Below are 144179 nucleotides of genomic sequence, written 5' to 3'. Positions count from 1 at the left end.
AATCATTCTTACAATCGTTAGTCAACAGGAGGAATAACCACATTTGAAATGTGTTTTGGTAGCAAGACTCCACAAAACCAATTGAAATTGGTTTGAAATCAATCAAAAGGGATATTATGGGACCTTTACTGCCTTATGTGATTATCCTGTATGATTTGCTAGGATTGTTTTAGATGATTTTAAAATCATTAAAGTTGCTGCTCAATAAGAGATGAGGTTCAGTGTTGCAGTTGTCTAATACTGCACAGCAAAATATACAGTCGATTCGCTTTACAGTATATTCCATGAAGTGCACCACAGTCACTCCAGGTTTTGAAGAAATTGAGAGAGGGGATGCACACCCCCAGTCATATATTGAGATATTGATTGCAGTGGAATTTCCAACAATGTGATCATTTCTAATGATAATTATCATATCCAATGACTCATCCGAACCCTACAGTTATGCAATGAAAACAAGACCATCGCTATGGGCCATACTTCAAAACCTAAAAGCCCTAATTCCTGGAATCATCCTTATTCAAGTTTCTGAATGCTTTGAAACATTTGAATATCTTGATGGGCATTCAAAATGCACACTATTTCAGTATCCAAGTATGTCCTGTCCAAAAAATGGAAATTATCCTAACCCGACTAGTATGCTAGCCTATTTCTTACCTCTGACTCCAATTACCTCAGCCTTCCTGGCTACTCCCTCCATTAACTGTCAGTCAAAGACAAAAGTTATGTTCTGCTTCCTGCTGCTGGAGCAGCTTTCAAACCAATTAGCTAAGTTGCTATTAGTTCCTTTGATCTTTAACCTCCTTTTTTTGGTCAGCCGGGTGTTTGACATATGTGGATTCTCATCACCATGCTTAAGGGTATCCAAACCAAACTAAGAATTCCATACAACCCACCTACACATGGAAATTCCAAAAATAAATTGTTGGAATGAGCGCACGCTCTCCCTGGAGGGACACATCCTGCTTACCTAATTTTGGAAAAGTATTAGGCTCAGGTTGGCAAGAGCCAAGGCTTGGCGAGTTCAGAGGGTACTGCTGGAGTCTAACCAGCTGAAACGACATTAACTTGCATTATCAGAAATAAAAGTAATGTAGCGCATGAAACAAAATTACATCCCATGAATTGGTTACAGGGCAGCACGGCACTAATCCAGCTCGGACAGCCGACCCCTTAGGGTTTTGGCTTGCTAGGCTGAGGACATGTCAACAGCTTCATGTTCTGCCTTGGATTACTGTGGATCTGGCGAGCTCTGCTAGGCATGTCTCCTCAGAGCCAGTGTTGCCCCAGGGAGACCCTGTGTACCTCTCCTCACTCCCCTCCCTGGGAGAATATCACATCCCATGATAGGCACTATAGAATTACAAGCTAATTTTCTGGCAGCAAATTCCTCGACAATAAACTGTTCCATATGTATTATTGTGTTTATTTATATTACAAACAGAGCTTAAAACCTACTGCTAGTCTGAGACATTTACCTCTCAGGCTGCTCAGGCTCTCGGTTGGATCCCGCAGTCTATTTGAAGTAAGAGTTTTTGAACAATGGAAAGGGGCAAAGGTTAAAGTTCAGCTTTAGTTTATAGATTCTATTTGCTCCCTTTCCTATATTTTAAGTCCCTACTTAATCGAGCAAATTTATTTTTCAAATTCTTCAATATTTTGAATTCTGTGGATTATCTCCGGGGTCATTTTGAAGCATCCTTTTTTGAGCGTCCCAGATAATAAAGGAATTTCTTTCACGTACTGTATACGAAAATGTAATTGTCACTGTATCCCTCTTAATGGCATTTCCACTCTTAACTAGAAGCTCTATCAGAATAGCATTCCCTCTCTCAGACAAGGGAAAGGATCGATGCCCAACAACTTCTTGTGTTGCTCCATTAAATCGTATTAGTCCTTTACCTGTGTATGTGTGTGCGTGTGTTTGTATGTATGCAAATGTCTGTGTTTTTGTGTATGTTTTCCTTGTTTAGAAGGGTTCAGCTGTTGTACAATAGCTACCTTCAAAAAAATAATAATTTGGTCACTCAGTCCATGACTATTTGTACAACATTGCTGTGCGCAATTGGCTGCTGCGATTCACCCACAAAATATACAGTGTATTCTGTGAAGAACTTTGAGACATCTCAATGCTGTGATAAGGCGCTATACCCAATGCAAGGATTATTATTATCAATGCAATTTTAAAAACAAATCAGAAAGAGCTCAGTAAAGCATGGGACAGAAATAGTTTTTTTAAACTATTTTAACTCAAAGGTACTGACTCTTTTTTAACATCTTTTTTGTGTATAATTAGGTTAGATTGTCTCAGTTGGTGCCCCTTTTGCTTCTGGGTTAGAAGATTGTGGATTCAGCAACAACAGCTTACACTAATATAGCATCCTCCATGCAGGGTAGCATCTCAGAGCATTTAACAGTGAGTGCCTGACTCCAAGCCGGCAGGGTGGGGAGGAGACAGTAAGCATAGTCGAAAAGGAAGGCTTTCAGGCAGATCTTGAAAAAGGGGAGAGAGGTAGCAAGGCAGAGGGATTGAGGAAGAGTGTTTCAGATTCAAGCCACATGTCAGGAATTGAGCTCATAGTGTAGGCTGACACTTCACTGAAGTATTGGAGGAGTGATAATTTTTGAAAGTTAGATGCTACCCTACATGAAGGGTGCTACACAATGCAAGTTTGTGTTGTTGATGATTTTCCTCATGCCCTGGTCCACAGTTCTCCAGATAATTTAATCCTTCACCTCATGGATGTTTGCTGGGACATTGCTGTGTTCAAATGCCTATCCTGTTGCTGGACCCGAAATATCAAGCACACTGAAGCATTTCAAAGTGATTAAACACAAAAAATCTAAGTTCTTTCTTTTTTATGCACCAATTGCAAGTATCCATTTGGGACCTTCTGTTATGGAGGATAATCAAGGTTCTCTTATTAATAGCTACCACCTGGTGCTTTATTTAGGATATGATTTTGTGTGGAAAGGGTTATGAGAAAACAACCAATACCTTCTGACAGAAAACAAGGCTGTACTTCAAAGTGTATTGTGACGAATGACGTAGAGGGTGCTGTAAATGCACGTGAAGACTGACAGATGCATCCTGTGTCACACCCAATGGCCCAGTGGGTTGAAAAATTCTGCAATCTACTGATTTGATTAGGTTTGTAAACAGAGCAGGGGCTGGCTAATACATCGAGTGGTGGTTAGTAACCACACAAGACATGTGTTTCCAAATGGAAAAGGGCTGTGTAATCACACAAGATGTTGCTCACCCATAGAACAAGAGTTCTGTATGGATTGTCTGGTGAAGAGGGCAGAGGCGCAGGTCACTTCAAAGAATGCTGAAAGGAAACCCGGACTGGGTAGATCTGAGCAAGAAAATAAACCACTCATTCTGGGACCTGATGGTTTAGATTAGTAAAGAGCAGACATAAACATGGACAACTCCTTCCTGTCTCACTGAACCCTTTATGGAAAACATGATCTGCTTGATACTATTTCTGGCAACACTACATATCAAAAAGTATTTGCAAGACCCATGTGCTTATTTACCAAAGCTGTATCGTTTGATGCACTGAGTGACCTTGTTTATTTCAAAGTGACAAAGGAAGCCACAGCTATCTGATGAGCTGGTCTGGTACTGCTTGTCTGCTTTGCCAATGGTCATTACAATCACAATATTCTTTTACTAATTAGAGTTTCTACCTACCACTATGTTCCCACTTGTGCTCCATCCATAGCAAGTAACATTCCGATCACAGAATTGACCTGAATTGATCAGAATCAAAACTGTAGGTTTACTGCACTCCCCGGGTCAATATCAATTTATTTAAACCAACAGTCATTATGAGTTTGCGAGTTTGGCAAAAAGGCAAAAGGCAAATAATCCTTGGTGTAGTGCCTTATCATGCCATTGAGACGTCTCAAGGCGCTTCACAGAATATATTATCAAGTGGATTGACTGTGTATTTTGTGGGCGAAACGTTGAAGCCAATTGCGCAAAGCAATATCCCTCAAACTATATGGATTACGTGACCAGATAATTTGGGGGAGAGAAAGCGATCCTCCAATCGACTAACAAATGTAACAATAATCTGATTAATAATTAATTGATATAATAATGATCTGTAAATCCCGGATTTAACGGGTTGATTCTTTGGAGCTCTGGCTGGATACCAATCACAGATTCAATGTCCATGAAGTCAGCATTCGAGAAGAGTCCAGAAGATCAGCAGCAACACAGGGATTTGCTAGTTACAATCTTTGAAACTTGCACATTAGATCTCACTTTACAAGCTGCAACAGGCTAAGTATAGAGTACAAGGTTGACCAACGGTTCGATTGGTAAGTGCCTATCCCATGAAATGAGCCATTGAGACTTGTGTTGCATTTTCTGATTTTCACTGGGATGGCAGTATTTTGATCAGATGGGCCGAAGGGCCTTCTTCATAACCAAGCTTTACCATTAGCCTTAAGGAGAAAACTGGCTAGGATTCTTGGTCCTGGTTGTTAAACAGAAAGTAATGTGCATGTGGATATTAGGACAAGATTGGACAAATGTACGATGCTTCTGAAGGTCAACTAGCCCACTGACCCTCTATGACTGAACTTGGGTGATGAATTGGAGAGGGGCACTAATCCATGTTATTGTATCCAAGCATGAACTAGCACCTTCAGAAGTAAATTGACTAGTACTAAAGGGACAAAATATACAATAGTATATATTTTTTTAAAAATTCCTTAATGAAGCACTATGCCAATGTCAAGCCCAGTGGTTGATGACCTTTTTGACAGGTGAAGCAATCCGAATTTGCCTAAGCAAGCTCTCTTGTTACCTTGGCAACAGGCCCTTCATGCATGCCCAATGCCTTGGCCTCTCTCCCACTGATCTCACTCCCATGCTGGTCCCGCTCATCCGTTGATCTTGCTCAAGCTCACCCGTTGACTTCGCTCCCAGACCAGTCTACCAATGCTCACTAGGTAACATAGTACCTCAAGTTGACAAACCCCACCAGTCCAGTATCCAAAGCAATTCAGCGTCAGAATTCTAATATACTCCTGTTCCTCAATAGTTGCATACTATGATCTGAGATGTAAGCAACATCTCCTATTACTTACCAAAGTGAGGATGATTTAAAATTCAAGAACTTAATGTTCTGTAAAATTTTATTTTAAGAAGAGACCATAACTGGATGAATATACAGCTCACAAGATTCTTAGACTCAGATAAGTCATACATCAAAAAGCTTTGAGAAACTGTTGTTCTGAAATGTACAAGTACACTCAACGGAAAATTATTATATGTAGAAATGCCTACCAGCATTAATTCATCGTCAATACAAGAATAATTACTGGTAAAAAGTGTTACATTGAAACTTTCAGTACAGAAAGAGGCCTTTCAACGCATTGCTTCTGTCGATTCCTTACAATGGTAAATCTAAAAGTGTACTACATAGAAATGATCAGAAACAGAAATTATCTGCACAGAAGGGGGCTATTCAGCCCACTGTATCATCCACATCTACTTATTTTTCTAAACTGTTCCTTTTATTGATCTTATTTTGCACCCCTCTCTTCATATCTCTTAATGTTTGGCTTATCCAGTTTCCTTTTGAACTTATCTATTAATTTAGCCTCTCCAGCCACTGGTGATGATCAGTTCCAAGCCTTAAAATCCCTCTGAGAGAAGAAATCCCTCAAACCTCTCTACTAATTTTTCTTCACTCATAATCCTAAGACAATGACCTCCTGTCGCCAATTCCCCAAGTAAAGCAAATATTTGTTTCCTATCTGCAATCTCAGTAACTTTCACACCTCTATCATGCCTCTTTCAATTTCATTTTCTCCAGTGGAACGAAAGTCCCACCATTGTCAGCTTCTGTTCATATATATATTATCTCATTCCTGATATTATCCTAATCTTCATTACAAGTCATGATTTGACAGGTATACATCTGTATGTATGCCATGTATACATAGGAAGAGGACTTGGCTGTATAACTATTAAGTATATGTAACAGTCTAAATCTATAATAAAATGATAATGTTTGTCTGCGCTTCAAGAAGGATCTCAATAACCTATTGACGTGGAAACATGATTTATACCTCATCGGAAAAGACTTGCAACTGGGAGTGACATGGGCATATTTGGTTTTGGGTATCTCCTATTGTTGATTAGTTATTTTCAGTTTTGTGTTTTTTGCTGGGGTTACACCTGGCAGCCGCCAAGTCAAAATGGCAATGTTGCATCATGCGTCACAGAGCAAATATGTATGTATGCATATACTGCAGTTATACCTGGCGGCCGCTCCGGCTAACCGTGGCGCTGCAGCATCTTGCATCACATAGCACGTACATAGCCAAACAGTGGTGGGATCAAAATAAAGAACACAGACGAAGCTAAGCAGCAGCAGCAACAACAAAATTACATTTTTAAAGCACGAGTCCTCCCACTGAGTTCTCCTTAAAGGACTCCTTCCACAGGAATATAAAATGCCACCTATAGTAAAAAAATAAGCGTGTTCCACATTTCACAACAAAAAGCATTTATTACAAAGACTTTGTTTCACATCCTCCCTCCGCAATTTGGCACAGTACCTATAGTTAGTGGCGCCCCATGTTGGAGGGCTGTGGATTGGATTAATGTGGCATTTTAAATGCCTCCCCGACTCCCCTCAGTGCCATTTCATTTCAATTTAGGTGGCACAACTGCTGTATTTCAAAGTACTCCACAGAGCATTGAAGCCTGTGAAGCATATAGCCACAAAATTAGTACGTATTTTTCACAAAAATGTCAACGTGCCCAATAGTGGCTTGTATTGTTTTTCAATTAAAAGCTTGTTCATCCTCCTAAAGTTCAAATGGCCTCTAGATTTTATTTGCAACGTGTGAGGTCATTTCCACCCTCGTGTGTCTTTCGTGTCAACGCATCGTAAAGTTATTACAGTACCCTCATAAATACCAGCGTAGCGTTCCAAGAGGCATGTGAACACAGTGGGTGTGAACACAGTAGTAAACAATAAAACTGAACTCAATAACTCCTCGAATGCAATTGAATAAAGGGGCCTTAGTCTGGCTCCACAGCAGTTTATCAATATCTCAGTTAAATGGTCCTGTGTGAAAAGCCACTAATAGGTTCTTATTACAACTCATATTCATTGGCAATGAGATGCAATTTAGATTTACCAGAGGCTTCATATTATCACTTTCAGCATTGTTGCAGAAGAGCTCATTGTATTGAAGATGAAACTGAGTTTCTTCAGCACTGAGAAGATAGTAAAGTTCCAATGTATTAGCTCAGTTCTGGTTCTCACCCTAACCTCATCATCAGGGAAAACATTAGGTGGTTACAATTTCATATTTTCTGGCAAGAAACACCTTGTATTGGTAGTTTTCCAACAGCTGCCTTTGTTTAATTCATGATTCATGAAACCCAACCATATAAAGTAAAGTTGTGATAATCCTTTAAATCTTCAAACCACCTCTGCTTGATCCAAATAATGAGGTAAGAATATTTATCTGAAATATCCATGCTTGCCCTTTTAACATGTGAAGCGGAAAGTGGCACATAATCCAAACCCAGCAATTTTCCAGTCATCAACCACAGCTTATTTCTCCATGAACTGGTAGTATTGAAGAGGGCAATTTCCCAACTTGTAGACATTAAGACACTTTGAATAGTCATGCATGGTGATTGCCTTACTTACTGGTCAGGCAGGAATAATGGTATGCAGCGCCTTAACTTAGTGATGTATCAGTATCAGGTGGTACAGAAGAATTATTCAAATATGGTTCTTCAACGTGCAAAATTAATGCTACCATGTGAGTGAATGTTAATATATTCAAATAAATGCTAATAAACATGACATCATGATATCCTGGTGCCATATTGCAAAATGTAGGCAAGACTGTTCACATGATGCAGTCATGTTTTAACAAGCCAACCTGCTTACTTTGGTCATTTGGTTTCTAAAATTCAAAGTTGTGTTCTTTGGAATGAAGCCAGCAATACCAAGCATCATCCTTGATTACTTGGTAGCACTCTGGTTCAAAAGGTTTTGGGTTCAAACTCCATGCCAGGGCTGAGCTCACCAGGACCAGAGTATCAGCTTCGATCCAAGCAGATACCCCACTGTTCTGGGGGAGTGCTGCATTGTCATTGTCCTAGTAGGATGGATGTTGGGGCGGATAAGGGAGGGAACCATAGACCCCATTGAAGATGTAGGTTTTTAACTCCTCCAACAAAGCCAAATACATTGGTGCTTTTAGTTCATTGCTACAAGATGTTTATTGCCATGTCAAAAATATATTTGACTTGCAAGCCAACAATAATAACTGCATTTTAGCAATAGATTCCCATTCATCACACGATGGGAAGTAGGTATAAAAATTGCTTCTGGTCAGATAATCACACCCACTAAATCTCTTCTCTGAGTATCACCCCTTTGTGCATTCAAAGTTGCTGTTGGCACAAAACCACACCCTAAACTAGAAAAAAACAGATATGTTTAAAACTACATGTTTTATATATGGTAACTGATGCCAAGTATAATTTGAAGGTTGTAATCTACTTTCAAGTAACCATTATAAGCCACTCAAATAACTCTTTTGTGGTTTATGAAATCATCTGAACCATTTTACTGCCTTGTAATCACTCTGATGTATCCACTGTTCTGTATTTATTGCACCTTGAGTTTAAACCAGTGTCTTATTTCACTAACCTCAGAACCACCTCATTAAAATATGTTCATCTGAGACTTTTGTTGTTCTTTTAAAGACTTGGGCACAACTGGAATTTCATATGAGCTTATATAGAGCTGAAAACGCATTTAAGTGGGAAATGCAATGCAAATGGCATAAGTTTTGGAAAAAGCACTTCAAGAGGTAAAGTGGATCCCTTGAGCCAATATACATCATAGCAATGCACAAGAACTTTGCTCCAACCTGTGCTTGCCTCTGAGCAGAAATCTTGATTGCCAACGTGACACAACATGGAGTTCTTTGCACCAGATGCATTTTAAGTCCTCAGGCACCATGTGTTGCAATAATGCTTTACGCACCTATGGAGGTGTGTCACAGTGAAATGACAGTAGGAATTCTTTGCAGTGCATCATTTTTCTGCAATGGATGATTTTCCAGAACTTAAGCAGTTTCATGTCATTACTTTTAACTTGCAGTTAGGTGGTAAAGCTAGCAGAAAGGGAATGCAATGAACACCATGTCATTTGGCTGTAAACCTGGCAAATTGTATAATCTAGTCAGAAAAAGCATTCACTTAACAGTTGTATATACTGTAACTACATGTATATAATTCATATACACCAATGTACATGTGCACAACCACTGCGCTCTAATGGTGCATTACTTCAAATGGCAGTCTTTTGGGTTGCTTACATCACAAGATCAGCAATGGCGTTACTGACGGAGCCAATACATTTTAATATTTTCATAAAATATATTATTGTTGAATCGCTGAGGCTAATCATTTTCACAGTCTGCTTCAATGTACCTTTGCCAACCTATGGTGATCCTGGAAACTGAGTTGCATTGATCTCTGTTTCCCTTGGCCATTTGCATTGCATTGTATATAGCCAGTGAGCCATAGATGGATTCAGACCAAATGTCACAGCAACCACATTCTAATGTAGCACAACCTAACATAGCACAATGTAGAAAAGCAAAACCAATGCGGGCTGGAGGGATGTTGACTCACAAAGGAAAATTAAAAAATGATACTTTATAGAAAGAACTCACGCTGGGTAGAAAATATCCTTCTGGTGACATTAGACTCATTCATTGGTGCATGACGCTCTTGGGTGGTTCCTACAATTAGTTGACAAGATCATGAAAAAGGCTCGGATGAAGAAGACCCTTCCGCCAAATTAATCTCCCCTCTCAGAATACCTCTCATTACAGCTCTAAGATGTTTTAGCCTGCATTCTGGCCTTAACCTGCCTTCCTGGTAATCTGTTCCATGTACCCTCTTGGTATTGATATTTCCTGATGTATTTTTTGATATTGCCCTTTGCAACTTTAATCCTGCTATGCTGTCGTACATATCAACATATCTGAATTTGCTTTCTCAAAACATTTTGTATACATTTATAAGGTCCTCTGTGATATGTCTCTTTTCAAGACTGAAGAGCTCTAGTCTGTCTCTTTGCTGTTCTCAGCTACTTACTCTAACATTGGGGATCATCCATGTTGCTTAGGCCTGGGGAGCCCCTTTATGTCACAGCAACCGGAACTATAATGAGTACTCCAGGTCCAGCCTGACCAGAGCTTGTATAGCTTGAGTACGATATCTGGGGGATTCTAATTGAATTGCTTTAGTAATATAGCCCAGCATCCTGTGTGCCTTGTTTATTGCTGCCTCACACGGTTTTGACAAAATAGTGAATGACTAGACAACCAACACCCTAGATCTCTTTCAGCTTCTCCCTTAGCAGTTCTATGCCACCAATGGAGTACATGTGTACATGTACCTCCTATTTTTGCTTCCTATATGTATTTCCTTGCACTTATCTGTATTAAAGTTTGTTTGCCAGTCAGCAGGCATGTGCATACCCCACTAAACTCTCTTTGAATGACTCTTTGCTGCCTTCACTGATTCCATAGTTTACTCCAACTTGGTGTGATTTACAAATGTAACTGCCGTACACTGGGTCTGGGACTGTCAATCCCACCGATTCCAGAAGAACTTTTCCCCCCTCCATGCTAGTGGTGAATATTATGTCAAACTTCTAACTTGAATCCTACAGATGGTTTAGAGGCTTTGAGGAGTTTGGAGCTAAGCTACTCGTTTCTGAATATCTGGGCTCTGCTCTTGCAGTCACGGTGTGGTTGTGGCTGGCCCAGTTACAGTTTTTGTCAAAGGTGACTCCTTCATTTCCCAAGGAGGTTGATAGTGGGGACTTGGTGATGGCTGTTTCATTGAAAGTCAGGGGCAGGTGCCTGGATTCTTTCTTGTTGGAAATGGAGTGATCGTTATCAACCACTTGCCAACCGAGAACTGAATGTTATCCAGATTTTGGTTCAGGAAGGCATGGGCTTCTTTATTGTCAGAGGTGTTTTGAATGGGGCTGAGCACTGTGGAAGCTTCAGTGAACAGTTCCGATCATGACCTTATGTAGAAGAGAAGAACATTAATGAAGCAGCTGAAGGTTGTTGGGCTGTCACTCTCACCGGTATGAGTCCATGTCTCCTTCAGGGATGTGACAAGGTCTGGTGCTAAATGGTTTTGACAGAACCCAAAGTGAACTTCCGTGAGCGGGTCATTCATTACTTTCTTGATGGTGTTGTTGATGATTCCTTCCATCACTTTACTTTATATATGTATCTTCCTTTTAAACAACTCAGTTGATTTTGCCTGCATTCCTTTCTGGGTAGTACTTTTTATGGGTGGATCAGCCTGGCTCTGCTTTTTCCTCTGATTCAGAAGGTTGTGGGTTCAAGACCTAATGGCGGTTCAGTCTTAATTTTTTTTAATAACTGCAAAATTCTAAATTAATTTGGAATTTTTCCCTTTCTCAAATTATTTTGATTGTGCTTATGGTGACCTTCAAACCTTCCCTTCCTTCTCCCTAGGCATGAAACTTTTGAGACGTTATTCTACACAAAGAACCCTGTATAATCACAAATGTTGTGTTCTTTGTGTTCTATATTTCTATAATCGTTGCATTCTATATTTCTGCTCAGTTTTATATTTTAAGACAAAATTGTCTTACAGACTAAGATAAGGTGGAATTTCGGGCCGGTCATGCTTTCTGAGGTCTAATCTGTAAATGGATTTGTATTGAGCGAATAATGAACACGCCAGAGGTGTCTGACTCCAAACCCCTGTAACTCTGCTCTGATTGCAGTTATCAGATTGCAGAGATCAGCATTGGGGTGGATTTTCAGTGGGTCAGCCTACGACACTTCCAGTCACCTACACCATTCACTAGTTATATATCCATTTCCAACTCTTGCAAATTGAACCCCACTGTCACCATGCTGATCTGGAATTAAAATGTAAACCCAGTCAGATTCCTAGCCCACAATTTCCTGGAACACTTCACAGATTTATCCTTTTGAAGTTGTGGTCTATCTATGTGGGCTTAATAAAACATCATGCACTGCATTTACTCACTGAATCATTGGTGGTATTCCATGGCCAGACCTGAGCAACTTTCGAACTCAATATTTATGATCTGACGCATTTGAACTTGGGAGGAATGAGGCAGCAGCTCAGAACCTGGTCTTTACTTGGACTGAGCTTGAGGGACAGCAAAGTTGATAGAATAATAAGATGCACAGAAACAGGCCATTCAGTCTATATCAAGCTATAGGAGGGGGTGGGCCATGGCCAGAAAACAAAACTTGACAGCGATTTTAACAACATACAGTATTAAAAAATTAGGTTTATTTTGAAAAGGAACCTCTAAGTTTTCATATTCATCTTCTCCAGACTCTCCTCACTTCTCACTAGCCTCCAGCTTTATATTGATGCTCAATTATCACTTAGATCTGGAATGCCAAACAAGCCTGATTGGAGGCCAGCCCTTGTTAGCTCCCTTGATTGTGGCACCCTTTTACCAAGTCACACACACACATAAAAAACACTCCTTTATAAGTAGGTTGAGCGCCAATAACCATAAAAAGGAGTGATAGAGTTTATCCCCCCATCACTCAAGCCTACACTGTCGTTTTCTCCTTATGAGCCACCTTACGTAATCATGCTCCCCACCTCCCTCACTTTGAAACATGTATCCAATTGCCTTTTGAAATAGTTTATAGATTCTGCTTCAACAATGGTTTACAGCAGAGAATTTCATATTTAATCATTCCCTCTGTGTAAAGCAAGCCAGTGCAGAGGAGTGGAAATGCATTGTGGTCCAGGTCCTAAGTTATCACACTGAAAATCACACGTTGAAACTCAATAAAGCTGAATTCGGCCCTGATGTAGCTGTTGGGACTGACAGTGTGAAGGAGCTGAATTAACTTTGGTGGAGACAATCATTAGCCCAGGGAGCAGCGATTGTGTCATTTCAGCTCTGTGTATAAATTCAAGTCTCTCGTGTTACCAGGCTCAGTAGGTCTAAGTCATTACACAAGAGATTGTCAGGGCTGTGTTTAGAACTCGATGGATTTACTGCGCTATGTCAATAGTAGCCTCTCCTGACAGTTCTGTTGAATTTATACTGTGGGGAGACTGGAGTCTAAAATATAATAATAATCCTTGCATTTGGTATCATGCCAATAACGTCAAAACATCTCAAACATTTCACAGTAATTACTGTTAAGTGTATTTTTGGTAGTTATGGGGATTCATAAAAGGATTCATAATAAGTGAATCCTGCACATACCCAGACATGTCACACCCCGATGGACTGGAATTCTGATCAGTCGTGAAACTCATTTCTGACTTCTGTGAAGTCCTATTATGGCAAATGTCTCTCAGCTCGTTGCCTCTGTCATACTCAGCACATTTGCGACTTTCTTCCTAGCTCCTGTAGACAATAATAATCCTATAATCTCGAAAATTTCTCAAAGAGCTTCATGGTTTCTGTAAAGTGCAATGACTATGTATTTGTAAGTGGCTACATAGAAAGAATGAGCAGAAAAAATGATTCCTTGCAGGATCTTGTAGCCCTCACAAGATCAGAAATGATCATAATAGAAGTCCAGCCTATCTGATCTCATCCTTTCAGAATACTCCCATCCACCTTTCCTGTTAACCAATTCCAGTTACTCATTACCCTCTGGGTAACAAAATATTTCTTGATGCCTGTCCTGAAATAGTCCTTATCACTCCTGAACCTGTATCCTGTTCTGTGCCTGGGCAAGATCACCTCTGATTCTTCTGTGCTCCCAGCGTGAATAAACAGTTCCTGAGTCTTTCATTGTAGCCACACTCTCCAAGGGATGGAATCAGCCTGGTGTTTCACCCCACCCTGCCATCACTGCATTTTCTCCAGCTTCCTCAATGGCTGGGAAAGGTGTGTACAAATTAACATGCACCAAAAACACTTCAACTTTCTGACAAACAGGTTTCTATTTACAGTGTTGTCAAAGGCATCATTGCCTCAAGAGGTACCCATGGAAACCATCCTAGACATCTGCATTCTGCACGAGTGAGTCTAGACACTGAATGTTGGCAGACTATTTGACCAATGGGGCTGAAATGGGTGAGGGGGGGGAATGGATGAGGGGGGGGATGGGTGAGGAGGGAATGGGTGAGGAGGGAATGGGTGAGGAAGGAATGCGTGAGGGAGGGGAAATGGGTGAGGGAGGGGAATGGGTGAGGGAGGGGGAATGGGTGAGGGAGGGGGAATGGGCGAGGGGCGAGAAGGAGAAATTTCACACCATCCAGACTTTTTGTGGAGTCCTGTAGCTCAGTGGTTAGAGCACTGGCTTTGCAAGCGAGAGACCTGAGTTCAATTCCAGGCAGGGCGAAACCTTGGGCAAGTTTCTTTACTCCACATGCCTAATAATAATCCCTCCAAAACTACAAACAATAATAAATTGGTCATTTGCAATCTACGACTGTTTGTGGGACATTGCTGTGCGCAATTGGCTGCCATGTTCGCTCACAAATATACAGTCAATTCACTTTACAGTGTGTTCTGTGAAGCGTTTTGGGACGTCCTCCCGACGTGAAAAGCGCTATATCAAATGCAAGGATTATTATTATTTTTAACACAGGTTACTGGATAGTAATGAAGACTAATTGCTGTTTTTTCCTGGGAAAAGTGTGTACAAATTAACATGCACCATACATCCTAGCAAAAGGGGTGAGGAAGCGAATTTTACACCTTAATACTGCCCCTAGCTGAGATCAACTTAATCAGCACAGAACGGGGCGTGAAACTGGGACCTTCCTCCAATCTATGTGACTGGCTACTTGATGCATAAATTCACTGAACAATCAGGGGAACCTATAAATCTCTTTAAATGGTAACATAAACTGAACAGTTTAAGGCCAAGAATCATCTGCTGATACATGTTCTTACACAGCAATAACAGCAACTGGATCCCCACCATCAGTGCAACACGCTCCCACAGCAATCGAAGCAATTTACTCATTCAATCTGAGTTTTCAAGTACATTACAGGAAGTGCATTTGCATGCGAAAGATGCTTGGTACTAACAGATAAATTCCACACCGCACTTAAAATGTGTAAGGATAGGGAAAAGCATTAGTCACGGTGCACTGCAGTACTATTTACAATCTGGCTCTAAGCCACAAAGAATATTTATAAGGAGCTGCACTGAACCCATTCCACAGATCTCTAAATTGCCATCAGATTATACGTCTTTTTACTTTCAACAGATGTCTATTGTCTGAACTTGGTCCAAAGAAAAAAAAGACTGCTTTCACCTGCCATTGACGACACTATGGCACACAAGAGGCAACGTGCCTGGAGCAGGTTTCCACACACAGTGTCTAGTTGTATGAGCCAGGCAAAAGTCCTTTTAATAGGCCAATACATGGATTTCCATAGCTCAAAGGCCAGCAGTATATTCACTCATTCCCTGCCTCACAGTCTTGCCAGTCAGCACAAGACATTTTAAATAAAGTCATTGCATGATAATTAAAGGAAAAAACATGCTTCTTTAATTATACCCATGAAAATTACAGTGCCTTGTGATTCTTTCCTAAAAAAAAGTTGTAATTTTTTGGATGGTTTGTGCTTTGCGAGAATTGTCTTGGTGATTTTTTTGTGCCTTTTCACATGTTCATCAACAAACTGAGACCATCATGTTCAGCCCTCACTAATGGTCTCCTTGCCTCTGGCTCTGACTATTCACCTCTTGGCTGCTCTTCATGACTAACTGAGCCAGTGCCTAACCTTAGTGTTCTGCTTGATCTCCAGCTCCGCTTCAAACCCTACAACCGGTTCTTGATCAAAATCACTTTTGTCCATCTCTGGATCATTGCTTTCCTGCACATTCCCTTTCAACCCCTTTGCAGCTGAAACCCTCATCCATGCCTTGTGTCACCTCAAGCTTAGACTGTCCCAATGCTCTCATTGCCAGGCTCTGTAGCTCCACACTCCACTGTTCCAACTCATCCAAACCTCAGCAGCTGTATCTCTCCCACACTAGGCTTTAAATACCAATTACCCCAATCCTTGCCAACTCCACTGGAAACAATCAGTGTCCCAGCAGATCAACTTTAAGAATCCTGTCATTCCAATCTCTTTACATTCTTGTCCCTCCCTATCTTTGTAATCTCTTTCTGATTCTGTTACCCAGCTGCTCTTCTAACTGTGATTTACTATTCAGTTCTCAGTTTCTTAAACCCACCATCAGTAGCTGAGCCTTTAGCCACTATGCCCCGCTCTCTTGTAATTCTTCTTTCAACTTACTCCTTATTACTAACACTATTACTAATTGTTACATTCAATATAATGTTTTTCACAGTGGGAGGACATTTGAAACGCTGCACAAGATATATTGTGAAGTGTAGTTGCCGTGCATTTAGAGGCATCCATCTCACCTTACCTTCATACTCCTTTCAAAAACCCATCTCTTTGACTGTGACTGACTCACCCCCTTCAATTCTCCTTCCTGTCAACAACAACAACTTGCATTTATATAGCGCCCAGAGTGCTTCAAGGCGTCGGAGTCTGACAATGAGCTAAGGGGAGAGGGCGGGGGGAGGTGTCCGTAAGCACGATCAAAAAGGAAGGTCTTTAGGCGGGATTTGAAGGTGGGGAGGGAGGGGCAAGGCAGAGAGGATTAAGGGAGAGAGTTCCAGAGTTTCGGGATGTAGCGGCTGAATGCATGGCCACCGATGGTGTAACGGAGGGCACAAGCGACAAATAGGAAGCCGGAGCCAGCCGAGCGGAGGCAACGGGTGGTGGAGTGTGTGATAAGCAGATCTGCGAGAGAATTAAGTGATTTGAAAACGAGTGAGAGGATTTTGATGTCGATCCGTTTGGTGATTGCTGGCCAGTGGAGCCTGGTAAGGACTGGTGTGATGGTACTCTTTGTACTCTTTGTACAAGTACTCTTTGCTCGGTACTCTATCATTTCTGTGAAGCACTTTAAGATGTACACCTGGAAGGCATTATGTGTTATGCAACATGTTGCAAGTTGTTCAGTGAAGATGAGCAGTCTGTTTATAGTGGACTTAGTGTTAAAATGGTGAAATTCTCCATTTGTGTTTCTTTTTGTTAATGGAATTTTAAAACCACGCATAGTATTTGAGGTGTTTTAACTCCCTGAGGAAAACAATAAAACTGATGATGAGAACTGCTCAACAGTTAATATGCCCCTTCCCTGAAAATCCCCGCAAACATTCCCTGTACTACAGATCATTAGATAATACAGTGCAGGGTCATATAGACATCACCCCACCTCTCCCCAACATATAACATTGCTTCAACAAAACAGTCAGATGCTGTGGTATTTGCCCAACAGAAGCAACATTTTGCTGGGTATAAACAAGTTATAGTGTAAAGATGCATGGAAAATATATGCCTATAGGAGTCCTGTTGCTCAGTGGTTTGAGCCCTCGCCTTGCCAGCGAGAGAACCTGGGGTTGATTCCCAGGCAGGGTGCAACATTCCGCAAGTTTCCTTACTCCACATGCTTCTATTTACCTAGCAATAAGTAGGAACCTGGTTGTTAGTCGATTGGCGGATTGCTTTGCCAGAGGTAATAATCCTTTCCAAAAATTTTTTTTAATTTGGTCACTCAATCCATGACTGTTTGTGGGACACTGCTGTGCTCAATTGGCTTCTGTGTTTCACCCACAAAATATACAGTCAATTCACTTTACAGTATATTCTGTGAAGCACTTTGAGATGTCTTGAAGACATAGTAGGTGCTATATCAATGCAAGGATTATTATTGTTATTATCATTATGTACATATTCATTATCATATCATTATCATACATGATACATTTTTAAAAAAATACCATTTCAACCTTGTACATTTTTTACTTTAATTCCCCATTTATTTGCTTGGTAATATTTCCCCTGATGTTGAAAGAAGTTGAAAAAAAACTTAATTAAAGAAAGATATAATATAAAAAATAAAAGTTGGGAATCTGAAATAAAAAGACCTATTGGAAATCCGTAACTGGTCAATTAGCATCTGAAAGAGAAAGAGAGGCCAACGTTTAATATCTAATGTTCAGCATTAGGTTAATGCCTGAGATCAGGTTAGACCCGGGTCCTTATGTATCAGTTACCAATGGAACAGTGAGCCCATATTTGCTGCAGCAGTGAAAAAGCCTTATTCTGTTTTAATAACAAGTTTAAATGGGGCACCTGGTGCAAACGAAAAACAAGCAAAGTTTAAATTAGAAAATGTAATTAATATGAAAGTAGAATATATTTTCTTAGCGGTTAAGTCTACTTGTATTGAACATTGGAAAATGCTCATGGCGACAGTTCCTTCAATGGAAAGGCAGAAATGAGCGGTGATTTCAGGTATTGTAAGGAGTGATTCATAACCCTAGGGACATTAACATTGGAATTAAAAGATTGTTAGCTCAGCTTGTTCATTTATACATATAAAAAAGTGAACCTACTTCATTTCCATTGGAACAAAAGAATACTTAAATCACCCTCCAGCTCTGATAGAAATATAGAAACAGATTCAAACTGCCAGCCCACAAAAGATCCAATCCTGATTGTTTTCAAAGATGTTTTTCATTTTTCTCTCCTGTTAAAGGCACCAACTCTTATATTAATATAATAATAATAAATGAATATAATATAATAATAATTATAATAAATCTTAATCCTTTAATCCATTTGACTACGGCAACTCCCTGCTTGTTGGTCTTCCCAATTCTTCCCTCCACAAGTTGCAGATCACCAGAACTCTGCAGCTCGTGTCCTCTCCCGCACCAGGCTCCGTGACCCCCATCCTCGCCCAGCAAAACTGGCTCCCCATCCCCAGAGGATAAAGTTCAAAATCCTCGTCCTCGCCTTCAAGGCCCTCCATGGCTTGCTCCTTTCTACCTCTGTAACATGCTAACACCATATCAATCTGTCCGCTCCCTCTGCTCAGCAGGCTCTGGTCTGCTCCATGTCCCCCGCCCGCCCGACCCGCCCACCATCGGTGGTTGAGACTTCAACCTCTCTGTCCCCATCCTTTGGAACTCCCTCCTTCAAGGCATGTCTCAAGACCTCCTCTTTGACCATGTCTTCACACATCCTCCTACCCTCTCTGCCTTCCACCCTCCCTGATACCACCTTCCCAGCCCCCAACTCAGGTCCAAATCCCAGATTGTTCAGGGCCTTGGGATGTCCTCCCGATGTGAAAGGTGTTATTCAAATATAATTTTGTATTGTATGTTTATAGCAAGGATTAATATAATTATACGGATGTCAGTTATGTTATGTCATTGAACCATCATAAATTGTTTCACAGGATTTTACTATAAAGTGTAGGGATTGTATATTGTAGGGGGACAAGGCAGACTGACAAAAGTTTTGTTGGGGTTTGGTTCTGAGGACTCAGACAGCTCTTCAATATCTTGCTGAAACATTTTTCATGTTTGAGCTTACACAAGATGTGGAAATCCCGCATGATTTTCCCTTCAGGTAAAGGGTATATGTAAAAACAAATCATGCAAAAGGCTCATGTTTGATCCTTGGCCTTTGGTTAAATACCTGATCTCAATGGCAGCAGAAGGGAGGCTGCAATTAGCCTTAGTGTCCCTTTGCTAGAGAATGACAAAAAGTCAACCATGATTTCCACTCTAAATGACAATCCATGTTTTGCCAAGGGGCAAAACCTCACATGATTTTAATGATAACAGCATTGCCATGTCATGCAGAATTTAAGATTTGGGCACTAAACTGGATCTTAATTTGGTTATTATTTTGCTTGTCTTATTCAATGGATAAGAAAAATCTAATCAAGGTCAGCAATTTACTTAAAAGCCCATCAGAAATATGTCCATTGATTGATCTAATAGTTGAAAATCCCCCAGCTGGGAGTAACCACAGGTGACACATGATCACACCACACTTGAGCATACATTAGAGGAAGGCTACAGAGATCTACGATGCCAAACCCCAGTGGTTGTAGCAGAAAGTTCAATGTTTTACCTTTACTTTTCAGAGATATAGAGGAACTGAGTGAATTTTGACTGAGATGTATTTTGAGGGTACCCTCAAACCCATAATGATTTCATAGACTGCAAGGTAAGGCCTGTCTGAGATTTCCCCTACAGCTGAATTGTTCTCACATGTACCAACAGGAGTCATTTGCCTTCAGTAAGAGTAACAGTTGAAATTCGAAAGGAAAAAATAATCCACTAATTTTCATTATACTTCTATTGTGAGTCTACAGCCATGTTTTGGAGCTTCAAAGCCTTCCAGCAAGACTGCATTGCTTTGATTATAGTACTTCTGAAGAAGGAAATGGACTCCACCCACTACAGAGGCTTATAAGTCAATTGCTCTCATTATTACAGAACTATACATTTCTAAATAATCTAAATAGTACATAGATGAAAAAAATCATTCCACCCACCAATATATAACATGATGAGAGTGCATCATATTAGAATACTCAAATATTTCTGGACCCAATCTTTCCATTGCAGGAATACCTGAAGCAGTTAGCAGCATCCTTGTCGATGAGTCAGAAAGATGTGGATTCAAACCCCTCGTTGGGATTTTGAATTCATAGTCTAGGCTAATATTCTAATGCAGTGCTGGGAGAGCTCTGTATTGTCAGAGGTGCCATCCTTTGGGTGAGTTGTTAAACTGAGGTCTCATCTGCCTGTTCAGTTGGGACATGAAATATCCCATGATAAGTTACTTGAAAAGAGAAGAGTTTTCCTCCCAGTGTTCTGGCCAACAATCTTGTTCAGCTGTTTGTGTCATTGTTTTGTACAAATTGATTACCATGTTCGCCTAGTTTCTGACATCAGTGGTAGGGAAAATTTTTGAGTCCTTAATTAAAGATGTTGTTATGGGATTCCTGGAAGACCATAACAAGATTAGGCAGAGTCAACATGGTTTTACAAAAGGGAAGTCATGCTTAACTAATCTTTTAGAGTTTTTTGAAGATGTATCTAGCAGGTTAGATAGGAGGAAACCAGTAGATATAGTATATTTAGATTTTAAAAAGACATTTGACAAAGTGCCACACAAAAGGCTATTGCACAAGGTTAAGGTCCACGGGATTAATGGGAACATATTAGCATGGATTGAAGAGTAGCTAACGGGTAGAAAACAGAGAGTAGGGATAAACAGGTCATTCTCAAATTGGCAGGATGTGACTAGTGGAGTGCCACAAGGTTCAGTGCTTGGGCTTCAGCTGTTTACAATTTACATCAATGATCTAGACGAGGACATTGAATGTAATGTATCTAAATTCGCAGATGACACTAAACTAGTTGGGAGAGTAAGCTCTGAGGATGATGCAAAAAGATTGCAACGGGATATAGATAGGCTCGGGGAGTGGGCAAGTAGGTGGCAGATGGAATTTAATGTGGGGAAGTGTGAAGTTATTCACCTAGGTAGAAAAAATAGAAAAACAAATTATTTTCTAGAGGGGGAGAGATTAGATAGTGTTAGTGTTCAGAGGGATTTGGGTGTCCTTGTACACCAGTCTCAAAAAGTTAGTTTGCAGGTGCAGTAAGCAACTAAGAAGGCAAATGGCATATTAGAGTTCATTGCAAAAGGTTTAGAGTACAAGAGTAGGGAAGTCTTGCTGCAACTGTATAGGGCTTTGGTGAGACTGCACCTAGAGTATTGTGTGTAGTTTTGGTCTCCTTATTTAAAAAAGGAAACATACTTGCCCTAGAGGGGGTGCAGCGTAGATTCACTCAGTTAGTTCCTGGGATGAGGGGACTGACCTATGAGGATAGGCTGAATAAACTAGGGCTGTATTCTCTAGAGTACAGAAGAATTAAGGGAGATGTTATTGAAACATATAAGATTCTTAAAGGGCTGGATAAAGTAGACACTGAGGGTCTGTTTCCCCTGGTAGAAGAATCTATAACCAGGGGTCACAGTCTTAAAATTAAGGGTCAGCCTTTTAGAACAGAGTTGAGGAAACATTTCTTCACTCAGAGAATTTATGGAATTCACTACCCCAGAAGGTTGTAGATGCTCAGTCCTTGAACAGCTTCAAGGCTGAGACTGATAGATTTTTTTTAAAATAGAGGGATTAGGGGATATGGGGATAGGGCAGGTAATTAGTTAGGTCTGAAGATCAGCCATGATCTTATCAAATGGCGGGGCAGGCTTGAGGGACCGAATGGCCTACTCCTGATCCTAATTCTTATGTTCTTAAATACTGTGAAGTGATTTGTGACAGTTCAAAAATGTGATAAGATACTATATCAAATGCAAGAACTAAAAAATAAAATCCTTGCATTTGATTATCATCAAATGCCAGAATTATGATAATAATGAGACATCAGTAATAAATTTGACATAAAATGGGAAGGAATTTGAGTATGTAGATCATACCTATTACATCATGAACCTTGTGAGATGGATTCAAATCTTCTAATGCAGATTTTCTAAAGCTAATATTTATGTACACATAGTTGAGCACCCAGACAGCTGTGTGCAGGTATATGAATGTACTAAAAAAAAGCAGCTGTAATGTAGAGCTCTAAACCGTTCATAAACAGGTATTACTTTCACACAATGAAAAGTACAGTACTTTCCTCCAAACAATTTGACCATGCATTGGATTGTTCTGTCGTTATTGGAAAATGAATATCCTATCCTTCCCATGCTGTCACAAGCCAACTGCTTCAAGAGTCTGCTTCAAGAGGCTGGTTCCAAACAGCTCCCTGGCATCTGACATTAAATGAAATACCAGTCAGGAATTGGTAGATTCTTTGATGTATCCAACCACAAGTAAACTAAAACTCTCTCCATGTTTGCACAAAGATTCATTTGTGCACTTGTGTTTCTTAGTTTCTGGGACTTCATCACTATTTGCACAACATATATTGTTTATACACCTGATTATTCATACATCAAAGTCCTTGACAAATTAGTGTTGACAGATATCCCATCTCTGATCACACAAATGTGATTGGTGATCAACCCTTCCCCATCCCTCCACTCCAAGCTACACCAACTTGCATTTATTGAGTCCCTTCATGCAGGGTAGCATCTTGGAGGTCTTAACTGTGGCAGAACATGATGCTGAGCCGGGGTGCAGGGGTTGTGACCATAGGCACAGTTGAAGACGAAGGTTTTCAGGTGTGATTAGAAGATGGAGAAGGAGGATGCAAGGAGGGGCGAACCATTGCGATACAATTGTTTTGCTGTGCTGCTAGATGATACATTTCAGAGTGGCTGTCTTCCTGCAAATCAATTCTGCATGCTGTTGAGTATCGAGACCATCTTTGATTGAATATGGTAAACACGGTGGATTTACTCTAAACTAGGATGATTGCATTTGATTTTGTGCTGAAGTTGGAGTCATTGAGCTGATGGGTTTTGTGAATTCCAGGCAGTATCTGAAGATGTAAATATATGCTGGAAGAGTTAACATGCTTACCTGTTATGTTATGTTAAAAAGATCAGGTCACACTGCCCCAAATAATCACTCACCACCTATAGGCATATTTCACTTTATAATATTAAGCAGAATTGGAGATAAACAGCCTATGCAAAAAGAAGCATTGCTGGAGGGTAGCAATGTGTTTTGCATGCAACACAGTGCACTTAATATGATTTTGATCTTTATTTTTCAAAAGTGTTTTCTCTCTGTGTCACTGCCCAAGTGCATAGTTTGTGCTCGAGTTCTCATTACTTGCACCTTTCCAGCGCAACCTCTATGGCTCATTGTACAGTTCTCAGTATGCAAATGTTTTAATCCAATTCAATACTTTATGGAAGGAAGCCATTTGTGAGTTTGGTGAGATACCCAACAAAGCATGTTAAGTGACAAAAGAGGCCAGGTGGTTTTTTGAAGTCGACTTGATTTAAGGACATGTTGTCAAGCACAGATGGTTCCCAATGTGACTATTTCCCAAAGAAGCCTGGAGGGGATTGACAGGAAATGACAAGAAACAACTTAAAAATCTTGGGGATAATCCAAGAAAATATTCAGAAGTTACCAAATTATAAATAGAATATATGGGTATATATATATATATCTACTGGCAAAAGCAATCTCTTAGGCAAAGATGAGGAAGTTGTGTCTTAAGTTTGCTGACATTAAACAATTGTCATTGATATAGGCTGTTGTGTAGCACAAAGGGTCAAGCAGAGTGAAATGAAAAATGAAGTATCACTCTACAATAGAGATTAATTTGTTTATATAAAAATTGTAAATGTAAACATTCAGTGTCTTCACACATGCTTGTTTATGCCTGTAGATTTATTTCAAACTTCCATGAAAAATTTAATAAATTATTTTCACCAGAGTAGAGAACTGAGAAATATTGTTTTAATTTCTTAAGTCTAATTTTGATTCCCAGTGTCACAATATCAGCACCAGCATTTATAAATGCTCTGTGATTTAAAAAAAACATACAAAAAATATGTGTTTCAATACTGTCTTTTACTGTATTAAACGGAATATTTACAATTTGTACAAATGTCTGAGCTCCAACAAGATACAAAAAAACATTTCACAAGATGCAGTAACCAGGAACCAGGTTCATCTGGAACACCTTCGCGCTACAAAGGACAGAATGTCTTTCAATGAAGAACAAATGAACATCTGGTTAGGCAACTCCACAAATGCAGCAATTCAGGCAATAACAAAAATACAAGGTGAGGTCACAGAGGATTCAAATGCTCTTCTAACAATCCAGGGTCTACAAAGCAGGGTCCTGGAATTATTCTCGGGACTACCAAAAACAGCTAATCGCATCCATCCCAAGTTTAATGGGAGTATTCTTTTAATCCAGTCAATAATTAATGATGTGATGATAGTCAGTCCTTAAGCGTATGCAATGAGAAACGCCTTCAAGACCTGCCAGGAGGCTGCTGTTTGTTTAAACAGTCCTGAATATATCCGCTCCGTTATGGTTCTCAGTAAATAACTTCATAAACTGATGCTTTCTTATCCCCAGACCCAGTGACGATATATTTATCATCCACTGAGATGTCACAGCTCAGCACTGATGAAGACTCTTTAGACTGGAAAGGAAGAGAGAGAGTGAGAATCAGCAAATCTAAAATTAACAATTAGTTTATACTCACTGTACATGAATTACAATGGTTTCAAAGATCAGATCTTATTTTTCAACACACCAAGTCTGCACATTTTGATCTTAAATGTCATTATTTCCTTCCAATTGCTCCCTATACTCCTTTCCAAAGCCAAACAAGTGGTTGCATGTATGCAACGTGGAGGCAACTTTAAGTTTCAGATCTGTATTTAATATAAAGGGAAGGGAGTGCTGAAAACTAAAACAACCATTGGATTACAGGATTCTACTCATACAACAATAACAACATGCATTTATCTACTTCCTTCCATGCCGGGCGGCGTCTCAGAGCACTTAACAATGGCAGAGCCCGAGGCCGGGCCAGGGGAAGGTGTCCGTAGGCGTGATCGAAGAGGAACGTCTTCAGGCACGACCTGAAGATGGGGAAGGAGGGGGCGAGATGAAGGGGTTGAGGGAGTGAGTTCCAAAGTTTCGGGGCGTAGTGGCTGAAGGCACTGATGGTGGAGCAGAGGATTCAGGGGACACGAAGGAGGCCGGACCCAGTAGAGCGGAGGCAGCGGGTACTGCTGTGGGGAGAGAGGAGGTTAGAGAGATGGGGGGTGGGGAGGCAAGGAATGGAGGGATTTAAACACTAGAGTGAGGATCTTGAAGTTGATTCGCTCTGTGACAGGGAGCCAGTGGAGTTTGGCCAGGACTGGAGTAATCGGGGTACGAAGTTTGGTTCGGGTGAGAATGTGGGTGGCGGAGTTTTGAATGAGCTGAATTTTGTGAATAGTGGAGGAGGAGAGACCAGCGAGGAGGGCGTTAGAATAGTCCAGTCAAGAGGTGACAAAGGCATGGACAAGGGTGTCGGCAGCTTTTGGGGTGAAATATTGTAGGAGACGGACGATGTGGCGGAGATGGAAGAAAGCGGTGCTGGTCAGAGACCGGATTTGGGGGAGGAAGGATAACTGGGGATTGAACCTGATGCCTAAGTTGTGCACGGGGTGGGAGAGTTTTAAGGACAGGTCGGGTAGGTTGAGGAGGTCGGAACCGTGGGACAAAAGACGTCGGCGGGAACCAAGGAATATGGCTTCTGTCTTGTTGATGTTTTAACTGCAGGAAATTTGTGCTCAGATGTTCAGACAAGCTGACAGAACATCAGGGGACTAGGGGTCCCAACTGGAGGTGGAAAAGTAGAGTTGAGTGTCATCCGCAAACATGTGGAAGTTAACCCCGTGTGTGCGGATGATATCATTGAGAGGGAGCAAATAGATGAGGAGGAGAAGGGGGCTAAGGATGGATCCTTGGGGTACCCCGTAAGGTGACCGGGTGGAAGAGAGAAGGATTTGTAAGGTAAGACTCGAACCAAGTGAGTCCCACTGAGGTGGATGATGGAGGACAGGCGGTGGAGGAGGATGGCGTGATCAACTGTGTCGAACACGGCAGGGAGGTCCAGGAGGATGAGGAGACAGAGGGAGCCCTGGTCACAGATTAGTGAGGATATCATTTGTGACTTTCACCAGTGCAGTCTCTGTACTGTGAGCAGTGTGGAAACCAGACTGGAGGGTTCAAGTAGGGTGTGGAGGGAGAGGTGTGCGCGGAGTTGGTTGGCAACAACGTGTTCCAGAGTTTTGGCAAAGCTCATACACTTAATATTAAATGGACAAGGGCCAAACATGTCCACTCCTCCTCTTCATTGTACCTTTGTGAATACTATCAGGAACTGTAGGAGACTTGCAAGCGTCAGCTAGTCTCCTACCTCAACTTGTTGCTACAAACTACCTTAATATAGCTGTAAATATTAAATCACTTAACACAAAATTATATCTTTTATCACATTAATGCACACCTTTTCCAATGCATTAACTTCTCAATAGCTTCTTCACGGCTGTATTGGAATTGTATAAACTTTCTTATTAAGCTAGACTGATTTAATCCATTTGATCTGCAGACATGGGGTCAATTTCCACATGTATGCGGATAACACCCAACTATACCTCTCTGTCTCCACCCTTGACTCCAGGACCACTGCTGTCCTGACAGAATGTCTGTCAGATATCAAGTCCTAGATGAGAGCTAATTTTCTACAGTTGAACGTCAACAAGAACGAGGCTCTCCTGATTGGCTCCTGTCAGCGCCTCCTCACCTCAGGCGCTGACAAGCATTACCATCCATGGTTGCACAGTCCACCTTGCTAAGCCAGTCTGGTACCTTGGCGTCTTGTTGACCCTCAATTATCCTTTTTACCCCACATCCATGCTATGACCCTCTCTGCCTTCCTCCAACTCTACAACATCGCCCGACTCCGCCACTGTCTCACACCGCATCTCTCCCGAAACCCTCATACTCACATTCATAACATCGAGGCTTGACTATGCAAACTGATTGCTTGTTGGCCTCCCCAACTCCCCCTTCCATAGGCTACAGATCATCCAGAACTCAGCAGCCTGTGTCCTCTCCTGCAACAGGCTCTGTGACCCTATCACCCCCATCCTCACCTGACTCCTCTGGCTTCCCATCACAGAGTATACAGTTCAAGATCCTGGTCCTCACCTTCAAAGCCCTCCATGGCCTTGCTATCCCTTACCTCTGTGACCTCCTAACCCCCTACCATCCTGCCCACTGCCTCCGCTTAGCGGGTTCCTGCCTACATCACGTCCCCCACCTCGCCTGCCCGACCATTGGTCCGTGGGCCTTCTGCCACTCTGCCCCCACCCTCTGGAACTCCATCCTGCAGGACCTCCGCCTAGCCCCCTCCCTTGCCTCCTTCAAGACACATCTCAAGACCTGCCTCTTCGACCATGCTTTCAATCACCCTCCTCCCTCCCGGCCCTCCACCCTCCCCAATCCTGAACCCCAGCTCAGGTATGAAACACTGACAGTCCAGCACTTGGGAGTCCTCCTGATATGAAAGGTGCTATACAAATGTTATTGTTGTTATTTACTATACATTTAACACAGTCCACAAGATTATGGATGTAGAAATCTTAAAATGATTAGACGGTTTGACTTGCACTTACCTGGAATATACTTGCTCCATAAGGCGTTCTCCAGGCATTCAGAAGATTGTCTTTTCCAGTGCTTACAAACCATTTACCTGCAGAAGTACACCAGAAATCATCATTAAACCCCTTGTTCTCCAGTCCAACTTTAATCTGTCCATGGTTTGCACTCATAGACAGGTTTCTTTACTTCTCCTTCCAGCCCCCCCAAACTAAACAACGTTTGTGCAGTCACTAATTGGCATCTGAGGGATGAGATACCAGTCAATGTTCCATGTATCAACTTTGACAATCCAAATTTATAATGGGGAAATTCCATTAGAGGCCACTAACATCAATAATAATAATCCTATAATAACCTCGCATTTGATATAAAGCACTTTATGGGCCTTTTCTGTAAAGAGTACTGACTGTGTATTCATAGGCGAACACAGCAGCATGTGAGGATATATTTAATCCTTACATAATAACAGATGTACTTTAAAGTGAATCTGGACTCAGTGGAAACTCAGTTTTAACATCTCATCCGAAACAATTGCAATCCCATGGGTAAAAACAGAAAGGTCATTGACCTGAAGCATTAACTAATTTTCCTCTCCCCATAGATGCTGCCTGCCCAGTGCTATCAGTGACTTCTGTTTTTATTTCAGATTTCCAGCATCTACAGTATTTTGCCTACTGCAATCCCAGGCTTTGTCTGAATCCCTGGATTTCAGGATTTTAATGTCCCAAATCCCAGGATCCTGAGATGCTAAATCTCACCTCAGAAAAATGCCAAGGAAATTGGCTAAGATCACCTGCACGATGCAGCAACCTCTTCCCGAGCCAGTCACTGACTCACCTCCCTCCCAGCCTACCTCAGCAACACAACCAGACAGAAAGAGTGACAATGGCACAGACAGATACCAACAGAGAGTTATGCATGCAGTAGATTAAAACCCTGGCTAGCAGGATTAATGAGGTGGGGGGGAGGGGGAGAGAAGAAGATCCGACCTGACGAGCTGGAATTCCTGGCAAAGTATAACTACAATGTCGGTACTGACATTCACCATCTTTTTCAAACATGCCAATAAATGCTGTATCGACATTGTACTTGTTTGAATCCCAGGATTCAAACAATCCAAGTCAAAGTCGATATTGCTGGCCATTGGGGAGGCCAGCAAGGAATGGAAAGTCCCTTGGCTCATGTTCATCAGTAGTCAACTGTACAAAGGGATTTCAGACCATTTCAATCATAGTTAAGAGTCCTTACCACAGTAAGCAAACTTAAGGGAGAGCACACAGCTCTCGTGGAGGTGCAGTTGGTATTTGTCTGGTTTGGTCACGTGTAGGACTTCGACATTGCTGCTCTCCATCCCCACAGCCAGCCATTCGCCAGTAGGGCAGTATCCAAGAGAAAAGATCTTAAAAGCAAACAAAGCATTTTAGAACATAAACGTACATAATGGAAATGAAAACCATAAAACATTATGAACTCTGAAGGTATATAAGAATAATGATTGTTCCAAAGATGTCCTATGCCCTTTCCTATAATCTATTCAGAGTTTTAGGTCGCTTTCCTATATTCTGAACTGATAGATCGGTACAGTAATCTCTGTGCAAGATTTAGGAGTTCAGAAGTAAATTTGCAAGATTGCTGCAAAATAATTTAAGATTTAAATAAAGATATTTATTGGTTACAAAACAAACATGTACTTTCATGTTTTTGGCTTGGAACATAAATAGACCCTTCCAATTTGTTCTCCATTTTCAGCCCCTCACCTAGAACAGATACCTGATTTATTTTAAGTTTTGCTGCATTAGTGAACTGGAGCACAGGAAAAAAAAGCCTTATTCCTTACACTGTCTGCCCTGCTACATTTGCATCTCACTTGCAAGCGCACTTCGTAACAATGGAGTTATGATTTTAATCATCGTTTATTCTCCAATTATTTCCCATCAGTTCAGCATTAATGTAGAATTCTTGTGCATTTTATATATACACGTTATCTTGGAACCACATCAGCTACAATGAAATTCGAGGCCAGGTTAAGTTGGTCCTTTTGCTGGCCAGTACAGGTCACTCTTTTAAACACTTGTCTTTGAATTCTGATTGCTCAAAGGAAAATCACTCATGCAAGATTAAGATAAGATTTGTATGCTGTAAAATTCAATGCATCAAATCACACCTTTACATTTGTTTTAATGACCTGAAAACTCCTAGCTTGCCATCGAGGCATGTATGTCACAAAGACCTGCACAAAGGTGCAAACAATGTTCTTGTATAACTCACGCTTTCACAATCATAATCTACACAGCTGGTCTGTTTGTAACTAGAACTTTTAGTGCTAGTAAATATGCCTTATAATTGAAGTGTCAAGGTTTTAGATACCCGCTTATCGTTTCTTTACCACTTTACACAGAACTCGAGATATAGTGTATAAATACTAAATTCACTTTATAATTGGTATGAGATTGTTACACATACATTCTAAAGCGATGCTGCCCACGGTATGATCCTCCTCCCTTTTGTTTGTGGCCTTTGACCAAGCTTCTGCCCCATTTGCCTCTGGGCCTAAACTTATAGGCCGCCATCTTCCGTCTATTGGGATGGCAACTTTGGATTACGCTGACTAAAAGGGGATTTGGTGGCACTGTTTCTCCTATTCTTGCTTTCCCAACAAAATAATTCAAGGGAATGCTCTCAAGAGGCTGAGGCATCCCAGCTTCAGTAAAGGAAGACAAAGGGAGCTATTAAAATAGCATTATTGGTCCTTTGGGAATCTTCTTCCTCTTCCTGTGGAGGAATGTCTGGCCACTTGGCAGTGATCACAATGCAATGACTGAGATGAGGAGCTCACAATCAGGGGAATCTAAGGTACTGGGCACAGGAAGCAAGAACTTGGAGACTAGTCATTGTTAGGGATTTCAAGGGGATTTTTATTTACAACGGTTTTGAATGGGCTTGAAATTATTGGCAAACTTACATAAGCAGGATCACTGAAATGATCTCCGATTATGAGCCTTTTTATAAACTCAAAATAACATCTCATTTTACAGATAAAAAAACTACAGCCAGTCTATCTTTGTGCCCCCTAAACATCATTTAAAAACTAGGAAACAATGTTAAGCTGTAAAAGGTGTAAATTATTCATGGAAGAAGACAGTGAAAACAATTATTTTGATTTAACAGGTTTTTTCAGATCTAGTATCAGACCTTTACCTACCTGGGATGTGAAGTCGTGCTGCTGTAGTTGTCTTCCTTCCCGGAGGTCCCAGGATCTCACGGTGTTGTCTAAGCCTCCCGTCCAAAGCTTGGTGCCATCATTTGATATGTCAATACAGCTGGCCCCATCTGTGTGACCCTGGAATTGCCTGATAAAATAAACAAAATTGAATAAAGATTTCCTGCACAAGCTTTAGATAAACACAATTATGTTGTTAGTTTTGGACTCCAGATCATGACGTTTCTTCACTGTTTGGTACTAGATCTGGTTAAACAATCCATGCAGGACATAACACAGGCTTCTTGATTATAATAACAATATTGCTTGCATTTGAAATAGTGCCTTATCACGTTGTTGAGACATCTCAGTTTCACAAAATGTTGTAAAATGTATGATTGTGTATTTGGTAGACAAAACACGGCTGCCAATTGCGCACAGCAGTGCCCCACAAACAGTTGCGAATTGAGTGACCATATTATTTTTTATTATTAGATGGGTAGATATGATCCAGGTGCAATAAATTTAAAGTGAGAGAGCTAGTCTATAAAGTTACAGTAATTAAAATCTAGTTAAAGTGAGCAGAATATTTTTGTTCGCTAACCACCAAAATTCAGTTTTAAACCATGAACACTTGTTACCAAACTTATGGTTAAACTTACGGACAAAACATTCTCACAACTTGCAGTTATATAGTGCCTTTCACATAACATGAACATCTCCAAGTGCTCAACAATAGCAACTTGTATTTTAACAGATATAAGTTATAACACTGAGCGCAACCTAGCGTCAGGTTTGAGCCCCAATTATCCTTCCTCCCCCACATCCAGTCCCTCACCAGCACCGCCTTCTTCCACCTCCAACGCATCACCTGTCTCCGCCAATACCTCTCCCCGAAAGCCGCTGAAACCCAAGTCCATGCATTTGTCACCTCTCGGCTGGACTATTCTAACGCCCTCCTCACCGGTCCCCCCTCCACTACCATCCACAAAATCCAGATCATTCAAAACTCTGCCGCCCGCATTCCCACCTGCACCAAACTCCACTCCCCGATCACCCCAGTCCTTGCCAGACTGCACTGGCTGCCTGTCCCAGAGAGGATCGACTTCAAGATCTTCACCCTTGTCTTCAAATCCCTGCACTCCTCTGCACCCCCCTACCTCTCTGACCTCCTCTCTCCTCAAAACAGTACCCGTTATCTTTGTTCCTCCGGGTCTGACCTCCTCCTCATCCCCCGAGTCCTCCGCTGTACCCTCGGTGGTCGTGCCTTCAGCCACTATGCCCCAAGGCTCTGGAATTCCCTTCCTCACTCCCCTTGCCTCGCCCCATCTCTTCCTATTTTCAGGTCCCTGCTGAAGACCTTTCTTTTCAACCGCGCCTTTGGTCACCTTCCTCCCCATCCCCCTAGCTCGGCCTCAGGATCCTTTACTGTGAAGCGCTCTGAGACGCCGTCTGGCATGGAGGGCGCTATATAAATCCAAGTTGTTGTTGTTGAGTGAGGGGTTGTGTGCAGGGGCAAAGCTTTTATGTTGTTGAACAAAATAACTGTTTCTTTAGAATGTTTCTGAATGTAAACTAGGAAATGGTGTCATGCTGTGCAAGGTGTAGGTTGTCCGTGAACGAGGTCAGTGAAATCAATTATTTTGATTTAACAGGTTGTTGACAAGCGATTACTGAAGGGAGTTTTGGAGGGCGGGAGCATAGTGGCTAAAGGCTCGGACATCAATGGTAAGGTGCAATCAGGAAAAGTAGTCTAGAATATAGGCAGTAGATTTGAGTTGCTGAGATAGGAAAGTACAAACAATTGTTCCAAAATAATATGACTGTACACTCAAAAGTGAACGTAGTCAAAGCCCGTACCTATACTTATGCAAATTGTTCTTCAAAAAGTATTACATGCCAGGCAAGCTAGAATCAATGAAAAGCAGCCCTTGGCTCCTTTACTAAGTAAAATAATGTCTCTTAACATGTACGTCAATAATCCTATTACCAGTCAGGAAACAGAACAGCTTCCCAATTCACCCACCCAAAAAGCAAAGGTCAGGATTGCAGTTTGCATGTTTAAACTCTTACCGGACTAATGTCTGATTGTGCAGATCCCAGACAGCAATGTTACCGTCGCTGCAGCACGAGAAACAGACCTTGGAATCGGGGCTTATAGCCAAAGCATAGCAGGCGGGAGCGGAGGACGTCAACTCTGCCTTTATACGTGGAGTTGGGGCTGCCAGGTCCCAAATGGACAACGTACTGGCTTCACCACCAACTATCAGGGTCCGGCCATCAGGGAGCAGCTTGCACGATCGGATGTAATTGTCTCGGTTCTGCGAGGGGGGGAAACATATTTAATATTTTAGTATCTTTTGAGAAATGCAATAAACTCATCAGTTTAGATTAAAAAAACTGTCCGTGGTTAGTATGAAATTATACAGTTACAATGTTCAAATGTGAGCAAGGTCCAAAGAGATGCACTTGGTTTACATCATTTCACGGATAAAATCCAGAATAAGCAGGAGGTGTTTTATTATTATTAAATTCAGATGACATTGCCCTCAACGGCACCAACGTATTTCCCACACAACATGTCTTTGTGGTTTCTGAGGTAGTCGGGGTAATTTAGTGCTGATTTATGGGTAGTGCAGACTCACACCGCTGCTCTCTACACTGACTCGGAGACAGTCAAAGAGACATGGAGACACAATGCTTCATCTGATCAGCCCGAGTTGGATATATTGAGATTTTAGAGTGCTGTTTAAAGTACGTCTGCGTTACTCAAAATCATCCACCACTTTAGCTTGGATCCCTACACATCCATAAAAAATGTTCAATACCAGTCCAGTTCTCAATTTACAAACAGAAAAAAATACTCAGGTTGTAAAAATTAATTGGTGCCTTCGTTCAAGAGGGCTAATCCCACCGATTTAGTTTTGTATTCTGTGGTCAGTCGCACTCAATAAAATAAATTCCAGATTTGTACAAATGGTTCCAATAACCACAGCTGAAACCTGGTCTGGAACAAAACGGTTGAAGTGCTAAAAATAAAGCAAATAGTTCGAGTCTGACCTATCCTTCCAGTACCCCGAGCAAATGCCGACCACAAGAATAAACAGACCTTGATATTCATACATTCATGTATATTCATACAATTAACCAAAGTTTTTAGTTAATTTTTCCCCCAATCAATTTTAATGCCAAGTGCAAAGGTTTCTGGTACTCTGACAACAATTGCTCTATAAACAGTCTTCTGAAATTGGCAGGAAAGTACTCTTACTTTTAGGTTATTAGAATACTTCAGTAACTTTTCTTTCCTTCACATTACCTCAAACTTTATGCGGGAAGGGATACTTTAGATTGGGGCACATCAATTACATAATAAATACTATTCCATAGTTGCCAGGAAGGCTCTGGGCATTAAAAAGTACAAGAATGAAAATATGCAGTATTGGACTATGCAGTTTTCATTAAGAAATAAAAGTTCCAAACAGACTATAAAGTTACTTCGATGGTCACTGTGCACACAACCTTACCATGGCTCAGCATGTTTATGAACCTTATGAATTGAGTTCTTCCATATTTTATTTCCATTTCTCCAGCACATCACTTTAATGTCACTCACTGAGGTCAATCTCTCTAATGGCTTTACGAATGCAAACATCCTTTATTATTGGATCACATTTCTTAAGGAATTTAAGACAGAAGTATCTTGATGTCCTGCCAAGTCTTTGGTAAACTAAGCCCTAAAAATGAGGTTTCACTCTCCCTGTTGAAACTGTGCACATCTGGTTCACACAGCTTTGATGGGGGTGTGGGGGGGGGTAGGGAAATGAGAAAAGTGCGAAGCTGGTGTTAAAAATGCACATCAGGAAACAAAACTCATTGCCATTTCCTTATTTGTGAGCTGGATGAACAGCCACCTAGAATTGTTTTATAGCTTCCTGATTAAATCTCAAAAGAGGGAATTGCATTTCCACAGTAGTTTACATTCACTTACCAGGCAGTCCAGCTGGGACACTGGGCTCTTGCTGCCAGGCTGGCTGATATCCCAGACCTTCACACAACCCTTCCCACCAGTGTACACATGTCTCGTGGGGTTGCTGATGGTCACTGCGCACACAACCTCGCCATGGCTCAGTGTGTTTATCTGCCGAGCGTGTCTTGGGATTCCTGGTCCAATTAGGGCATCAGGAGGGAAAGGCACAGGCTGCATTTGTCCATCCGCAGTAACGTGGAATGAATAGGCTCTATTTAGAAAAGATTGAAAGAAAAACAAAACTGAAGGATTTGGGGTTAACATCTGCTGAATACTAACCACATTTTTCCAATTTTGTTTTGCTTGCTATTGATTGCATATAGGTTTGTACCTCTTGTGACCACTTCCAGTTTGCATGCTATAAATTAAAAGTATGCAATATTTATTAATATCAGAAATACTGGCGCCATTGTTTCCATTTCTCATGTTAAAATGACTTATGTGAGAGTCACAAACGTCTGAACTCAACGTCTACGTATCTCAAGTGTAGAAAGATCAGAATTTACCTGCATTTTCGTAAATCACTTACATTTAAGCAAAAGGAAAACCCTGTACAAACAATTTTATCGTAAATTTTGCCTTACAATTAGCTTACAAAATGTTCACAAATAAAAATCAATACTGGTTATTTCTAAGTCACAATGCGGGAAACAAACAGATCTTGTTGTTAACACTCATTTTGTGAAAAGTTATTCCATTTTATTTTCTTGTAAATGTGAATGATGGACAGCAAACACAGACCCCGCCAATGTTTAATTATGTTGAAGATGTGAAATGCTTTCAAACAACTACTTACGGTTTTCCACCAGGGATGCCAGTTAGATTTGGAGGCATTCCAGGTACACGCATGTGTGAGTGTGGGTCGAAACCAACCTAGGAAGAAGACATATAATTGATGAGACATGCACCCCAGCTATCAAATGATGGAGAAGTCCAGTGAAGGTCCCGAAGTTCACAACAAGATCTCGGTTTCTGATGCTACCATCCATGACTAAGGAGGGTCACGGGACTTTTTAGGTCAGTCATAAATAGATTAAATATATAGAATCCAGTACTCATGGAGAACCACAGTAAAACTAAGAGTCCATCAATCATATTTTGGCATCTTGCTGGATTCCCCAAGAATACTTTTTAAGCAGTGTAGAACGAGACTGCCATAAACCAATATATCTTATTGCATTCTACATTTTGCTACAAAACAAATACCTTCAATAAATGTCACATATCCACATCATATCCTCTAAACTCTCCCCCCATTGCTGCCTTCCCCCACTTATGGGGTGGGGGCAGAGAGGAAAACAAAATAAATTAATCATCTATATTTTTACACATAGAAGATAAGAAGATTTAGAATGTTAATTAAAAAAATGCATAAGTCAATTGACTCCAAATATGTAAATGTAAGAACATTGTAATTAGCTTCAATACCCCCAGGTTCCTATTCCTGATCATTGACCTATTCCTGCTGCAAAGGGCAAGGCTACAATTCACCCACAGTTGAACAACCTGGTGACATTCACTACCTGGGCTCGCACAGGAAGAATGGCCACCGAGGGAAGATACTGAACCTGGACCATGGAAACACACCCCAACATGAATGAATATCTTCAAGAGACATGGGGACAAGTAAAGTACATGGCTCTTATTAAGAGTATCCTTGTTAATACTTCAATTTAAAAAATAATGGAAGCACTGATTTAACATTCTTTTTCTTCTAAGTCACAAGCTTGATTTACTTAATTATTTTGCAGAAAGATCAGAGTCAGCAATTGGAATAATTTCAGGTTAAGCACAAAGTTATCCCATTTGAAAATGATGACCGTAATTAAGGATCATGGAAATAATGACCCTGTGTGAGGGGGGAGGAGGATTGAATTACAAGTATGAACATTATCCCCATTATTGAATTTGACTGTGAGTAATTTTAGCCACTTTTATCCAAAGGAGCAGGAGATATAGAGTTAGCTCAGTTAAAAAAAAGATGGTAGATCAGAATGCAGCAACAGTATAATACGCACATTATTCAAATGTAGAGGAAGGCCTGCTAATAAACAAATATAAACTTTGCATTTGATATAGTACCTTAGCACATCAACGTCTGTCAAAGCACACTTGACAGGAAATTACTGTACAGTTAGTGACTATTTGCAATGGCCAGTTTAAGCACAGCAACATCTCACAAGGAGTCATGTATTTACTGTAAGTGTAGTCACTGCCTATTTTGTAGGCAAATACCTACAATAATGTAATACACTTGCAACATTTCCTACTCCCTCCTTGTCAAGAAAATATTTTTCTCCTAAGAGATAAAACACGAATCAAGAATATCACAGCACAAAGCCAGGCAATTTAGCCATTTAGGTCTACACTAGTGGTGGACATCATGATTATAACCAAGACCCATTATAACCAAGCTGCTGATTTGTTGATAAAATGTTTGACTGCATACCTGGTACTGACTATAATGGTAAAGTATTAAAATCTCACTACAGCAGAAATTGTTGAACAATTTTTTTAAAAAAGGACAAAGCAAATATGTGTCAGGTTCATCAAAGTGAGAGCTTGAGCAATAGAAGGATGAAGTGAAGACAGACAATGTCACTCGACAAATGATTTTGTATTGCTGATCGTCTATTCATTAACATGTTCATGGTGTGACAATACAGAGAGTCCAGAAATACAATGATAAATCTGGAAGCAGTATTCTCAGAAGATGACGATGATACCTCAGGTACAGAGGATTTCAATGGTCGTTTACTTGGAAGTTCAAAACGCTCTTCGGGGACTCTGAACTTGGCTGGAAATTTTCAATTATGAAGTTCAAGTGGCTGAAGTACAACATGAATCAGTACCAAGCCCTCAGTGGACAAAAGCAAGAGGTGATTTACAGCAGAAAACTATTAGAACACTCCAGCCAATTCAGCTCACATGATTAACCTACATTGTTTCCAGAGAGGCGTTATTTTGATTTAGCAAATGATTGGAACAAGACACACCTTACTTAGTATTGAAGGCCATTGCGCATGGCAAGAGACATTTAAGCTCCCATGACCTTGGCAGGAGCAGGTAGAATGCATGCTTGAGTCAACAAAGTTTGATTTAAGATTAAGGGCTATGAAGACTTTGAATGACAAAAGACAGGTCCTAATTCAGAACAAATCTGCAGAAACACTACTTCAGTGAGCGAGTAGTAAAAATATGGAACAGGCTCCCGAGGGAGACGGTGGAAACAGAAAGTGTTGTTTGTTTCAAGAACAAATTAGATTTCTGCTAGAAAATAATATCTCAGGCTGCCAGGATTATGGTAGACAAACTAGTTGGACCATGGTCTTCGTTCACCTAGCAAATTCTTATGTTCTTATGGTCTTATCCTGAGAAGTGCTTTAGGATGTCCTCCTGACATGAAAGGCACTATACCAAATGTAAGGACGATTATTATTTTTTATTATTATCAACATTTCTTATCAACAATAACCACCAATGGCGGAACCAGTATGCAAGTAAACGACTGGCCCAGTTAAACCTATGAGAAGAATTATAATATGACGGGAAAGAGAGCTAGTGTACAGAAATGCATAAAATTTTATGTGCCACATGTCTACCATGTGGTTGGGAGCGATTGAGCCCATTGATCCTCTAATGCTGTTTCTAGAATCCTTATTGCTATAAAATTCTATGGTTCTACGGTGTTAGCAAATCCTAAAGAAGTACATCAACAGGATTGTGAAGCAACCTTCAAATATTGATTTGGAGCACTGTATGGTGACTGAATCTCTTTTCTATCAGCTTGCTAAGTTTCCAAATGGTTTCAGGAAAATAGTTGTGAAGCCCAAAGATGCTGCAGCTGTCTGAATTCTTACCATACAAATCTATTATGAGACTTGATATCTGGTGTGAGGTACTTCTTGAAGTGTACTTTGTCAGCAAGCTATTGAGGAATGCTTCACCCAGCACTCTGTTTCTGTGATGTTACTTGGCACAACTCGCAATATGTTGCAGGGAGCGGGATCGACCGTAAACAGGTTAATGCTTGAGAGGTAGTGAAAGAACTGGAAGTGTTGCTTCAATTCCCGGTGGGACGAAACAGACGATCGAAGCAGCTATTTGAATATGAAAGTGGAGCACATGGCAATCCAGGATCTCGGAGATTCAAAGTGAACTTCTTCAATACGTTCCTTGATGTGCTGAGCATTTTTTGCAATTTTCAAGTTTTCAGCAAACTCTTGGATTCTTCCCTACCAGCAAAACTCACAATAGTGTTCAGTGGAAGCATTGAGAGTATAATGTGGCACACTGGAAGAAAACTCACAGGCATGATAATAATAATAATCCTTGCATTTGATATAGTGCCTTACCATGTCTTCGGGACATCTCAAAGCGCTTCACAGAATATACTGTAAAGCGAATTGACTGTATATTTTGTGAGTGAAACGTGGCAGCCAACTACACACAGCAGTGTCCCACAAACAGTCGTGGATTATGGAGTTTATAAATGAGTTTATAGAGTGCTACCCAGAAATAACTACCCACAGGCCTTGGTGCACTAGCGAAAAAAATCAACCTCGGCAATGCCCTATTACTGCTTCTAAATTCATATCATTAGTTCTGCTGTGAGACGTTAAACCAAGGTCCTGCCTGTAGGTTCAGGTGGATGTCCAAAATCCCATAGCATTATTTGAAAAGAGAAGAGTGTCCTGCTCAACAGTCCTCCAGATTAATAGTCATTCACTTAATTTCTGTTTGTGGAACATGTCTGTGTGCAAATTGGCTGGTTTGTTCGCCTATAAATACAGTTACTACAGTTTACAAAAATCTGCTGTGAAGCACTTTGAGATACTGACCTTCTGGGTGCTACCAAATACAAGGATTATTATTGTAAAATCCTAGATTTTCTTTTCAATGCAACTTTCGGCAAGTTGAAAATATCCAGAATCAACTATGAGAGTCCATAGACTTAGTGGCAGTCCAGGGGTTAAAAATAACTTGGCAGGAGAGCCTAAGAGATTATAACATTAAATCTGACAAATTTTAACTGGAAATTCCATTTGATGAATTTGTTGTGAATGACGAACGCAGCACAATAAAATCCTGAACGGAATTCAAAGAGTATCAGTTTTTATGTGAGGGACAGGGTTTCACATTCTCATTAGTCTATTGTCGCTCTTTTTTTCCCTTTTCTTTCATCCCTACCTCAAGTTTTTCATTTGCTTCCGCTGACTGATACTCAAGCCCAGCGGCACCTACAGTTTTAATAAGCAGCTCTTCAACCAAATAATACTTCAAAATGGAATGTGTATATATTTTGTTTGATTTCTTTTGCCAATTTTAGCTCCTTCTCTCCTGTACCAACTCTTGCTGGTTCCACCCAACATCTAGACATGAACAGTTTCTAGAAGAAGTCACTGATTAATAATTTTTTCCTCTCCTTAGCCTAGAGGGACAGATGCTAATTGTAGCATCTTTAATGTTGACATGCTTGGGGTGACCTGGCAACATTGACTGGCAATCCCACCTGCAACCTTCTAGTCAGTATGATTTAGTTCCTTTAACGACTAAGCCATCCTGAGAGCTCTACAAATTTGACTTGTTAACATTTAAATCTTTTTTCTTTCCCCTCCTCCGTATTTTATCCCCTTCGCCAACATTCTGACAGTGCGACCAACTGAGCCAAACTGACTCTCTGCTGCACAAGAAACTAAATGATTTAATAGGACCTAACAAAGGTAATAATCAAGCACAGGTTAAAAAAAAACAACGGTTGAGGGTTCTCATAAGACGAAGAAACAAAACAGGTTTTCTTTAAGAATATCCTGGAAATGCACAGAGACTTGGCAGGATTATGGATACATCTGGTCTAAGACTGAGCACCCGCTGATTTCTACAGAGAATACTGAAGTGACAGTCCAACACTTCCACAGCACACATTCTCAGAGGGCAAGTGTAAAAGACAGCCACAATTGTGCTAGTGTAAAAGACAGCTTCAAGGGTAGCAGCTAATCTGAACTTGGAACAGGCAGCTTTCAGCTCCTAATTATAACTGTCATACAAAAAGAGAAATAATTTGCCCGACTTTATTTAAGAGGAGCTCTGTGCGAAATAAATATGAAATAGCTTGGAAAAATGAACTCCCCAATGACTGAAGAGCTCTGAGCAACTGAGTCAAACACACCCAGACATCTCAGGTTTAATTCCCATTCCATGCTGAGTTAGCTGAGGAGGTTCACCAGAAGAGCAGTTGAGATGCTACAATTGACCTTTAATGCCCCTGGGCTAGGGAGAGAGGAGTTAAAAAGATATCAGTTAGAACTTGCACTCAAGGGGATTGACATTTTTCATGGTCTTAGCCTTAAGGCAATTGCCTTAACATTTAAGATTGTGCAGAATTTTGGAAAAGGCTTAAAATCAGTTTTAGTTGGGAGAAGCGTTTCCCCATGGTTGTTATCGAAAGGCTTTCACAAAGAAATTAAGGCGTCAGATTGCTATCCAGTGGCCCTTTCTGAAATGGTTACACTTGTGGATGTTGAGGACAGGAATGAACTTGGTGGGAATAGCTAGCCCACGTTTACGGATGATAAATAGCCATTTGGATGCAGTACCGTTGATTCCTGTTGAACTCAGCCTGAGTCAGAATCTTCGGAAAAACTGAGGAGGGAAAATTATGGCAAATAGAAGATCAAAAGTGTCCAGTTTCACATGATTCGATTTCATACATTCACTCACCCCCACCCCCCACCAAAACAAAACACAGTGAAATCTGCTAACATGACTATCACTTCAAATCTACTTTGCAAGATTAAATGCAGAGCCCACAGTATATCTGAATGAACAGATCATTATGAATGTATACAGAGTGTGGATTACCATGGGCGGTCGCGCATAGGCGACTACAGCAGCTGCTGCGGCAGCACTCATCTGGGGTGAGATATTATGCAATCCTGGATAACCTCCCGGGCTGCTTAGGTCACCATTGATACCAGAGTGAGGCACAATCCCAAAAGGGGAAGAGTAAGGGCCTGGCACTGCCAAAGGTGTCCTCAGTCCAGCGGCTGCAACGCAAAAGAAAAAGAATCACAGTACTTAATAACAATGGCAAATTGCATTTATATAGCACCTTTTACATCGGGCGGATGTCCCAAGGCACTGTCTCAAATGTCCCAAAATGGACTCACCTGCACATTTAAATGTAAGGTTTACATTTTTACTGATGAATCTACATAAAGTATACAGCTATTAAATTTTTTTTGTTTAATTTTGTAATACTATTTTGCTTCCATTGAAGCTCCCTTGAAGATTATCCATGAACCAAATGCACCTAGATGAGCCAGAAATTCACCAAAAGCTTAAACAAATTATAATACAGTTTGCAATTATTTTCTGTGTCAAACTTTTAGTATCTTAAAAACAAAAATAATAAAAAGTAGGAAAACTACAATGCATGCACACATGTATAACTAGGCAACAATAATCATTGTTTATATACATTATATATATATATAACTGCTATATAAGTATAAATAACAACAATAACAAGATTACTGGATTGGTTACCTAACGGATCCATCATTGGGGGTTTGCCAAGACCTGCGCGCAGTGCTGACGTAGTGCTCGTGCCTGGAGTTGGTGTTGGGGTACTTGATTTCATCACAGGAGTGCTGGCCTTTTCATGCTGCACGGTTATTAAATGGTTATCATTAATTCAGGCATCAGACATCAATATATTCATCACAACAGCAACTGAAATGCAGTGCATTTAGCATTTCTGTAGCACTGCAGTTCTATAGCTCCAATGTTAAAAAAAACGACCCTGATGGGTTAACTTTTTTTTTAAAAAAGAGCATGTTAAAAACGTTGATCTACAGAATTATGACTGTCCCACCCACAACAGAGTGTAAAGCAACCATGTTTTGTTACCAGCTCAGCCAGCTGACAAGAACAGGGAACATATCAGTTCATAAATGCTCTCTGCATTAGGTTCACAGGCCCCATAAACCTGCCTTTAAGTAAAATTTGCAGAGTGCATTTGACTGTACATGCCACTCTGGACATGGCACTTTGTACACGCTCAGATAATAATATAAACAGATTCCAGAGACCTATTTCAAAAACAAGGCTAACTACTTGAAATGCTGAATAACATTAGTGTGTTGACTAAAAGCTAAAACTGGCATTACATGCACGCAGCTGAGCAGATCCACTTTCTTAGACAACCAGCATAAATTTTTAAGTTTAATACAGACTTCAATTTTGCCAGGATTTGAGAAGAAGGCACACATTTTTTTTATCTAGGACTAGATTAATTCTGTTTATGTAGTATTTCAGAGCATAGTAAATTTGGTAAATTCTTAAATACAGCCTCAGTTCTGATGCTAGCATTCTGTAAGTTCTTGTAAGAACTAAAGAAAAACAGTTCAAAATTCAGAATGAATTCAATCATTGGCTCCTCCATGAAGTGGGGTAAGTGGGGTTTACCTGGAGCTGAACTCGCTCTAAAATGACATGCTTGGCAACAGAATGTTGGAATCAAGTTAATCCTCTGTGGCGGTCTCGGTAATCTGGTTCTTGAGCCAGGCAGATCCGCAGTTCTCCAGGGCACTGCTAACTTCAGACCACTCAGCCCAACAAAACCTGAAGGGCCTGACCAGTAACTGGGAACACTCAGTTTCTGTTACCCCACCAAAGTCAAACCCTAATGGGTAGGGTGGCCCTCGCTGGTCAAGTAGCTGGAAGCTTGCCAATCAATGACATGCTACGTGGTTTTAGCTGATTAAAGTGCCTTGGGACATAAACATGTTCTCTAGGAAATCCCCTGCACATCATGCAAACTCACTGTACCTCAGCTCAGACCTGGGAGCCCCACTGCAATCAAATGTGCAAATGTGTAGATGTACCAGGAAAATTTATGTTACAGCACATTTTGCTGATAACCAACACAAGTGTTACCTCACAAGAGCACTCTTAAAAACACCACTTTCCACACACTTCACACTAACCCAAAAAGCCACAATTACAAACAGGAAGCTTGGTCAGGTAAAGTATCAAAACTATTCATGCAGCAAAATAACATGAATCTGAACTTTTCCTTTGTTCATAAGTATTTTCAAAGATAGTTTAAAACATGGCTGTGGTTGAAGCAAATATCATCAATGTACATAAGAGAAAATTCAATATGTGTTTGAGGGAGAAGGGAACAGAAGGTATGAGAGAGGGGATGAGGAGGGATGGAAGCTTGTGTGGAGTGTAAACAGTGGCACGGATTGATTGGACCGTATGGCTGTTTCTGTGCTGTAGAGTCTATGTTATTTCACACAACTTACATGGCTCAGCTCTTTGGATTTGAGAGAAGATGAGCTGCCAGACGATGCAGTTGAAGCCGGACTACTGGAAGCGTCCTTCTTCAATAGTCGTGATTTGTCCAGGCCATTCTCACGGGGTGAGTGGGCAGGGCTCCCCCGTGGAGAGGATGGGTCCTAGAAAGAAACACCAATGGTTACACGTCACCTTACAGATGTGAGTTATTATAATAAATAAAACAATAATATAATTCTTGCATTTAGTCTAGCACCCATTTTACACAATTATGTCTATCAATAAATAACTGTGAAAGAGACCAGTCGAGTAATGTTTTGAGCTAGTGTACGGTACTTTAACTTCTGAGAGGCGGGTTCAAAACTAATGTATCCAGTCTCTAAAGGATGCCATTATCCAAGTGAAAAAAAGATTGACCACGATAGAGCCCAGTTCTTAAATGGACACTGGCCCACGGCATAAAATGTGTCATAAACTTGCAGTGTTATTCAATAGCTGTGAAGATAGCAGACAGTGGAAGAAAAAAAATCACATTGATGAAGTTGGGTGCAGGGGAGGTAGGCATAATATTCTACATAGAGGAAGCACCTCAAAGTGGCATTTTGTACCCTAAATGCCAGAAATTACTATCACCAGTTGCCCAAACCTAACTGGTAGCATTGCATGCCACTGGTGCTCAAACCCCAAGTACTAGCAGTGAATGGGATTGGTGCTTAAATCTATGTGCCAGCAATGACTGGCACTGGTGACTGAACTAACTGGCAGTAATGACTGGCACTAGAGCTTAAACCCAACTGCCAGCAATGAATGGCACAAGAAAAACTACCATTATACCAGCATGGAAACATATGTTCCGCCATCAAATAACCCACAAGAGCTATCGAGAGACTTCATCCAAATGCATAAATCAGATTTTCACATGCAGGCTAAATAGAATGGATTGCGATCTAACATATTACTGAACCAAACATTTACTAGCATTGACAACCCACAATGTATAACTTCCAATCAACCTGCTGTTCAATAATAATAATAATAATCCTTCCATTTGATATAGCGCTTTTCACATCGGGAGGACGTCCCAAAGCGCTTCACAGAACACACTGTATGGTGACTTGACTGTATATTTGTGGGTGAACGCGGCAGCCAATTGCGCACAGCAATGTCCCACAAACAGTCGTAGATTGAAAATGACCAATTTATTATTGTTTTTGGAGGGATTATTATTAGGCGTGTGGAGCAAGGAAACTTGCCCAAGGTTTCGCCCTGCCTGGAATTGAACTCAGATCTCTCACTTGCAAAGCGAGTGCTCTAACCACTGAGCTACAGGACTTCACAACCCACTCTAAAGCAACTTCTACTCCTTTCAAATACTCATATGGCCTTTAAACACACAATAACTGTTAAAGATTAGTCAAGTTCCAAAACTAAAATGGGCCGGGACTGGGGAAGGGAGGTGATGGGGCGAGGAGAGGGTGGGGGGAGAAGAGGAACAAGTACAAACCTCATTCGAAACATCTACCACCAAGTTGTCATCACTTTTATCCCCATCACTGTCCTATAAAACAAAATAAAGATTTTGAAATAAACTTCAATCATAGGCAGTCAATTAAAATCAAAGGTTTGTGAATGATGAGATGATCGAACCAGCGACTAGACTGGACCCTGTGTAATAATTAATATTTTCTTCATTAATAATAGACGTCAGGAAACCCAAGAACATAATCACATCGCATTGCTCACATCTATGCAAAATGTAGGCAGCCAAGTGGCTCTGCACCCCAGTGTACGGGACAGGTTATATTCACATTGACTTTAATGTACTCTATCCTCATACACCGTGTGCTGTAGTCTATGTTGTCTTGGGACGTCCTCCCGAGGTGAAAGGCGTATACAAATGTAATCTTGTTGTTGTTGTTGTACATAGCAGTGCAAATTAATGGATTAGGTGAAAATTAGACAAAATGGGCAAAAAAATAAACAATATATCTATTATTTGGAGATATATATTTACGCTGGTCTCAGACAGTATCAAACCCATTACAAAAAAAGACGCAACATGTTATTATCCCATTATAAGACGCAACAGACCCAGCCCCTTGTGGCGGGGTGGTCGGGGGGGTCGTTTCTGCGCACTTCAAGTTGGTGAAGGGACCAAGGCTTTTGGGGTTTTGCCACCCTTTGCAGAACGCAGTTACAAATGGGGTCTTGTAATCCTCTCCCTATCCCTCCCCTCTTAGCGGGGAGTGTGGACAGGTATTTTTTTGGGACGCTCCCTTTAAGACAGTTGGGAATCACCCCTGTGCGCACTACATCCGTGTGCGTGCCTGCGCACGCCCTGATAAGGTGCACAAGCTGCTTTTGGATGGTGCCCTGATGTGCACCGTACCCTCACGTTAACCCAAACACATGCCCAGAAGCCTCAGAATGGACAAATGATGCACCACAATTTTGCATAGATCATGATTCATATTTCATTAAAAAAAGTTAAGTTCACAATGTATATTCTTGTGTCACCTCTTACAGGAAAAGGACATTACAAACAATGCAGGAAAAGTACATTTTTGTGAAAGATAGTATTTAAGGAGGCAAACTTGGCTGTTTCTGCCACCTACACTAAATGTACTTACATAGTGGCTCATAGAGTCCTTATCATCAACCTTCCTCTTCTTCACATCATTAGAATAATCAGGCCCATTCCTGCGTTTATCTGTGCCTCGCAGGCTGTCAGATACCAATAGGGAATTGCTCTGTGAAGACACAAAAGCTGCTTTCAAAAGAAAATTCCTCTCATTTTCCCTGTGTCGCCATGTGAAAGCTTACGATATTTAATACAGGTATTTACAGAAACTTTCTGGCCTTAGCAACTCAACCATCTGTTTAAAAAGTCTTTAAAAAGGATTTTTAAAAAAAAATTATATAGATAAGCCCCAAGACTCCTCTACCCCAACTGAGCAACCTCTGCATTTGCATATTCTGAAATAAATGTAGTGTGTGAAGTATATTTGTACAGTCACAGAGTTGTGGACAACTGATATTTTACATTATTCATTAATTAAAATAAATGTATTACCTAGGCTATAAAGTTTAATGGCTTGGTTACAGTACCTTCTTGCCAAACAGCAACTCTTTAGGAGGTGAGCTAACATTTTTCATTTAGTTTATCGTCTATAGTATTAAAACCAAGTCTATAACTGCACCGGCAAAGAATTTTTTTTTTGTCCTGGGATTCTGACGCAAAGAGAAACTATCACTATGCCTAAGCGTACCCAAACCAGAATGAGATTTCCATATATGTATGCTACTTACACATGGAAATTTCACTTTGTCTGGAATAGAATATGCACCCAATTCCAAAAAGGAGCCAACTCTATGGGAACCCAAAGTTTGTACTAGGGTATTGTTGGAATTTAACCAGCTTGCCATTGCTCACACTATTTGGAAGCTCCCTACGATTTGCCCACCTAGGACTTTGGCTTGTAGGGTCAGTAGTGCCTTGGAGTATTGCAGACCCACCTGGCTCAGGAACTACTGAGACCAACACAGAGGATCGACTCAATTCCAATATGCTATTATCAGACAACTTGCCTTATATTATCCTCCACGGGGGTGGTGGCAGAGGTAACTGGGGAGGTCTCCTTGGAGCTCAGCTGGCTTCAATTGGCATGCTTGGCAATGGAATGTTGGAATTGACTCACCGCTCTGAGGCAGTCTTGGTACTGCGGTTCCTGAGCCAGGTGGGTTTGCAATACTTCTGGGCAGGTGGTATACACGAGGGGAACTCTCAGTCTGGTCAGATACTCTCAAGCATCATGATGCATTTCCACATGTTACTGACCCTAGGCTGACTATCCCCCCACCCTCGGCGAGTAATCTAGTAATTAAGATGCATTTGGATTCTGTCAAAAAAATAGCAGATGGAAGTGACTGATTAAAAGGGATGAAAAAGCATATGCATGTGTGTTAGTGTGAGAGAGAATCTGAGTATGTGTGTTAATCTGTCTGTTAAAAAATTAAGCATCTGAAAATAGAAAGACACATCCAAAAATGCCCTATGCCTAAATTGTTGACCCATGTAGCAAGCAATTTCAGAGGTTTTGGGGTCACATGACAATTTAACACACCCTCGATTCTCATCTACCCTCCAGTTAAGCTCTAAAACATGCAACAATGAGCCCTTTAAAAGAACAGGATTAGCATATCCAAGGGAGCAATTTGTTCACTGATGTGTTAAATGCTGTGAACAATGCAGAATAAGTTGTGCGAAAAAAACATTCTAATGGCTTAGATAACTCGTGTTTTGAGAAGTTAAAACAAAGGGAGGATAATGTAGTGCCAGAAGACATTCACACGCTATTTTTACAGCATTTAGCACTTGCTTCCCCTTTCCTTCCACCATTATACTAGGGCAGCAGCATACATAATAGAAATATTGCACCGTTTAGCTCGAAGGGCAGGGTTTTCATCCACATGTGCAATAAAGCTACTCGCGAGTACAAGGACTCATTTGGTGAAAGGAAATAAAAGCTTTCCTTAAAAAACAAAACTATTGAGGCAGTTTTCCAGTGCAGCTAAAGATGGTATTGAGTTACAGGCAGAAGAAACAAGAGTGCATAGAACACTTCAAGTCCCATTCTGTCAACTTCTGAAACCTTCTGCCTACTTCAGCGAATGCTCCTCCAAGGCTAATGCTAAGCTGTCTTTTATTCACGGTCAGTCAAGCTGAAGAACAGCCAGGGGTCTCACATAAATTGCACAAGACTCCAATGAAATTTAATCCAATGTAACCTCCCGTGTAACCTTTACTACTGGTTTGCTGCCAAAGGCACAGCCTTCTGGAATACTGACAACACTTTTCATTTTATTTCGGTGGCTGTCTTCCTTATTGTACATTTAAAACCTAGCTCTGGAACTGGTACGACATTGTTTATGAACTTGAGCCCCCAAACAAAATGCAGTTCATTCAAAGTTGTACATTTCACAGAATACACCGAGAATAAAGGATGCCTGGGAGCAATTACAAAGTATTAATCTAATCGAGAGGTTCAGACAATGTTAGGATCTGCAAGAGCAAAGCTTTTTCAGTAGTTTATATAATTGGCATCAGAATCCTGCAATTAGATTTCTGCCTTGAAATTATTCCAGAGTTATTTATTTAAAAGAAACCTCGCATTAATTACACAGGATGGATTTGCTGAATTTCGGATTTTTTTTTGTGTTGACAGCATCTCTCACTGCAGATTCTGGCTGCCAGCACATTCACCATCACTGATATGTGATGACATTCGCACTTAAAGATTAATGGTTCTGACATTAGTGCAAGTATATCGGGAAATAATTTGCAGTGGATTACCAGGAAACTCCACGGTCAGTATATATAATATACCAATTGGAGCAGAAACACCCCTTTGATGACAAGCCAGTTTTCAATGACAGAAATCCAATAGACTATCTCAAGGGCAGCACAGGAGAAAGCACTCGGGGCTAAATATACATTACAATTATCTTTACCCCACCAAACATTTTTTTTCCAAGGCAAATCCTAAGGGTTTTCAGATTGCCAACTATATAATCCTGGAGGCTGTATAATTCACAAGGCATTAGTTTTTAACCTCAAATGGTGCCAAAACAGTTATTCCAGCAGCAAAAAAAATGATAGCGTGCTTTTGATGCACTTCACAAATTCACCTTTGAACCATTTTTGGTTATAAAAACTTTATTAAGTACTCTGGTGTTTTATGGCACATTACAGCTTAGTTCCTTTAGTACTTTATGAAGGCTGCTTTAGGCCTATTTTGTTAATGTAACAACTTTGACCTTAGGATTAACAAGATTTAGAGCCTAGCTTATAAAATTCCCTGCAGTCTATCAAAATCATGCAGCTGTGGCAGGCTTTGGCTGCAACATACACTTAATCTTCAAGACCAGACATCTTCTCATTTCATGCTAGGTCAGAGTATTTTGGGGTAGGCCAGGCAGCGATGTGATGGCATTAATTCCATTCGCAATGTCAAATAGGCATAGCTTTAAAATCATCACATAGCTCAGAGTCATCGAGCAAAGCACTTGATAAAAGCCAGGCAGCCTTATTACAGTGTTAATAACATGACAAAGTGTTCAACTTGTTTCATGATAAAAGCCTGCGGGGGTTGTTCTGAAAGACAATGAGACTACTGCAATTTGTCATTTTTTGAGTGTGTTAATCTGTATAACTAGCTTGTTCTTCACACTCCCAGCTATTTATTTCCTTTCCCTCAACTGTACAAGGTAATCTCTTCATACTTGCTCAATGGGTTAGTTTCTCAACACTTTGAAAATGTCAACAGGATCGTGCCTAAAGAAAATCCCAAGGACAGCAAACAAATTTATCTCATCTCACATTACCGACCTCGCCCTAATAAATTCTGCTGAAAAGGTATCGTTTACACTGAAACCTCAGAGCTGCAGCTCAAGTCCCCATACTCTGAATATGCTCAATATTACTCTTCCAGCTGTAACACACAAAATCCTCATGATGTATCTTGTTTATAGATCTTCTGCAGCTATTTTTCATTTAAATGGAATTAAAAATTTTTGTGTGTGATTGGGGGCGGGATGGGGCAGAAAACACATGTGGTTGGGAACTATTTGCTCTGATCAGATATCAGTCAAAGTTCCCGCCTTTTATATCTCTGATACGCCTGTGATTGCAAGGTGGGAGATTCACATCAGACTGATATGATTGCCAATGGGGATCCTCCTGTGAATTTCAGCTGTCAGTGCATATGCCAGTCAGGTCATTTAAAGCCTTCTGGTACATGAATTGACACTGGGTAGCAATCTTTATAAATAAAGCCCAGGGAGAAATCAACTCATCTTGTCCCAAAGAGAATTTTATCTCTAACGGGTTGAAAATGTAAAACGGATTAAAAAAAACAAAACTTCTGTAATTATATGGGATATTGCTTGCAATGTGCAGAGGTGAAAAGCAAGGATTCATACCTGAATGGACCACAAACAAATGATGCTGGTGATTACAGTCCTATTTTGATAATATTTAAATAGCGAATGATTATGAGTCAATCGACATGAAGTAAACCAATCTATAGTAATAATACTTGTAGTTGATGTAGTGCCTTATTAGATTATTGAGATGTCTCAAAGTGCTTTACTATGATATAATGTAAAGTGTGTACTTTGTGGGCAAAACATGGTAACTAGTTTGCACACAGCACTGTCCCCAAACAACTATAGAGTGAGTGACTAATTTTATTTGGGGAATTTGTTGGCCAGGACACCAGGAGGAAACTTCCTTCTCTTTTCGATCACGGTAGATTTCAATCTACCATGCATGTGTTCTTGACATCATTTAATACTGAACTGAATGTCAGATTAAACAAAACATGCATGTTTCAGTCTGTGTGTGAAAACACTGGCTAAGGCTGAGCGATGTTTCTTGAGCTAATAGATAAAGAAAATTGGCCTCTGCCTCTACTGCTCACTTTCCCATAAATAAACTTCACCCCTCACAACTTAGTCAGGTTAGTCATGACCTCAAGTCAGAAGCGAGAAGGTGAACAGACAGTTTCGATTTAATTACTTTACACAGAGAGTGATAAATATGTGGAATAGACTTCCCAGGGAGGTGCTAGAGGCAGATTGTGTCAGCAAATTCAAAAGGGAATTAAATAGCTATTTGGCGAATACATTGATTGAGGTTATGAGGGAGAGAGCAGTCTAGAAGACTTTTATATTTCAGGACTGGCCAGATGATCACAAATTATCTTTTCTGGTCCTGTACATCGCTACGGTCCTATGTAATAATAATAAATAATGCATTTCATATAGCAGCTTATCGCATTATAATGTTTCAAGGCACTTCAACAGAGTGTTCTGCAAAGTGTGGTGTATTTATAGGCGAATACAGCAGGCAATTTGTGCAGAACAATGTCTCACAAACAGCCATGAAGTGAATGACCATTTTTATTTATCCGGAGGATTGCTGGCCAGGAAAAGAAATTCCTTTCTCGTTTTGAATAGTGTTATGGGACCTTTAATGGCCACCTGAACAAGCAGACAGGACCTTGATTTAACATCTTATCCAAAGGATGGCACCTCCAACAATGCAGCGCTCCCCTAGCACTGCATTAGAGTGTCAGCTTAGATTGAAGGGCTGATCCCATAACCTTATGATACAGAGGCGAGAGTGCAAACAACTAAACAACTGAGCCAAGCTGATACCTAGCTTCCCCTATGTGTTGGCATTTAAGAAATTGACATAGAAAACACAAAGTGAAAAACTTCATCCTGTCGTTTAAACACACTTTGGCATTTCTTCAGGACAACGATAATAGTTTGCATAGAATAACGTCTGCTTGATTTACAATGAAGACACCTTCGGCAGATTTCCACGAGCAGCCAAAATAGCTGGGGAGGGTGGGGGAAGGAGACAACGCATAGCATCCGCAGCACAAGTTTTAAGATGTGACACTTGTCAAGTCCAACGACTACTTAGAATTACCAAATTAGTGTGCGTTCAGCCCAAGAGTTAAGGTCAATCGGTACCAATTTACAGGATATGCCTGAGCATGAATAAATGAAACAAGTAAACCTAATCTACTCTCCATAATTTAAGCAATGCATTACACATACACCATTTTCACTTTAGGATAATTTCCTCTCTCTTTCTCCCCCTTTACCCACACCCTACATAATGTTTGCAGGGGGAAAAGAAAACTGTATGTTACAGTGGTTTAACACACTAATTAATGATTGCAAAGGTGTCAATTCAAAGCAGTTTTTCGCTGTGAGCCCACATCCGTAAGAATTTGTGTGAAAATGCTCAGAGTCATATGGTTCAGGAACTTACACTCACTAACGGGGACTTTTATCCCAACAGTCTGGTCTATATTCAACCCAGGCCCCAGATATGAAAGGGTCCCAATTTACTGCACTAACCAGTCCCCAGAGAAGGAAGTATTCACTCCAAAGTAGAGAGGAAGAAATTTTACAGCTGTTGTATAATCAGGGTTATTTATATTCTGTGAAAGTCAAGAAAGTTTACGCATCAAGAGTACATTCTTCATCATCTGAAGTACTGGATTTTCACATTACTTGCATTGCTCAAATCTTAATATCTGCTGGAGATTGGATCCACATGAGAATAATAAATCAAACCAATAATGGCATAGTCATTGCTGGTCTTGATAAATAGGTTAGTTTAGTAACTGTTCCCAAATAGGAATCACTGCTGGTAACCTAAATGAATACCAAATGCTAATCAAAATAACAATGAAACTCTACATAGCCCATGTGAACTGTAATTGGAGAACCATTCCACTTCACTGTAAGCGAGACGGAATGGGGAACACAATAGAGCTGACATATGTAAATCCCTTTTGTTTTCCAATACACTCCTCTGGCTGCATGTCACACTTGATTTCAGATAATTCCAGTAAGTTTGTCCCCCTACCACGCATTTTGCTGCCAGTGATTATCTTTTAATCCCAGCAGTCTGAACCTATGACCCTTGAACAAAGTCAGATTCAAGACTGAATTTCCTTTCACCTTCTAATAAATCGTCTTAATAAGAGCTCTGGGACACTACCTGCTTGAGAGGGGCTACATAAATGTAGGTTGTTGTTGTTGTCTTTTATCAAAAATAAGTTAACGATATATATATATATGAAAAATAATAACAATATACTTGTCCTTAATTTGGATTAGCACCTTATGTCGCTAACCATCTCAAAGCGCTTCACATGGTTTTCTGTCAAGTGTCTATTGTAGGCAATACAACAGTCGATTTGCATATTGAAATGTCCCACAAAGTGAATGACAAATTTTATTTCCTATTCATACTCTTTCCAACTCTTCAAATAGTACTATTGGGATCTCTAACCTGAATAGGCAGAAATAACCTCAGTTTAACGTTTCATTTGAAGGACTGAATCTCTAACAAAGTAGCACTCTTCCAACATTGCACTGGAGTATCAGCCTAGACTATAGCTTACGGCTTTAATGTGGGGCTTGAACTCATAAGCCTTCTGACTCAAGAGAAGAGTGTTACCAACTGAGCCAGACTGACTCCTATAAAAGGCAAATTTTCCTAGGATTATACTCTCATTCTTTCCCATATGCTTTAACATTTCAAGTATTATTTTTAAAATGAAACTTCCATCCAATGCAATTCATGAATTCAACGTTCCTCATTAATATATCATTGACGATATTTAAGAAAACAGTAGCAATTTTCCTTTTTCTCTCCTTTGCCAAAAATTGTCTTCTAAGGCAACTTTTCTAAACATTTCTAGATGAGCAAAGGGTCACGATCAGACAGTCCCTTTCTTTTAAGTTTAAGTACGTACAGAAATCTACACTGCCATAAGAATCCACTTTCCATTTGTAGTTGTTTCCTGAGCTCTAGCGATACAACAATATGTTCCAAACCAACCAATCAAGTTCTCACCTCAGCTTCCAACTACCATTTAAAATAGATGGTTCATCGAGCACAGATCTAAAAGGCTTAGGAAGAGAAGGACACAAAATTAGACAAACTTTTGAAGCATGTGATCCATCAGTTGATCTGAGGAGGGGATTGATAAGCATGTCAATAGTATGGCCTGGATCCTCCCAGTAAGTGGGAGGCAGTTAATTGTATTTTCCCTTCTCAGTTACACAACTTTCATTCACCTCTTTCAACGCATTCTGAGTCATTTGTTGTATGGTTTGCTTTGTTTATACTGCAATCCCACCCTCCTCCCAAACACTGCAATGCAAATACAGTGGTGCCATTGTTTCCAGAGGCACTGGCTACCTTCTTATCATCCTGACACCTTGGGCAGTGGCAGCATCAGCAGAGATAGCAAAGTGAAGATTTAACAGCAACAACAGATTACATTTATATAGCACCTTTCACACTGAAAGGATGTCCCACCGGCCATCAGATTTATCTGTACTTGGATCGGCTAATCTCCAAACTAAGAAATTTCACACCACTGGCTGATGCAGACTGCAGGGAAAGAAAATAAGTCACAATTTGCAACTTGGAAACAAATGTTCAGTATGCTGGCAGGACTATGGATCCATTGCTGCCGACGGAGATGCTTCTATAGTTAAAACTGCTCTGCAGTATCCTGGGTATAAATGTGACACAAGCCACTGATAATTAGTAACATGACTCACTTTCAAGAAGAGGTAAAGATTATTTCTTTTACTACATTTAACAATATGTCAAAATGATTCGCTGTGCAAGAGGAGAGATGCTTCCCAAGCGTAGGTACATGCTGCACTAACAGAATCGAAACAAAACCTGACATTTACGCGCTGTAATTTCTTCAAATAGCTGCATGTTTCTACTACTAAATTAGCCAAGCACACTAAATGCATAATTTCCCAAACTATTACTTAAAAGCATTTTAATGCTTAACATAGCATTACTTCCTGTCATTGTGAGCTGTGCGGTTTGAAGCTGACATAATGGCTAATCTGGGCCTTCAAGCTGACTCTCTTGCCAACAGAATTCAAAAGAAAAACCTTAAGTGGCAAATGCAAATGATCTTTTGAAAGGAAAAGCCAATCGTGCATCATAAGCAAGATGGCAGGCTCCCTAATGCGAATATAATGCCCATTATTCAGATATGTTTCCTCAGCTGCCACACCAATCCCCATGGGACCAATACTTTCCAGGCCGTAAGAAATAAAGGAAGCATGTCTGCAAAACAGTCCTGAAGCCCATGACAACTCATTTATCCTCACTAGCCTAACCCAAGCATAATGTGGTTAATGCACGAATGAGCTCATAGTGTTGATAAATAACTTGGTGTGCCACACATTTAAACAATTAGATAGTCATTAAGCTCCAAGTAATATTATGTGATAATTCTATGCTGCACCTGGTGCAAATTATGACATTTTAATTCACCTACATACTCATTATGATACGCTTTATGCATGTATGGCTAACTGCATCTTAATGAAAGAAACACAATGTGGGAAAGAATAAAATATGTTCTAGCGTTAAAAGGATGTAATTTTCAAAGATGATCTTTATACACATGAGGAGAGCAATTAGGATATTACAGAGGAAGCAGAGGATTTTCACTGGGCCATCATGTCCATTGAATAGCAAAAAAAATCAAGAGTGTAGCAGATCAGGAATTTTACAGAAAAATATGGATAATTTTCAGTAGTTCCTTTAGAGGTCAAAGAGTAATTAATAGACATAGATTTAAATTAATTGAAAAAACCATGCCCCAAAGCAAACTGAGATTACCCCCACTATGTAAATTGTACCAATTCATCCTATTATTTTAAAATGGGAATAGGCTATCTATTCTGGGCAAAAAGAGGATTCCTGTCAATCAGAGACATTTAGTCATGTATAACAGTTTGAAATGTTTAACTCCTAGGCAACCAGCATGAGGCTATCCAGACAACCACCACAGAGTTGAAGTTGGTATTGGAAGAATCAGGAACAAGTGAAGGTTTAAGTAAAATATAAAGCATTATTTAAATATTCAATTAATGATAACTCTAATAAATTGAGGGTTAAAAGACAAATTTCAACATGCCTTTGGCATTAAAAGTCCTGCTCCATTACCCACTTTGCTTTTCAATGGTTTGGACTAAAAATCAACATTAAAATTAGCATTTAATATTGATGAATAACACAATTTACATGCTGGGGAGGGAGTGGGAGAAAGGAGAGAAAAATCCAAGAGCAATGAAGAGATGTGTGCAAACATTGTCGCTTCAGATGTTCAGTTAGTACCAGCCAATGGATAGCCAAAGGATCTTTAAATGTATTTTTATAATTACATTTTTTATTGGATTCGGCTGTAGTATAACTAGATTTATATTGCAGCTGATGGCATCGATTCCTTTCTGAAACTATATCCTGGACTTTTAACATCTATTCAATGTGAAAATTGCTACGCTGCAGTATAAATGGAGCATAAATCTTGAGTACTCAGCTTCGTTCTGCACATGGCTGCACAAATTGATTTTGTGCACTATGGAAGAACAGCGAGATCGTAATGTTAGAGGGAGAATTAGCATTATATCAGTAGTGTTTTATAGGGATGGAGTTGGAAGAGATTAATCTAAAGATGCAGCAGAATCTTCAAAAAGGCGATATTGTCACATAGGGAATCATTTAAAGTTATCCACCAATCTTGAAGAGAGCATTGACTGGCTACATCCATGCATTTATTACATCTAGGCTAGTCTCCGCCAATTCCCTACTTGTCGATCTTCCCAACTCTTCCCTCCACAAGCTGCGAATCATTCAGAACTCTGCAGCTCGTGTCCTTTGCTGCACTAGGCTCCATGACCCCATCATCCCCACCCTAGCCCGGCTCCCCAACCCCCAGAGGATCAAATTCAAAATCCTCGTCCTCGCCTTCAAAGCCTTTCACAGCCTGGCTCCTTCCTACCTCTGTGACCTGTTCCACATCCTTCACCTGGTCTGCTCCACCATCCGGGGTCGGGCTTTCAGCCTCTGCCTCTATCCTTTGGAATGCCACCCCAGAGCCCCTTCATCTTGCTCCCTCCCTTACGGCCTTCAAGCCATGTCTCAAGACCCTCCTCTTCAACCACGCCTTCAGTCACCCTCCTATCCCCACCTACTCTCCTGATCCCAACTTCCTTGCTCGGGTCCAAATTCCTATATCCAGTGCCTTGAGATGACCTCCCGACGTGAAAGGCGCTATACAAATGTAATTTGTTGTAGTTCACTCAACATAGATGGTCAGTCAATAAGTATACCATTTCCTGACCCTTACTTCTTGCTTTGGACAGGAAAACTGCAGCATTTGACCTGCTTGCTGTTTTCTGGAGTCAATCTTCCATCTTTAAGTTAGTCTGTTGTTTCAACAGCAACAATTGTATTGACACAGTAACTTTCAATTAAATAACTCAAATGTTCTCTGTTAAGTGGGAGCTAGAAAAAGCAGAAAAGGTAATTTGAAAAGTAGGAAAATTTAGTTACAATTTAAAAAAATGTTTTGGGATAAAATTGCAGGGAACAGGAAAGGGGAAAATATGAAAAACAGGACATGTGTAAGGTAAAGTTTTAAAAAGTTATTTAAAAATGTAATTTTAGTGGGTTGAAAGTAAAATTACGATAATAAAGCTGTCCTGATGTCAGAGTAGTAGTTTTTGCTATTTTTTCAATTCCAGTGTGTGAGCTAAACATCTTCAGAAATAGTCAACTCATGGGGACAGAAGCAGATCCCGCCCGCCCTCCCCTCAGCTTGAGTATCCATCCAGCATTGTGAAGTGCTTTGAGGCGTCCTCGTGACGAGAAAGGTGCTTTATGAGTCGTAATGTAGATCAGATTCATGGATCTGCTAGCACCCCAAAGGTTAACTCCAGACATCAGACTGTAAATTAAGCTAATCAAAATCAGTGCAGTATATGTCACTCACTTGGATCAAAACAATTTTGAAGTCGAGCAGACAACAAATTCCATTGGTCGCATCATGATTAGTAGAAACCTAAGAGTGACATACAGCTGGGTAGGGACCCTGGGTCCACTTCTCAAAAAAGAAGTGGTTCAGTTGGTGGTGTGGTTCTTATGTTTTTCTTTTATTTGCAATGCAAGCCATTATTTTCTTTTGTGTCTTTGTTTCCCCACCTTCTTCTGAATGTGCGCAATTTGGGTGCCAGACATTCCCCCTTCTCTAGTACCTCAACCATGGGCCATTGTTCACGTGAGCAGTGAAACAAAATACCAACATGTTATTTCACCTAAAAACATCAGAGCCAAGCCAGATACTGCCCACATTTGATGTCCATTCCCTCGCCCAAAACAATTCTAGCCAATGGTTGCTGTCTTCGTGCAAACTCTGAAGCGTCATCATCCTGACACAGCAATGAAGGCGGCCTTCATAAAGTCCACTATCAGTCAGGATCTGACCTATCAGGCCACCCAGCACTACTCAGCATCAATGAACTATCTAGAAATTCCCAAAGATTGGAATAAAATAGTTGCAAGTCAAGCCTTACAAATTCCAGTGATGTCAGTGCTCAGTATTCCACCCAACAAGGTAAACAAGGTGGCTTCCAGGCATCAGCAGCCACAGGCTATATGAAAACCAGTAGCTGGTTAACTAAATACTACATCAACCAAGCATACAGTGTCTCAATCTTTGATGAGCTAATGCTCCCACAAGTTTTGCTAAGTACTGTGCACAATAGTGTTCTACTGACCACAACTTGCTCATAATGTTTCAGCTACTGCTGAGATATTTGCATTTCTATGCATTCACAGTATAATCTCTCAGCAGTGGGAGAGCAAGTGATAAATGAACATCTGAGGTAAGTCTGACAGATGTATGGTTACATTCATTAAGCTCTCTGGAGGTAAACATAGACGTCAAGTGCTTTGGTAAGTGCAGCCACCTAAACCTCTTGTCAGGTCCAAAACAGCTTGAGCTTGATGGATCATTTTAAATTTACAGTAATTAAATTCACTGGGAAGTTTTGCCCATAAGGAGAGATGGCAAATGAAATTTTAAGCTCAAGGGAAATTTGGCCACAAGAGGAAATTAACTGGTCAAGATTATTTTCTTGTGTGTGGAAACTCAACAATAGAATCATTACAATCCTTGCACTATACTAAGTGGCCACTGTTTTCCCATGTTAGGAAACAAATGGGAATCACAATATTGGGTCAGCGCTTGGATTGTTTGCCACCATTGTGCTGCAAATACACCATAAATCACTCAACTGTAACAACATTTGGGCAGATTTTTTTTAAACGCAGCTTTGAATAATCATCGCTGGAAAATTAGTGCAGGAATACTTCCTTGATTTTTGAAAAAAAATGTCTGCCATCATAAATGCTACCAGCACGCTCATGCTAACTAATGTTGTTGCATCACTTTACACAGTAAATTTGTGATAGGTTCCAAATCGTGTTCCTGTGGTGCAAACCCTTGTGAAAAAAAATGTTAACTGCCAACACACCAAGACTATGAAACTAAAGTGCAATTGAACACACACACAGAAAAATACAATTTGTTTTTCCTCAATAGGTAAACAAAACTGCATTGCCTGGCTGATTAACACTCGAAGAGTAGGTACATGGACATAATGCAACATTGATGGCACAGCATAACCAAGATGCTTTAGCACAACTCTTAGTAAATATTGTGGGAATTTTATATTGTTGTGGACAGGGAAGTGGGGTGGGGAGAGAAGAGAAGCTATGGTTATCAAGAGTCAAATCACAGATGTAGCTCCTATTTAACTACAAAAAGGCCAAATGCACTTTTAACCTTTTTTGATAATCTAGCTTGAATGTAGCTCAAAGTTTGGTATGAACGGTTCAGAATTTACCTACAATAGAGTACAAACTTGTAGATTAAAGATTAGTACATCATAGTAAGAGATATGCACAAGATATAGCCAATAGAATGCCAAATTATCTGACGTTATCAGTGTGCATCTGTCACTTATCTTTGATGGAACTTCAGCATAAAGATTTGGAGGTATGGGAAGGAAGATAGAAAATGACTAATAAGCTATTTTGAACCAGAATAAACTGGACTCAGTAGGTCCACATTATAAAGAGGGGATTAAGTTATTTTATTTAGATGGAAGATGTTTCAGTGAAACTTATTTACAAGCTTTTATCTGCTTCCATTTGGCAGAATTGTGCCTTACTACCTGCTCTTTTATAAACAGAAAAGGTACTGAATACATAGTGGAAGTGGGATATTAGATGTACTTACTGTGCCCGGGTCTCGCTCTGTTTCCACAGTAACCACAAAATGCATAGACATGATGGTTCAGACACAAGGGCAAAAAAAGAACAAAGAAAAAAGAAATTAGAACGCAAGCCAACAGATGCTTTCATAACAGCTTTTATTCATACAATTCATTGCACATTCCTAATACATCTTTTAAAGTTCCACTTGTACTTTTAACATTATAGGTACAACAGTTCTTTGCATAACAACTCTTGATCTTGGAACCAAAACAGAATAAATTACTGGATTGTTATTAAATTAAATGGCAACAAGAGTTATTTCGGCAAGTGCAATTCTTATTCATTAAATAAAACGGATTCACAGCACATCAATTGTCCTCAATACAGGATTTTGATCCCCCCAAAAAAGAAAAATGTCCAATTTAACAGGAGCAAAATGATTTGACATAATTTTAACTGGAGACCTAGCAACATCCATTTTTTCTTGTATTTGCAGAAACCTCTGTACAAATTTCAAAGACAAACAGTATGGATGTTTTTTTGGTGATGTCATTGTCCATCAAAACAGTTTGCTTTATCAGTAGTAGTAAAAATGCTGCAAGCCATAAAAATGTGAATAAAACTGCAGTAAAAACACAAGCAACTTCAATCTGCCTTTTTGCTTAGTGCAACCAGCCACTATAAATTGTAAGGTTGTGAAGTGAGGGAGGAAAAGTATTACGAAAATGGTAGTAAGATTTAAGATTAACTAGTATCAGGATAATATAACTTGAGATCATTTTTTGTGCCAAACACACTCTAGAAGAACAATGCTAATAAAAAAAGTCCTTTTCATAACACTATGGTCGTTTAACTACTCATGCTGCATTTAGCTTGAATCTGCCAAAATAAATAAAGCTGTATAAGTGACACTTTACCACCACGTCCCAGGATAGGTTTAGCAGTTGGCACGCAACGCTACAGTTGCTCTTCAGCATAAAAAAAGGTGCTACTGGTAGCAAAACAAGAACCTGAACAGGGCAAAGCCTATTGCCTACTGCATATATTATATATTAATATATAATATATACAATAATGTATGCATATGCAATCATGTGCCGTTGTGGAGGCAGTGACATCAGATTGTCACTCGCCTCAGATTGTTGCTTTGCACAAATCTGGGGGTGCAAGTTTGCCACATCACCATTCCCTGTTACTTTCCCATAACTGAAGTAGAATGCTAAGCCACTGTGGAAAGAATGGTATCCTACAGCTGTCGAACTTTAGTGGGAGTTGAGAGTTGGAGGAAGAAATGATAAAACTTATACTTTTAAGTTTAGATCAGGTTAAAGGAGGTGACATTCACTGGCAACAGCCCAATTTACACTTTCCCAATATCTATTCAATGATATAGAAATGATAGCCTTTTTATGATAGAGATGAGCCCCCATTTAAATCATTCTATCTGACAACAGATTTCACAAGCAAGATGTTTTAAAGAAAAAAAATATAAACTGAAATTCAACAATCTCCAAGGCTGGCAAGTGTTTGACTGAGAAAAAATTTTTTTTTTTTTTGCAGGCAGACAAATCTTCTGGGAGTAGGTTTAAAGGAAAGAGAATAGTTTAAAGATAATTGACCGTTTCTTCCTCCTCACTATACCCATTTGCAACCTGAAGTCCCAAATGTGCTACAACGAGGAATATAGTGGTGTCATAACCATTAAAATAATTGTTGGAAGACAAAATAATTGTTGTCTCCTCTAACAACCACCTCAACTTTACTTCCTTTTTTCCCCCTGTTGACTAGACCGAATCTGGTTGCTTTATTTGGTTTGCACATGGCTTGATATTTCAGCAAATCCAGAGGTTTACTTTTTTCTAAAAAAAGAAAGCTGGCTTCAGACACCAGAAAACAGTATGATTCAAGTCCACCATGGACATAAAAATAGTCAAATTTTACGAACTAGATTCCACAATTTGTCCAATACTTCATAGTCACAAGCAACAATTTGCTATCAAGTCAGAAATCAAGTTGTTCAAACCTGGTTCCTCATCTCGCAAACTAAGGATCTGCGAATCAAATCAATGCTGCCATCCAGTCAGCAGCAAATACAAATTTTGTTTATGCATAATGACCGTATGTCACAGCATCGCTAAGATGGTTACTTCCCTACTTCAGAGTATCTAGAAAAATTGCTGGCTGGATAACTAAAGTTACCGTTTCATAAAGCTTTTCTTTAAATATAAAGACAATCTTATTGCACTTTTAATTGCAAAATTCATTTTTAATAGAATTTATTAGTTCTGGAAAATTTGCATAGATTTACAGATGTGGCGAGGAATATGGACCATGACTTACAGGATCATATATTTATTTTGAGGAATTCATCAATTTACAAATTATACTCCAAGACCAGCAAGGCAGCCTGGTGGCAATTGGCTATATGGGGGGAGCGGGGGCGTGAAAGAGGAGTGGGCAAGGAGGATTATATCATTTTGGCTGATGCTGCAGAATACACTTTTCATGGTAAAGTTTAGAATATGGTTGCCATCCTGCCACTCGGCTTCACCTGCCACATTTTCCTCCCTCCTCTGAATTAGTCGGCAGGTTAGAAAAGAAAATCATGAAAGAGAACCTAGATTGCTTACTATTTCTTCAACTTCACTCAAAAATCTTATGGAATGCTTAAGGCAAATCCATTCCAATTACCAATATTTGGATTAAGAACCATATTATTACTTCACAATTTGTAAGGGCCTTTTTAGGTCAAATAGCGCAATCTAGTCTGGTCTCACCTGCACTGAATGGTTGTGAGTTCACTTTATGGTTCAGTGCAGTTTGTGCATTGGGGAAAATTTACTAATGCTGAAAAGTGCAAAAATACTCAAAAACTGGCAACCAGGAACCATTAGAGATGAGTTTCATTGTATCCATTGGTAATGCTGCTTCTGGATGCCTCAGGTCCACACCTCAAGAGGCAACAGAGCTGTGAGTTCAACACAGCATCAATGAAGCAAATATGCTGCAATAACCATAGGAAACAGAGGGTTTGATTGCCACTTCCACTTCACAGCATTAAGGTACATTAGGATGCATTCGTTTACTGGCTTATCTGGTGTACGCATAGATTTTGGACCATTTGTCTGGTCCTTTTGAGAAACGGCCAAGTTTTAATAGGTATTCAGAAGGGATTGGAACAAAAAGTAGACAGTTGAGATCAGTCTATAAGACAGCACACATTACAAAAAGTATTGGCGCCAATGCTGTGGAGTGGAATCCCCTTGCCCATCATAAAACGTCTGCTTCATTACAACGGGATGCCCTCCAGACTCACCATGGGGTCCTGAAAATACAATTACATTAAGAACCAAAAGTGATCTTGCCAAGTTAAACTAACTGCACACAATGGCATGAGCATACATTAATCTTGCCCTTCAATTTCTGTTCCAAAGAAGGCATTGCATTTTTGTGTTGTTTTCCTTTTCAAAAAGAATTTGGTACTGATAGCAGGTGGGAACTGCTGTAGTACATCCCATTATACTGGGGACATATGGTACTATATTGGCAGTTCAACGTGGCATAGCACTTGTAACCTGGGTCATATTACATCACAGAAAACTATATACAATTTTTTCATAATGCAATGGGCTCACAGTTCCAAATTCTGGGTTAAAAGGACAAAATGTTCAGGCAACAGGTATGAATTTTTTTTTGCATCTGATATTGTTTTGAAAGCTGTACAAAAGAAAACTAGCTGCAAAAGGATCTAAATTCTCAAAACAGTTCTAGTCAGGTCTGCCTTGCCTCTCACCTCTGTGGTGATCCGCATCATGGTGTTTCTTATCATCTTTCATGGAAAGGTGGGACTGTCCACCCAAAGCACTTGATAGGGCCAATAGGCCTGCGCTACCGCCAAGTGTGGGGATTGATGGAGGCTGGAGTCCTGATGGGTGAGGGGTGAGAGGCACTGGAGGTCCATGGCCATGGGACAGATGTTGAGCCTGAAGCTGCTGTTGCTGTTGATATCGAGATCACCATTGGTTGCCAGTGAAACAAAAACAAGAGAAGAAAATGAGATTGTTACTTTTATTCTGGACAGCTGGTTTTCCCAGGCAAATTTCAGCAACAAATGCAATGCAATTCTAGCCGTTAAAAATATTAAAAATAGTTTAATATGTAGTATTTACTCAAAAGAAAATCTTGCTCCCTTATCTCCTCAACTGCAATGAGCATTAGTGGAATGGCACTTTTGCTTAGTGGGGATACTGGCAGACTTGTGTCTATAAACAGAAACCACAAGCACATAAATGGAATATAAATAAGTCAGGTTCTACAAGTGGAACACAGCCCATACAGATTAAGTGCACTGCATGCATGTCTAGTCTCCACACAAAACATGCTTTATTTGGTTTCTCAAGTCCATTTTGACATGCAGCATCTTTAAATTGGTTGCCAATTTTGAAATAAAAACCTGTTCAGTTTTAACTTTCTCTTCCCCCCACCCACCCCCAAGCACACGTATATTTCTGTTGCTATTTTTAAATATATAAAGCCAGCTATTTTACCACAATTACATTTTGAAGTTAAAAACTCAACTCTAGATCATAAAATAGATACAAGGTTGATTTATATGCTCTGACAGATTCATATAAAACATAATGAGAATCCTGAGCCAGAGTTAACTATGGGAATGTGTGAATACATACATTGATCTGTATATATATATAAAAAAACTATAAAAAATAATCTGCCTGCATAGCAGTACGATGCAATATATATGTGTGTATAATATATATATACATACATATGCATATATTATATATACATACATAGAGAGAGAGAGAGACACACACACACACATATATATATATACACACACACACATTGCAATAATCCTTACATTTGCACTTTGCAAACCCAAATAATGGAATTGAATATTACTTAAGTCTAAAGGATTGCACCATTTTAGAGCACTTATGTTGTAGATGTAAGTACATCATGTTAGTTTTACATGGTGAATAGATAATACCCTTCAAGATTTAAAATGTTCTTTTACAAAAAAATGTAGTATGGGTATTGAGGTACAGATAAGTTATCAGACCACTAAACTCATTTCAAATGGGTTTCAAGCTCACTTTCTTCTCTTATTCTCTCCTCGCCCCAACCCCTTTAATTCATGCAAGAGACAGTTCAGACAATGACTCTCTAAAGACATGATCAGGTGAATGAATTTTCTTGATTAGTAAGTATGGACAGTGAATAATTCAATCTTGGGGGGGTCACTGAAACTAAGCTCGCTACTGCGCTCAAAATCTAGCTCAAGTACTGCACAGCATGTAGGAATGCAAACACTGCCACTGTCCCAGCTGAGATTAACTCAGTCAAAGACTACAGAAGTTGGACCATAAAAGAGCAGTACACCACAACCCACTCAACCATCAAGGGAGCTCTTCCAATGTCTTCCTAAACAAAGTTTAGAAATATCAGTACAAAATAATTCTAGAATTATTCCAGTAAATTTCTAATCTATGGCACAGCTTTCCCGCTTAAAATATCACTTTCCAATCATCTGAAACTTGATTATAATGATAGATATTTGATTTCAACAGCAGCAATGGACATTTCCATGGAAAAGGAAATCACGATAGGTGTAATGGAAATGCCTATCATTTTGGCAGAAAACAAGCAATGCTGCTAACATTCAAGAATGGTTATTTAAAAAGTACTGACTAGCATGGTTAGATTGCAGAGTATTTCATCTTAAACATAATTGGCTCTGAAACACTAAGGTCGCTGGTGCTGGCATTGCCTTATTTACTCAACGGGACAGAACCCACAACATCACAAAAAATTTGCATACACAAACTTTACACATGAACAGTGATTGTGAAGTTGTGATTGGGAATATCTGTAATGAAGAGACTATATACTGCTCAGCAATGCTAAAACAGTATTACTGCCTTGCATGGGTGGGTCTACAAACACCTCTAGAGGCAACAATAATACATTATTCACATTGCTGCAAGCAGCAGGTCTGCAACATAAATGTTGGCTTTAGGCTAGTGAAAAATACACAGAATAATACCTAAGTGTTTGGTTTGCAAAGTTCAAAAACTGATCTTTCAGCAACGGAGATCAATTTAATAGATTACATTGCTTGCATTACTGGTAGAGGCAGATTACAATTTAAAACCAGTACTACCTTCAGCATCTCCAGCTGCATGAAACAAGATAGTTCCATAAAACCCAACGGTTCCATAAAAACCCATTCAGATGGGGGTTGGGGGGAGGGAAGAAGAAAAGTCAATGAGAGAAAAGGAGAAAAATAGCAACTAATAGCAACATGGCATTCAGTTCATGTCATCATAATTGGAATTAACGTATGGATAATGTACAGCACACAGTAAGTAGGGTAGGGTGCAACCCGCCACAAATGACACCGGAAATCCCATTTAGAGTTGCAAAATGAATGAACAACTATCGCTATTTGCGGAGGAGGTTGCCGCATCCCGAGCCAAGTTTTCATTCCCAACTCTGTAGGCAACTGGACGCAAATAGAAAGAACAAGCCATTCTCTCAGTACTTCCAAGAGGCATTTGTCAGAGAGTCCTACGCTGTGCATTTCTGGCCTATGTGGTCTTCCCCAGATTGTACTTAATTGGCCTCAGCAAGCTCTAGTTTAGAACTTAGCCAAGGTTCCCATTCCTGATGATTCAGAGGCTTTTGATGTCAGACAAGGACAAGACTGGACTCAGTCATGACAATCCGTGGTCAAATAGTATGTTGATATGAATAATTCCTTAAAAAAATTCAATCTACAACTGTTTGTGGAACACTGCTGTGTGCAATTGGTTGCCACATTTCGACCACAAAATATACAATCAATCCACTTTACAGTATATTCTGTGAAGCGCTTTGAGACGTCTCGAAGACGTGATGAAACATGATATCAAATGCAAAGATTATAATTAATAATAGCCAGTTGGGAAAGTACTAGATGGCAAGGAGCTACAGATCAATGATATCTAGCACACAAGAAGTCAGCATTGTAGGAAAGACTTTGAAATTGGATTAAGTACAACACACATCTAACAAGTAGATACAGCAAGTGCAGCTCTTGAGAGGTCTGCAAAACAAAATATATCATTTGGACCGCTTTACAGTAAATTCGTTGAAGCATTTTGAGCATCTTGAAGACATAAGGCACTATATCAATGCAAGGATTATTATTATTAGTGCCCATTTGATTCTGTATCACTTTTAGATTCTGAGTTTGCCTGTGGATTGAAGCCTACTTCTGTAACCCAGAATGCAAAAGTGAATAAATGTTTAGCGCTATATTCTATCAGACCATTTTAAAGTCTGATCAGCCATTATCCCACAGTAAGATGATTCCATCTAAAACAATGATAAGTTGTTGAGTCGGAGTGAAAGGCAGTGGCTAGGGGGTAGGAGACTGTGGACTAGAGGCCTTCTTGCATACACACTGAATATGACAGAATTGCCAAGTAGTGCCATAGTGTCAGAAATATGGTACATGTACAAATTCTTTAGAAGTTCACAACTGTAAGTTGAGCAGGCGTAGGAAAACAGTCAAGCTGTCTGCATCTCCTCTTTCAGTTTTGCAGTATAAAACTGCATTAGAACCCTGTGGTACTCGATTATTGTTGGGAGGAAGAAGAGGGAAGGAAAATACGAAACTGGTTTTGATAACGCCACTATGGTCTACCAGCCATGCCCATTAGTACCCAATTAAAAACTTGACACCTGCCATTGGAACTATGTTCACTGAAACTGAAGTAACAGGTCAGTACCATTACTAATTACCACCACCAATTCTCTCTATAAGTGTTGTGTCCGATTTTTTTTGAAAGGAGCAATGAAGCATGTACAGACAACTGAACTGACAGCAATTAACCACAGACCTTATGAAAATAACTAGAATGCAGACAGATTATGTGACAGCACCAACTCAAAGAAGCTTACAAGAACAGAAATGTTTCATCTCCGACAAGCAAGAGCATTAAGCTAATTTGTCCACCCCTCTCCATTGAAATGTAGATTATAATAGGATTATTTTTGTGAGACCAGGTTGAGGGAGGGTTGAAATGAAATAACAGACACTACTTAGGTTTTAAACATTCAAGAAAGCCAGTCTCTGAATCTGAACTGCAAAGTGTGGAGGGCTAGCTTACTGATCAGTGTTTGGGCCAAATACAAAACTGGACAAATAGACAATTTGGAGTACCAATGTGTTTACTTGATTAAATAACCTAATTTAATTAATGCTTCCACATCAGAAGTAGGGGTTAGTATGTTATAATGGTGGGGGGTGGGGGGGGCAGGAAGTGAAATTAGACTTTTAGAAAAAAGTGCAAGGTTAGATTTGAGGTCACTCAAAAATTAAACCAATGATAAAGCGGCAACGATAGGTTCCACTTGGGCTTTTATGCACCCACTGCCCCCACCATGGAAAAACTTTAAATTCACACAATGTACAGAACAGGTCATAGTCTGCAGTGGAAATGGATGGTCATCACTCAGGACTTCAATGCTCAGAGGTTTTTGCTTAAGACTGCTTACGAGATCTCACCGCTGGATATCACCCGTTATCAAAACATACGGCAAATAATCTTGCTAACACCCAATTAGGCAGACACTCACAATTTAGCTCTCCTGCTATTCACCATGCATCAAACAACCCAGATGTTCTTCAGCTCCTCCCATCCCCCTACCAAAAAAACTACAGTTCATCTACTCCCTTCCTTTCCAGCTTGAATCAGTAATATCCATTGCTCAATACCAAACACTTTGTTTTTAAAAATCAAGTACTGCAGTTCATACAGCATTTGGTTTTGTCTGTCTTATCACATGTCCTCAGTCAAGTTATTTATAGGGCAGTGAAAGATTAACCAATTAATCACAAGAATAAAACCTCAAAAGGTTAACCCCATCCTCTTAAGCCTCTCACGGTATAACACCCGAGATAGCTGGGTGTTACTACTGAGGGATGAAAAATAAACCAACATCTGTTAACCCTGTGGCAAATCTCATCATGTGATGACCGAGAAAAAAGTTTCAACGTTGTGAAATGCCATCTGTCTGGCCTTCCAGACACACAGAACTATGACACCTTCACATAATGCCTTTACACTAGAGAGCAGTTTTGAAAGGGTTAACTCTGCATTGCTTTAATCTGCACCACCCATTGCTATTGAAATACCCCTAAAGTTCTCAGCTTGCTTTCCAAAAAGAACAAGACACCTGAATTGTCACTGCTTGTTGCTAATTAAACTCTGTTAAATAAGTGATATTTATGAGTTTCTCCTGCCCATTGGGGAAAAAATAACACTTATCGGAAGGATTGCTAATTAAACCTATATTAGCAGTGGTTGACAAATGAGCATTTAATCTGACAGGAGAGACAAACACAGGCTGTCAGAAAGAAACTGAAAAGAGAACTTGGAAGCCAGATAGCATTCAATTTTTTTTAAAAAAAACGAAAAGTGGACTTTAAGGAGAAACATTTTATCCTTTTAGTCTAACTGGCAGCATTTTTAGTGCATGACCCCCATTGTCCTTAACACGAGGTCATGTCCCTTCACCACGCAGGCAGCTGCGATAAAATGGGTCAGCATTTATTCGCATTGCAGCTGCTGCGAGTTTGAATAGATAGACTTCTGTTGTCCGTTTGCCCCGGGGAGACAGGTTGACACACATTGCATGTTCAATGATGGGGAGCAAAGGTCCCCTAAAAATTGTCAACCCAATTTTACGCTGCTCTGGTTTGTCAGGATGCGCACAATCTCTTTCAGGCCAAAATCAAGCATGTGTCAAGAGCATGAAACCAATTGTAGAGCATAGGATAATTATTTAAACTCTTATGCTGAAAATGGCCACTTGACTGGAGAAACTCAGCAGGATTACTATGAAAACTAAACATTTTAAAATTTATATAAAAAAACACGCAGCAAAATTTCCAGAGCTGAAGTACTCCTCAAACGAGACAAACAATTTTGGGGAAGTAAGGAAGGAAAGATATAATTACTAATTCAGTTTACAAAGATATTTTGAAACCTTTCAAAATTAGCGTGGGTCCATTGAAACAGACACTTTGATAAGGTTGCTTTGAGACTTAATAGGCTCACAGAAATTCAGAGAGGATCACAAAATGATTTGGACTCATCTAGAAAGCAAGTCCCTAAATAGATTGGCAAAAGGATGTGGAACAAGTCGAACAAGACTCATTTTATAAATGGTTTAGGGTACTGCAGAAGAGCAATAAAGGGTACATGACCAATCTTAAAGCTGAGCTTTTTTTTTGAACATTGGAACAGGAGTAGGCCAATCAGCCCCTCGAGCCTGTTCTGCCGTTCCACTATTAGATCATGACTAATTTGTACCTCAACTCCAAATAACCGCCTTAGCCCCATATCCCTTACCTAAAAAAACTATCCACCTCAGTCTTGAAAAATTTGAATAGATCCAGCATCCACAGTCTTTTGAGGGAGAGAGTTCCAGATTTCCACTACCCTTTGAAAGTTGTCATCATGTTAATACGGTAAAATGCACATAAGTCATATCAGTCGGGCGCATAAGATTTAATGACTTAGGCGAAGTCCAACTTGCAGGCTAACTGTATAAATCGAATAAAATCAGATTTAATCAATAATCTACACTGAGCATGAGTAATTCAATGAGCCGGTAAGTGCGAATGCGATAGTTCGGCACTGCGGATGGTAAGTGTGCATGCGGATGGGTTAAAATACGTTTCCCACGATTCAATGAGTTTTATAATAATAATCCTTGCATTTGATATAGCGCTTTTTACGTCTTCAAAGAGCTTCACAGAATAGACTGTAAAGTGAATTGACCACATATTTGTGGGCGAACGCGGCAGCCAATTGCGCACAGCAATGTCCCACAAACAGTCGTGGATTGAAAATGACCAATTTATTATTGTTTTGTTTTGGAGGGATTATTATTAGGTGTGTGGAGTAAGGAAACTTGCCTAAGGTTTTGCCCTGCCTGGAATTGAACCCAGGTGTCTCGCTTGCAAGGCGAGTGCTCTAACCACTGAGCTGTTACAGGACTCCACTCCTGTTTTGACCGGGCACCATATGCAAATTTACCAGCAAGCACCGGAATTGCAGGAAATGGATTTCTTAAAAGAGAAGGCAAGTTCACCCTACACTCTCTCCTTGCAATTTATATAAATCGTCTATTAAAAAGTTGCTAAATGCAACTAGATTGAAAGCAGCATTAACTGTTGTCTTCCTACTATTTCAGCGATAGTTCCTTCTGGGCATTTGCCAAAGTTATCTCAAAACTTGCGTCAATACCATCTTTCTGTCATTCTTCCCATCAATCGCTAGCTCTTTTTGAGAAAGTTTACTATTTTCTCTATCGATCTTCATCCCATGGGATGTAACTCTGACCTCAAATTGCATTAGGTAGGTGTAGTTCATTATTTATTTGACCTTTTTCCTAATTAGGTCAAGAGCATTCTTTCCCTTACGAATGGCCTCTTCCCCTTATCAAACAGGCATATCGACTCTTGCTGAGGATTCCACTCTAAATATACTACATTTTTAGGATCATTCTCAATACACACAATCTTCACTACTCTCATTGTGCAATGGCTGAATTACTCAATCTCTCCCATGCCCTTCAACAAGGCAATGATAATTTTGTTTTTCCTCACTTCTTCATATCTCTTGTAAGTCTAATAGCTATCACAAAAGTCTAATACAAACTGCTGTTCTTGACTAATGTAATGTTCCCCCCACCCCAACCTTTACTTTGGTGGTATATTTTAATATACCAGGGCACCTTAACCATTCACCCAAGTTTCTCAAATATAAAAGACTCCAAAACCATATAGATTTAAACAAGACTCATTCAGTCAATATCTAACGACACAATCCTTAGAACTTTCAAACTACCAGTACTGGATTTTTTTCACCCTTCAATGGGAACGGTTCATTATGTCCACTTCAAACCAAGAATTTCATGACTTCATACGAGATCACATTCTAAAGCTTCATTAAGCAAGGTATTCCATCCAATGTCAAAAACACTTGTGGTTTAAACTAAAATGATCTTGGTCATGACCACAACTCAAATCTCCTTTGGATGCTACTGGCACTTGATGCACAAACTGACCTGAGAAGTATATCTTCTCTAACCTCAGGTAACAGAATTAATGATAATAATGAATATTATAATAATAAGTGCAAGGATTGCATTACTTCAAAGTAGTTTTTTTTTAAAAAAAAAAAAAATAGTTCAATTAGCTGAGGGAAAGTCATTGATGTTAAATTCAGAGCATTTCATTTGCCCTGCCCTATATAATATATGTGGTAACCTTTCTACTGAATGCCTCTAACAGGCCTTGTAAGGACACGCCATTTGTAAAATGCAGTAATCATTTCTATTGGTTGTGAGTTCTTCAAACATATCTTGCAATATGTTAAAATGAACAACAGGGCCAGATACAGAAGAGACTGGTAATAACAGTTGTTAGGATCGATAAAATCCTGATCAAAGCCATAAACAGGGAGTGACTGTCAGTCAGCGTTACCGCACTCACTCAGCATGCAGTCAGCAACATCCTGACGACTCGGAGGTTGGCCATTTTGGCTTCTCATATGCTGGCCAATGTTTTGAAGTGTCAATAGAATTAGTGGTGAATTTTGGGAGTAAAAATGTTAGGGTCCACAACTCAATAAGCAAACCCGCATTATAACAAAGCATGTTAGAATAGAGTTATATTGTGGTAAAGAGCATTGCCATTATGATGGATTTTATAGAGCACTGCACGTAACAGCAGCTTGGGTAACAGCAGCAGCCTTCCTTCCTCCCTTAAAAGTTGTAGAAGAGAAGGCAAGTTCACCCTAGTTCTCCATCTATCACATTCTCAAACTTAACCTACCACTTTTAACAGAGCAAGGTTTTTTTTAAAAAACGCTAGCAAGTTAAGTGCCAGTTACTGTTTGGGTGGAATAGACAGAAGACTAGAATAAATAGGTTTAGTTAGCTAGCCTTAGTTTTAGAATACGTTGGAGTTATGGGCAGACAAAAAGGGATTAAAAAACAGTTTTATGGTTATGGCCTTTCTAAACCTAAAGCTTTATTTCTTATTTGGTTCAATCAAATAAACCCATTTGTCTTGGCAGCATTTGAAGCACACGTAATCCTTCAAAACATTTTACAATCTCACTGGCAGATCTGTCATCATTGCTAGTAAATCCATAATGTAAAAGCGGTATAAGTTGGCCATTTAATGCCATAATACCCAACAAATATTATTAGTTGCATCACAAATTAACAAAAGGAGGGAACTAGCCTTTTCATTCATCTATGGACCGACATTAACAATAACAACAATTTACATTTGTATAGTGTCTTGCACTTGAGGAGGATGTCCCTAAACATTAAGTGGTGGTCATTTTTTCTCCCATCACCCCATTTAAAAATATATCCTATTTGAGGGAGAACTACAGGATGAGGGATTTCTCAATTACAATATGGATTTAATTGTTTTTGCAAAAATCAAAAGAGAAAAAAGTACAAAGAAAGAGGATGGATTTTTATGCAAGGCTAAGTTAATCACATGCATGCAAAACAACAGCATGAAAAATGTGCTCTTAAAATTCATCGATGCTCACTGTTTTCAGGACAAAGCCATTAGAAGGAAATGAAGGTCACCCTCCCAGTTTATTTCACCTAATTGACTGCCAATAGCAAATTGACTGCAGATCTGCAATTGAGAAACTGATGAAAGAAAAGTTTTCAAGCTGTGTCCAATTCTTTTATCAGCACTAATCCACAGCTCTTATTTTTCAATCTCCAGTTGGAATGTAATTTTGAGCACAGATGGATTAACTGGTCTCTTTGTCTATAGACGTCATTGGTCTTTGCCAGTGTTAATCCTTACAGCGGCATGTCTAATTATCATTACAAAGTGTCTCCGAGAACGATAAAAATCAGCAGGGCATCTTCACACGAGCAATTAACATAAATTGATAAATGAGTAATTTGAATTTGCCAAATCCTCTCATGCATGAATAAAATTTAAAAAAGGAGAGCCCTTATGACAGCAGACTCTGTTTAAAGCAAGAGGGAAAATATCGAGACTGAATAATTATTTTCAAATGCTGATGTTAATGGCGGGGAAGGGGGAGGGAGAAGAAAGAGAAGCAACAGTACCCATTTGGCAGCTAATAGTATACATAGCTCATTACTTTAATACATCATGTGTGATTGACTATCTGCTGCTGGCAAGTAGAAATAAATAACGCTGCAGTTACAGTGGAATTGAAAAGAAGGCTTTTGACAAGGCACCAACCATTTGTGGGTAAATCTGAAGTTACTGGGAAGTAGGGCATTTTCCGTGCATTGTTTACACATGTTCTACACCCAAAATAAATTTAAGTTATTCCTAAAGCTATTGTCTGGACTAGGTGTAAAATCTTAACATTTTACAGGATTTGCAAATTTAAGCATCAAAAATGTATTTTTTGCACACACAAACACAAAATAGAACACACAAAAATAAGTTAATAAGATGGGTATACACACTGTAAGAGGCAGACTGGGAAGCCCACGTACCCCGATGATTGCATTCAGCTCTGCCATGGTCACTTGCTTTGCACGCTCCACTGCTTGTGCCACCTGCTGCTGATGCTAGTTTAGAGAAAGATTCATGATGTTAAATCATTTACTGTGCTGAATTTCCAAAACTTATTGTTGAAGTTTACAGGTAAGCTAAAGTGCATACGTTCATGCACCATAAGCACTATTTTAGCCAGTTGTAACATGGTTGTCTGGATGACTCATAACAAAATAGAAAAAACACCCCACTTCCGGTTCTCCACAGTTCTTGTGAGTTGCTTCATGGATACCGGTTTCCCGCATAATTGCCCAACTTCCAGGTAACGTTCTGTGCACTGCATATTTGTCCTATAAATCAAAGCACCACCAGCATCACTTTCTTTGCAAAGTGAAATCAGCGTGCAAGAAGCTACGTTAGCAGCGTCTCAAACAATCCATTTTTTTTAAGTCTGTGAGAGGCCGGGCCTAGTCTGCTCACCAATAATAATAATAATCCTTGCATTTGATATAGCGCTTTTCACGTCGGGAGGACGTCCCAAAGCGCTTCACAGAACACACTGTAAAGTGAATTGACTGTATATTTGTGGGCGAACGCGGCAGCCAATTGCGCACAGCAATGTCCCACAAACAGTCGTAGATTGAAAATGACCAATTAATTATTGTTTTTGGTTTTTTGGAGGGATTATTATTAGGCTTTCCGCCCTCTGCCTGGAATTGAACTCAGGTCTCTCACTTGCAAAGCGAGTGCTCTAACCACTGAGCTACAGGACTCCGAATGCTAACTGGAGGTCCACAAGACCACCACTACAGTTACAATGCAGAAAGGCACATCACAACAGCGATGCAGATTTGACTCATCTCACCTGCCCCTAAAAGCCGTGAGTCTATTGTGGAATGTTCAAAACCCTGATTAGTTGCGTCAATTATAATTTGTGGTTTGTGAAATTCATGACTGGCACAATTGCCAAGTTGGCAAAGTTGGTTTTGCTGACTGACATGGTTTCAAACTTAGTCAACTGTCAATTTGCTGGCTGTGCATCTCACAAACAGGAAGTTAAAATGAAAGCAACAAATCCGGCTTGTGAATGTAGCAAATTACATCCCAATGTTGCTTAGAGATGTAACTCAGTTACAATTTTTCGGTTTTGCCTTTGGGCAGTATTTGAGGGCTTTTTATTGAAGGGGGTATCAAAGTAGAAAGGATAATCATAAGTTTTCTTCCTCAAAGTGTTCATTTACTGACATTCAATAAACGTACATTTTAAATTTGAAGCAAACTTTGGCCTAATTGGTGTCCATTTAATGGAAAATTCCAATGAATATAAAACCAGAAACCGGTTTGATAGGATATGCACAATCCTCGCCTGTTATATTAAAGTTATCAGGTGGTTTACACCCCACCCCCCGAAACACCAATATATAAAACAGTCATCATTTGAGACAAAATTAACATCTTTTGTCACTAAATTAAGACCCACATAATTGTACTTTAAACACCAAATATTCCAATATGTTTACTTACTTCCTGAGACAGAAAGGGGATAACTTGCGCACAAATTGTATTCAATCTTTTCGCTATTTCTGTCTGGATAAGAAGAAAAAAAATGTTAGTCAGCAAAGAAACTTCCAGTCATCACACTGGTGTTCAAACATGTTGTGAATACGTCATTATAACGATTGTGTAAAAAAAACAGAACCTTGTCACCTTATCAAGTGAAACATGCATTTCCTAACCCCCTGGAGCCTCTTTGGGTAAAAACACCCAGAGTGGAACTCGACATGAACTATGTCTGTGCTTAGTTCGCTTGAAGAGTATGGCAGCACCAACCACAAATAAATGGGACATTAGGTGTATGGTAGAACTCTCTCCTCAGAGTCAGGACTTTGAGCTCACAGTATAGGCTGACACCCCTAAAGCTGGGGTGGGATAGCGATGAGGGAGAGGGAGAGGAGAAGTGTGGGATTCTCAGTAGTGCCATCCTTTAAATGGGATGTTAAACCAAAGTCCCGTCTGTCTGTTCAGGTGGACAAATATCACCTTGGCACTCGTCACAAAGTGTAGGGAGTTTCTCCCGGTGTCCTAACCAACCAAAATAAATATTGGTCCGCAATTGAAGCCCTACATCATTGCTCTCAATCGCTCATCTTTCTCTTCCTTCCACAACATCATCCGACTCCACCATTATCTCTCCCCCCGGCTACTGAGACCCTCATCTCCATCACAACCAGACTCAAGATTTCAATGCCCTGTTTGCCAGACCCCCAGGACCTACCCTACACTCCCTTCATGACCTCACCCTATCCTAACTTTGTGACCTTTTGCAACCCCACAACTGGCAATCTGTTTGACATCCCCTACTCAATCAGCCCTACCATCAGTGGGTGAGCATCCAGTGAATCTGCCCCATTCTCTTGGGCTCCAACCCAGAATCTTTCCACCTTTGTCTTCCCCTCCCCACCCTCCAGACATCTCTTTTCAACTGCTTTCAGGAACCTTCTCTCCCTCCCCGCTTCCCGAAACTTAAGCACCCAAGTGGGTTGTGTGAAGCACTTTGAGACATTCTCCTGAAATGAAAGGCACTGTATAAAATGTAAATCGTCATTCATCTCATTGTTCTATGTGGGAAATTGCGGGATACAAATTGACTGCCATGTTCAACTACAAATCCAAATCAGTACACTTCAGAGTAAATCCTATGATGTGCTTTGAGATATTTAATCAACGCAATAAAGTGCTATATTAAATGCAAAGATTATTATTTTTAAGTCAATACTAGATATCTACTAGAATATGGAATTCAAGCTCTTGTTGAGATTGTTCGGTTCTGCAATTTTATCATGTTTTGAATAATCCTTTCTGGTCTCGATATTGCTATCTTATGGTGTCCTAAATCTGATCAGAGAAATTGTCATTTGTAATTCATTTTAATAAACACCTGCTTGAAGCAGAGGGAAAATATACACCACCATTAAATAACACACCAGATGCAAGTAGAAACATCACAGTCCCAATTATATCACACACATGATTATGGCTCAGCGCAGGTTCTTTTTACTTAAACCACAAGTCATGTCATTTTTTGGCCATGCCAGACAGTAGTCATTTGTACTTTAAAACCACATTTTTTGTGTGCGACAATTACCAACTTGAAAATATAGAAAAGTAATAACAGAAGTCACCGGGAACACTCAGCAGGTCAGGCAGCATCCATGAAGAGGAAAGTAAGTTAACGTTTCAGGTCGATAATGGTCTGACGAAAGGCCGTCGACCTGAAACGTTAACTCACTTTCCTCTCTCCATAGATGCTGTCTGACCCATTGAATGTTCCCAGCAACCTCTGTTGTATTTCAGATTTGAAAGGCGCTTTATAAATGTAAATTGATGCGCTAGGATCCTAAATGAAAGAATTATTATTATTATAGTAATTTGGATTTATTGTATTGCAGGTGTCAGTCATAATTGTAGCCAAAAACGGCAAACAATTTGCGACAGTAACATAACCATTTGCGACAGTAACATAACCAAGCTAAGGGATTATTGAAGTCCACCTGAATAAGCAGATGGGATCGCAGTTTAAAGTCCTATATGAAAACGGCACCCTCGACAATGCAGAGCCCGTGCCCCCTCCCCCACATCCCAGCATTATATTGGACTAGGTGAGCTCAAAGTCCCAACATGGGCCTTGAATCTACAACCTTCTAATTCACAGGCTAGAGCACTACCAAGTGAGCCAGGCTGACATTTATACTATATGAGTGCTTTGAGTGCCAAGGGGCTTAGCTATAAATATGTGCAAAAGTCTCATAGAATAGATCTAATCTCATGCATTTTTAGGGCAGCTCAACTTAACACGATTCATTTAAAGGACATGTCCTGCTTTAACAATCACATTGGCTTGTCCTTAAAAATCCACCTAAGAGGAAGCTACCAATTTATGACCAATACATGGATTTATATTTGAAAACTAAAAAGGAATCCATAATAAGATGCTTCACGTGAACAGATTGCCTGCACACACAAATCTGTTACAATAGTCTCCAGGTATTCCATCAAAATCACACAACATTAATTATCAGAATCTTGCCTTTGCAAAATAAGGCATTAATCTCATTGAAACTTCAATTGGATCATCACAAAAGAACGAGTGATACTATGCATACATATAAAAGCTTGTTTTAATAACTATTTGTGTACTAAACCTTTAGAAGTATATAGCTTCTCAAGTAAGATTATCCCTTTAGCTTCAACACCCTAGTCATAGAAAGGTCACAAATCAACATCACATTTGACCTACAGAATTAGCCATATAGCCTCATTTAAACGTATTAACATTTCCCACTGAGCTTCATTTACATTAGAAGGATGAAAAGGCAAATTAGTTTTTTGGTGGGGAGGGGAAGGTAGAAGAGGAAAAATGATGCGGAAATATTACAGATATTGAGGCCAGAATAGTCCATCATAAAGGATAATATGCGCCAAATCAGCACAGTGCATATTCTGAATCTCAGATGAAAATTTCTAGTGGGTAGAAAAAAAAACTTTCTACATTGTAAACTTAATCTCGAATTGAAGAACTGAAGTTGCTTTATGGAATGCACACATTGAACCTTGGAAGTACTTGGCCAAAAATAAACCCATTAAATATGTTCACTCTTACTTCAATATACAAAACAAGCAATTTATTATTCATCTAAATACAGCACAAAAATATCCTGAAGGCAAATGAATGCACAATTACCACAAGTTAGTCAAGGTTAAAGGGATCAGTACATCACGTTTTTCATCAAAGTGATGTTACAGATAATGAATCTGCCAAGAATGTTCTCAGCCCTTTGTTTTAAAGGAAGAGAAAATACTGCTGAAGGGAGAGAATGCAAGCCAAGCTACTGCGAATTTTCTGAGTACCTCAACAGGAATTTATCATCCTTTCATTTTTGGGGGGCTCAACTGAATCTCGGACACACATGGAAACCAATATACTTAAGAGAATCCAAACCAAGTACAGAGACCTTCAAATATGTATGGTTTCCATTTATCTGAGATATGCATGCTGCTTACCAAATCCCGAAAGATTTAAGTGCAAGTTGGAAAGGTTTGGTGAACTTACAGTGTGCACTGGGGATACTGCTAGAGTTTAACACACTAACCGTGCAGCCTATCATTGTGCGTGCTCGCAAGCTTCTTGCTGCTTAACAGACTAGAATTAAACTATCTGTTAGGGCTTTGGCTTGCTGAGATAAGAGGAGGCGAGTAGGAAGAATCCCAGTAACCAGTGATTGGTCTGTTTCTCCAACACTGGTTAACTGGCATAACTGCAAACTGGCATATCATTAACAGTGCCCTGGAGTAATGCTGATCTGCCTAGTTTAAGTATTGGATAAGTGAGATCCCATAGAGTATCAATTTGATTTCAATATAATATTGCCAGGAATCAGCTTCAAAGTATTAGCCCCAAAGATTCCCTGCTTACTTCCTCTCTCTACCCCCACTCTACCCTAATGTTGGTCATTAGGCATTTAACAAGCACACAAGTCCTCACTCGGCAGACAGTAGGTACCAGGATCTCTGCCTGGTGAATACAACTTAAGATGCGTAAATAAGTGCATTGCCACCAACCTCTAGACCACAACCTAGTGTGGTGCATCAAAGTATTGCTTTGACAAACGGATCAAAATCATAAATTACCAGTTTTCATTTGATGAGTACCAGAGCACAGTTTGATAGAAGTGGTAGTAATGGTTAAATTCAGATGCGAGAATCACACTGTGCAAAATGCTTTTTTTTAAAAAAAGCCTAAACTGTATAAATACAAATTTCCTCTTATACCATCTGTGACAAAGCCATTTCCATTACATGTTTCCAGAGAAGGCCTCACATTCTGATTACAAGACCCATTTTCCAATTGAACATTCTCTTTGAATGGATTTTGCAAATATTGTAAACCCACTTGAAACAATAGACTGATTATCTCCCAACAACACTGGAAAGAAAGCGTATAATGTGCACCCAACTTAAAACATTTAAAAGTTGGTATAAAACAGAATGCATCACAAAGACACATGAACTACAAATTAGAACCAATGTCCGGCATGAGTTATAACTCGCTTGTGAATTATGGGTCCGTACCACTCATAGCAAGTAAATAACATCCCAAGGGTTGCCATAATACTTTATCTTCACCCACCTCCCCTCTGAAAAAAATAGCTTTTCTACAGCTTTAAAGATGCTCACTTCACAACTCTCAAGAGGAAGCTTGTCTCAAGACTAACAGACAATGAAATCCACACCCACAATTGTGCCAATATTTCAGCATGTGAAACAGCACCATTGCCAAAGAGGCTGAGGGCTTCCTGCACAGCTCAAAGAAATATGGATGCAATATCACCTGAGAAAAGGAGGCAGAAGAAACAGTTGAGGAGAGTAGAGGTAACTGAAATGCATACTGATATTAACACTACAGCTTCAGATTGCTCCGTTTTTTAAAAAAATAAATCTGTTCACGTTATAAAAAGTTTTCAAAAATCTATTTTGGCATTAAATGTAGTAGCTGTCATCTGTATAAACAACCACTCTGTAGTGATTAACATTTTACAAATATGCAAATTTTTAAAAATACAATGTTTATCTTTTCCCCTTAGTTATAAACTTTCTTTTGAAAGCTGTAAAGCCAGGCTTGGCAGCACTAATTGCATCGCTCTCCTTCACTCACAAGGCAGATTGTGGGCCCATCTACAAGAGGAAGCTCTTGTATCTGTCTGGCAGCTCTTAGCCCAGCTTCTCAAGTGCCCGTCATTGTTTATGTTCCTAATGCGAGCTCTTGAAACATGCCAGAATGTTTGCATTCATTTTTAATAGCAAGCTTAAGAGCAGGACCCATCAAAAGAACGACAAAGCAATTCCATTCATCAGTTCCTGCTACAGCGATGATGGCCTTTTGATTTATTCGCAAATGACAAGCTTGGCAGGCCCCTTACTGGAGTACTTTCCTCCTTTTGAGAATGATTAAAATTAGCATGAAGGAATTCTGCTGTGTTTTGCATGATGAACGAGTATATGACATTTTGTATTCTTGCTTGGATTCTCACTAATTAACAGCTTAAAGCACTGACCTAGACTTTTTTAAGCCATGCTTAAATTATTTGCTCTGTTTATACTGAACGAGCAAACTGTAAGACTAAAAAGAACAACTAAAAACAGCAACATGGCTTTCAGTTTGACATTTTAACAGTAATTATGAATACCTCAAGCATGACTGTGCTGATGTCGCATTACAGAAACCCAATAATTAATAATACTGTCAAAAGAGAAAGCAATTTTACTATTAGGCTGCTGTAACGTGCATGTCAACTGCATAAATTTACAATACTGACAAGTACTCTGCAACAAACTGGAAACATTTCCAGGATCTGCCACGTAATAATTGTATGTGCAGAATAGGCTTTCTACTCTGAGAACTAGATATTCCTCAATAAACTTAAGCTTTTTAATTTGGGCGTTCCATTGAAACACTGTTCAGAATAAATGCCTCCATTCTCTTCTCCCTCCCTCAAAGGAATAGTTAGTGTAAGTGGATCAAGAAACACCATTACATTATAAAATACCTTCCTTATCCCCTGGAAAAAATGATCAGTCTGGTATGATCTCACGAGAGGTATTTTGCCTACTTGTGTGACAAGTCAATTCAAGTACCAAGCTGTATTAAATGTAGCCTGATGTTCACAACATAGATTAATACTGTACAGGCATTGTACAAATTCACAGAATCATACAGCACAGAAGGAGGCCATTTGGTCCATCGTGTCTGTGCCGGCTCTTTGAAAAGAGCTATCCAATTCAATTCCACTCCCCCGCACTCTCCCCATAGCCCTGCAAACTTGTCCTCCCCAAATAATTAACTACATCTCTCTTGAAAGCTATTATCGAATCGGCTTCCACCACACTTTCAGGCAAAGCATTCCAGATTGTTCATCTTAACTCTATTTCTCAGAGACTCCAATTGAAAATACTTTACACTTGGGGAATTGTGTATTTGCACGATTGTGTAACAGAACAAAGTGATTATTTACAATTTATCATTTGCTGAAACACGAAGTTGCTCCTCAGCTGTACACTAACAAAATTATTCAGATCTGCAAATTCACTAAAGCTGAAGAACTAGAGTTTAAAGTCATTAAAATCTTCCATTAAAATATTTAGGGACACTTGGTCAGAAAAGCAAGGAAGTTCAATAAAGTACATAAATAGGTTGCTGACCCTCTTCTTAATAGGAAACTAGTTTGCTTCTACCTCTGAAAATAGTCCGTCCTTCCTCTCCTATTGCAGAATGTTCTCTATGTCACACAAGACTAACATTTCCAACTTAATAGCTTAGCTTCATGGAACCTAAGCTGTTTCAATTATTGTAAAATTTTGTTTCCTTCTCCTCTTTTCCCTACTACAGTACCAGGACATCAGTTGGTTATTAATCTGACACTTTCTTATAATCTCCAAGGAACAAGAAAATAATTTCATAGATTAAATCGCATGTGGTAAACAGAACCTTCACAGAACTTGTGTTCTAGATTTTTTATGTTAATACTTGTAGAGATTGTAGAGATCAAACACTTAAATGCAGCGATGAATGTGAAATTCTTGTTTTAGGAGATTTTAAAGTACAACGAGTAACTTATTTTCAATCTACACTGAGATTGCTTCTGAAAATGAACACAGTAGAAAATGCCTGTTCAAGCATTTGATTTAACAATTACCATGGAGAAGTTTAAGAGTCAGCAGAATTGATAAATTCTTTAACACCTATTCAGTATCTACATGATTATACTAGAAATATACATCATGAACACCACTATTTGCTGAACGTTGTCAGGACGTCATCATATATGCATGAGAGGGCATGGAGTCAAATACCCAGCAATATTATAACCCTAACCATTTATGCTACAGTCACTAACATTGGAGCCATATCCTGAAGTGGTTCCATTTAGTTCAATAGGCTATTGACAACTCCCCATCATCAAAGTGGGGGAGAATTCCAGGAATTGCATTAAAGGATGAATGGTTGCTGCAGCAAAATGATACTTCTATAAACTGTTATTGCACTATACAAATGTAATCTTGTTGTTATGTCCCTCTTTGAACAGATTTTAATTTCCTATTAATCATTTCATGTTTCTCTTATTTATCCACAAAGTATTTCTCTTCACTCAAGAATATTTAACACTTTATGCTTCTATGGAAAAAAAAATCCAATATCAGATTTAATCATCAGCTTTTACTTAATACACAATATCAATTCATCTTTTCCAATTGGTCCTATTATTTCATAATTTTATGTACTTCTGCAGCAGGGTTTGAGACCAGTCACAACAGTCTGTTATGTGCCTTTCGTCCTAGATAAGATCGTATTGACCCTTTGAAAACTTAACTTGTTCTACAAATATGGCATTCTTCATATGCAGCAATGTCTTGGGAGTACTTTACAGACAGCGCCAAATACCCAGAAAGGAAGAGGTAGTCAAAGACTTAGGTTTTTAGGATTTCTTTTGAAGATCAATAGAAAGGAGTAATATGGGAGTTCTAGAGAGTGGGGTATAGCAGCTTCAGGCACAGTAGAGGGCAGGGCTGCGCAGTGGTCTTAGTTTGTTAAGTGGAAGGATGATCATAAATGTTGGTTTTAGTTTGTTAAGTGGAAGGGTGATCATAAATGTAAGGGTAGAAAGCAAATCAGCGGTGGGAATATGTAAACATGTGAAGGGATTTGAATATGAAGGTGAGCATCTTGAAGTCAATCTGCCAGGAGACGATGGAGTCTACCGAGAATGGGGGTAATGGGCACAAACAGGATTCAGGCCACAGAGTTTTGGGTGAGCTGGAGTTTGTGGATAGTGAAGCTGGGAGGCCAGCGAAGAAGGCATTTGGGAAATCAAATCTGAAGTCTGACAAAGACACGAACAACAGTTAAAAATTCAGTCAAAATGTTGCAGCTCAACAATTGATATTACATGTTCATGGAGATGACAGTTTTTTTTAAAATAGCCAAGCAAAAGGTAGGGGATGAAAACATAATTCTGTACTATTTCCAGAGATGGGAGATTAAAGAAAATATTGACATTCCTCTTATCATCTATCCATAGCCATTGATTTTTTTCGGAGGCGGCTGGTAAGAGATTTGTAATTTTACATTGCTACGAATAGATAATGACAAGTTTCTAAAAATGGTCAAGATGAGCTTTTTTCCATTTCTAACCTGTGACATGATAATACGCCAGGGGAAAGCTCAATGTTGCACTTTTTCTCATTATTGAATCATTTGAGTTGATCTGTTCCAAGGCACAAGGAAAAATCGAAGGCTGTCAGACCACCACGAATGGCTTATTGACCTCAAGCCAATTTTCATCTCCATTTGTCTTTTAGCAGACATATGACTGAAAGGCTTTCCTTCAGGGCTTTACTTTTTTTTTAAAAAAAGAATCCATGTCACTCAATTAAAATGGTCAGTACACTAATGTTTTCCATTAATTGATTTGCTAACATAATGAGAAAGCCTGAACCAAACGCTTCTGAATATGGTGCATCAAAAATGTCGATCGTTCCCATCAAAGTGGTTCGGAAACCAAACTTCACACAACAGAGACTCCTTTTTTTAAAAAAAAAGTTTGAAATTTTACAAATCCAAACAAAATTAGCTTTTTTTAAAAAACTTAAGATTTATGCCAATTCTTATAATGGAGTTCTTCAGTACACAAATGTCATACAATAACTTGTCAACACAAATTTAATCCATGTAAGTGCAACTGCCAAAATTCTTGATCCCAGAAGCACTTGAAGATTATTTCATTCTTTAAAATTTAATTTGTTCCATCTAGGATCTCCATAGCAACATTGGCTCAATCCCCAAATCATTTGAGTAATTGGAGGATCTTATCTTTCTATCTATTCTCAAATTCAATGATTTGTTTCAATAGTTCTGGCACAATCAAATTTAGAAGTCTCCAATGTAATACTCCTTTAACAAACTGCATTCATCCCCACTTTGCAGAGCTATTAACAGTGACAGGATCACAACTCTGTGCTTAAAACTATAGTAGACACTAAGTCCTGACATAACAAACGGCACAAAATATTTCAGGCATATCCATCAACAGCTAGCTCAAAAGTAAGCTGCAGACATTACTTAGTGTGTATCGACTCACATTTTAGCTAATAGATTACCTAGCTATCTAAAGAAATGTAAAGATAGGGGGAGAGGGTGGGGGGAGCTTGCAGTCACTGTAACTATTGAATTCCCACTTTCCATTGTAAAGTACAAAGATGCAAACAAAAAACTTACAAAGCAAAGAAATAATTGTTTGTTTTAAAATAAAACTCAACATTACATTCTGGCACTGTTATCCAAGAATGCAGATAAATTTGAGAAAACATGTTTCCAAAAGTTAAGAGAGGGGTTCAACAGCTCTGAAGAGTAGTGCAACCATAAAAATAAAGAACTCTTATCAAGGGCACACACCTCCATACTCCCAATCCCGCTGGATGGAAACTGGTCTCCAACAGCGACTCAGTGCCCAATGTAAACAAGCTTACTGCACAGCTGCAGCTGTGAATGTCACTGAACCTTAGCCAACTGACAGAAGCTAAGCCGCTGCCAAGAAGCTGGGAGTTTCTTTCTCACATCTTCAGCGTGTCGCAACTCTGCTCAGTGTAAATGCACCATGTTCTTATCAGAAGTAGTTCGAACTCCAGTTTAACACATTTGGATTGATTCAACTACAGCACAACGAAGCAGAACTAAAGGAACACTGCATGAAAGTGAATAACCTGAGGCCATTGCCTCAGTTATCTTCATGTTGAGATTCTTTACATTTGATGTTGGCCAGCAGGTCCACTGGAAACTACAGTTTGTGGGAAATGAGAAACATTTTCTCACAGAAGAAAAAAAAACTACAGTAGCACAAAGTCTGCATAGTTTTAACAAAGCACTTCAGGATGAAAAGCCACCTGTTCTGATTAAGCACAATGGTAGCTATAGGTGGGCCCACGTAAGTGATACTTTGACATAAAAAGGTTTGTGGATTACTCGTGTATCAAACTGAATTAAGATACAAAAAGGTAAAATTTGCAAACGGGCTGTTCTTAATAATACAGCCAGCCTTCTTTTATGGACAAATTAAAGTCACTCAAAAACAACCCAACAATTTTCTTTGAAAACTTGCTTCCAAAACCTTCTCATTGTGCTGACTTTCCTATTACAACAGTGGGTTGAGGATGGGTTTAAACTTACAAAAGTGCTGCTGTACGCTAAATAAGTGTATGTGTGCCTGAATTTTGCTGTGGTGTTCAGCACTGCAGGAAAAGTCATCATATCATGTTAGGTATGGGATAAAATGAAACTGCCAGTGTCCATATGCAAGATCCACATTGGAACCCATTGAAAAAAAATCAGATGCTTCTTAGTCCCCTGCTAGTTTGTGACTGCCTTGAGATCCAGTATATTTTCCCCAATGGATGACTTCACCGCACTATATTCAAGATGACTTCATAAAATAACTGATGCCGTGATATTTGTTATGTGATGCCATTCCCTTCCATGTGCATTTGTAAAACAAATGCTGGATAGGAACAAGTAATACTGCCAGGAAAATCCAGTGCCCCCTTTGACAGCATCTCCACTTCTATGGAGTACTTGCTGATGTAAATAAACGCTTAAAAACATGCCAAGGAAAGAATCTACAGAATAATTGTCCAGCAAAAGCTATAGCTTTTAATGAACTGAGGCCTATGCATTCATCATTTTCTCCACTCCCCCACCCCCATACCAACAATGCTACAATCCAAAGGAGGCTTTCACAATTCAACCAATAACAAAGACAACAGTTGGATCCTTTCAAGTCAATTTATCCTCAGCCAGCACCAACGTGTTCCAACAACCTTTCCCTTTTAATGCAAAAATCCATACTGCCATTGCCCTTGCAAAACGCTAAACAAGCAATATTGGCAATTCACTTGAGTGCTGTAATATATTTACTGCAAATCCCTACGGCAAGGCTCCTAATACAGTTCCTATTGTGTCTGTACTTGTCAATACAGTGACTGGTCACTGTCTGGATAATCTGCCAAGTGCAACTGTTTACCCAAGACAGCAATAGGATACACAAGCGGTGTAAGCTTCAACTGTCAAGAATCGCTGGCTCTTGTCAAAGGCCTTTAATTAACACTTCACTTTATAAACTTTTATGCTTTATCAGCAGTGGCTCTTACAAAAAAGAGGCAAACGTCTGGCATTCTAGGTCATTTATCAAGGCCATTTTAAATTATTTTATGGATCTTAATTCTTTAAGTATGTCACCAATGAGCCGTTGATAATTTATTTACTAACTTTTTAAAAACGCAATATCTATTGTGTCCCTTTCACTGACTGGTTGAAATGAGTTTTAAAAAAATGATTTCAGCTTTCAAAACATGTTATTTACATTAGTTCACTCCTGACATCACATAAACTAAACAAATCGTAGGCACTTCAATCCCCATAGATAAGCTTGACATTTTGGCAAACGTTACAATTTTAAAGACATCCCTTACTTTCTATGTAAATAGACAAGATATACCCAGACACATTTCTCAAAATATATTTCCACTCTGAACATTAACCATTCACCTGCAAAATAGGCAGTAGTGAGTGGCTTAATGGAGGTGGCTGCTGAATATGCAATTAGGATGTGCATCAAAAACCCCTTCAATGTCAAGCTACCATTTCATTCTAGCCTTCTATATGCAAACAAGCACAAGGCTTTTGAGTAACAATTCACAAAATGAAAACATGCTGTTGACCTTCATGATTAGAGTACCTTGTTCCAATCTAGTTAACAGCCAGGCTTAAACAAACATTCGAATCCCCATTCTGCTGTCAGTGCAGACAACCTCTTTACACTCTGCCAACCTTAAGTGTTATCAGATGTAAACTGCGTGTGGAGTTGCAGTAATATGCACTTGTTCACTCATGACTGCTGTTGAGCAGGGATTGAAAAAAAATGTAGTTGAATAAAAGTCACAATTTAAAAACAAAAAGCTGTGCTGCAATAGTCAGAAAAATGAAACCAAATCCTGCTTAAAAAAAGCTAAAGCAAAATTTTGTTCTATAAACCACAGATTGCAACCACTGTGTCAGAAAAATTAAACACACAAGTCACCTACAGCACCCTCCAGCAATTCAATTGAACCTAATGAGAAAAGGGAGATTAAAATCTCTAGTATCAGGACCAGCAATTACTCGGGCACTTTTGAGAACCCAGGGGAACCGTCCCAAGGACCAGAGAGATGAAAATCTAATAAAGTGAACAGACCCAAAGATACAAGAGATATGACCTACTCTGTAATTAAAAAAATTAAATGGGTCTTAAAAATACCTGCACATAAATTGAGATATCAGCGTTGGACCAGTAGAAAAAAATACCAGGAGTTCAATATGTGAACAATGCAGCACAGACGAATAACAGCGTAAGCTTTCACCAGACACCAATTTAGGTTAGGTTTTTTTTGTGGGTGGAGGGGGGGGAAGAGAACCTTCATTACATCTGACAGATGTTAAATCATAACCTTGATGAACTTGAGAGACATTCGTTGTCTTTTTGCATTTCTTCCCATTTCTCTCTTTTTTTTACAAGAAATATTGGTATTGGTCACTGAAGAAGGCCTAACCATTACAACGTTTTTTCTGATCAAATAAAAATAAAATTGTGTATCAAGAGCTAGGATTAAACTTTGATTACTTATTTGCTCTTCAATCCCACATTCAGATCAATAATTTACATGATCTTCTGCCAATATCCACAACAGTTTTACACGGGTTGTATTTTTATTTTGCAGAAGGCAAACAATAAGGGTCAGTCCAGTCCACTCGCCGCTTAAAAACTGAATTTGAAGCAGACTTCATAAAGTTATCCATCAAGGGATTGCACTCCAAAATGTTTCAGCAGTTTGCCTTCTTCAACCATGAGTTGAAAAACACAGGAAGACTATTGTACACAGAATTATGCTCTCACATAAAAAGTCTGGTATCATTATGCAGCAAAGGCTTGGTTGGACCTTGAGTTAAAGTTATAAGAGGGAGATATTAATGCCCCTATCACTGCTGGAGGTCAAAGGAGTCCTCTCAGGTTGGCAAAGACACAGGTGTTAAGAGTGGGGGGTGGTAGGGGGGAAAGAAAGACGAGAAGAGAGATGGAAACACACACAGTAAGATGAAGAGGAAGTGCTAAAAAAAGGTCCACAGCACTATGTCAATTGATTTAGCAGTGGTGAATCTTCTTTGGCTATTTGCCATGAACCATGTTTAATCTTGCACCTAAGCAATCCCTTCTTTAGACACAGGAAGCTTTATCTCCTGAATCATCCTAGTAAAAGACCAGCGAGCCAACAAGCACAACTGATGACAAAAGGCAGCAGGCACAGTCAATGACAGATTCTACAAACACGGTGAAAGAAATGTGCCCGTCAATTAGGATGATAGTCTTGATGTACTTGGGGAGATATTCATTGTCTTCTTGTATTTCTGCCCATTTGTTTTTTTTTAGGAAAGACCTGTTTCAGGGCTGCAAGGGGAAATACCACGGAAAAATATTTTCCCATAACCATATCCAGATAAATTATACATGTAATCTTATCTAAGCACATTATGATAAGTGAAATCTTATATTGTTCTACATTTGTGGAAAAGAAAAATACTGAATAAACCACTACTGCCAATGTACAACTATGAACTGGTTGCTTAGATAATGACAAATGTTAAGCAACACTAAAAAGGGAATTTGATAAACACAATGGGTAATGTTTTATTCAGGTTGATACGTTGGACTTGAATCAAGATCACTGCATGATATAAATCTGCCTCCTCTCACCATCACCACTGAACAAACATGTGTGACCCATTAATTTACTCATTTACGCTTAGCAAAATCTAGCCCTGTATGTACGAGGTTGGGCAAAAAGAAGAAGCATCTGAATTTGGTAACATGAAAAAATTACAATATGTAGAGCCATGAAATGCTTTCTGTAAATCGAATCCAGGTATCTTCTCTCACCAATTTATAAGATTCAACCATTAGAACTTGTTCTCCTTCACTAAGTGCAGGGGGAAAAAAAGTTGCTATTATATACAGAAAGCTGCATTTATATCTGAGGCAAGGTTAAACTTCGAGCTTCGGTATTATCTCAATTTGTCAATGTGTTACTGCCTGGTAACAGACTATCACATTGTTACTACAAATGTAGCAAGCAAGAAAACTTTTCAAGGCTTAAATGATGCATTTAAATGCTACATTGGCAAAATAAGCAAGGAACATTCAAAATATTTCCCTACTGAAAATATAGTGTCCCTCTCTCACCAGACTCAAGGGGAAATAAACAATATATGCAACTGCCAATTATAATCAATATCCATCCATTCCGTTAAACAAAAAGCGCCTGTTTTCTTCAAGGGGGTAACTATGGGAAAGTGAACTTTTCCTTTCTCATGATTTGGTATTACACTATGAATGAAAAGAACTGAAGCCTGAATAAAAGCATTTACTAGCAACTCTACAACCCTGCAGGTGGTATTCACAAAGAGCAAGCACTGTGCCAATGCAGGAGACAAACCATGAGAAGGATGAAGCTTGCCCTGGAGATATTTTAACAGTTATGCATTTTCTGACAATGGCATTACATTATTTTTCATTTTTTTAGAAAAATAACATTCACTTTTGAGAGTAAACCATAAAGGATGAATAATCTGAGCCTACTAGAATCCAACAGAGCCTAGTTTTCCCCCTAGAGAGAATTCTTGTCAAATGTAATGAGAGCTGCATAGGTCCGCTCTACAACATAATGAGCACTTAGGCCACACTGGTGATCAGTCAGCAAATGCATCAATTTCAGCCAAGTCACACCCTTCCAAACATGATTTTTTTTAGAATTATGATCAGACCTTCAGGATCAGGCCATAGAGCAACATATAGTAGCTCAAATTGTGGAGCAACAAATTCATCCATTGAATGCACATTTCCATTTACAATTGTGCTGTAATACACAACTCCAATCTCCAGAGGAAACAATTCAGTAATTTAAATATACAGAATACACTTGCGTGTTGAAAGCTACAACACAGAATGTTACATTGTAATGCAGCTAGAACAAAAAAAATGATTTCCAAAATAAGACCAAAAGATAAATGTGAAACTTTTTGAAAAAATCCAAGTTTGTAACAGCACAAAGAACATTAGATTGTTTTGAGATTAAATCAAATTATTAGACTTGCTCACACACCAAATACTAAGCCTCAAGGTGTTAGATCCCATCAAAAAACACCCAAATTAAAAAGGGTTCAATACGTCAAGTGATGTTTATATTCCTTCACATATGTGATGCATCTGCTATGCTAGTTCATTTAACAATAGTTTTAAAGCAGTAAATCAATATCGTAAAGACCAGTCGGTCTTACGGATTCAAAATCCCCAAGTCACCACGTCTCCTGTGTTACTCCTGGTATTAATGCTTTCTTTGGCAAACAAGCATTCACAATTGAAGTGCCATTTCATTGAGCAATCACTGAGCTTTTCTTCCCATGTACTTACTGTCTTGACTAACCCACCTTTTGTCTTCCCATTATTTTAAAAGCTTACAGAAATTGCACAACCATGTCTTTGTGTCTCCAATCAAAGTGCCTACTGTATATAGCATCTCGCATACAAAGACCGATTCAAGCATCATGTGAAAATACATGCCTACAGAACCAGACTGTAACTAGCACCCTAAAATACAAAAGCCCCTGTTTTAAAGAAAACAATGTCCACATTAGAAAATAACCAGAAGGCATTTGTTCTTAGGCTATAGTTATATTTTGAGTCTATTAAGGAAGTACCAGCTAATAAGCTAATAATACATAAACAATAATTTAATGTATATTCCACCAAGATTCCCCAATTGTGACAATAATATGTATAATACACAAATGTAATTTCTACTCCTCATTTCCATAACAAAACTTGAAATTTAGGACTTTAAAAAATTGAGATGCGCTAAACTGTGCTTTGTGGAAACTAAGACCCAATTATCCACACAGATGCTTTATAAGATGGATTTGATGATGCAATCTTACCTGTTTGTGCATTTCAATATTCAATCCATAAGACATTTCATAATACTGTGGAGAAGAAAGAGAAGGCAATTAGGCGCAAAAAGATTTAAACTGAGAATCCGAACAAGGACACATATGCTATGTTAAATATGAAGCCTCCAAACTATAATGCTGTTCTTTGCAATTCGAGTTGAGATGGATTGCTTGCTAAAAGCAAATTGTGGTTTATTTTACATTTTTGACAACTGGCCAGAACTTGTTTAACCCACCATGACATAGTGTCGCTGCATTTCTGTCTTTTCGCTTGCCAGTTTCTCACATTCCAACTTGAGGCTGAAAACACAAGAAAAGTACAGCATTACTCTCACACACACACACACACACAAAAAAAATGAGTGCGAGAATTGGAAAGGACCGCACGCACGAATTTCTAAAACAATCAAAAGGAAATCTTTGAATGCTGTGGGATTCCAAAAAAAATAAGTCATGGCAAAATAAAAACAATTCAAGTGAAAGACATAATCGGTTAAAGATGTGTTCCGGATTGCATTTCGCGTACAACTATTAAATCAGGTTCTACAGCGCAAATGTACTGTTGAGTTTTCATGAACTAAAAAAAAAAACACTTTGCACTGACTGATACAGTACCGGGAAACGGTTATACTGTATATTAACTGCAACTCTCTTGTTTTTAATTGGCGCCAAACACAAGTTGGGACACTCCAGAGGAAGCTGTCGGTGCGCTCTCAATGCAAATAGAGTGAGTGAAGGTTTATTTGGAGGATCTTGAAAAGAGCCCAAAGGCTTCTCGCAACCAGAGCGCCCCTGTGTGGTTGGGGGAGGGCACCACCACCTGCCTGTCCTGCCCTGCCCTGCCCTGCCCGCCTGCCCTGCCCACCTACCGCAGACAAACCAACAACACTGGTGACTGGGGCTGCACCGGCACAAAATAAACACCTTCCCCGAGCAGACAGACAGACAGACAGAGAGACAGACAGACAGACGGGCGGCTTTGCTTCACCTGTGGTACTGCGCCTGCAGGAACTGGAACTCCTCTTTAATCCGGTCCAGCGACTCGGGGATGGTGAACTTGAAGGGCTGCGCTGCTGCCTGGTGCGGCGTCTGGAGAAACCGGGGGGTGGGGGGGGGGGGGAGGGGTGAAAAAACACCCAAATTAAATGCAACCACAGACCCCGAGCGATCGCCCCCGTCCCCCCGACACCGCTATTCCAGAGATAAAACACCGAAAAACAATTGCACATGAGACGGGAAGACGGCGGCGCGCGGACGGACTGACGGCAAAGGTCACCCGCACCGCACCCGCACCGCACCGCCCCCGCGCGGGAGCCGCTGACCACTGGGACCTTCCGGGGGTCCCGCGGAGGGACCGGAGGACGGACACCGGGACATTTTCTCTCAACTTTCGGAGACTTTCGGCCGATACCGTTTGAAGCAAAAGTTAAACCGCTCCCCCCCCCCCCCCCTCACACAGACCCCCCCCCACACACACACACACACACACACACACAGACCCCCCCCACACACACACAGACCCCCCCCACACACACACACACAGACCCCCCCACACACACACAGACCCCCCCACACACACACACAGACCCCCCCACACACACACACAGACCCCCCCCCACACACACACACACACAGACCCCCCCCCCCCACACACACACACAGACCCCCCCACACACACACACACGCACAGACCCCCCCCACACACACTAACACACACCGACCCCCCCACACACACACACACCGACCCCCCACACACCCCCCCCACCCCCACACAGACCCCCCCCCACACACACACACAGACCCCCCCACACACACACAGACCCCCCACACACACACACAGACCCCCCCCCACACACACACACACACACCCCCCACACACACAGACCCCCCCCCACACACACACACACACAGACCCCCACACACACACAAAAAAAAACGTGCGCTCGAGTGGAAATACAACTGTGTGGAGAGGTCGACTCGAACTCGGGTCCTCAAACTCGGGATTATAGCTATGTTTTACATAAAAAGAGAGAGAGAGAGATGCTGCCTCGTCTCTGCTGTTTTGGTACATATTTTTTGGGGGGAGAGAGGGAGGAATTTAAAAAAGCAAAAGAAATTCACACTTTTAACCCCTTCCCCTTCTCTCTCCCCCTCTCCCTCTCTCTCTCTCCCTCTTTCTCTCTCTCCCTCTCCCTCTTTCTCTCTCTCCCTCTCCCTCTTTCTCTCTCTCTCTCTCTCCCCCTCCCCGAATGCCACCCCCCCATAAAGTCCCAAGACACAAAGAGAGGGCGATGGTTTTCCTCGCCTTTACTTACGGGATGTCTGCTCTGGGGAAACATCGCTCGCTCCGGGACCGCTCGCTCGGCTCCGCTGCTCAATGCTCGCTGGATTTCCTTGAAGAAACGCACATTAAGTAAAAAAAAAGCCCTTTCCAATGCACACACCTCCCTCTCCCTCTCCCTCCCTCTCTCTCTATAGATATCAGACGAGCATCTTCCGACACTGGCTGCAAAAAAAAAAGGATCCTTCTGTTATAGATAAATATATATATATATTTACATAAAGCAGGAGACACGCTGCGAGATTCCGCTGTCCCAGCTCAACTCCTCGCTCGACTCTTTCGCGAGCAGCAAAACCTTGCGGGAGCGGGAGCAGGAAAAAGCAGCTGCCACTTTTGCGGACAACGAGGCGGAATTCGCGCGGCGCCCCAGGAAATCTTCTTGGGTTTCTTCTTCTCTTCTCTCCCTCTCTCCTCCCCCTCTTTTCCTTTCCGTTGCTTGCAGAAACATCCACGGTCGGGGATTTTTTTTAAAAAAAAAGAAAGAAGAAGAAGAAAGCCCCGACACACAGGCACAGCGTGTGCGCGCGTGTGTGTGTGTGTGTAACGCAGACACCGTGTGTGTGTGTGTCTGTCTGTAATGCACGAAGTTTTAAGGGATATAATAATTAATACAATGGGAAACAATGTAGCAGTTTCTCTCTCTCTCTCTCCCCCCACACACACACACACTGGTTACATTAACACGCGGTTTCTCCCTCTCTGTCCCCCCGCCCCCCCCTCTCCCTCAGACTGATAACTAACCAAATTTAGACACGCGCAGTCCGGGCTCTCTCCCCCTCTCCCGCTCTCGGCCAATCACGGCCCGGGCCGCACGTGGGGCCGTGACGTCGGCCCCGCGCAGCCCGGCCAATCAGGGAGCCCGGCGGCGGCGGCGGCGGCGGCGGCCAGGGCCGGGCAAGGGGGCGGGGGCTGGCGGCCTGTCAATCTCCCAAATGGGACTGTGACGTCGCCGCGCAACCGGGGAGAGAGGCTCCGCGCTCGGTCGGGCTGTCTGTCTGGATCCAGGCGGGGGGGGGGGGGCGGGGGGGGGGCGGAGACGTCAGCCAGCGGGCGCCCGGCGTTGATGGACGGGACAGCGGGCCAATGGGGGAGGGGGAGGGGAGCGGCCGCGGTGGGCTGGGCGTGTCGGCGCCTGTCTGCCCCGCCCCTCCCGGGTCGGCGGAATGAAGAGGCTGAGACGTCACTTAGACACGGAGTGACAATGGCGCGCGCTCTCGGCCCTGTCAATCAAAGTAACGTGGGGCTGTGGAGCAAACACACACACACACAGTCACACAGCAACACGCCGTCCCACCCACCACTCAAACACAAGCCAGACGAGGAATGTTAACTAATTACGATGACCGTGTGGAAATGCACCATCTCACGAGGAGTTTTTTTTTGTGTGTTATTTTCGCACTCGCTGGAGGAGTCCCTTCCCCCCCCCCCCCCCTGTTGGCCCGTTACTTCGCACCATGATTTATGACTGTGGAAACGTATATGTATTTTCCCGGCTTTGAGGAGACGATATATGATTTATTAAAAAAAATGATATACGTACATACATATATATATATATATATAAGCATTATTGCAATCAATGCGTTCTCCTCAGATGGGGTGTTGATGTAGGGAGTGTGTGTGTGTGTGTGGAGGGTGGGGTGTGTTGGGGGGGGGTATAGGCGATGAATATATTTTAAAAACTATTTAAAAAAATAAAACCCCCCAAAAAAGGAACTTTGTCGTGTACTGCCCTCCCGACCCCGATGCAAAAAGCAGATGCGGAACCGAACCGCTAAGTACCTTCTCAGTGCAAAAGAGGTCTTAACGCGCCCCGAACCCGCGCGAACACAGCGACGTGTCTTTGTTGAAGGCGCACATCAAAGCCGCGCGCGTCTGGTTTCATTTCGCCGCATTACTAGAAAATTGCATCCAGATGCTTCGCAGGTATTATGTCGGGGGGTTCTCTCTCCGCGTTCATTAAATCTGTTTGTACTGTTTATTTACAGCTGGTGCCGGATCATTAGCTCAGGCAAAGAAACCTTCACGTGAGGTATAGCTAATTAATAATCTTTTAAGGCGAAACCCACGTTCAAAATGGATTTTCTTCTCCTCCATAGGATATACTCCGCATTGGGAGTCAGCGATTTGTCTTCACTTTTTTCGCTCTTTGGAACTCCCCCCTCCCGGGGGGTGATGTTCTCCAGAGGCTCGACAGCGCTTCGTTGCACACAGGAACCTACCAAATGAGCTGAAATTCTGAGACTTGTACAGATAGGCTCTGGACCACACAAAGGACCTTCACTGCCTTTATTTATTATTAATAATAATCCGTGCATTTGATACAGCATCTGATCACATCGTTGTGATGTCTCAAAGCCCTTCACGGAATATATTATAAAGTGAATTGACTGTATTTTGTTTAATATGATTTATTTTAATATGATTCAACTGGTTTCATTTTATAAATTTTAACGCTATGCGTTTTTAGCCTCTTCCACACAGTTGATCTCCATTAATACAAGCACCTTCTCCGCTCAAACCATCGACTCATCGTTAACTGTCACTTGAAAAGGTTAAACGTTTTATACTTCATGCTCAATAAAAAAAAGAGGTCTGGTGTAATTGTGAAGGATGATTCCCTCACCACCTCCGACCCCCACGCCCCCAAAAAAAAATTGGGAAGGGGGTATGTTACTATTATTTACATTATGAAGCCTTATAGGGCAATGAAATATTGAAAAAGTATAAGTTGTGAACAGTGATAAAGTTGAAGCTCTTTACACAGGAATAAACAATGCCTGGAAATGTTGGTACAAGACAATAACATGCTCAAGGGTTTTGGATAATGTCATAAACTGTGAGAATTGATCTTGGCTTGTTCATAATCATTCAGTTGTGGTGAATGGTATACTGTCATGAGCACACTTGCCAAGTGTTTATTTTTAATGATCCACTTTAGCTCTGTTAACCTTTTTTTTAAGATTTTTATTATCAGACTTGGTTAACTACTACTTGCATCATCATTGAATTTTCCAATGTGACACTGAACCAGGATTATAATGGGATTGGCTAATAGGAAGAGAGGGTTTTTACTGAGAAATAATACTCTGATTGGCAGGGTTAGAACTCAGTTATTTCAGAGCGTTCCTTCTAAGACGCTTTTGTCTGTTCTCCTGGCAAAAGCTGCATTATACTCAGTAAATGAGATCAAACCTAGATAACATGAACTCCTGATAAGAGAAGCTGTACTGTCAGTCCCAATAACAGGGTTTGACTATAAAATAGGTTAATCGATTTCATCGAGTAAAAATGCCAGATGCCTCATTAACAGTTGGATGTTATGCCAAGGTCATATGTGATCTATAGCCATAAACACGTATATTGCAAAACCAGCCACTTCCTTTTAAATGAGTCACACAATAGACTTTCAGCATCCTTGTAAATAAAGGATTATGCACTGATGCAATGGAGTTAAAATGTTTGACCCTGCACATTTCTTTTTAAAAAAAAGTTTCAAAATTAAAATCTAAATTGAACATAAAGATAACATTGGGTGACTCCAACAGATATAATTATATCTCGTCCTTCGGATGAGACATTAAACCGATGTCTTGCCTGGTTGTTCAGATGGACGTTAAAGATCCCGTGGCACTATTCAAAAAGAGAAGGGAGTTTCTTCCAGTGTCCTCGCCAACAATCCCTCAAATAAAATTGGTCGCTCCATAGCTGTTTGTGGGACATTACTGTACACAAATTGGCAGCTGTGTTCGCCCACAAATAATGCAGTCATTACATTTCACAGTATATCCTGTGAAGCGCTTTGAGACATCTCAACTTCGTGATAAGGTGCTATATCAAGTACAAGCATTATTATAATATTTATTATACTCCAGTGGACCTTCCTCTGCAATTAATATTGCCGTATTTCAGAGAATGACAAATCCTTTGTCATTCCAAATAAATTGTCTATACAAAGGCTCCGCAATCATTCTTTAGACACATTCCTCAACTTCCAACTATTTTTGTCATTGAAGGGAGTGGTGTCTACTGAATGAAGGGAGGAAAGTACGGTATGTGACATGATAATTTTCACATTGCATACCACATTTTTTAGTTCAAAATGTCTTGCATAACAATTGGAAAACACTATGCATGTAATGATTTTATCAAGTATGTGATGCTATCTGTATTTTGAGAGTTTTAGCTATCAGTGTAAAGGTTCTTGGAAGAACTATATACAGGGCATTGCAACAAACTGAAGTACAAATGTTCCCCCTGGGGACTGAGCCTAACTAGAAAACTTCACACGAAGATAACACCACCTGTTAAATAGGATAAGCAGCCACTATTAATGGAACAAGTGTCAAGTCAACTAGCAATGAAAACAAGAGGGGTTTTTTTTGCCACCAGAATCTGGTTATGCAGTTTGTTTGAGAATAATAGTGAATTTACAAATAATTTTCAGGTTGAAAGGAAGCAAGGAGAAGATTGGAAAATGTCTTCCTGGCACAACAAGTATATTATGAATAATTTCTCCTGATAGTACTTTTGAGTACAAATGTTGAATTAGAAAGATAAAACAGCCTAAAATCACATCCTGATCTCTATCCAGTAACCCAGCAGGAATGCGTTCAAGTGTGGAGAACAGGATGATGAGGTTTGGCTGTTTTGGGTCACATAGTTTGCTGCCACTCATTGTGGTCTATCTCACACTGACCCCTTTTCCCCTTACAAAAATGTAGTAGAATAATCATAATTTGTATAAAATAAATCCCACTGTTAGCAATCAGTATAAAATAAATCCAACTGTTAGCTCACATGTGAAGGAATACCACTTGGGTGAATTACTGGAGAATCCTGGATGGATCAGGGAACAGACAGACAAAAAGCAATTCATACCATCCACACATATGTATTGGAGGAGCTATTAATGCTTCTGGATGCAGTGCTGGGACCTTATTTATATTGCATCTGAGAATATATTTAAAATGTGATAAACGTGCAAACTCATAATAGACACATTCCTTCACTGGAATTTGCCATTCACATGACTTTGTTCTGCCCATTTATCCAGCTTGCGCACATTATAAACACTTCAATTGCGTAATTAAGTAAGTCTCTGTATCAAACCTCAATGACACTGTGTGCAATGCAGTGTAAATTTACATGTTTACTGTGTAAACAGAGAAGGCATTCAAGGTGAAATCTGGTCATTTCTAATGCAGATGTTCAGTTGTTTAACTGAATTACAATTATAAGAGAAAGAAACTGCTGGAGAGTCTGCTGATCTCTGCATTTTTTCGCTGTCACAGGTGTAAGGATATGAATATTGAGTTCTACAGCACAATAACATATCTGAGAAGCTGGAGGCAACTTTTATAATTCTCAGTGAACATGATTGTCCTCTGGAGTCACCTTTAAATCTAGGACTGGTTTAAAATCAGTAGCGGCTATTCTGTTCTGCACAGAATTAACTTCCAAAATATAACGTTCTCTATAACTAGAATCAGTTTGTGCTTAGCACATTGGAGTACCTCCTGCTATATTGTATTATCTGACATTTCATCGCAAATAGTCTTTTAGTGAACAATGTTTAACTTTGTTTGCTCCTTCTTAAAAGCAATCTAAATATTAATAAAGAGAGTGATGCAGAACAAATTAAACAGAAATATACAATTAACTTGCCAAAGTTAATATAAACATTTTGTTTATGAGAAATCTTTATTTACTTTAACATCTGTTACAATTTTTTATTTTGTCCTCTTCCAACTGAGATGAAATTATCACATATAATTTTTAAATATAAAGCAAAAGTTGTTTATTGATGTGCAGCATGACAATTATAATATAATTTACTGTTTATGTTATTGATAAAAAGGAGACGACTGTGAAAGTATTTACAATTTGTAACTAACCATTTTTAAAATTGATACTTTTTTAGGAAGTGTTTTTTATTGCATAATTCTTTTATTTGCATGGTCAAAAACAACCATATTTAAAAATGTTTGGAGATGCTTTGATGCAGTAATATCAACCAACTATATAAAATTCAAGAATTGTTATTGTTATGTGTGTATGCAAAATTGGTTCATTTCCATTGATTTGTCTTTCAAAGAACCATTTTTTTTGCACAATCTCATTTAAACATTTCTTGTCTTGTTTTGATGAACTGTTCTATGCTACGTGGGGTTGAAAATCCAGTGGACAAATAGTACTAGAGTAAATGGGTCTGGAATGGTGTTTGTGTATTGTTTTTGTGCCAGGACACTTATGGAAATGCTAAAGCTGGGGCCAGAATGATGTGGTATTCTACTTTTTGAGTGTTTGTCTCTGGCAGGCTCAACATCAAATGGCTGGAACAGGGTGTATCAGAACTCATTCTCAGAATGTGGCTCTGACTCTGAGTTAAACACTGCAATGTAGTGATAATTTCCATCTGAACAAGTCTACTGTATATGAATCCTGATTCCAGTAGGAAATGGCAATCTCAAGATGGAAGCCAGCACGTGAAGAGGATGACGAGGAGGACAGAGGAGGCAGAGGACAAGGTCGCAGAAGGCTGAGTACAATGGAACTCGAAAATACCACACAGATGAAGACACCCCAAGGACAAGGTAGATGATAGTATTGCATGTGATTGAGCACCAAATACTACAGAGGTGAGGACAAAACAAGACAAGAAGTGAGGGGTGAGACCATTATCCTCTACCTCCTCATATCTCTTTAATCTGAGGACAGACACCATCCATCAGGGGCCCTGATCTCTTTCCCTCTCAATGGGAAGTGGTAAGCACTATCACTTCACAAAAAAATTTCAAACAAAATTAACATTTTTTTCATCATATCCCCAAATTACACATTAGTATTAGTACATATTTTTATCCCTCTCCCATATCCTTTCCCTGACTCAGGGATAGGCAATCCAGATCCCAGGTTTGTATCAATGGCTGCTTGGTGACTCACCCATTGGTTTTCTGTGGGGAAATGTCTAGTCTCTAATGTACAACCCCTTTACTGGTATATTAGAGATCAGGAATTCTCCTTCTAAAAAACTACATTCAGAACTCTGAAACCAATATTTCCTGAATCACTATAATTCTTTTAAAGTGATGGGAATGCAATAGTCCTTTGTAGTATCACATGGAATGGCATAATCTTTGTGCAATACATTTTATGTTTCTTGGAAATCATATCACAACTCAGAACAGATGAGTAGGATGGCAATAAAAAAAATCACTGAAAATCCTGTCTAATTGATTCTTTAGTTTCACCTTAAAATATTTACACTGCTCCGGTGGCTCCATGTGTAAATAGACTGCAGGATTTATTACTAAGCCATACAAATCAGCAAGGATTCAATGTTTTGTCTGTGATGAGTTAGCCAATCTCAGATGTAGTTGATGGGGGGAGATTGGGGAGCAGTACATTACATTGTCTTCAGTGGCCCTGTGGTGGAGAAGGGAAAAAATTACCAAGTTTCCAATCTATGGCAACTTTGAAGTAACTTCTGGTGAATTGTATGTTGGGCCAAGATGAGATGAAGTTTGAGAGTGATGGGTTACTCATATCAAGTAGCCCACCTGCACTCACTGTTCAGGCTCACAGATAACACATGGCCACTTGGATGAAATACCAGAGGCTACACTTGTGCATAGAACATACTACATGTGTCCCTGATTTTATGAAAGGAAGTGTAAAAGGAGAATGCTTGGAAACATAAAATTCACATCTTTTATCAATTTCATTGTGCTATGATCAAAAAATGCATGATGAGAATCCATAGGATGGGATCCATGTTCCACTTTTGGCTCTGACAATAATTCGCTTGTGTCTCCACTGTACATGAATTATTAAGTCAACCCACTCATAGAAAATAAACTGTCATATCCTAAGCTACTCGTCATATATCCAATTTGTCCATTATCAGCTTGCTCGGTCCTGACCCAACTGTACAGCGCCTTGGGACGTCCTCCCGACGTGAAAGGCGCTCTATAAATGGAATCTTGTTGTTGTTGTTGTTGTTTGTCTATTTAGCACCTACACTAAATGGTCATTTTGCCATTAAAACTACTTTTGACACAGCTATAGCCAAGTTATATTTTTTCACTGAAGTTCACAAGTGTGATACATCAGCAAACAAACACAGTAGGAAATTATTGATTAAACCAACCGTTAAGGTTTGGAAGTGCTGAAAATAACATATCAACTATTTTGTATCACTTTTTGCGTTCAAAATGCATTGATGGGGATCATGGAGAGGATGCTCCTGCTGGAAGTACAGTGGAGTCAGTTGGTGGGGGGGCAGCACATTAGCGTAAGTCTGCCAGTTAGACTGAGATCTCAGGTGGGGGTGGGGTGGGGAAGGGAAGCAGACAAAGGAGGTGGTGATTTACCAATCGCCCATAAGAGTGCCTCCTATTGCATTGGAGGAGTGCACCTTTCCTGATGGAAGAATCCACGTTTCCTTGCTGGGTGTGATTGAGCCAGGAAAATGAGGGGGAAGGGAGCATTTAGGGCCTTGCCATTTGTTGAAGCACTGAGTCTGAGCAGAAGAGGCAAAGCTGCAGTTCCTTCAGTAAGGTGTTAAACCAAGGTCCTGACAGCCTGTTCAGATGGATGTTAAAGATCCCATGACACTATTTGAAAAGAAAAGAGCTATTTGTGAGACATTGCTGTGTGATAAGTGGCTTCAGTGTCTGCCTAAATACACAGTCATTAAACTTGACAGCAATTACCTGTAAAACACTTTTCAACACTCGAGGTGTTGTATCAAATATACAGATTATTATTTGGCAAATAATTGAATTGACATATAAGAGATAGAGTAGCATGATTTTTAAATAAAAATGAATCTGTTTTTTTGGGGGGCATTCCTATATTCCTTAATAAAAATAATTAAATAAACTATACCCATACTTTTGCTTAGTAAAAATGAAAGGTTAAAATGAAAGGTTAACCTTGCCTTTGATTGCTCTTGAGATGTGGCACTGTGGCAGATCCTTATAAGTGAAGTAACACCTTTCCATTGTGTCAGCTATGTTACACCTGTAAGATCTTGAATGGATCTGCACAAAGCCAATGATCTCCATCCCCTTCTCTTCCCCCTCATGTCGAATCTCTCTTCACGTACAACAATAGTGTCTTTGTTTGAGGAATGACTGTGTTTGGGATGTGTATAGAAATGAGAGTACGATTAATGAAGTCTCCCATTTTGAACTACACATCGCCTGTTTTTTTTAACAAAACATACAGTAGTTTTTATTCCAAAAATGAATGTTGCACAAAGATGAACAGATGCAACAATTGAACTTCATCATTGCACAATCAAACTTCCATGCAATCATGATACAATTGCAAGGTACTGAACATTGAATCATTTGAATACCGTAAGAATATAATGTGTCATTAAATGAATCATCCTATCTTAAAAAAGGTGCCTGTAGCTAAGTTGCACAGAGCTGAGCAAAATATCATTGCACAACAAAGGGGATAAAAGCAAAACTGAAATGGATTCGTAATAAATCAATCATCTTTTCACCTCATTATTTTCAATATTATAAATATTCAATATTAAAACCCATCCTTAAATCACACCATTCTGAAATTCACCCTAAATTTCCATCATTCCCATATCTATTCCATCTTTCAGAGCTTTAACAAAAAGATCGTCAGGGATTCTATTTTTCTTTTAAAGTGACTGCGTAAGGGATTGAGCTATATATTTGTTTACAAAACTTTATGGAATGCAGATCAAAGTGGAAAAGGAACATTATATATTTGTTTTAATATGCTCCCCAATGTGTTTTTGGCATCGGTGTCATAACAGTCTACAAAACATCTGGTTCTTAAATACTAAGTGAAGTGATGTGATGCGTAATGTAAAATAATAACATGCCCGAATCCAGAGGCTGAGGAAATATGCTCTTCTCTCATTCCTGAGGCTGAAGAGTGTGAACACTTTTCTTTTAGCTGGAGGAAGCAATTTATTTTCAAACGGCATAGCCACATTTTTGCTTTTGCTTTGTAGACCTTTGGTATGAATGCCTTCTTCAATGCATTGAGTTTTCTTCATCCCTTCCATAACATATATATATATAACAATATAATCCCTTATATAACTATATAATAATCCTTGCATTTGATATAGCGCCTTATCATGTCATTGAATCGTCTCAAAATGCTTCACAGAATATATTGTAAAATGGATTGACTGAGTATTTTTCTGTGACTGTGGTAGTGCTGGAGTTTAATCAACTAAGACCACATAGCTCACCATTGATATTGCTGTCTGGCAAGCTTTTCCGCTGCCTGTCCAGCTAGGGCCACCCTTCCCTTTAGGGCTTTGGCTTGCAGTGTTAACAGGAGCTGAGTAGGAGGATTCCCCAGTGACTGATCTGCTCTTCCAAGTTTTGCCGATAAGCCAGGCTGGCTGAACTGTCATCAACAGTGCCCCGGAATACTGCAGACACACCTGGCTCAGAAACCAGACTACTGAGACTGACATAGAAGGCTGGCGCTCTTCCGACATCCTGCTGTCAAACATGTCACCTTTTGCCAGTTCAGGTGACCAAGGAGACCCTGCTTACCTCCACATGTTTGTGTTTTAGTAAAGCCAATATCCCATTGGCAGTTAATAGTGGTGATCTGTGACCTGGAAGTCCAATCAATGGACATTGCCGTGTCAGCAGTTTAAACAAGGTATAATAAATATTATAAATAATATATAATAAATAATATTATAAACTAGGTATGTGGGCATTGCCCGAGCTCTAAACAAAGTGCTAGGGATATCATTTATCCTTGGGATTTTCTTAAGGAGATGGAAGATGGGCAAATTTGTTGGGGAGATGGAGGAAGGAGAGTCATAGGAATGTAGGAAACACTAGAAAAAAAAGACCAAGGTCCATTCAGTACACATTTGTTCACATCTTTCCATAATACCTAGAACTACAACAACAAAAACAATTTACATTTATGTAGTGCCTTTCACATCGGGAGGACCTCTTATAGCCCTTCACACAGCTGCTGGGGCATTAGAACCACGGTACCTTTTTCCATTATAGCACCCAGTCAAGTTTGTTTCCAGTTCTTACAACCCTTTACTCTTCTGGTCTAAAAAAACATGTTGTACTGTATCCTGCCACAGTGTGCATTGTTCAACTCAAGTCTTCTGGGTGCAAGTGATCATTAGGCACCAGATCTTTTAAGCAAACATTTCTATTCTTTCTTGGTATATTTGTTTATTCCTGTTCTCCATGTACACAAATTAGCTGGTAGGTTTAGTTGTTTCTGTTCAGCCACAGATGGAACGTCAAGCCAGTAGTTCCCTCTTTGCCGCATTTGTCCCTGTAGTATTTGAAGGAAGATATCCGAGTCTCTTGACCTCAAATAATTTCAGCCACAAAATACACAGTCAATTTACTTTCCAATATATTTTGTGAAGCAGATTGAGACGTCTTGAAGTCATGATAAGGCGCTATATCAAATGCAAGGATTATTATTGCATTTATTGCTAGTGGAGTCCTGTAGCTCAGTGGTTAGAGCACTCGCCTTGCAAGCGAGACAGCTGAGTTCAATTCCAGGCAGGGCGAAACCTTGGGCAAGTTTTGTTACTCCACACGCCTGATAATAATCCATCCAAAAAACAATAATAAATTGGTCATTTTCTATCCACGACTGTTTGTGGGACGCTGCTATGCGCAATTGGCTGCCGCGTTTGCCCACAAATATACAGTCAATTCACTTTACAGCATATTCTGTGAAGCGCTTTGAGATGTCAAAAAGCACTATATCAAATGCAAGGATTATTATTATTGTTGTTCTTTTGCTTTAAAAATTGTTTTCAGTCAGCTTCCAGACTTTCAGTTCAGAGTTTTTTAAAATAATGTATTTTATTTTCCTATTCCCCGTGCCCTTTGTGGTTTCATTGTCTCCTTGGTTTTTGCTTCATCATGAGCAGAGGGTGATAAGAAAAGATGTTTGGATAAGCTGTGACAAAATTGTTGGTTATTGATTCATGCCCATAATATGTTGAGTTCCAATGATATTGTGCAATTGTGTCTCTCCTTGTTCTGCAGGAAGTCATTCCAGATTGATAGGTTGTTGCAGATGCAACACTTTCAAGAACATTTCGCCCTTTCCTTCCTTGTGTCCTTTCCAAAGAGGATTTACTTAAACCTTCTAATTTTCAATGCCTGCTCAAATTCTTGTTTTCTAGATCCCTTTGCAAGACTTACATTTAATTCCTTCCTTCCTTCTTTCCTTCCTTCCAGTTCAGCAAATGATGAAACTGAAAACCGATTCTCGGAAGGGAAGAAAGTATTCATGACCAATTTTAGACTTTTCTTCAAAACCTGATGTAAGCCTTTGGCCGAAATGGTTCCCACAACATATGTCAAATGACTTTGTCATATACTTATTCTCCTGTTATTTTTCCTATCATTTTGCAACAGCTTTTCTCATCAGTCTTATGGTTTCCATTCACTCAGTGGTTGAATTTATATATCCTGCGAATATCTAAACAATACAAGCAATTCTATTTGTAAGTCGAGCATTTTGACCTCTATCCAAAGGTGTTTCTTTGTGAAGTTTGTTTTCCTCATGTCTTATTAATGCAAAGAATGGAATGATCTGTAGGATTCCACCTTCTGATCAACATCTAATCACATCTGTTGGAAAGCCCATATGTATGGACATTAACAGGATTGGACTCGGCTGTGGTGCTCTTTATGTTAACTTGGTTTGTTGGCAGTCTGCATTCAAATTTAAGGATAGTAGTTTGGGGAATGTAATAGGGGTTACTTATTCCCAAAAAGAGTCAGTTCCCTTAAGAGAGGAAGAGAAAAAACTTGAGGTACAATTAAAGGAAGAAATCAATTGATATTTTACTTAGAAACTGTATATCCTAAATTCACCAGAGCTCTGTAAGTCAGACATAATCCTGGTTCAATGCCAGGCATTTACAGCTATCTTGATAATAGGATCCAAGTTGCTGATATCCATAACATGAGTCATTATTATAGACTCCAATTCAGATGTAGGAGATCTTGCTGCTAAACGGAAGTCTGTCACTCTGACCCACAGGACCCATAGGATTCTATTAATCCTGTACCATCACTTCCAGAATTAGATTGTGGAGTCTCCACAGATTGGCATCAAGCAGTTTAACTTACTGCTGGGATTTCCTCTTTGGGACTCAGAGTTATATTAATACTGTATGTCGTGCTACAAATTACCACAAGTTAGAGCACGGTACTGGATTTTGTGGCCTGGATTTTGTACTTAATGATACAATACCATAATGCTCTTCACCACTTGGTGAACCCATTTTTTACTACATGCCCAACTGAGGAATAAAGCAATGCTTCATCAATTCATGTGGGTGAGATCAGTTAACTGGAATGGGTGGATAGAATTAGTACCTGATTTATCCATTAAAATTATAATTGATGATAAATGAATGGTTTTAAGAAAAAAAACACTCTCACCTGGTTACTTATGTTGTCTTTAATGGCAGCATTCTTTTCTGTGGTGGAACAGCTGGTGTGGTTTCCCCATTTCCCCACTTGGAATGGGCTGACCATCTGCTTTCATGGCAGCCAGAGGCAGGTTGCAAAGAAATATTCCTTCCTTCACCCTGTATTTTTGTGCTGGGTCAGTCTGCTCTGCTACTGTTTTTTAAGTGGGCAGCATTCACCATTTGAGACATTCTTGAACATTGCAATTGAAAATTTTAGATATTTGAATCAAACTGGCTTACCATTCTAAGGGCAAAGGCAGGTGGGTGGTAACTGCTTTCAGTGGGCGATAAATCCTTATTGACTGCACAAAACAAAATCCTAGCCACAGTGTTTCCATTGTGCGATACCCTGACAGCCATTCATCAGTTTGTCTGTTGCCCACTGCCTATACTAGAGACAAAGACTTATTATCTAAGAGAAAATTTTACATTACCTCAGCTTGCCAGGAACCAGCAGTAACTTCGATTGACACCACAACATTGATAATTCTGGGGCAGACAAGCTTACTCAAGAGGATTAAGTTAAACACAGGCTTTCTATTAACAGTTGCTCCAGCCAATCCATTTAAATATGATTGTTCTGACTCTCAGTAAGTAGGTCAAATTAATTATATCCTAGTTACATTGGAGAGAGCCTAACAGAAATGCTCACATTAGAAAGACACATCAGTTGCCATACTTGCAAAGTTTAGTAAATGTGTTGTAATGCAAAACTATAATACAGTTATAAATAAAATTGTATTATAAATGTAAATGCAAATTACGCATATGACATTGCATTATAGTTATTTATATACACTGCATGTGGTAACAAATTTGCTAAACTTCACAAAAGGAGCAGAATAGCCCAGAGCCACATCAACAAATGCATTGGTCGAGTGAATAGATAAAAATAACCACCCATAGGTCATTCTATTAATTTTAGAGCAATGTTGTGACTTCTGCACATGGATAAATGGATACCAATATTTATTCAAATTTAAATTAAAAATATATATTCTTTGCCTGCTCAAGAATATCATCTGTCCTTTTCCCAGGTCTCTGGCTATACTATTTTGTTAATTGAACTCCAGGGATGTGCACAAATCCAATGAGGTGATTTTCCATTTAATGTTCCCACTTTTCCTAATGTTTTATTCCAGGGAATTATAGTACTGGGAGTCCCTGATTCTACGATTTCTAACATTTAGGTGTCAGACTGACTCGCTTGTTAGCACTCTTACCTTTGAATCAGAAGGTTGACTCAGTACTCAGTATTGCTGCATTGTCAGAGGTGCTGTCCTTTGGAAAGGATATTGAACTGAAATCCCATCTACCTGTTAACTACATGTTAAAGATCCCATAGTCCTATTAAAAACAGAAGGGAGTGGTGTCCTGTCAATATTCTCCAATAATAATAATCCTTGCTTTTGATATAGCGCTTTTCACGTCTTCTCAACGTCTCAAAGCGCTTCACAGAATATACTGTAAAGTGAATTGACTGTTTATTTGTGGGCAAAACGCAGCAGCCAATTGCGCACAGCAGTGTCCCACAAACAGTCGTGGATTGAAAATGACCAATTTATTATTGTTTTGTTTTGGAAGGATTACTATTAGGCGTGTGGAGTAAGGAAACGTGCCCAAGGTTTCGCCCTGCCCGGAATTGAACCCAAGTATCTCGCTTGCAAGGCGAGTGCTCTAACCACTAAGCTACAGGACTAAGGTAAACTTAGTCATGCACTGCATTGCTGTGAGCGAATTGGCTGTCGTATTGGTTACAAATGCATTTTACAGTAAAATCCTGTGATGCACTTTGAGACATTTCGATGATGTGATAAGGTGCTATATCAAATGCAAGAATTATTATTATCTTGCTACCAGTACTTCTTCATCAGTAACATACAATACTCACCTCCATTCTAATGCAAGCTGTGTGCAAAATGTATAGCACAGCAGTAATGAAGAGACTGTTTTTTGAATAAATCACATAAAATATTCCCTTTATGGTTGTTATCTGAGTTAAGTGAAAATGACTGATTTGGGCATCTCAGGCATCCAGTATTTCACAGCCATCGGACTCATTACATATCTATTCGGAGGCATAATGAGAAAGATAAATCATCACTGTTGTTCTTGGCCTATAGAAGATTTTATGGTGAAACGAACACATGTAAAAATAAAACATCCTGTAAAAACATATCATTCATCATAACAAAGTCACTTTACAAGATTTTGATCTATTTTTTCAGCGAAAATTAAAGAAAAGGCTAGTAGCAATGAAAATGTTACCATGTTTGATCATGATTTCAATTGCTGGCTTACTTTGGGGAGAAAACATTCAAAGAAGAAGAATCATAGTAATTTTAATTAATCTAATAACATACTTTAAAAGGGGAATTCTTTCACGATAAAGCATTTCTCAAATTGTTTCTGCTGTTGCTTTATAGGGAAAAGAGAGACACAAGCTATCTATCATTCTTGTGACTTGCACAATTCTTATGATTTGACATGATTCCCATTGTTGAGGCCTATTTATGTGATTCACAAATCCGGATTGGCTGTTATATGTAACTTTCAGTTTGCGACATTCCGGAAATTCTGTCGGTGTCCCCCACCCCCCAAGTTTCCTGTCGGCATTTTGCTCACCGGTACTTTGATTTCCAGATTTTGTCACAACTTGCAATTCACAATGAGCTGTCTGCAAATTTTGCTGCAAATTTCTTAAATTGGAAGGCACAGTTTGGTTTGCATATATCACAAATCAGATGTTGTTCTGTGTTCCTACTTTATAAAAATAGAAGAAAATAAGATTTGGGAACAGCCTAGGAGTAGATTTGCGTATTCACCCACAAAATACAGTCACTCTACAGTAAATCCTGTGAATTGAGATGTCCTCCCGACATGAAAGTCGCTATATAAAATGTAAGGATTTACTGTTATTGTTTACTCTATTAATGTAACATTTCAGTGGGCAAATATTTGAATTCAGCTTTAAGTTTGAGGCCTGTTTTCTGTAAATCTTAAAAGAGCTTACAGAAAACGGCTTCAAAATTCAATACCATATTTAAGAACTTGATACATGTTTGTACGCTTTGAAATACTGCATCAATAGAGTAGATCTAGATCCAGGTGGAATTTTATCCCACAAATGAATATTTTCCCTGCAGAAAATGTCCTTTCAAATTTGATACAAAATGACACTTCTCTGACTGCTGATAATCCTGTTGGTAGAGAGAAACTAACAGTACAGATGTTGTCCCTTTGTACATCCATTTATTAAATTTCACCGTTTTTATTTGCCATCATCTCCTCACTTATTGCTGATTGGAAATCAGCGATGAATTCCCTAACCCACACCCTATTGTTTTCATGACATTGGCGAATAGGGTCAATGGAGGTCTGTCGGGTTCATCATGGTTTAGCCCGCTTACATTATTTCATGCTTGTGAAAGTTAAGTAGATGAGAGAATTCATAAATAAGATGACAGAATTTAGATTATAATTTTCCAAGGTCTTTATCTCAGTGGATGAAAGTTTTTTTTTCATTTGTTAGATGATAAAATCCGCTCTGTGTGATTTATGAAGGAACTCGAAGTGATTAGTTTCACAGCACATGAAATTCCTTGGGTTCAGAGGGATGTCCAATCTGTTACACCACGAACTGTTGACTGTATGAGAACATGAGCAGCTCTGCACTAAGGAGATTGTGTTGAGTTATTAAACACTTGTGTTAAAGCTGCTTATTGTTAATTCCCCAATGTCCTGCTGAACCGATCAGATCAAATCAGATCAGATTAGATCAAAGAGCCTGGGAACTGGGCTTTGAGCAGATTCATTTAATCAGTAAAGAGAACCTCTAAGGAGAGAGCAGTACCAGGATCACAGAAGATTAGGATAGAAAATATGAAACAGCAATCAGATGAGCAATGTCAGTAAACCGAGTATGTTAAGCATGGGAAAAGTATATTAGTGCAATGATAAGTAACCTTTTAAGTGCTGATTTTCCACAGCAGCCTTGGCTTATAAAATATGATTTTTCCATAAGATTTCTTCGCCAATACAATTTTGTCAAATCTCAATGCTGTATTGTTATGGACAATAACATGGAAAAGATAAAGCATAGCAAATTACTTTATGAGCGCTGGTCTCTAAATAATGTGTATTTTTCTAGTAAGTATGCAATTATCAGTAAACATTTCTGTTGCTGTGCAATGTCTATTGGGAGTTAATGTGGTTGGAAAGTAAATAAAATGGGAGATTTTTAAATCTGTTTTTTAAGCTGGGAAGAATACATTAATAATGTAATAATTTACTATTTATAAATTATGAAAATGAATCAAAACTTTTCTTGGTGCTGTTTCTTATTTCTCATTTGAAACTACAGCAGCATTAATATCTAATGAATATTACATATGAAGAGAAACAATTAATGGCTTCAGCAGAAAAAGACTCCATCTGGAACAACTAACAACTGTGTGTGCTTCTGACTGAGGTGTGTAAAATAAGCCAAATGGGTAAAGTGCTCATTGAACTGTACCTCAGTAGAAGGAGGCAAATACCTTCAGGAGAGATTGGGGGAAGGGAGACAATTTGGAAAAGAAAAACAAATTGTATGTTTTCTAAACAAAACTGTACATTGGCGTTTCTTCAATGGCTCAGTGCATTTAGTCTGTGAGTAGTTGAGCATTACAGTCAGGAAAGATCTCAAGTTTGATCGCCATGCTGGTAATTGATCTCAGAATCAGCAGTAAGGGCCATTGCAATAGGTCTGAGTGACCTAGACTGAGGAGGCTAAGATCATCCAGGGCACCTATTCATGATCACTATCTCGTGACCCCTCTGGAGGCAGGTGTTTATGGAGATACCAGGTAAAAACAATCTTGGGCTTGGATGTGATGTTCCAGAGAGTGTATAGCCTTCTGGCATTCAAGTTTAACTTCGTACATGTAACTCGGACAATTCACCAGCACCTTTCGAACTGTACCCCAGGAGAAGGAAAAATAAGTCAAAAATCCTTACAAAAAGAGAGGAGAAAGCTGGTGAAGAAAAAATAAACTACACATTACCTAGAAATATAAAAATGTTAACTTTTCAAGACCATAAATGGATTTCTGTAACAGTTAAAATATATTTGAAAAATCTTTTACAACTAAAACACTTTAAGCAAACTGGAGAATTATTTGTAAAACACTGTAGGGAAATAAAGGGAAAGTTACAGTCGTATCATCAGTTAAATGAAATCAAGATCCTTTTGAGAGTCTGGTAGATTTTTTTTCATGTGGTTACACACTTGACTTCCAAGAAGAACTCACAAGTTCTTCGACTTGGATGCCTATCAAGCATGCTTTCTTTCCTCGGTTGGATAGTTTTCTTCATTCCTTGGTCCGCTTTTGGTAGGGAAGGATATTTCCTCTGCCAGAATAGTTTCCCTTTCATAAGGCATCAATGAACCAGACAACTTCTGGTTGCCACAATAGTAGCATCAAAGTATTTAGAGAGGTTTCAGCAATAGACTTTGGAATATACAACAAAGTGTTGTGAATTGCAATCCCTTCAGCTCTTGTGGCCCAAATTAGAATCTGATACAGAGAAAAAAAGTGTAGATTTTATGTAGGAATGAGTGTTCAGATTTATTTTTGCTGGTTATTCATATGGAAGTCTTAACAAGGCAAAGCTGGTGTTTGAGCAAAGCAGAGACTAACAGAAACCTCAAATGAATCAACAATAATGTTAAAACTATTTTATAATATTAATCTATTCAATGATATAGCGCCTTATCACATCTTCGTACCATCTCAAAGCACTTCATAGAATATACTGTAAAGTGAATTGACTGTATATTTTGTGGGTGAAATGCGATAGCCTATTGTCCCACAAACAGCTGTGGATTGAGTGACCAAATTATTTTTATTTATTTTGAAGGAGTTTTTACCCCCGAAAAAGCGATCCACCAATCGATTAACAACCATGCTCCTACTTACTGCTAAATAAATAGAGGTATGGGGAATAAGGAAGCTTGCCCAATATTTTGCCCTGCTGGGAATTAACCCCAGGTCCTCTTGCTTACGAGGCGAGCGCTCTAACCACTAAGCTACAGGACTCCACAAGGTATGATTGCACTTGCACTTAGGTAGCACATTTCACTTCATAAGATAACGCTCGCAGCTCTTTATGGAGACGGAGTAGGATCAGATCTAATGAAGCAAAATATATGGGTGCATTGGTCTCGCAGGACAATTTAGATACATTAGCTCCATTAGACCTTCAGGTACTTTCAATTATAATTCTTTCTAACTTATCAAAGAAATTATCCCATCCGAAAGATGCTTCTTTCAAAAGCAAGGAATCATTTGTCATGGATATGTAGTCATAAGACTATCATTTAAAATAAAGATAACTACTGGACATGGCAAATTGGATTTATACCCAATCCGAAGATGTGATAAGGGGCTCTATCAAATGCAAGGATTATTATTATTATTATTATTATTATCATTATAATCAGTAGACAACTATAGCAATAATAATAATCCTTGCATTTGATGTAGCGCCTTATCAAGTCTCAAAGCGCTTTGAATAGAATTTCCATAGAGAACAGAAGGGGGAAGTTTTTTTTCTTTAATGTTTTCCAGCTTCTCTCCCCATTTCCATCCTAAGCTGCAACTTTCCATGTGCCTTCATTCTTTGCCCAAGTGGCCATTTTTCTTTATGTGGCAGTGAGTGATGAGTCTGGATTTTAACAGCCAGTCGACTCTGTGCCAGTTCACCGGTGGCACACTTGATGTAAAAGACATTAAAATAGCAACCAATAAACCCCTCAACAAATAGTGTTTTGTATTAGTTGTCATTGCAAGCATGTTTCATCCATCAACAATATTTTTTTCAATGAAGCATTAAATAAGTATTAAAATAAATCCAGTATGTTCTTCATAAATGCACATAGCATTTGAAATCCCCCTCTCATTTCTATAAATATTCTCTTTTTGATCCTATAGTTATTATCAATCAGAGTGTACATAATGCTGACATAATGTTACATAAATTTTGTTTTTTCCTCTGCTGTCTCTTAGAAATGTTTCTATTCAAACTAAATGGGGCATCCATTCAAATCAAGTAACTGATTGTTTATATTCACTTGGTACTGCTAGCGCAGGCTAATAGCATTTTACCAACAGCGTCTTTTATTTCATTTAAAACATCCAAATCTATTGTTTTAATCCTATAAAATGACCAATAGTATTGCTCATCTAGTAAGTAACATTTGGTGTGTGGCATTAATAAAATGCAACAATTCTGCTTCTGATCAGTGAAAGACAACAGTGATTTTATGCATTGACCTCAAGGGAATTCTGTGTTCAAAAGTAATCAACAATAAAGCTTGTCAATGTCTAGAAATCTCAAGTGTGAATTTCCGTTGCAGTTCAGTGTAGTCAAGGCCTTGTGGGTAAATTACCGTAAAAGGTTTGGCGCCATCTACTGAATGCATAGTACACCCACACACTTTTAGAACAAGATCACAGATTGGTTCAGATGTGGAAGGCCCTTCTGGTCAGCCTGGGAGACATATTATTTTTTTGCATTTGTGCATCTTCCCATTGAATACTACTGCCATTAACTCTAATAAGGATGGGCTGATGGTGATCAGTCTCTGTACAATGCGGAGTATACAATAATAATAATCCTTGCATTTGATATAACATCTTATCACGTCTTCGAGATGTCTCAAAGCGCTTCACAGAATATACTGTAAAGTGAATTGACTGTATATTTTGTGGGCAAAACGTGGAAGGCAATTGCGCACAACAGTGTCTCACAAACAGTTATGGATTGAAGTGACCGATTTAATTAGTATGGTCAAAACAAGTACTACCTTAGCTGCATAATGGTGCAAATTGTACAAATAATTTAAAATAACACCACTATTCAGTACAGTCATGGTATTTCAGCTGAACTCACAATTCCCTCACAGACCATTCACCTTCTCCATAATGCTTCACCACCATGAAGATTATGAATACCAGGGTCTGGGGGCAGGGATCCCTCTTGGCTCCTGTTAATCCTGCAAGCCAAAGTCTTAAAGAGTAGATGGACCTATTTGTACAAGCAATGGGATGCTTCCTAGACAGCTATAAGATTTTAGCTGGTCAAATTGCAGCTGTACCACAACAACATACAATGGACTCCCCAAGCCTTGACTCTTGCCAACCTGTGCCTAATACTCTCAGGATTTAGGTAAGCAGGATGTGACTCTCAGAAGAGAGTGCTCATCTCACTCCAGACATCATTTCTACCCCCTTCTTATATCCTTCTGTGATAGAACTCAAAAATAACTTCTTCCTGTGAACCCTCCTTTCCTCTTCCTCTTGGGACACTTTATTATTGCTCCTCCTGCAGCATCATAATAATAATCCTTGCATTTGATATAGCACTTTTCACGTCGGGAGGACATCCCAAAGTGCTTCACAGAACACACTGTAAAGTGAATTGACTGTATATTTGTGGGCGAACACCCACGAGGACCTTACTATTCCCACCTCACACAGAAATGTTTATTTCACAGAAGTTAGCAGTGTGCTGCTGGTAAATGTAACTCCCAAATGCCAAATGTACTGTACCACATGAGATGTTAGTTTATGAGTAAAGATATTGTTGAAAGTTGTCTTCTTTGAATGTGATATTGATGTTTTAGATTCTGCAACATAGATGTAAACTTTACCTCTTTTGTGTTAAGGTAATCCAACAAGCAGAATTTCGAGTGCTAATGTGGCAGAATAAAAATAATTTGATACATGAGCATAAAGCTTAATTTTTACATGTTTTACCACTCAGAAGAATATCACCTCCCACGTCAATATGTTCGTCAAATTTTCTATGATTTGTATGGAATTGATTCACAAGGTTAGAATCCAGATCTGGGGAAAATGTGCATTCCCATGTTAGATTTACTAAAAGGATCATGATTTGCTCTTCATTTTCCAAAATGATTTGTAGGAAAATACTGTTTGAATTGAAATGTGAAAGTATGCAGATTAGTAATTGCAACAGCCTTTACAGAAATTACATCTTGTGTTAAGTCTCCTTATCCGGTAACTCAGTGAACAGTAATAATGTGTCCATATCTCACACTCACACTTACCAGAGAGAAACCCAACTTCTTTAAATGTGCAATTTTGTCAGTGTTGATTTTCTTTCCTCGCAAGGTGATGTTTATCTTGTGCAAAGCATCAAAAATATTTCCATAGTCAGCAGGTTTAATAAGTACAATGTGAGCAAAACTGAGCCAAGGGAAAGATTTTTTCCTCAAGGAGAAAAGGACGTAGTTTACAATGATTCTCAATGAGATTCTTTTCAGCACTTTTTCATTGGAAAGCCAGCTGGCATTAATATGAAACAGAAGCTGAATGTACTCAATGATTATAATACTCATTCTTATATTTGATATAGCGCCTATAATGTTGTGAATATCTCCAAGTGTTTCTTAAAGTTTCTGTAAAGTATAATGACTGCATTCGCAGGCAAAATGTAGCAGCCAATTTCTACACAGCAATGTCTCACAAACAACCATGAAGTGAATGATCAGGTTTTCATCTAGAGGCTTCTTGACTGCTGCACCAGGAGAAATCTCTTTTCACTTTTCAAATAGTGCCGCGGATCTTTAGTGTCCACTTGAGCGGGCAGATGGTACCTCAGTTTAATGTCTCATCTGAAGGGTGGCACATCCAATAATGCAATAACCCCCAGCTTATGAGCTCAGAGTTTGACATAGGACTTGAACTCTCAACCATCTGACCGAGAAACAAATGTGTTGACAACTGAGCCAGGCTTAGTTTTCAGTACACAGGAATTCAGAGCAATGAGCCTTCAATGGAACTGTCCCAGCTAATTTCTCAAATGCAGTTTACATTCTGGATACTATTGGGCTCAGACACTATGGACTGTCAAGAAAAGTTTATTTAGACTTCAGGAGGGGCGAGTTATTTTCCAGTTCTTTATATTTTTCCATTTCTATACAATTTTCAGAATACTTTTTAAAAATGGAACAAATTTCTAGTTATCGTAATATATAATATATAAATAATGACATAATAATACTTGTACTTGATATGGTGCCTTATCTCTTCTGTATACTTGTTCCTTTTTAGTTTTTTAATTTAGTTTTTAGTTATTTAAATAGTCCACTATTTTCCTTGCACTATGGAGGGGTGGGGACTAGGTTGCCAAATGTTGATGCAGGTTTGATGTTTCCTCGCACTCATTTGCAAGCATTTCTAAGTAAACAACACATCGAGGTAGAGCACTTTCCAACAACTTTGGAAATATAAAACCAAACTTCACATTAGCTGAATCATGCTATCTTTTCCTGAGTTGTTTCTTTGGCTACACTAAAATCACTGCAGCAGCAGAGAAGAAAGCGCCAATTTCTTTCACAAACTGTTCCATCATTACTTTGAGTCCCCTTACCACCTTACTCTTGGGCTGCGACAAAGAAATATATAAGTAAGCATACACAGTCAATATACAATCAATTCACTTTACAGTCTATTCTGTGAAGCGCTTTGAGACATCTAGAAGACGTGAAAAGCATTATATCAAATGCAAGGATTATTATTATTTCTCTGTTTATAACTTTAATCACATACCTTTCTGATAATGCTTTCAATCCACTTTCCCTTAAGATGACTGATGTCAAAATGAGATATAAAATGAATGTTAATTTTAAAAATAATATTGCGTTTTTGCTGCATTCCCCAGTTTAGATTTGTGTTGTTCCTGTGACTTTAATTTTCAGGTCGTGCATTTTTCTTTTGTATTTCATTTTGTCATACTGTAAAATGATACCCTGATCCTACTTAGATTGAATTTTTTGCTTGCCTTCTCAATAATAACAATCCTTGTATTTGATATAGCGCCCTATCAATAACAACAACTTGCATTTATGTAGCACCCTTCACGCGGGGTAGCGTCCCAGGGAGCTTCAATAATCCATCTTTATGTTGTTCTCCCATCATTTTGTGGTATGTGTTGTTAATTGTTCTTCCTCACCCTTTAATTTGACAGCCATCCTTCAATACACCCCCCAGGTTACCATTCTTTATGCATAAGCAACCTATCATCCAGTGTCCACACATAGGCATTTTCACAGCTAGAGACACTGCATAGCGATAATAAGAAGAATAAGAAGATGCCATGGCCATTTTTTCCCTCTCTTTACCCCAGATCGCTGACACCAATACTGCCACTGCAAATGAGTTCCGCTAATTTAGCCCAGGATTAAATTTGGGACCTTCTAGTTGTGTATACCTCTTTTATTTATAAATTGGCTTTATCACCATAGCTGTCAGAGGAGACAATAACAATAATAATAGCAATGGATATTTCACACCAGAAGAAGTGCTTCACAGGATTTACTATAATGTGCAGTGACAGTGTATCTCCTCAAACGGCTTCTCCTCTAGCCCCCGGACGGTCTCGTGTGGCGTTCCTCAGGGCTCTGTCATTGGTCCCCTCCTCTTCAACATCTATATGCTCCCTTTTGGTGACATCATCCGCAGACATGGGGTCAACTTCCACATGTATGCGGATGACACCCAACTCTACCTCTCTGTCTCCACCCTTGACTCCAGGATCACTGCTGTGCTGACAGAATGTCTGTCAGACGTCAAGTCCTGGATGAGAGCTAACTTCCTTCAGTTGAAAGTCAACAAGCGCCTCTTCTCCTCAGGCGCTGACAAGCATTACCATCCATGGTTGAACAATCCACCTTATTAAGCCAGTCCAGAACCTTGGTGTCTTGTTTGACCCTCAACTATTCCTCCTACCCCACATCTGCACAATGACCCGCTCTGCCTTCCTCCACCTCCGCAATGTCGCCCAGCTCCGACACTGTCTCACAACCGAGGCCGCTGAAACCTTCATACGTGCCTTCATTACATCGAGGGTCGACTATGCAAACTCATTGCTTTTCGGCCTTCCCAACTCCTTCCTCCACAGGCTGCAGATCATCCAGAACTCTGCAGCCCGTGTCCTCTCCCGCACTAGGCTCCATGACCCTATCATCCCCATCCTTGCCCAACTCCACTGGCTTCCCATCACACAGAGGATACAGTTCAAGATTCTGGTCCTCACCTTCAAAACCCTCCACAGTCTTGCTCCCCCCTACCTCTCTGACATCATAACCCCATACCATCCTGTCTGCTCTCTCCGCTCAGCGGGCTCCGGCCTGCTTCACGTCCCCCACCTTGTTCGCCCCACTATCGGCGGTCGGGTCTTCTGCCACTTTGCACTCACCCTCTGGAACTCCATCCTGCAGTCCCTCCGTCTCGCCCCCTCCCTCACCACCTTCAAGACCCACCTCAAGACCCTCCTCTTCGACTGTGCTTTTGATCTCCCTGCTTCCCCCCCCTGCCCTCCACCCTCCCCCACCCCAACCCTCAGCTCGGGTCCATAACTCCCAACGTGAAAGGCACTATACAAATGTAATTTTGTTTTTGTTGTATTTGTATGTAGGAAAATTCATTACTTTTGATGAATTCTCTATTCCTCAGTTATGTAATGATGTTTTTCCTCTGTATTTCTCCATATATTTTCTGCTAATTACTAAGAACTCCTTTCATTGTTTTCACATCCATTCCACTTTGCTAAGAAACAATTTCCCTTGTGGCTTCATATTCCCAGTTGTCTTGGCTTGTTTTTTCTTCGTCTTCTTTAAGTGGTCACGAAGCTTATTCCCTCTCTTTTGTTTCATTTTTAGCCTTTCCAAACTTTTTATCTGTGCTGTACTCTTATTACAATCTCGCCTTTATTGTCTCCTCATGTCTGGCTTGTTTCAGTGGGATTTCCATCGCTTTTGATGAATTCTCTGGCGGTTGTGTAATGACATTTTTTCCCTGTGCTACTCCATACTTTTTTTTGCTTTCATTTTTAAAAATCATTTTCTGTTCAAACGCACTCTTTTTCATTGCATTTTAAATGAAAGTTCTCTCTCGAGTATCTCCCTTAATTTTCAAAACATATTTACTATATTTTGCTTTCTTTTTCCTCAACAAGTCCTCCTTTATGTTATTCTTTTTTTCCTTTCATTTTCTTTTTCACATTTCTGGTTCAGTCAAGAGTCACTTGACTAAAATCTGAAGTGCTCAAAGTCTATGATATAGCTCCTACACTTTTCCCCTTCTTGACCTTTCTTTATGATCTGCAGAGAGTTTTGTAGAAGAAAAGTTCAATTTCCCTTTGTTTGCTCAGAGTCAAACATACCCACATTGAATGCTGCCTCACTGTACATCTGCAAGCTCATGACTGCACAGAAAGTCCTATTGGGAGAGCAATTATCAGATTGGAACTCTGAAAATCCACAAATAACTTTTATAGGCACATAACCATAACTTCATATCATTACACAAGAGAAGTACAACAACAAGTTGTACACAATGCCCTTCATGCAGGGGTACAGATGCAGAAGTTGTTCTTTAACTTATTTGAACTTAACACATCCCACCAAAGTACCAACCTCTTATCCTCTCAAATGAGTCCAACAACAACAAATTACATTTGTACAGCACCTTTCACATCAGGAGGATGTCCCAAAGACATCCCAAAGTCCCCAGGTTATGATTATTCTGTGTGAGGAAATATTTCCCGGTGCCAGTCCTAAATTGGACCTTCAAGCTGCCACCCCATGAATGGACCATATCGATGTATTCTATGATTTTGAAACTCCTGACAGGTGCTTGTTACTTCAAGGTCGGAGAATCCACCACACTGAAGTCAAACTAAATACATAATATTTGCATTTGGTTAACACCTTTCATGTCAGGAGGATGTCTCAAAGAGCTTCGCAGGATTTACTGTAAAGTACAGTAATGTGTGGTTTGTAGGCAAAGGCTGCAGCCAATTTGCACACAGCAATGTCCCACAAACAGATATGAAGTGAATGACCAATCACCAAGAGGAAATCCCTTCACTTTTTAAGCAATAGGATCTTTAATGCCCATCTGAATAGACAGATGGGATCTTAGTTTAATGTCTCATCTGAAGCACTGTGCCTCCAATAATGCATCACACTCCAACACTGTGTTGGTGTATCAGCATAAACTGTGAGTTCAAATTCCAGATGTGGAGTTTAAACCCACAACCTTCTGACTCAGAGGCGAGAGCTGGCACCAAAGTAATTTTGATGTTGAAAGTTTTAGATTTCATTTTTTTAAAAAAACATGAAATAAAAATGTACTGAAGATCTTTCCAACAGCTGGCAGTTCCCATGACAACACGTACTGAGTTAAACGCTTGGCTACCTTCATCCCATGATTGGCTAAACCCTTGTTTGTGGAGACCTTTCAAGTCAGGAGGATGTAATCCCATTGGGAGATTGATTATTGTATTGAAACTCCAAGCAGCTCTAATAGGCCGCATTGGTGACATGCTAGAATCTGATGCACATGATTTTAACTTTAAATTCTAAATAGTTGCTTTGATTCTTTGCACCACCTTCCACCTCGCTCACTATAAATAATAATTCTTGCATTTGATATAACAACTTGTCATGTTGTCAAAACACCTCCAAGTGCCTCACAGGATTTACTGTAAAGTGTAAAGACAATGTATTTTGTGGAAGCAATTTGTATACACCAATGTTCCGCAAATAGCCATGAAGTGAATTATCAATTTCACTTGGGGTATTGTTGGCCAGAACATTGGGAGAAACTCTGTTCTCTTTTCAAATTGGGATCTTTAATGTCCAGCTGAACAGTCAGATAGGACCTCAGTTTAACATCTCATCTAAAGGTCAGCACCTCCATCAATGCAACAGACTCCCAGCACTCCACTGGATTGCCAGCCTAGACCAGTAGTGGTCAATCTGTGCCTGCGGGGTCATCAAGAAGCAGCCCCCAAATATTCGCACAAGTCTAGGTAATACTCAATCAAGAACATTTATTTTGTTGGACAACCTTAAAGATTGGCCACCACTGACCTAGACTATGAGTTCAAAGTCTTAACATTGTTCTAACAATGATTGTTGGTAGTTATAACAGTTTGGCCTAATACTCATTGTAGTCTTAGCAACATGGTTATTAGGTGATCCTGACCTGCTTGCCTCTAATTGATTTGAAACTCCACAATTTATGCTAATAGGTATAGCCATTATAGGGCTATAATTGGATTGCATCTCCCAGATGCACAAAGCAATTCACTACGTCACAACAATAGGTGTTTTCAGTATTCACAAGTCGTTTCACTCTAATTCAGATAATCCAAACAGAATTAGTAAAATATATTTTCTGGAAATAGCAATTTTGTTACACAATTGAAAAACACATTCAAATGAAGCAAATTTTCTTTTGGGTAAATCTCACATGACACCTTGTACTCCTCGACAATTTACATCAACATCCAGATTTGCCTCTTTGCGAATACTTTTGGTCAATCCCTCCCCCCTTCAGATCCTCCCCGGCTCAGTAGTTTTAAAGATTTTGCAAACCAGATGTCTTTTGCACAGATGATCTGGGGAAATTTAGTGCTCAGCATATGATTTTAATTTGTGTTGCAACAAGTGCAGTATTTTTTCATAAACAGTGGTATGATTTTAGCCATTAATAATATACATATTTCTCTATTTTTTAAATGTAGTGGAGTTTTCATTGAGGTGATAGAGATATTTTCATAAATACTGTGTTTGATCGTAGGTACCTAAACTTAAACCGGTTATCCAATTACAATGCCCAATAGCTGTTGCAGACTTTGGGACTATTATGTGACACGCCAATCCTGAGGCAAACTATTTAAAGTTGACACAATCATACTGAAACACTTTAAAATAGTTTCCTATAATTCACAAAGGTTGCAATGAACTTAGATTAGAACCCTGTGGAAGCACAAATTCATTTTGAATGCATTCGCCTACAAAATGGAGTCACTACACTCAGTAAATCCTGTGAAATGCTTTGAAATATCTTGACATCATGATAAATGGCAAAATCAAAGAGTTTTATTGTTATTATTAAGTAAATGAGGCCTCTCACCAGTTATTATGCAATTACTATTTTTATATTCAATTTTCTTTACCTTTGGTCATTCCTTTGTTAATGTCACCTTGATCCTGCAGATTGAATATCTTTAAATGTCCAGTGTGAGAAGTTGGAAAGTAATTGCACCCTGATGACTAAACCACATGTGTGGTTTAACTGAGCCTGTGAGATGCATTGTTTATTCCTAACAGCATCACAGCTTCTTGTCCAGTAAAGCCATCACTTTACTAGATTGCCTTGCCAGTAAAATGTCCGCCTGAATAGCCGCAGCAGGAAATGGACATTTGGACTGTTTAAAATAGGACTTGCAATCTTCTACCTCGTGGTACAAGTAAATAGTGGCTTGTGACAACATTGTTGAAAACAGCAATTAAGGCACTTAATGGTTTCTAGAAATCAATTAAGAAAGAAAATTTATGATTTTCTGCTGCCTTGGAGGCTCTCTAAACATGGAGTTTTTTTTTCGCTTCCAATTTTCTTCTCTCCAGAAGATGAGGTACTTTGTTATCCTTCTCCTAAAGTACGATTCCAAGGTAGCCAGTCACCTTCGAGGACCTCGCCCATTTACATGCCTGAACCTCTGAGACATTACTGAAGTTATTGATAGATTACTGAACCTTGGGCTATCGCAGTCCAAAATGTATTTATTGGCCACTCAGGTATCTGAAACATGCAGAAACTCATCACCATGCTTATGAGTATCCAAACTAGACTGAGACTTCCACTTATGCCTCAAATGCCACACACATATTGAAATTTTCCTGTGTCTGGAATGGAAGCCGCACTCTCCCTGGAGGGACAAGCCCTGGCTTACCTAATTCCGGGGTATTAGATGTAGGATTGACAAGAGCCGAGGCTTGGGGACCTGAGAGTATGCATAGTGGTACTGCAGTAGTTCAACCAGCTAAAACCACATAGCTTGCCGTTGAGTGCTTCCTGCTGCTTGTCCAACTAGGACCACCCTAACCACAATTGCTTTGTGTTGCAGGGTTATAGGAACCAATAGGACAGAAGCAGTCATGTGATGTGCTAAATAGCACCAGTGATAATATATCACATCGTGGGACATTCTACTCACTGTAACTACCCCATCAATAACTGCTGTGGGGGAACACTCCACCACCTCCCCCCCACCACAACTTTGTTCCAATGGTTTCATCAATAGTCAATTGCTACAACTACTGAGATGACTGAATTTTCCACTGCTGATAATTATCACATCACAACCCCAACACTCCACCAGTGGGTGGGTCGGTAACCAGAGGACACAGATTCAAGACAATGGCCAAAGAACCAGAGGCGAGATGAGGAGAATTTTTGTTACGCAGTGAACTGTTACGATCTGGAATGCACTGCCTGAAAGTGTGGTGAATGCAGATTCATTAATAACCTTCAAAAGGGAATTGGATATTTACTTGAAAAGAAAAAAATTTCAATGCTATGGGAAAAGAGCGGAGAGTGGGACTAATTGGGCTGCACAGAACCAGCACAGGCACAATGGGCTGAATGGCCTCCTTCTGTGCTGTAGGATTCTATGATTCTAAATGAACATGAAATATTTGACAAGCCATAGCATTAGAAGAAAATGTTAAGCATTTAATCGGAGAAAAATAGTGACTTTTCCAAAATGCAATGGCGGCAATCGTGGCACATAATAATAATAATAATAATAATCCTTGCATTTGATATAGCGCTTTTCACGTCGGGAGGACGTCCCAAAGCGCTTCACAGAATATACTGTAAAGTGAATTGACTGTATATTTGTGGGCGAACGCGGCAGCTAATTGCGCACAGCAATGTCCCACAAACAGTCGTGGATTGAAAATGACCAATTTATTATTGTTTTTGGTTTTGGAGGGATTATTATTAGGGCTCTGTGTGGAGTAAGGAAACTTGCCCAAGGTTTCGCCCTGCCTGGAATTGAACTCAGGTCTCTCACTTGCAAAGCGAGTGCTCTAACCACTGAGCTACAGGACTCCACATAATAATAATCCTTGCAACTCATCGAGACGTCTCAAAGCTCTTCAAAGATATACTATAAAGTGATTTGCCTGTGTGTTTTGTGGGCGAAATTTGCTCCCATCTGGGTATCTTTTGTTCAGTATGTGCACTAATGAATTTATAATCTACATATTAGGAAGCCATTCAATGCTTCGAATAACCTTTTACCCATTACTTACTTACACTTTACGTACCTTAGGCAGCATGGTCTGCTGACAGGAATGCAATGATTTATTCTCATTTGCAACTCTGATTCATCTAGCGCCTTATATGGGTCGCATATACAACAACAACAAAATTACATTTGTATAGCGCCTTTCACATCGGGAGAACGTCTCAAGGCACTGGACAGACAGAGTTTCGGACCCGAGCTGGGTGTCGGGGTTTGGGAGGGTGGCGGGCAGGGGGAGGCAGGAAGATCGAAACCACGGTCAAAGAGGAGGGTCTTGAAATTGGGCTCGAAGAAGGCAAGGGAGGGGGTGAGGTGGAGAGACTGCGGGATGGAGTTCCAGAGGGTGGGGGGCAGAGTGGCAGACGGCCCGCCCACCAATAGTGGGGCAAGCGAGGTGGGGGACGTAAAGCAGGCTGGAGCCCGCTGAGTGGAGGGAGCGAGCAGGATGGTAGGGGGTTAGGAGGTCGCAGAGGTAGGGGGGAGCAAGACCATGGAGGGCTTTGAAGGTGAGGACCAGGACCTCTGTGTGATGGAAAGCCAGTGGAGTCAGGCGAGGATGCGTGTGATAGAATCACGGAGCCTAGTGTGGGAGAGGATACGGGCTGCAGATTTCTGGATGATCTGCAGCCTATGGAGGGAGGAATTGGGGAAGCCGACAAGCAATGAGATTGCATAGTCAAACCTCAATGTAATGAAAGCATGTATGAGGGTTTCGGCAGCCTGGGGTGTGAGACAGTGGTGGAGCCGGGTGATATTACAGAGGTGAGGGAAGCCAGAGCGGGTCATGGTGCAAATGTGGGGTAGTTGAGGGATAGTTGAGAGTCAAACAAGACACCAAGGTTCCGGACTGGCTTAATAAGGTGGATTGTTCAACCATGGATGGTAATGCTTGTCAGCGCCTGAGGAGAAGAGGCGCTTGTTGACTTTCAACTGAAGGAAGTTAGCTCTCATCCAGGACTTGACGTCTGACAGACATTCTGTTAGGACAGCAGTGGTCCTGGAGTCAAGGGTGGAGGCAGAGAGGTAGAGTTGGGTGTCATCCTCATAAATGTGGAAGTTGACCCCATGTCTGCGGATGATGTCACCAAGAGGGAGCATATAGATATTGAAAAGGAGGGGACCAAGGACAGAGCCCTGAGGAACGCCACACGAGACATCATATATGTTTGTTTTGCCCAATGTTGAGTATAATTTGATTACCGTTTTTATACTGAGAGATGTTCTAGCTATCGGGAACACTTAGTTAGCAGTTAAACTTTCCCTGTGTTCACATTATCTTTTCTGAGAAAGGTTTGCAAGTTTGGAGACTTTAACGCTGTGATTTTGGTGTAGATTTTACCTGGCATTTCTGATTAGTCAGATTTCCACTCCCTGACCTGTTCAATGCTGCAAATATCTGGTACTTTGAATCAATATTTTATTATGTTTTTTTTTAAAAAATGAAGTGCTCCGAGGTGCCATCCAGTGGGACGGACCTATATTAATGCAAGTTGTTGTTGATATCTTTAACACTCTATAAGGTCCATCAGGAGAAACATATCCTCCTACACCATGAATTAGCTGTCCTGGGTGCATAGAAAATAGTGATTTCCATCATCAATTCAAAATAAGTTAAGGGTTGTCCATCATTGTCATCATTTTCACAGCAGTGGAGAATTGTGGTGGGAGGGGAATGCGTTAATGCTGAGTAATTGCAACATAGGAGTCTACAGGATGAGAAAAATCATTGTGATCCATCTGGACAGTCTCAGTGGTGAATTTTTAAAAAAATGAAATCATTCTACATTAAAAAACACATTGCAATATAGGAAATAATACTTTTCTGTAATTCCAGTATCCTTTTGTGGGCTGGGGTGGGTGAACAAGTGAGTTCACTTTGCATGTACTTATGTGAAAAACACGCCAGCTCTCATATTTCAGACATATTGACCAGGTGTTTCACAACCACCCCAGAGGAACAGTCTGCATATCTATTTGGGAGTGGTAGTGCTGTGTCTATTAGTTGTAACAGAACCGTGGCAGGAGTCCCATTGAAAGCAATGGAAAACCCATCTGGTGGTAAATTCCTACATTGCTCTCTGTCCACAGATTGCCTCTTGCTCGGAGTTGGCTCAAAAGATGTGCAGACGAGGAAAACAGGCGCTAAATCAATTAAAGGGGGAAAAAAACCTATCCAGATAATTATCTTCGCAGTTGAAAATCTAAAAAGCGGATGCACTTCACCAGCAGGGTAGGTTATAAATGCAATAATGATAGCAGCAGATTGTTTCTGGGTCACCTCCACACAGGACTATAAAAGCTTTACAATAAGCTTCATACAAGTTATTGTTTTTTCTCTCTCTCGCTCTCTCCCTAGCACAGATAGGCTTTAGCAGTAAATCAGCAGGAACGTGTATGCAATACCCAAGTGACTGTGATCAAGAATTTCCTTGAAATTCCTAAGGACACAAGACCTTTAAATAGTTCTAACACATTTGAATGTTCAGCTGTGCAGGTCCCCTGCTCTCAGTTTTGTACAGCTATGCCAATGGTTAATTACCCAGGGTTGGCTTAGCACTGCTCTCCAAATCAGCGCGCATGCAAAATTGGCTACGATTCAATTTGACACATTATTAGTAATGATTATTGTCACAGATAAATTAGATTGAACAGAAAATAACCTTCATCCTCAGTGAATTTCAGCTCTTGGAATTAATGTGATTTGGTGAACACATATAAATAAAAAACTAGATGAGTCTCTGCTGACTGCCAGACTTGTCTGCTCTGAGGTATATTAATTTTATGCAGATGATGAATTCCTTAAGCGTTCAGCGATAATCATGCTTGATTTGACAAGACTTTTTCATGCTATTTTAAGGCTTTAATTTTCTGTGAAGTTCTGTCAAGTGCTCATCAAGCACCCACTTATCTGCCTATATTACCTTGACAGTCAAACACAGGGTTGCATAACAGCAGTGAAACAAAGTGCCAGGTGATTAATATTCAGTTCACGTGATCCTAAGACGAAAAACCAATCATTGGTCGATTAACATTCAAATCATGTGACTCCTAAGGAGAGTAAATGAGTTACACAGTGAGACATCAAACAAATTTCCTTCTTGAAAGAGTGATTGCCTTTTCTTTTGCTGTGATGTTTGTCAAATTCACTCCAGTCTTGTCCAATTAAACCGCATGAGCTGAATTAATAATCAAAGGAATGTATTTCTTGCCAGCGTGAATGCAATAAGCTGCACCATTGAATATGAATGCTGCCAAAATGATTGAAAAATCGCATCTGGAACATAATCATAATTGTATTTAAGATTCAGTCCTCATTTCTCTGAGTGCAAAGTGTGAATTACAGTTTGCAATGAAGCAACACATTCCTCACCACATAAAAAGTGAAAATTATACTGTGCGGAATTAAAATGTGATTCCACATTTTAATTGCTGCAAAGACGCAGAATAAACAACGATTCACTTGTAACACTAATGAATATTAATTGAACAGTGTCAATATAATGTAAACCACCAGCACTGCTATATTTTGTACAGTAGCTGAATGAATTCATAATTATCAAGTAGAGGATCGAGTCCCTGAAGTATGTAACAGTACCAGTCTTCATTATGGCAGAAGAAATTTTTTCTCCCATCATTGTTTTTGTCTTACGTACTCAACCTCTCACTTCACTCAGTACTTCAGCAGCCAGCATGAAATTTGGAATCACCACTAGGGCGTGGCGGAATGTGGGATTGGAATCACTGAGCCACGGTGTGAAGATGTCACGCCTGAACTCAAGGAGAGTACACTGAGCACTTTGCAGTGTCATGAGCTGAATTGTTATCTAGACCTCGGGCTTTCCAAATGAGTGCTTCTGACTGTAGCCACACAATGGAAGCCAACATGCAGTATCACTTATCAGCAATTTTTAATAAGGAATCCTGGCTGCTTCCGGAAATTGGAATTATACCACGCTGACCCACGGGGACTCTGCTCCAACCACCTCCTGAGCAGAGTTCCAGTGAGTCATGGGGAATTCTGACAAGATTTATTGTTTAAAAAACCTCATTAAGAAATAATAAAAATAATAATAATGAATAATAAGCTTTACATTTGATATAGCACCTTCACTTTGGATGATGTGTGAAAGTGCTTCACAGGATTTACAATTTGCACACAGCAATGTCCCACAAACAACTATGACATGAATGACCAATTTTATTTGGGGGTTTGTTGACCCAGAGAAACTCCCTTCACTTTTTGAACAGTGCCATGGAATCTTTAACATCCACTTGAAAGACAAATGGGGCCTCAATGTAATGTCTCATCTGAATACATGGCTCCTCTGACAATGAGAGTACCCCCAACATTACATTGGAGTGTTAGCCTAAACTATGAGTTCAAAGTCCTGACATGGGATTGTGAACCTACAACCTTTACACTAAGAGGCAAGCATGCTGCCAACTGAGCCAGGCTGACACCTAAAATACTGCACACTAGACTTCATTTTCTTGCTGCAGTGGTAAATTGTATGCAACTATCATCACCCGCGTAGCACAAGGCCACACACCATCAGCAGGATTACTTCCTGGTTGCAAATAACTAACCGAGATGCAGGAATGTGAAGAGGTATTTTTCAGATCATAAATAATAAGCATATAATAACCAGACAAGGCTGCAGCATTTGCAAAATAACTCACAGAGTGACGCCAGCCTGCATAACTCACACGCTCGACAAGTAAGTGACTTATGTAGTCTGGAGTCATGAACAAGCTATTTTGTGTGTTGCACCCTTCAAAGTCATTTTTCTACTACTTGATAAGTAGCAGCAATAAAGTAACAATGAGGCAAAAAATGAGGTATTCGCAAACAGGAAGTTTCTGCATTAATACAGACTTCCTGGTTGCGAATAAACTTGCATGATTTATTATTATGTTAATTTGTTAAAAGTATCAAGAGAAAAAAATCTGGAAACAAAACTCTAACCAGAAGCCCTACTAAAGCCTCTTTGGAACCAACATTTTGTTTCCAACCCTTTAGTCCGAATTTTTGGGTTTACTCTCTGCCAATAAACAGCCCAAAATCGAAATGCCATTATTGCCAGCCAGAAGGTTTTAGCTTTCAGAAATATTTTCCTAATTTTGGAGGGAATTTTAAATTGAATTTCATAGTGCATCTGGCAATTTTATTCATAATTCAGAAATTTGCTTTTGGCACAGTGATGTTCATTTTATAAAAATCAATTTTAAACCCATATAACACATATTGCAAGCTTAGCAAAAAGGATGTACTGTAGTAATACAAGGACTAATTTTCAATGTCAATTGAAGAGAAGGTGTGTATCCTGAAAATGCAGCCTATACCTATGCTTATGCAATAACAAGTCACATGTCAAAGGATTTAGCTCTTATGCTCTTTGTGGTGGAGAGGTAAGTAGGGTTTACTGGCAGCTGAGCTAGCTCCAAGGTAACATGCTTGGCAACAGAATGTTGGAATTGAGTCAAACATCTGTGGTACCTTCAGTTGTCCATTTCCTGAGCCAGGTGGGTCCACAATACTTCAGGTCCCTGCTGATAACAGACCAGCCAGCGGCTAATTGCAGGATTTGGGGGGGCAAACTGCGTAAGGATTCTTCCCACTTGGCTCCCGTTAACCCTGCAATCCAAAGCTCTACTGGGCAGAGTGGTCCCAGCAGGACAAGCAACAACAACAACTTGCATTTATATGGCAGCCCTCACGTAAGGTTGCATCCCAGAATGCAATGGAAAGCTTGCCAGATGACGCTTCCAATGGCAAGCTATGCAGATTTAGGTGATTAGACTCCAGCAGTACCCCAACGCACATTCTAGGGACCCCATGCTTTGGCCTCACCAACCAGTGTGTAATGGTTTCTGGAATTAGCTAAGCAGGGTACATACCTCCAAGGAGAGAGTGCATATTCCATTCTAGATACAGGAAACATTCCGTGTGTAGGTGGCATACGTATGTAAAACTCTCAATCTGGTTTGGAAAAAAAAGTATGATGATGTGTTTTGCAATTGTCAGATACCCAGCTGACCAAAAAGAATAGTCAGAAGAATCAGCCCGAAATAGTGTTTGCTTTCAGTCCACACCTACCTGAATAAACAGTCTGTTGTGCAAGTTTCCTCATCATTACAGATCTTTATTCCTGGCATGTAAGTAATGTGGACACTGAATGATATCAATTCTGACACAAAAATTACCAGTCATTAATAACTAATAACTCTGCACACTATTGTATACCTGTTGTTGTATATTTGTCTCTTACTTGCTGGATTTCCCAACTCTTCGCTCCACAAGTTGCAGATCATCCAGAAATACTACCAGTAGCAAGTCAGGCAAGTTTTCTTACTCCACTCAGTGGGCACTGGCCTGCTTCACGTTCCCCACCCAACTCGCCTCACCATCGATGTTCTGGCTTTCAACATATTTGCTCCTGCTCTGTGGAACTCCAGTGCCTTGGGAAGTCCAAGTGTCGAGTGCCTTGGAACGTCCTCCCAACGTGAAAGGCGCGATACAAATATAATTTTGTTATTGTACCATGTATTTTTGTTATTGTCTGAGGGCACATTTAGGTTTATTTTGATTTGTGTTGCCTCATTCGGTATCACAATTTATCAATGAGAGAAAGAAGCTTGCCACCGTTGCTTAACCTATAAGATAATTTTAAAATTATCCTAAGATAAGCAAAATTGTCGACATTTCTTAAACTCAGTCTTAATTTGGAAGCTGGTTTCCTTTTAAGAATGTTGCAAAACTGGTTTCTAAATTAAAACGGAATCTGAAACTTTTCCACAATTCTGTGCAAAATAGTTTTGAAGGCTAAGACGGCAAAAAAATTCAGATCTAAAATCTAATTGTAGGGAGTTACAAGCAAAAGGAGAGTTCTCCAGATACAACAAGATGGTACATCAAATGATTATTGACCTGTTAATCAAGCCTTTTCTCATCGAATTTAACATAGGAGGCTTGAAATTCTGTCTCACCTGAGTTTGTTCAACCATTTCATCTTAAAATTTAAGATGGGGCAGAAATATATAACTTTCTTAATGGTGGGCTATTGATTTCCTTAATATTGCAGATTTTTGGAAAGTTCTTAAGGCTGAGGGATTTCAGTCCACAAATTGTATCCAAGGGACCTTTGCTGGAGATGTTATTTGTATGAGTGTCTGGAAAGAGCAGAAATGGTCTTTGCTGCAATACTCTGCCAGGTTGAATACCCTGCCGACACTCACAGTCATTGCTCACACATGAATAATGGCCACGTGGGTGCCTGGTGCCTGTGAAACCACTAACCTAGTAAAATAAGAAAAGAGACAGATGCTTTCAGAAGAGGTAAAGAAGCAAAATTGGCAAGTTGAAAAACTATGGACTTTGCCTTGAGAATGAAAAAGCGACATGTGGTCGAGGAATATAAAGTTGTTTTTATGAAAAGGAGCAGAGAGAGAGGGTTAGTGTGGAAAAACCCATTGACTCACAATATATGTGGAGGCAGGGGCTGATTGTGAAGAGGACAATTCTAGATGTTAGGATCTGCTCATCACCCTTTATGTTTTGTTGTAGTGGCCTATTTAAAACAAAGTTTCCCTTCTTTCTGTGGTCAGTTTAATTTAAGGTGGATCAAGTCTACAAGTCACAAGTTACTATACAGATGCAAGTTTTGTGAATCAAACTGAGTCTGTACATCAATACAAATTGGTAAAAGTTACAGTAAAAGTAAATATATAACATTGGCAAAATAGTGCAATCATTGAAATATTGTATATACAAAGAGGAAGAAAATCCCTCTTGCAAGTAGTTGAACATGCACTTAATCCCCAGGAGTGAAGGCAACATTAGTTCTAGTGGCCTCTCTTAATTGAATAGGACCATTAAATCCAACTTGTACTGTGGGTTTAAGGCCATGAGGAACAAAGCAGGAACTGACTGCATTCAGTCATACAGAATACTCACAGTCAGCAGAGACAAGACCTGTATTTCTATCTGGGTTGGGTTATAGCACCGTATCACATTAAAATATCTCAAAGTGTTTTACAATCAAATGAAGGCAAACATGATAAATATTTGCATGGCAAAGTTCCACAAACAGCCATGAGATAGGTGAGTGACCTATTAATCTGTAGAATTGGTGGCCGGGACAATGGGAGAGAAATTCCATTCTCGTTTTGAATAGTGTCATTGCACTTTTAAAGTCTTTCTGAAGAACAAGCAGACAAAAACATGTTCAAATATCTTATCCAAGGAACAACATCTCCAATAAAATAGTACTCGCCAACAATGTACTGAAATGTCAGCATAGATTATAAGCTCTAATACCATACAACATACCATTGGAAATGTATACTCCTCTCCCTTGGGTGACCTGAATAACACCAGTTTGATCACAGATGGGCTTCGGTGCCTAATCCCCTGGTACAATTTTTCTCACAAATATGCAGTACTTGTATGTAACACTGCACTTTGCTGCGTAAAAAAAACACATCTTAAGTTGAACTGGAGACGATTGGAATAATTGCCGAAACAAAAGCAGGCTTGAAATATGAAGCTCACCAACCAGTTGGGTCTGTAATCCTTTCCTTTTTCTAATGATCGCTGGCTGACACACTTTAGCAATAAATCAGCACAACAGTTGGTCAAAGCAGTGTAGTGCCTGTGTCATGTGGTGCAGTTTTGAGAAGCCCAGAATGTAACCCTTCCCATGTTCACCACAAATGCTCTTCCATGACAGTCTGACAGAAAAGCAAGCTTCCACGAGTCCCAGAATACTGATGACACAAGCACTCAGACTCTCAGCTTGCTTGGCTCACGTCCAATCCCAGCATTTTGAGGAGACAAAGAGGCTGTGTTGTGCCACGGAATTCATTTTCTTGTTTACTTCCTATAGTAACAAGAGCACAATCACCACTCATGGCATCAAATGCGGCCGCTGAGTTGTTGACAGAAAAAGGCAAGGCTGCCAGCTTTCCACATGAAACACTGGTCTCTTCTGATACATCCCTGACATTCCCCATTCCAGCCAACTCCAGCTTGCTTAGAAAGACAGCGAGATAATTAGCATCAAGTCCCAAGACATAGTTTGTTAAAGTGTAAAATGTTTTACTTAGGCACTTATAGGACGACATCTGTTAAAAATAAACAGAAACAAATATAAAAAACGAAACAATCAGGGAACAGAGATAGCAGACTTATAATCTCTAATTCTAGTAATAAAATAGTTACTGTGGCAGAAAAGAGAACCGTCTTAATTGCATTCTTCATGAAATGTGACGATTTCAACTTGCCATTGATGTTTTTGAAGCCCATAGTATCATTTAGGAAAAGTATTCATAAACAATGCTATGCCTCGAGTTTATTAATAACAAAAACTTAATAACCTCGGCACACAATGTTGTGGGGTTCAATTAATGTTCTTTGTTCCTGTTGCATAGCCCTTTGTCAAATGCAGTGCACTTGAAGCTGTGGGTAAAGGGCAGGCTACATTTGAAATGGCAAAATGCAAAACCAAAAAAACTGCAAAAATGTAAACAGTCCTTTATTATAGCCTAGGTCTCACAGACGTGAATTAGAAAGTTGCACAGTGACTGGGCGGTTAAGTCACTTGCTCTCACCACAATGATTATGGGTTTCAGCCCTAGCAAAGCTAAGTACCTCTAATGTGTTCTGTCAGTCGCAAAGCTCTGAGAAAGGCTTCAGCTTGTGCTCACTCGCCCTCTTGGCAAGAAAACAATCACATAAAAGTGAGCAAGAAGCGAGAGCGGTCTTGACAGGGAGGTCACAGAGTAAAATTCAGAGCAGAAAGGAAATGCTCTGTGTACGTTAAGTGGGAGGGAAATCAATTGGTCCTGTAAACTTCTTAGAAATTCCACTTCATTTTTAAGAAAAGTTTTTCTGATGTCGACAAACAAGAGGCAATCACTTATGCCATGATGTGATAAGCCACATTGCAAAATTTATTATTTTGTTACACAATCTTCCCCAAAATGCTTGGACCTGCCATCAGGCTCTCCTAGGTTCTTTCCCATCCGGAAATGGTAAAGGTCCACCCTTTAAAGGGAACTGCCATCACCTTTGATGGTGTAGCTTGTAGACAAACTGATTCCCTTGGAATTAAATGTTCCCCTACAAATACACTTAACTTTTGTGAAGTGCTTTGAAACATTCTCAAAGTTATAGGACAACAAATCTACAATATTTGCATTTGGTATAAGGGTCTTATCACATTCTTGAGACATCTCAAAGTGCTTCACAGTATATACTGTAAAGTGCTGGGACTGTATATTTTTTGGACAACGTGGCAGCCAATATGCACACAGCAATGTCTTACAAACAGCCATGGAATTTTATTGGGGAGATTATTGTCCAGCACACTGGGAGAAACTCCTTTCTTTTTTCAAATACTGCCATAGGATCTTTAACATCCACCTGGACAGGCAGGCAGGACCTCGGTTTAATCTCTCATCCAAAGCATTATACCTCCAACAATACAGCACACCCCCAATACTGCACTGGAGTGTCATCTTAGACTATCTGTATCCACATCCCAATGTGGGGCTTGTATCCATAACCTTTCAGCGCCTTGGGACGTCCTCCTGACGTGAAAGGCGCTTTATAAATGGAATCTTGTTGTTGTTGTCTTGTTGTTCTGACTCAGAGTGCTGCCAACTGAGCCAGGTTGACACAGGACCAATACCAAATGCAAAGATTATTATTATTATAAATGCTCAAAACCATTACATTGTCCATAGACCGTACTTATGAAGATTATTAATGAATGGCCTGATTTGTGGTACAATGATGCCCTCATATCGCTGAGTATTCCTTTTTTACAAATACAACACTGGAACACTTTCCAGGCATTTCAACATTCTCACTGCATTAAGAAAAGACTTGCGTCCTTTGCAAGGGAGGATTTGTACATTAGTTGTTGATGGCTTTTAAATCACAGTAATGATAATTTTATGAAAGTTCACTTGATGATTTAAATGGGTCATTATCCAGTTTTAAAATTCATTCACACTGCAAGTTAATTTCTACTCTTCCACCTTGCAAGAGTGGAAATTAACATGCAGCAATCAAAATGCATATACAGTAAATTCCCGATAACAAGACACTGGCTTAACTTGTCTTTGAGATGTCTCAGAGTGCTTCACAGGATATACTGTAAAGTGTAGTGACTGTGTTTGTGGGTGAAACTCGATAGCCAATTGCTCACAGCAGTGTCCCAAACACATTGACCAAATTGTTATTTTTTTTTCGAGGGATTATTAACCAGGTTCCTACTTTCTGCTAGGCAAACAGAGTCGTCTGGAGTAAGGAAACTTGCCGAAAGTTTCAACCCTCCTAGGAATCGAACCCAGGTCCTCTTGAGCAACCAACCAGGATGAAAACTTCCTACTGATCATGAGAGTCCTTCTAAATCTTAAAAGCGCCCTACTACGAGTATAGGATCCAATTTTAAAAAAGCCATTGCCTATTGAATCCTGTCATATAATGCATTAGAAATTCAAATGTAAATAGGATTGTGCCAGTATTCACTCGTGTGCCCTCATTTGTAGAAGATTTTCTACTACAAATGTGATAACAGGTGTCGTTCTGGCTCAGTTGGTAGCATTTTTGCCTCTGAGACAAACCTCTGTGAGTTCAAGCCTCACAGCAGCACTTGGAGCTCACAAACTATCCTAGTACTCTGGTGAGGAGCACTGCATTGTTCAAGGATGCCATCCTTTGAATGAGACATTAAACCGAGTTCTCCTCTGCCTGTTCAACTACAACAACAAAATTACATTTGTACAATGCCTTTCACATCGGGAGCACGTCCCAAGGCGCTGGACAATCATTATTTTGAACCTGAGCTGGGGGATGAGATCAGAGAGTTTGGAGGGTAGTGGGGGAAGGAGGATGATCGATGTCATGGTCGAAGAGGAGGGTCTTGACACGGGTCTTGAAGGGAGGGGGAGAGGCGGAGGGACTGCGGAATGGAGTTCCAGAGGGTGGTGACACTCTAACTCAAGGGAGCCCCACTCTGAAAATATATAAACTTGGATTGGTTATCCCACCAGTTGGCGTCATGGATTTAATTAAAAATACTGCAAAATTCACCCCATTGGATTTCTCAAAATTCTTCAAAACAAGGTATCAAGTTTAAAAGGTACATGTCTGTTTTTTGTAAATGATAACAGATTTGCAGAGTAATTACATATTAACAACTCCATTAAGAATTAAATGATGCCCTCTGGTAGATTTGTGTGCATAGAACTAACACGGCAAACTAGTAATGTGGGGAGGAGTGGTGCAAATAAATTGGGATTGGGTGGAGAAAAGTAGCAGATCCCAAATTTAGTAAATACAAGAATCAAACCATAAATAAAATCAATGATGACATGGCCCTCAGAGCAAATGTATAATGATAATAATCTTTACATTTGTTATATCGCCTTATCATGACATTGAGACATCCTAAGCACCTCACAGAATTTCACTGTGAAGTGCAGGGACTATGCATTTTTAGGCAAATGAGGCAGCCAATTTGCATATAACAGTGTCCCACTAACATGCATTGCCTGAAGGGTGAAGGGAAGCCAATTCGATAACAGCTTTTAAGAGAGAAGTAGATAATTATTTGGGGAGGACAAGTTTGCAGGACCATGGGGAGAGAGCGAGGGAGTGGGATTGAATTGGATAGCTCTTTTGAAAGAGCCGGAATAGATACGATGGGCTAAATGGCCTCCTTCTGTGCTGTATAATTCTATGATTCTATGAGTCTATGAACAGCAGAAATTGAATCATCATTTTCACCTAGGGAATTGTTGGAAAGGAATTTTTAACATCCAACTGAACAGGCAGACAGGATCTCAGTTTAATGTGTTACTCGAAGAACGGCACCTCTGACAAAGCAACACAAGCAATGGATTGGAGTGTCAACCAAGACGGTAAATTCAGTGTCCTGATGAGGTGCTTGAACCTACAACTTCTGACACATTTATGTCATGTCATATAGCATGTTTGTGGTCGCTTGATATATTAGCAGCATTTCAATCACAATTGGCTTTGACGTTACTGAGGGTGCGGGCATTGGGATTCCACTCTGTTTATTGTGAAATAGAAATCACTGATGACAATGTCAAAACAACAAGCAGCAACTGCCTCATGAAGAAATATCAGTACCTCATTCGTATAGTAACATTTCTGATAAAGGTTGGGTTGCTGTCTGCTTGTAATCCTGGCATAAGTCTAAACATGTTCTTTGTTTTTTCGCCTTCTCTTCTGAAGGTGCCTGACTCCTTTTACTAGGGGTGTGGTTCCAACAGTGTTGGGTGCCCTACACTGTTAAATGCTCCAGGATGCTACCCGGCATACAGGGAGCTATATAAATCCAAGTTATTGTTGTTATTGCCCTACCTTACATGAACCAAGTGGTCATTATTTATGTGCAAATCATTTTGATCATTGTCTGAATCTTAACAGACTATTTGGCCAAGGGAAGAGGGGCATCATGGCCAAGCCCAATCCTGTCCTTATCTGCTGTCCACATATGTGCAATCTGTGTCTCCAGATAGTGATTAGGAGTGGGGAATCCTGCTTGAATTGTCTCCCCTGATCCCAGTGCACTGAAATCAATTTTGAAGTCCCATTTCCAGCCCGGCTGAAATCAGCTGACTCAGCTGACTGGGATTGAAGCAACCTGAATGGTTTTGTCTCACAGGGCAGTGATTCTACCAACTACACCACTAGGCCACTGGAGTTATGATCTCATTGCCAGGTGTCACAACTGCACAAAGCAACCTAACTGAGCAGGTGTCAGTCTGGCTCAGCGTGGAGCATTCTGGCTTCTGAGTCAGAAGGTTATGGGTTCAAGATCCACATTGTGACTTTGAAAGTATATCTTCGAGGGGTGACACTCCAGTAGAGTGCTGTGGGGGTGCTGTCCTTCAAATGGGATGTTTGCCTGTTTAGGGGGATTTTAAAGATCCCACAGAATTGTTTGAACAGAGAAAGGAGTTTCCCCCAGGGTCCTGACCAACAATCCCCTGAATATATTTGGTTATCTACTTCATGGCCATCTGTGGAATATTGCTGTGTGCAAATTGACTATGCGTTGACCTGCAAAATACATAGGCAATAAATCTTGTGAAGCGTTTTGAGATATCCTCCTTTACGAAGTGATATCATTGGCATCTCCTGCGCATGGTATGTTTGTGCAGCACACAGGAAGTGATGCCAGCATTACCTTCTGCACATAACTGGCATCTGAGTAATGTACAGGACGTGTCCTCAGCACGAAACTGACAATGTGGAAGTACAGATACATGGCTAATTAATGTCAGAAGCATTTGGTTACTACGGATCCACTAGACACCAGTGTTATAAGCGAGACTGTGTTGTACCAGAGGGCACTGTTACAGGGTTCCCCTTTACAGTGGAACCATGGTCTAGCATCTTCAGGAGAGCTGGGGGGGGTGGGCGGGTAAATGTAGAGAGAAAAACCTAACCAGGTTATTTTATGGATTTGTGTATATTGCATATTTCTAATTTGAATGAGTTGTCAAGCCAATTATCTATGAGTTCCTAAACAATGAGTTATGGGAGTTGAATGGCTGAGTGCCTTCTAAGAATGCAAACTATACCACAAGCTACATTACAAACAGAAGCAGATAATTATAAGTAACAAAATACAGTAAGCTTGAAATGAATAGCGCAAGCGGCTCAAACTACTGCAATTATTCTAAATAAGTGGGAGAAAATAATCACATGGCGGAGCCTCTCGCGATCAAGAGTGTATAGCTGTGCGCTCAGCCTACGCATTAATGTATGCATTATGGGTGAATAATACATCACTGTCACTGGTGAGTCCAGGGAGCAGTTGTGGCTGGGAGGTGTTTTTATTTCTCCTGCCATTCAACAACATCTCACCACAATCACTTTCAAGAGTCTCATCCTTCCTGGACCATTGACCCATTGGGTGATCTCTTGACCTGGTACCTTTCTTTTCTCTTTTCCAGATTATTTATTATAATTATGCAACTGGTCTTCTTACAGAAGGATCTTTGGTTATTGATGGCAACAATGAGTGACTACTTTATCCCTGGATCAGATACAATTTTTCTCTGACTTAATTGTGCCTTTGTCAATGTTATCCCTTGCTCTTTCTCTCCTGAAGGCATTCAATTCTGTTTTCCTTCTGTTGGGTTAGGACTGGAATCATAGATATTTACATTGCAGATGGAGGCTCCTTTGCACTACTCTTTAATACCTCTACTACCCAGGTTTCTGTCTATCTGTTGGTCTATTCTGTCTATTCTGGTGGTACAAATTTCTGGGAAAGAGTATTTTACATCTCTACATTCCTATGTGTGAAGAAATGCTTTCCATACTCAGCTCTGTGTTCTGATTTTAAGGCTCTACCGTTTTGCAATTGATCCCTTTACCAAATGATAGAATTGTCCACTATCGAACTTATCAATTCCTTTCATTATTTTCGTTACCCATTGGAATTAGGGTTTATTTTGTGGTATTTCATGACAGGATTCTACAATTGATACTTTTATAATTTCTGCTTCTAAAGTTAGACATACCCATGCAGAGCACTTTTTGCACACTATGTCAACATCAAGCACACTCGAGCAGAAATGATCACAAACTAGATTTGGAATAAAACTCTCTTCACCCTAGCCACAACAATATGCCTTTGTAGATCCCCAGAAGAGCACATCTGTTCCACCAGTGTGACTATTTCCAATTTCCATACAGCCATCCATATGAGTAATTCTGACAATTTAGTTCCAATTTTGAATTAAATAATGGCTGTATTCATGATATGCACTTGCCCCTACTGGACATGGGTGAAAACTGCTTAAACACAGTTTTTTAGGAAGCATTCAAATGAGAAAGCGACATTTCATACATGGCTCAATCAGCAGCTGGAACGGGTTACCAGTAAGTGGTTGAGGCCAGGTCACTGGGCTCATTTAAGAAACAGGCTGGTGATGAATTGGTAGATGGTAGTGTGGGTATTCTGGAAGTTGAGATCAAATGGGCTGAAAGGCTTTCTTCATCTGAACCTATCATTCCATTAGTTATGGTTAGTTTTGAAGCCAGATCCCTTCAAA

General features: G+C 39.8%; 1 protein-coding gene and 1 non-coding gene across 6 annotated transcripts; both read right to left on the bottom strand.

Annotated features, from left to right (window-relative positions):
* Positions 1-24472: 24472 nt before the first annotated feature.
* Positions 24473-97155, bottom strand: LOC103186087 (TLE family member 1, transcriptional corepressor). 5 transcript variants are annotated; one of them, XM_007904912.2, is made up of 22 exons: positions 97139-97155; positions 96372-96449; positions 95045-95145; positions 94293-94356; positions 94045-94089; positions 77442-77504; positions 75887-75991; positions 67506-67520; positions 65115-65319; positions 61344-61360; positions 47256-47375; positions 46130-46183; positions 44634-44786; positions 42868-42985; positions 42181-42365; positions 36116-36192; positions 35281-35530; positions 33366-33613; positions 31296-31443; positions 29342-29492; positions 28108-28184; positions 24473-25073 (listed from the first exon to the last, which is right to left on the bottom strand). In XM_007904912.2, exons 2-22 carry the CDS (start codon positions 96393-96395, stop codon positions 24966-24968), a joined length of 2328 nt encoding a protein of 775 aa, XP_007903103.1. In that variant the 5' UTR covers positions 96396-96449; positions 97139-97155; the 3' UTR covers positions 24473-24965. The 5 variants fall into 5 exon arrangements, with proteins under 5 accessions (XP_007903103.1, XP_007903102.1, XP_007903105.1 ...); XM_007904911.2 differs by lacking the exon at positions 97139-97155 and adding an exon at positions 96616-96904; XM_007904914.2 differs by lacking the exon at positions 97139-97155 and adding an exon at positions 96616-96904 and having other exon boundaries at positions 75917-75991.
* An 18750-nt stretch (positions 97156-115905) lies between these two features.
* On the bottom strand, positions 115906-115978 carry trnat-cgu. Its single transcript has one exon. It is a non-coding gene; the product is annotated as a tRNA-Thr (tRNA).
* Positions 115979-144179: the final 28201 nt, after the last annotated feature.

This window comes from Callorhinchus milii, unplaced genomic scaffold (assembly GCF_018977255.1).
Source record: "Callorhinchus milii isolate IMCB2004 unplaced genomic scaffold, IMCB_Cmil_1.0 Scaffold1, whole genome shotgun sequence".
Classification (NCBI taxonomy): Eukaryota; Metazoa; Chordata; class Chondrichthyes; order Chimaeriformes; family Callorhinchidae; genus Callorhinchus; species Callorhinchus milii.
This window is presented reverse-complemented; position numbering and strand designations above follow the sequence as displayed.

Bases quoted from the DNA above. Each gene is read 5' to 3' on its own strand.
- LOC103186087 (XM_007904912.2), bottom strand. From the start codon at position 96,395: ATGTTTCCCCAGAGCAGACATCCC. The intron at 44,787-46,129 runs GTTTGTACTTGT...GTTTCTTTCTAG, and splicing joins TGGTAGATGTTTCGAATGAG to GACCCATCCTCTCCACGGGG. The intron at 35,531-36,115 runs GTAAGTAGTTGT...TTTTCTAAATAG, and splicing joins GGCATCCCTGGTGGAAAACC to AGCCTATTCATTCCACGTTA.